Source organism: Equus quagga, chromosome 1, assembly GCF_021613505.1.
Source record: "Equus quagga isolate Etosha38 chromosome 1, UCLA_HA_Equagga_1.0, whole genome shotgun sequence".
In the NCBI taxonomy this organism is placed as follows: domain Eukaryota; kingdom Metazoa; phylum Chordata; class Mammalia; order Perissodactyla; family Equidae; genus Equus; species Equus quagga.
In genome coordinates, this window is record NC_060267.1 from 70,849,922 (window position 1) to 70,994,100 (window position 144,179).

The 144,179-nt window shown below is 42.8% G+C and overlaps 2 protein-coding genes across 2 annotated transcripts; one reads left to right on the forward strand and one right to left on the reverse strand.

Moving 5' to 3' along the window:
* The first annotated feature begins 32,523 nt into the window (after window positions 1-32,523).
* RAD23B (RAD23 homolog B, nucleotide excision repair protein) lies at window positions 32,524-80,179 on the forward strand. The gene is made up of 10 exons (XM_046672216.1): window positions 32,524-32,981; window positions 47,887-47,968; window positions 49,336-49,415; window positions 52,500-52,768; window positions 56,907-56,962; window positions 62,074-62,201; window positions 65,183-65,315; window positions 67,061-67,188; window positions 67,923-68,093; window positions 78,805-80,179. Exons 1-10 carry the CDS (start codon window positions 32,916-32,918, stop codon window positions 78,916-78,918), a joined length of 1,227 nt encoding a protein of 408 aa, XP_046528172.1. The 5' UTR covers window positions 32,524-32,915; the 3' UTR covers window positions 78,919-80,179.
* A 25,508-nt stretch (window positions 80,180-105,687) lies between these two features.
* Window positions 105,688-106,074, reverse strand: LOC124246652 (oocyte-expressed protein homolog). The gene has a single exon (XM_046675087.1). It carries the CDS (start codon window positions 106,072-106,074, stop codon window positions 105,688-105,690), a length of 387 nt encoding a protein of 128 aa, XP_046531043.1.
* Between the last annotated feature and the right edge of the window lie 38,105 nt (window positions 106,075-144,179).

Genomic DNA, 144,179 nt, shown 5'->3' on the forward strand with positions numbered 1-144,179 from the left:
GAAGATTAGCTCTGAGCTAACTGCTGCCAATCCTCCTCTTTTTGCTGAGGAAGACTGGCCCTGAGCTAACATCCATGCCAATCTCCCTTTACTTTATATGTGGGACGCCTGCCACAGCATAGTTTGCCAAGCAGTGCCATATCTGCACCTGGGATCTGAACCAGCGAACCCTGGGCCGCTGAAGCGGAACGCCCGCATTTAACTCCTGCACCACTGGGCTGGCCCCTTAATTTGCATTTTCAATGTCTAGTCCTTAGCCGACTATGAGGAGGAATCTAATAGGCCAAATATCTGAATAACTAATGTAAGCATTCTTTATACCAAAAATTTATTCCACCAGGACATGCAATTAATTCTAAAATTAAAATGTCAGACACCTGATTTTCTAGAGCCACTCTAGGTGATGGCCTACTATGTATGAGATGCTCGGGCAGCCTTGACTTTCTAAAGAAGTTAAAAAAAAAAAAAAGGTCAGTGTTATCTCATGAATCCCAATTTGGTACACCATAGGTGTTTTCTACACAGAAGTAGAATTTCCTGACTGTGAAGTTTTTGTTTAAGGCTGCAATGTAAGAGTGGTCTCTTTGACAAAGGATAGAAGGCAGAATCCTCCAGCATCATTGACAAGGGGCTACGATTTCCGTTGTAAAATATTCCTATGTGATTCATTCATTGCATGAAATAAAAGTGAATGGCGGCACATGCTTGCGTGGAATATCATTTGAAATCTCTCCATGGACTTGTTATTACTTTCAAAACACCCCATTACAATAATGTATCATGAAATCTCGTTCATTCATGCTTGCTTCAGGGGCCATACTTGGAACCCCAAAGAACCACCCAGGGGCAAACAGTCATGGATTGGCTATATTGCTCTGAGCGACTTTCTAAATTTTTATTATGAACACGAATGTTCACACGTATCCCAAATTAGGGAGAATGGCAGAATGAATTACCATGTAGCCATCACCTAGCTTCAGAAATTATCAACTCATGGCTGATCTTGTTTTTTCTTTACTGCCACCACCTTCCCTTCATCCAATCCCACACTGAATTCCTGAGCGCTTTCAAAGGAAGTCATGAAATCCTACCCTGTGGCAGAACAACTCCTCACATTTCCTCCCAGGGACGACACTTTCCTATAACCTTACAGTTTGAGCACAGCTAACAAAGAAGGAAAGAATACATTGTCCAAAGCATTCTATTTACATGCTCAGGGTTTTCTATCACTCACATAAACGAGGGTGACATTCCAGTTCAAACTAAAGTGACTCATCAAGCCAGAGAAGTGGGTCATTGAGGACACAGGACACCTTCCAGTTTAACCTGCTCTTTGACTGTGAACACCTGTATAGTCATCTTGCCATAAATTTTTCCCTGACCTTTCTGTAATGGGAGACACTGTTTACCGGATCCTGAGCCCTACTGGTATAGTAAAAAATGGTTTCAATATTTATTGTAGGAATCCTCAATTTTTGGAGAGTTTAAATTTAAATCAAATTCAAAAGCAAGTTCGTATCTTTACTTTAGGAGTAAAGCAAACCATTGGAAAAAGCACTGGGAGAGAGAGAAATGAATTCCTTCAACCAGCAACTCTGTATCTATCAATTTTTCTTAAAGAAACAATAAAGCAAGTGTCAAAAGACTAATGTATTTGGGTGTTAGTGCAATAGATGGAATATTGGGAAAATACTGGAAACAATCAATTATTCAACCATAGAGAATGATGGAAATAAGCTATGGAATATCAGGACGCCTTTAAGAATAATGGGGAAATATTTGTGATATATTAAGTAAAAAAATTATCTTTAATAAATCTATTGTAAAAAAAATAGGAAGAGACTTAAGAGATGCATTAAACAAGTGGAATATATTGTATTGCCTTTGTGAGTCCAAGCGTGCACACATGTGGGTGCGCACACACAGGAAAACTGAGGAAATGCGAACAATAACTAGTTATTGAATGATACTGTGGAATTTTTTATAATTATTTTTTAAATGTGATAATAGTATACAATTATTTTTTTTAAGTTCTATATTTAGAGATGAAATGCTATGCTGATGGGGTTGTGAGTATGGCTATAGACGAAACAAGATTAAGGAAGTTTAAGGGTTCATTACACACTACTCTCTATGCACGTGTTTAAAATTATGCACTGAAAAAAGTTTTTAAGTTATAAAACAATATGCCTACTGTGATCTTATTTATTAATTTATTTTAGATATCTTTTTTTACTCTTTTTTATGAAATGACAGTTTTTAAACATAGATATATTTTTTGTAATAAATATTTAGCAACTTGAACTAACTTACGCTAGACATTAATGATCCAAAATTTGCTGTTTTCCCATTATTGCTAATATACACGGAGTTTGTTCATAAACTGTTAAAAATAACAATGTAAGATGAAGTCACACATTGTCTCAAACTAAACTTCTTGACCTTCTATTCACCTAAGGCCCATACATCAGTTATGAATGGACTTTTATCCTCTGGCCTGGGAACAATTCAAGCCTGAAGCAAGCAAAGGGATGAGCACAACTCTTTTGAAATCCTGAGCTTTCAAGTTTCAATCAAAAGCTAGAGCTTCATCAATAAAACAAGAGAGTAGACTCAATCTCCGAATAGGTGAGTGCAGAGAAACAAACACACCGTTATTTTATATAAATGATTTGCATAGTTTACAAAATTTGAGGGGTACTTTTGCCTAAATCAGTAAGAAAATGTGATTTTCCCTGGTCCCAGTTTTGCTTTTGCTCTGTTAAGGTGGCTAGATTTACCTCAGATAGGGAAAAAGTCACCAAGACATTACACTTTCAAACTCCTAAAAGAGGCATTGAAGCCTGAAGTGGGCCTTCCAGAAAGTGACAGTAAGCATACAAAACGGAATTAGGAGAAATTAACGAGAAAGTACTTATATTCTCGGAGCCTCTGTTGATGGGGGTGTTGTGCCAAGTAACTTGTTCCTGCTGAAAAACTCAGCCACCACTCCTGTGTGCTGGAAAGAGAGCAGTATGGAAACTGGATTTTTGTGATCCTGCTTGTGTTCTCCAGGGCTCCATAGTGTTTCACTGACTAGAAAATTCTGCTTTGCTGCAGTGCTGGTCTCCCTTCCCTGGCCCTCTCAACTACAGGCCCCGAGGCCAATTTGGGTGATTGAGTTCTGCCCCACTCAGACTCCTGAGCCCAAGTTCACCCTCTGTCCAGAGTGACTCTTCACCCTACCAGAGAGTGGGGTCTGGAATGGGCCTTGTTGCCCTGTCCAGTAGCCAGATGGGTGCAAGGAGCTGGGCGCTTCTCCCCTGACCCCTTCTCCAACAGCACCTCCGACAGACTCTGTTTTGGTTTCCTGCTTGCTCCCCTGGTCAACACCCAGAGAGAAGCCCTGAGTGTCAGCCTTCTGCCCCAACATGTAGCCCTCATCTTACCCTTCTAGTAACCACAGGCTCCCCTGGCTCCCTACATAAGGGACCGCCTGGAACCACACTGCCCCCTGGTGGATGCCACTCTTCCTGCCTGGAGATCCCTGCAGCCAGGCCACCCCTCACTCCCGGTGTGGCACCCAAATATCGCCTTAGATGGGGACTGAACTGTAATTTGCCACACCTGTAAAAAACATAATTAGGACTGTGGGATGGCCCTCAGTGGTGTGCTGATTAGTAATTTTTCAGGCTTGTTACAAGTTTAAACACAGCCATTATTAAAATTTATATAAACTTACAATTAATTTACATTAAAAACAAAGGTCATCTATACTCAAAACTCATCACTTCTTAATAATCTTACTACATTTTACTATTGTCTGTGCTCATGAGTTATTTACATCTATTGTTATCCGGACAGTGGAAATTATCCCACTTGTCAAGTCATGGTTGAATTGCAACCATAGGTTGACTGTGGATACAAGAATTCAGCAAAAATCAGTGAAAGCATTCAGTGAGAAGCAACTGGCTATACGGAATTGAAAATAAAGAGAATTGTATATTTTATTATTATCTGTAAATTGTGTGCAACACACTCTTTGTGTCAGTAAAATTTATAAATTGATATATTTTGTTTTCCAGAGAGCTAATTGTTAAACATTTCAAAGCACACAGCAGTGGCCCTTTCTCTCACTCCAGGGCCAGTGCTACAGTCTCATTAAATTCTCCGAGTTCTGCTCGTCTCCCGTTACTGACTTTGAGCAGGTGGGAGGGTGGGAAGCTCACAAGCAACCCCCTCTCCATTTATCTTGTCCAGGTGGAGGAGCATCCGTTAGCATAACACACTTGGCCTCGTCTGCTCTCTTACACATCCCTCCCCTCGGGAGGTGAACTGACTTGGCTGGTGAGTTTGGAAGGAGGAAGAAGTCATGCACAGCCTACCTCCTGTCTTTGTTCCTTTTCTTAGGAGTTATCCACATGGGGCATCTTTCACCACATGGGAAAGTCTACCATGTTGTGGTGTTGCCTGAGGCTGATGAGTAAGCCGGTCAAATTCTGGAGCTCGATGTCAAGAACTCCACTTGCCCAAAGATAGAAGCTATGTTCTGTAAATTAGCATTGATCAGTAATGAGGGCCAGACATTGGTCTCCATCTGCTGACTCCTTTGTCTTATTTCTCAGTTGGTTCAAAAATTGGGGAAAAGGAATGCTATTTATTGGGCCCCTTAGAGACTCCACAGGGTCCTCTCCATCAGCCTTTGCTCCTGAGGTCCCAGAATGCCTTGTGACTGAGCCTATAGATCACAAAGGCATAAGCCTTTTCTAAGATAAGAAAACTTGACTGGCAAATTTATTTGATTCTAATTCCTTTCATTACCAATATGTGTATGTGGTAATACTTACACAATTGAGCACCTTAAATATGCCAGATATTGCACATACAAACAAAGACCTTGACAAACAAGTGTTATTAGTAACCTAGAGTGTTTAAGTAATTTCCGAAGGTCACAAAGTAACCAAGCCAGTTGTCTAATTCCAAGGCCCTGGCTCTTTCCATTACACATTCTGTCCCTCCCATTTTCTTTCTCTCTTCCCACCTCCATCCCTCCAGGCCTTCCTCTCTCTCCTTCTCTCTCTCACCCACCCTTCTGCCTCTACCTTCCCTCATTTCCACATTTTCTAGCCCTTTAACACTACAGAAAACTAAGACAACGTTTGAAACTTCAGAGATTGCAGTATATGTATATATATACAAAAAAATTCTACAAAATCTTACCCCAACAGCTGGGCCTCCTTGGCAGCAGGCCATAGGAAAACTGTGGCTGTCTCTTTAGTATCCTCCTCAGGTTTCTCATGAGGAATGTCCAGCATCCCATTCAAGGTCCTGAGGGAGGAGGTCACAAAGAAACTAGTGTGCATCGAGAGAGACCACAGGACTTCATCAAGCTGCGGTCTGTCCAGGCTTGACCTGGGGGCTGGACTCTATGTAGAAAATGCAGTCTTCCCTCAAAACGAGTGTGTGCTGTTACTGCTGAATCAAGGTTTCTTTCGCTGGGGTCAATAGTTGTGTAAAAAGTTCAGGGATTGAGCAAACAGTTTAAAAATTACTTGAGGAGTGACCGAGGGAAGAAAAAAAACATGTATATATCATTCATTCTCAATGGGGGTAATATCGCCCCCAAGGGAGTGAAAATTGGCTCTTGGGGGAGAGGGTGAAAAAAATCTCACTCTTTTTATATATAAAGTACAGATGGTACCTACATGCATATAGTACCGAAACAAATACACAATATATCTGTGGTATTGAAGTTTCATGGCAGGGGTATTAAGAAAAACACATCTAAAAAGGCCCCTTAGGGGAGCAATAATTTCTAAAAATGGTTGGAAAACACTGATGTATATAAACAGCCTAGCAGCTTCTGTGACACGTGGTAGGTATTCAATACGTGAGAATTCTCGTTGCTATTATCATGGTTAGCTGTGATTACGACTGTTCTACCAACTAACTAGAGAACCACGTCATCCCTCCGTGGTCAGGGCGGAGAACGTGCACTGTGGCAAGTGCCCAGATGAACTTAAGGTGGATCCTGCACAAGCTGGAGGTTCAAACTGCCCCGGCTTCTAGAAAACAAGGAGATTCTCGCACACTGCTGAGATGACCTCTGGGATGTCAGAAACACTTGTGCACCGTGGTGTTAAAGTCCAAAGAAGAAGGCATGGTACAGATGTTTGTGGGCAGGGCACAGGGTCCCACGATGCCCACTTCAATCCTCCGGGAAAGGACACGCTGCCCAATTCACTTTCTTCCTGGCCAAGAACTCCACCAAGTTTTGCACCCACGCCTTTGTTTCTCCTTACAGAGGATCTGGCTTGCAGGAGGCCCTCAATAAATGAGCTAATATGGGCTTGGGGCAAAAGTTGAGCAACTTCTCATGCGTGCTGCACGTGCTTTGCAGCCTGGAGGAAAACTAAATAATCCAGTGACTATTCTTAAAACCTAGGTTTGTGTTACTTTTAGCATACAAAGTGGTTTCATTTATAGTATCTTATTAAATCATCATAATAACCGTGTAAGGTCAGGATTATATCCCCACTTGAAGGATAAAGAAGCTGAGGCTTGGAGAGTTCACTTAGTTATTTGTCCTCTTTAGCCACCCAGAAATAAGTTGCAGAGCAAGTCTCCTTTCTACTATACTACATGACCTTTAATATTCCTTTCCCACAGAGGAGAAAGACACATGAAATGGTAAAGCTCTGGAGAAAAAGTCATGTGTTGGGATTTGGGGCCCCCCTTTGAGGGATGTGGTAAAGTCTGTGAATGGACCCAATCAATTGTGAGGGAGATGGTAACGTCTGTGAACGGACCCAATCAAGTCACGTAGGAAGGGGTGTTATCTTCATGGAGTATGAATCTAGCGTATGGCAGAGCCTGCTGGGGCTGGTCAAAGCTATCAACTGCCAAGTTACAGGGAAATGAAAAACCATCAAAATAGAGAATGGAAGCATCTCGAGAGGCTGTGAAATCTGAGACATAAAATAAAAGACTTAGGGGCACAAATGTTGAGAACAAAAATATGACATGAAAAAAATTGAATGACTAGGCACACACTCAGAAATGTTTATTTCAGAGCCAAGCCTTCAAATACAGAAATGACGGATATTTGACTAAGAACAGAGAGCATTTTTCAAAGACTGAAAAGAATGTGTTTCGTCAGAGACCAACTCATCTGGCCTAAAGGGCTGTAAATGGAAAACAGATGGGAAGGAGAAAAAAACACCTAGATAAAACTGAAATGGGTTTCCATGGATGACATGAAGGAAGGCCTGGGAAGAATTTCAACAGTGAGGGAGGTGCCGAGTAATTCCATGAGAAAACAATTGGGAAGGACATCAGAAACAAAATGTAGGCAGCAGATGTCCAGATATCATGCACAGCACATGAGCAACATAGTAACCTTGAGATCATGGCACAGGGTGACAAACAAGACCTCAAAGATAGCAGAGAGTTGGCAGGATGGAACGGATCCATGGGAACAATGATAGAAGGGTGTGCTGTGCACGAAAGACTGTTGGGTGGAGATGGAACAGCACTGTAGGCTGTGATAACAATAGATTCAGAGGAATCCCTGAACACTTGGATGAAGATGAAAGGAGAGAGGAACCGGAGTGATGTTTTTATGGAAGCAGAGCTGAGCCACGTGGAGGAAAGCCACAAAATTGGCAGAGCATACACGATGGGGATAACATTCTGGATACTTCATTCAGATAAAAGCAGAGTTCTTCACTTGCCTTCCTAACAATTTCATGTCTTAGAAGGCAGAGGAAGGAATGAAAATAACTGTGCTCTGGCTGATTCCAACCAATGGGAAGAAGCCATTAGTTGGAGTGGAAGGGATAGCAACCTGGAAGAATGTGACTGAGCCATCTTCAAGGAAGGGCAAGGTTGAGCTGAGTAAAACGCATACAGAGGACTTTAGGAAGCTAAACTTCAAAAAAATTTAAGAAAAAATAGGCATAATTCTGCAAGTTTCCAAAAGAAGACAGTAGCAGGAAGGGCTCAGAAGCCTGACTTTGGGGAATTCCAATAAAGAGAAAAGAAGAGGGGCGATTCTTAAAGAAATCAGAGTGATGGCACAGAGCTCTTTAAGCCAGGATATAGAATTAACATTCAAAAAGATGGAGATAAAAGATAATTCTATTAAGAGTGGCATAAAACCACACAAATAGCAGCAGGAATGTTAAAATCCTGCAAGAATCAAAGCATGCAGAAATTGTAAGGACCAGAGGAAGTGTAACGGGCCAAGGGAATTATGATAACGGATGGTAGAAAGAATGTATTATTTCTCAATGATGTCAGATTCCTTTAGGCTCTGACAAGGACTGTGAGTGTGGGGCTAAAAAGACAAAAGGATAAGAGTATGTTGCAATCCAACTTTGAGGAAGATATTACTGATCCCTTTCAGAATCTAATCTGGGATCAAACTTGGTGGTCTACAATCTGCCCCTCTCCAAACTTTGTTTCTTCTTCCTAAGTCTTATCAATACCATTTCAGGAAGTTGATCTTCAAATTCTTTCAGGATCTTGGGGGTATATCATTCTTTTGGGTGAGAAAAATTGATTCCATTTGAATCATCTGCATACTCTCTTTTATGATGTTTTTTAATTAGATATGTCTAGTTGAAGGCTTGAAACTAGCTAACTAGCTACAGACAGTTTCAAAAGTCCTCAGCAGGATCCTGTTTATACCTCTAGGCAAAGAAAGCTTACTTACTTAAGGTATTCCACCTTTACCAACACAAATTGAAATGTGCTGGAGTTGTCTAGAGTGGTTTCTCTTGAAAGTACTTGGAAAAAGGAGTGTCAATGTCTTTTATAACAATTATGAAGTTAGCCCATAATCAATACAGTATTTTATCAAGTTCAAGAATAATCAAAACTGATCCCTGGGATAGAAATCATAATAGTGGTTGCCGGCATAGATGGGGGCAGGGATGGAATGGAAAGGGACCCTAGTGAACTTCTAGGAGGATGGCATACTCTGTTTTTCAGCTGGAGTGTTGGTTACATGGATATATGCATTTGTCAAAACTCATCAAACTGTCACTATCACTGTATGTAACTACACCTCTATAAAAATACACAAAAAGCATATAATAAATCTGGGCAGTGATATAAAGAGAAGAAAGAATGATTTTGAATGACTCGACAGTAATCAAAAGAAGTTGACATAAATAGTCGAGGAATCAGAGAAAATTAGAGTCGCAGAGTTTGAACTTAGCCATGCTCTCCAAGTAGATTTAGGCAAAAGTAAGCCTGACCAACACCCTCAAGCTGTTAATTTCCTATTGCAAAGTCCTCCACACTGCAGAGAAGGAGCACCTTCCATTGCAACCAAGTATCAGTGGTTCTCAAACTTCCATGCACATAAGTATCACCTTGACTGCTTGTTAAAAATGCTGATTCTGGGTCCATACCTGGAGATTCCGATACAGTAAATCTAGGTTAGCATCTAGAAATTTGCATTTTAATGAACATCCTTGGTGAGATTGATGTAGGTAGTCCATGGGCCTACACTTTGAGAAACACTTCATGAGATGATCAAATCGTGAAACTAGCTCCTACTTCCTCTAATTTCAGGCTCTCCAGGCAACCTTCTGATAATAAAGACCTTTTCCATGCCTTCACAGAGAATATGTTGCTTATATCCACACATGTATTCCAGCCCACGTGACAGCGCTCTTTTTCATTCTAAACAATAAATAGGCATTGGTTTTGTACCTCAGTCTGATGAGCTTGACAAATATTGGTTTGCCCCTTATAAATAGATGTGTTACCACGTGATACTGAAAAATCATGCTTCTAGGATCATGAGGGACAGAAACGTGATTTGTGTCAAATTACCAAGATAAAGGGTATTTCCAAAATTTCCTCTTTAAAGAAATCCTATGCTTGACATCATTATGGCTATGCTTTCCCTTTTTTTTTAATTAATAAACTTTTTTTAAGAGTAGTTTTAGGTTCACAACAAAGTTGAGTGAAAAGTACAGAGAGTTCCCATTTACCCCTCTCCTCCCCCACACACAACCTCCCCCAATATGGACATTCTCTACCACAGTGGTACATTTGTTATGATCAATGAAACTGCACTGACACATCATTATCCCTCAAAGTCCACAGTATAAATTAGGGTTTATTCCATGTTGTACATTCTATGGTTTTGACAAACATTGTTCTTTTAAGCAATTGAACTTAACAATAATCATGTGTTAATATATTTTCATTTTAAACTCAATGAATTTTTAAATAATTTGCATTGTGGCTTATTTTTCTAATTCTAAATAATGTTTATTATTGACATTGACATTTTGTAAAAATGGGAACATATATAGGGCCGGCCTGTTGGTGCAGCGGTTAAGTTCACACGTTCTGCTTCCGTGAAACCCACCTGTGCACCACTTGTCAAGCCATGCTGTGGCAGGTGTCTCACATATAAAATAGAGGAAGATGGGGATGGATGTTAGCTCAGAGCCAGTCTTCCTCAGCAAAAAAGAGGAGGAGTGGCAGCTGATGTTAGCTCAAGACTAATCTTCCTCAAAAAAAAAAAAGAAAGAAAAGAAACAAAAATGGGAACATATAAAAGAAAAACCCCAATTATTCTACTACCTTGGGCTAACCACTGTGAGCATTCTGATTTTTTTTTTCTTCAAGTCATTATTCTGTCTTTAGGTACATGTATTTATGGTGGTGGTGGTAAAGATGGCTATTTCTTTACAAAACCTGGGATTATACTATATAAACATCTTCTAACATTGTATCATCGTATCACATTTTAACAGTATTAACTCTCCTCTGATCTGATTTTATTTTCCTTCTTAGCATGAATCACCACCTGACATATTTGTTTGCTTATTTATTCTCTGTCCTTTCCTGAATGTTCCAGGAGAAAGTTCTGTTCACCATGAAAACCCAGCACCTATAACAGTGCCTGACACATGTTAGTTATTCAATACATATTTGCAGAATGAATGAATAAATGAATGAGTGGCATTTTATTGTGTCAGTAAATATGCTTCAAAATCATGACTTATGGTCATTAGGCAATTCTATCAAACGTATACAATGTAATTTGTTGAACCATTCTTCTAGAATTTAACAGTTGGGCTATTTCCACCTTCCAATTGTCACTATTATAATTAATGACGATACATAAATCTTGCTTATAAAAAGGAGTTCATATTTCTGAATATGTCATTAGGACTAATACCAAGAAGTAGAGTTGGTATCTCAAAAATCATGAAAATCTTAAAGACCTTTTCACATTGCCATATAACTTTCCAGGAATATTGCAATTTATATGTCTACAAGGAGTGTAGGAAAATGTCCATCTCTGCACCTTTGCTAACACTGAGCACTGCCATTCTATTAAAAAAAAAGGTCCTGGCCAATTCAATTAATCAAAATATATTTCTTTGATGTTTGAGTGGATTAATAAAATAATAATAAAGGGTTTTGTCTCATTATACATGAAAGACTATTGCAACACTTTTTCCCAGTTTATAATTTCCTTTTTTATTTCATTTATGTTTTTTCCAATAGACGCATTATTGACTTTGATGCTGTTAAGTCCATCTATTCCTCTGCATTTTATTCCACTATTTTTGTGCTTGGAAGCCCTTTCCCCATTCTGAGATAAGGTAAATATTCACCTCCACTTTTGCTAATTGTTAAAAGGCTTCATTTTTCACATATAATCCATTCATCCACTTGGAATATATTTTAGTCTATGGCGTGAGGTATAAATCTAACTTTTTTTTCCATTTAATTTATTAATGACTCCAATACAATTTAAATGAGTCATCTTCCTTTTCTTTACTTACTTGGGTTATCACTTTCATCATACAGTTTTTTTTTTCACATGGAAGGGTCTGTTGTGAAGCATTTAAATCTGTTCCCTTGATTCATTTGTCTATTTTAGTTCCAGTATCACCTTGTTTGACATCTTCCAAGTTATTAAGTTTAAATATTTAATAAGGTATGTCACCTCAAATTTTTCCTCTGTTTAGGAAGTGCCATACACGATAACTAAAATCTCATGTTCTTCTCACTTGTGTTGAGTTAAATACTAGCGAAGTGGAGTGTTTTTTCAAATGTGTGATATTGACCACTTGTGTTTTTCATTTATTTATCGCATGTCCATATCATTTGGCAAGTTTTCTATTAGACTATTTAACTTGTCCTTATTGATTTATAAGTGTGCTCTATTAGTTAGAGATATTAATGTAACACATGGTTTATTTTTGTTTTCATTTTAATTCTTCTTTATCTTTATCATGAAGAATGTTAGCTGGAGCACCGGCCCCCTCTTATAATTGACTTAATTTCTGCAGGAGCAGCTTACTGTCATGGAAACAGCCATTCTTTTCCCACTGATTTAAAATGGTCACTTGGATCACATTCTGTTTTTATGGTCTAGTGGTTAACAGTGAAAACTCTGGGATCAGACTGTTGCCATTTCTCTTTGCCAGTTTCTGTAAGGTTGTGAGTGAACTGGAGCAGTGGCCTTCGGCACGTGGTAAGTGGCATATAAGTGAGAGCTGTCAGGACTGCACTGGCTAAACATCTCTCCTGGTGTGTCTGGTTTGTCTTCACATCTTGCCTCATTTGATGAGATCAAGCTCAGTAAGGCTTGACCTTTGCTCTTTGAATATTTTCAGCTATTCACCTCCCTAAAGGCAGTTAGGAAAATCCCTCAAGTAAGATAAATGGAGTTCTCCAAATTCTTTGCTTTGATGTGCCCCTCCCCCACCCTTAAAAAAATCCCGCTCAGCATTCCAGCCTCTGTCCTTGGGATACTAAGGACACTGTAGGAAGTTACTGTGGAGGTGACATGCTGAATTATCATGACATGCTCAGTTTACCACAGCAGCCTGAAAGGGCACTGCTGCCACCAAACTCCTTTCCACCCAATTTAGGAGCTGCCTGTGGCAAGCCCCTCACTTAGCCGGCACACCGAGCAAAGGGAGGTGTGCCAGGCCTGAGGTCCTTCTGTTCACAGCCCTACCCAACTCTTTGCGTCTCAGGGCTGGCTCCTGATAGCAGTGCCTCTGCTCTGAGCTCGGAATTTTCTTCCTTGAGCTCATACAGGAAAATCCACCTGGGTGTTTTTTGGTCCTACCAATCCATTTCCAGATGCTTTATAGCTTCCAGAACAAGAGCTGCCTATCCCAAAAACTTCATGGCTTAAAACAGCAATTTCTTATGACCTCTCATGATGCTACGTGTTGACTGGGTTCAGCTGAGTGGTTCTTCCTCCGGTCTCTCTTTAGATCTCTCACACAGTTACAGTCAGACAGCTCTGCTGCACAGGGACATCCAAGATGACTTCTCTCACACATCTGATGCCTTGGTGCTTCTGCAGATGGCCATTCTCCCCATCCTCAGGGGCAGCTCATCCTATAGGGTCTTTCTAAGTGGCCTCTCTCTACAGCATGGTAATTGGACTTTACACATGGTTGCCAGCTTCCAAGAATGCGTAGGGGACCAGAATATGCCACCCCAAAATACGCCACTTTGGCGTAAGGATTATTTTGACCTGGAGGCAAATGAGAATGGACAGATGCAGAAAGAAGCCTACCGGAGCTTCCCTTATCTGATCAAAAGCAGAAACGTCTGAGCAATGAGGACTGCCATAATTCCCCTCTTCCAGGGACGTTTTATGGCCATGAAAAAGACAGAGTCAACACTGAGATGGACCTGCGCAAACACACCTTACTCCACTAGTTTCCTCCATATATTTACCTTCCCATAGTTTGCCACCAGTGGAAGCCTAAAACCCTTTTCCTTTGTCTTGTCACTTCTCCACAAATTTACTATTCTTTGCTAAGATGCCATATAAGCTCAAGTTCTAACCACCTCTTTGAGTTACTCATCATTGAGTTCTCCCATATATATGCAAATTGCATGTGTTAATAAAATTCCTGGGGCGGGCCAGTGGCACAGTGCTTAAGTTTGTGCACTCCGCTGCAGCAGCCCAGGGTTCTCGGGTTCAGATACTGGGCATGGGCCTACACACTGCTCTTCAAGCTATGCTGCAGCAGTGTCCCATATACAAAAAGGAGGAAGATTGGCACAGATGTTAGCTCAGGAACAATCTTCCTCACCAAAAATAAATACATAAATAAACGCATGTGTTATTAAAATTCTTTTGTTTTTCTCTTGTTAATCTGTCTTTATTCCATCTAATTTGCAGGGCTCTAGCCAATGAACCCAAGAGAGATAGAAGAAAAAAGTTTTTTCCTCCCCTACAAGTGTAAAACAGGAAGCTGCCTGAACTTTTAAAGGCTTAGATACAAAATGGTACATCATCACGCTCGCTGTATTCTGTTGGTTAAAGTCCAGCTACTATATGGGAGCTGGTTACACAAGGACTTGAGTACCAACAGGCCTGGCTCACTGGGAACATTTTTGTGTAACTATTACATCACCCTTTTCAGTTTTCCAGAGCTCTTATGGCTCTTTTTTTAACTGGATTATTTTAAGAAGATTTCAAGGAGAGACAAATGGTGAATTCCTAGTTTGAATTCACCATCTTCCAAGAAAAAGTTGAGTACTTGTTTTGAAAATAGCTCTGTGAATTATTTTTGGGTATTTATGTCATTCTCTTTTTACGTATATGTATTGTGTAATATTTACAATGATCTCTTCATTGTCTGATCCTATCAACATCAACTTAATTGAAAAAATAATTTTTCCTTTGACAATGAAATCCCTCAGAATAAGAATATATTCGATTCCTCAATTCAATAAACATTTTTAAAATGCCTATTATGTGCTGGGTCCTACAATTAAGGTGCTGACAGACTAATATGTTCAATTCAATTCAATAGTCAGTAACCACAAGCATCTATTTTTTTTTTTTAAGATTTTATTTTTTCCTTTTTCTCCCCAAAGCCCCCCGGTACATAGTTGTATATTCTTCGTTGTGGGTTCTTCTAGTTGTGGCATGTGGGACGCTGCCTCAGCGTGGTCTGATGAGCAGTGCCATGTCCACGCCCAGGATTCGAACTAACGAAGCACTGTGCCGCCTGCAGCGGAGCGAGTGAACTTAACCACTCGGCCACGGGGCCAGCCCCACAAGCATCTATTTTTTCAAAATACATTGAGCTCTTGTTAAATGCATGGTACTATAAGGGATATAAAGGATTATAAGACACAGTGCTGTCCTTAGGGGTCTTGCAATATGGAAAATTATCAAATGTAATAAAAATGAACATCTATGGGGCTGGCCCCATGGCCGAGTGTTTAAGTTTGCATGCTCCTCTTTGGCAGCTCCAGGGTTTCACCAGTTCGGATCCTGGGCATGGACATGGCACCGCTCATCAGGCCACATGGAGGCGGCATCCCACATGCCACAACTAGAAGGACCCACAACTAAAATATACAACTACGTACTGGGGGGCTTTGGAGAGAAGAATAAAAAGAAGAAGAAGAAGAAGAAGATTGGTAACAGTTGTTAGCTCAGGAGCCAATCTTTAAAAAAAAAAAAAAATGAACATCTAGTAGCTACATGCAAAAAAAGGAAATTGGACCTTTCCCTAACACTGTATACAAAATTTACTCAAATGGATCAAAGACCTAAACATGAGATACAAAACTATTAGAGAACATCATAGCTTCATGACATTGGATTTGACAATAATTTCTTGGATATGACACCAAAAGCACAGGCTACAAAAGAAAAAGTCGATAAACTGGACTTCATGAAAATTAAAGAATTTTTGTGCACTAAAGGACACTGCTGTGGTCTGAATGTTTGTCTCCTCAAAATCCATATGTTGAAATCCTAACCCCCAAGGTGACGGTATTAGGGATCGGTGCCCTTATAAAAAGGACTCCAGAGAAATCCCTCATCCCTTCTGCCATGTGTGGACACAGGGAGAAGACTGCCATTTTGAACCAGGAAGTGGGCCTTCACCAGACACTGAATCTGCTGGGGCCTTGATCTTGGACTTCCCAGACTCCAGAACTGTGACAAGTAAACTTCTGCTGTATACAGACTATCCAATTTATGGTATTTTGTTATAGTAGCCCAAGTGGACTAAGACAGACACCATTAATACAATAAACAGGCAACTCACAGAATAGGAGAAAATATTTGAAGATCACATATCTGATATGGGATTAACATTCAGAATTTAAAAAGAACTCCTAGAACTCAAAAACCATAACCACAACAATACAACCCAATTCAAAAATGAGCACAGGACTTGAATAGACACTTCTCCAAAGAAGATACACAGATGGTCAAAAAGCACATGAAAAGATGCTCAGCATCACTAATCACTAAGGAAGTGTAAATCAAAACCACAATGTGATACCACTTCATACCCATTAGGATGACTATTACCAAAAGAAAACAACAACAGAAAGAAACCAGTGTCAGTGAGGATGTGGTGAAATTGGAACCTTTGTGCATTACTGGTAGGAATTACTGGTAGGTAAAATAGGCACTATGGAAAACAGTATGGCAGTTCTTCAAAAAATTAAACATGAAATTGCCATTTGATCCAGCAATTCCACTTCTGGTTATATACCCAAAACTATTCAAAGCAGAAATCTGAACAGATGCATCCATGGTCACAGCAGCATTATTCAAAATAGCCAAAAGGTGGAAACTGCCCAAATGTCCATTGGCAGATGAATGGATAAACAAAATATGGTATATACATATAATGGAATATTGCTCAACCTTAAAAAGGCAGGAAATTCTGATATGTGCTACAACACGGATGAATCTTGAAGAAACTATGCTAAGTGAAATAAACCAGACACAAAAGGACAAATATTGTATGATTCTGTTTATATGAGGTACCTAGAGTAGTTAAATTCAGAGACAGTGGGGCTGGCCTGGTGACGCAGCAGTTAGGTTCACAAGTTCTGTTTCAGCGACCCGGGGTTTGCCGGTTTGGATCCTGGGTGTGGACACGGCACCGCCTAGCTAAGCCATACTGTGATGGGTGTCCCACATATAAGTAGAGGAAGACAGGCACAGATGTTAGCTCAGGGCCAGTCTTCCTCAGCAAAAACAGGAGGATTGGCAGCAGTTAGCTCAGGGCTAATCTTCCTCAAAAAAAAAAAAAATTCAGAGACAGAAAGTAGAAAGGTGGCTGCCAGTACCTGGGGGGAAGGGAAGGAGTAATTGTTTAATAGGGACAGAGTTTCAGTTTTGGATGATGAAAACATTCTGGTGATGGATAGTTGCACAACAATGTGAATGTGTTACATGTCACTGAACTGTACATCTAAAAATGGTTAAAATGGGGGGCCAGCCCTGTGGCATAGCAGTTAAGTTCAGCATGCTATACTTCCGCAGCCTGGTTTCACAGGTTCAGAACCCAGGCGTGGACCTACTTCACTCGTGAGCCATGCTGTGGTGGCAACCCACACACAAAATAGAGGAAGATTCGCACAGATGTTAGCTCAGGGCTAATCTTCCTCAAGCCAAAAAAAAAAAAAAGGGTGAAAATGGTAAATTTTAGGTTATGTATATTTTACCATAATAAAAAATAAAATAAACACATAGAATAAAGAGTGGTGAATGCTACAAAAAAACGCACAAATAACCTTTCTCTAGGATTTTCCTCAGATATTGTATCCAAAATTTCAATCCTGTTTCCATACTGATACTTCTTAACTCCCCAAACTTGCTTCATTTGTTCTTATTGCTATCTAATATTCCATAAATTTAACTTTATTTTTTTATTTTCTGCTTTCTCCCTTAGAATGTAAGCTCCATAAAGGTAGAAATTTTTGCCAAATTTATTCATTGCTTTATCTGCAGGGACTACAACACATAGTAAATGCTCAATAAATATTTGTTGAATGAGTAGAAAAATGTTGAAGGAACTGAGAGGAAGGAAAAATGATTCACTGAGCAGTTGAAGGAAATCTTCAAAGAGAACGTGGAAATTGGGGCCCCCGATTGGGTTAACCCCGGAAACTGGGTTAAGTTCTTGCACTCTGCTTCGGCGGCCCAGGGTTTCGCTGGTTTGAATCCTGGGCGTGGACATGGCACTGCTCATCAAGTCAGGCTGAGGCGACATCCCACATGCCACAACTGGCAGGGCCCACAACTGAAAAAATATATATACAACTATGTACCGGGGGGCTTTGCGGAGAAAAAGGAAAAATAAAATTTTAAGGAAAAAAAAAAAGAGAACATGGAAATTAAATGTACTCTTAAGGATGAATAGGATTTGAACTCTTGAGACGCAAGAGTGATTTGCCCATCAGATTAGCAAAAAGGAAAATTACACAACACATTAAGTGTTGGGTGGGCGTCAGGGGAAACTGGTACTCTCAAACAGCGTTGATAGGAACGTACATTGATGCAGCAATTTGGATAGCATTTTGGTAGGACCTATTAAATTTAAAATACACATTCTCTATGACCCAGCAGTCTCACTTCTTTGCATCTTTCATGGAGAAATCCTCAGACACGTGCACAGTGGAGGAAAACTGAGGCACAGAAAGAGTAAGTACCTTGACCAGAGTCATCTCATAATTCATGTGAGTGTTAAAAGTTAATGCATTAGGCATTTAGAAAAGGACCTGGGCACATAATAAGCACTATATAAACACTGGCTCACATTATTATTTATTGGCTAATTGTACCTTTTCCATGAATTTTCTGTATAAAACTTTTGTGCTTTTGCCTAATTGGATGGTAATGCTTTCCTTTTCAACTTGCATGAGTAATTTATATATTAAGGATACTAAATTTGTCACATGTTGAAAATATTTTCCATTTTGTTGCATGCTTCTTATTCTGTTTACATTGTTATTACATGATGAGATAATGAAATCTGTATGTAGTCAACTCCATTATAAGTTAAGCTTGGATATTTCCTGCCAACCAGAAATTTGACAAATATTTGTTTCTTATTTCTTCTGTTTCTGTAGCCTGACTTTTTATGCTTACGAATCAACCCATCTGGAATGTACATTGGTGTACATAGAAGTTTTTGTATTAATTTCCTGGGGCTGCTGTAACAAATTACCACAAACTGGGTGGCCTCAAACAACAGAAATTTATTGTCTCACAATTCCAGAGGCTAAAAATCTGAAATTAAGGTATTGGCAGGGCTATGTTCTCTCAGAAGCTTCTAGGGGAGGACCCTTCCTTGTCTCTTCCTATCTTCCGGTGGTTGCTAACAATTCTTGGCGTACCTTGGGTTGTGGCAGCATTCCTCCAATCTCTGCTCCATCGTCACATGGCATTCTTCCCTGTGCCTGGGTCTGTGTCCAAATTTCCCAGTCACTGGATGCGGGTCCACTCTAATCCAGTGTGACCTCATCTTAACTTGATTCTATGTACCAAGACTATATTCCAATAAGGTCACATTCACAGACACCGGGGGTTAGGATTTAAATATATCTTTTGCAGGACACAATTCAACCCACAACTAAATAGCTAGCCAATTATTTCACCACTAACACTTTTCTCTATTAAAGATTATTAAATAATGTTTTATTGTGCCATCAAATCCTAAATTAAATGGATATACACTACAGTCTCTTACAGACTGCCATTTTTCACTCTATTCTATCTATCCTTATACCAACACAAGAGGCAATATACTTTTAAGTGGCATATAACCATTTTTGACAACTACATTTGCTCCTGGAGACTTACAGTGGTTCGATTTACGATTTTTCAACTCTATGATGGTGGGAAAGGGATACACATTCATTAGAAACCATACTTTGAACTTTGAATTTTCATGTTTTCCTGGGCTAGATATGCAGTACGACCCTCTCTCGTGATGCTGGGCAGCGGCCATGAGCCCAGCGCCCAGACAGCCACACGAGCACGAGGGTAAACAACCAATACACTTACAACCATTCTCTACCCATCCAACCATTCTGGTTTTCACTCAGTACAGTATTCCATAAGTTACATGAGATGTTAATCACTTTATTATCAAGTGGGCTTTGTGTTAGATGACTTTGCCCAACAGTAGGCTAACGTCAGTGCCCTGAACACGTTTAAGGTAGGGACGGCTAAGCTATGACGTTCGGTAGGTTAGGTGTATTAAATGCATTTTTGACTTATGTTTTTAACCTGTGATGGGTTTATCAGGATGTAACCCCATCATAAGTCCAGGAAGATCTGTAGTTGAATATAATGACTTTTTTAAATGTCACATAATACAATACAACCATACCATTTCCCTGAGCAGCAGGGTCTTCTTCATTCCTAACTTTCTCAGAGCCAGTGCTTTTGTCACGAAAGCTAAGAGGTACAGTTTTTGCTATGTTTAGGAGCACGCCCCACTCTAGCCCTGTTGTGTTTTTTGGTTTTATTTTATTTTCAACTAAACTACAATGTGAGCTACATCTACTTTATAATAATTGGGAACTGGCAGTGAGGAAACCCAAGAAGGAATGAGACAGACTGGGAATACCAATGGGAGCTAGAAACTACAAAACCAATTTCACTCAACAATGAATATGCAAGAAAAGATGGATCAGTGAGCCAATTGCTATCTAAACTTCAAACACTTCGGGTCCTGGGGCTCTCCTTAACTTATACTATTACAGCTCTGCAAAACACAAGCATGCTTGTACTGTAAAACCACAAATCATAAACACGAGTCTGTGAAAAAGAAACCCATGCTTGCCATTTAAAGTTAAAAAAGAATTTTTCTTAACTCTCTAAATATAGTCATGCACCACATAACAATGTTTTGGTCAGCAACAGACCGCATATATGATGGCAGTCCCATAAGATTAGTACCATATAGCCTAGGTGTGTAGTAGGCAATGCCGTCTAGGTTCGTGTAAGTACTGTAGGGAAAAAGAACTTTTCCTCTACCCTTCTAAGTTCTTCTGGCTGGTCTAACAATCAAATTGACATGAGACAGACTAACAGAAGAAAAACAAACAAAAGTTTAATAACATGTACACATGGAAGAAACCCAGGAAAACCTAGTAATTTGCCAAAATGGCCAAATCCCTCCCCTTAAATACCACCCTCAGCTAAAGACGAAAGAAAATGTTGGGGGTGGGGAGAGTCAGGGACTCCAACGGGAACGAAGGCAACTCACAGGTAGTGAAAAGGAGCAAACATTTGGAAAACGGAGCGTTTGGCCACACAGAAACAGAAGAACACAGAGGGGAGCCCAACAAACAGGCTTTTCTAGGTTCCTCGCTGTCTATCACCCAGTTCATGTGATGCCAAGGTGATAGCTCGCTTCCTGAGACAGGTTTTTTATCTGAATTCTTTTAGGGAGTCAAGGGGGAGGTAACAAGAAAAACGTTCTGACTCTGATTCTTAAAAATAATCAACCTGAGGCCGCCCGGTGGCGCAGAGGTTAAGTTCGCACGTTCCGCTTCGGTGGCCCAGGGTTCACCGGTTCAGATCCCAGGTGCAGACATGGCACCACTTGGCAAGCCATGCTGTGGCAGGCGTCCCACGTATAAAGAGCAGGAAGATGGGCACGGATGTTAGCTCAGGGCCAGTCTTCCTTAGCAAAAAAGAGGAAGATTGGCGGCAGATGTTAGCTCAGGGTTAATCTTCCTCAAAAAAAATAATAAAATAAGATAATCAACCTAAAATAATTCTCATGTTAAAGAGGCACATTCTGAGGTGGCAAATTTTGTTGCCCTTCGGTACACTCTATGATGTTTGCACAACAGTGAAATTGCTTAATGATGCATTTCTCAGAATGTATCCCCATCATTAAAGTTTCTTCAGAGAAGCCCACAGAATTCTATTAATTTATTCATAATTTCCTTTAGGACAAGATAATATTTTAATTTGAATACAATTTTCAGAACATTGGCCAATACAAAGATTAGATAACCAGCTGTGAAAGAGAGAGAGAGAGAGAGCTGAAAGATGCTGAGTCCCCGGGTCCATCTCCCACCCCACCCAGGGCCAATCAAGCCCACTGCCTTCCTGGAACCTGCCTCCACCCCAGCACCAAACACAGATTTTGTACTTGTTTATTCCTCCTAGCAACCTCCTGAGGGCAGAGAGTCAGACTTATCCGACACAGGTAGGGCGTGTGGGCATATAATCAATTCCCAATAAACATGGGAGAATAAACAATAATAAATTAATTAACGAATAAACATGATTTCAACAAAAATCCAGCTATGATTTTTAACTCTAAAGACAAGCCAGGTAGACTTCAAACAAATCATGTATTAAAATCAGCTTTAGCTGAGAATGAAAAAATCTGTTGAATGAGAAAAAGAACATTGAGCTGGGAAAAAAGAAAAAACAAGAACTATTTAAACATATTGAACTTTAGCAAAAGATCTATTTCACAATTTAGTGCTAACAATCTTTCTACTCTCTCTTGCAAAACTAATGAGAAAAATCAATTCAAATGAGAAAAAGAAATGTTGGGTTGTGTAAATGATACTGTTTAAACATAAGACATGTGAATGCCAGGCCTTTGCCCCAGTGCCTGGCTGACTGCACCATAAAATCAGCTTTTCAAATCATAGTTAGAGAGCTGAGCCAAGAAAAGTAGTTTTAGGGGTATTCATGTAGTGTGTATAAGAGTTGAAATTCTAGAAATTAAGAACCACCTATATGGCTAAACGGCTTTCCAAAAGGTTGTAACCAATTGTAAACTCAACAGCAAACTATAAAAACATCATTCCCATGCACTTTGGATATTATTGGAGGTTAAGTCTTAACTGTTAATGTTAACACATAATATCGCCTTGTTTTAATTTGCTTTTTTTGATGAGTAGCTCAGTTTTCCTTTCATTATTAATTGAGTTCTTTTCTCTGTTCCAGGCACTCTTCCTGGTGCTTAAAGAATGTGAAGGAGCAAAACAGATAAAGATCCCTGTCTTCCAGCAGGAGAGACAGACACTCAACAAGAAGACATGACAAATAAATAAATTATATAGTGTTGCAGAAAATAGTAAGTTCAATGAGGGGGGGGAAAAGGAAAGCAGGGTAAGGGGAATCGGCAATGTTGGACTGGGAAGTGTAGGGCATTGTGTCATACTGATAGGGTGATCAAGGGGTCAGGGTAGGTTTCATTGAGAAGGTGAGATTTGAGCAAACGTTGGAGGAGGTGAAGGAGAGGTCAGCTATCTACAGAAGAGTGTTGCAGGGAGAGAGAACAAATGACGGAGGTGGGAGTGGACCTGGCCAGTTCAAGGGACAGCAAGCAGGCCAGCGTGGCTGGAGCAGAGTGAACTTGGGAAATGTGCAGCTGATGAGGAGGAGAAAGGGGGGAGGTATTGTAAAGACTTGGGAGTTTACTGATTGAAGTTGGGAGCCATTACAGGGTTTCAGCATGAGTGAACTGATCTGATTTATGTTTTAAAGGGATCTGACTATTGTCCTTCAGAATAGGCAAGAGTAGAAACATGATAGACACGTGAATAGAGTGACCATGTGGCAGAGATGGAGACTATGCATAGTCTCTTGGCATGAACTCTCAGTTAGACTGATGTAGCTACGATCACCTCCGAACACCCAACCTGCCAGAGAGACCACTACTGAATTCCCAATATGGTACCGTTCTTCGAGGGATCAACTGACCGCCTGGTGGCAAGTTGACTGCATCGGGCCCTTTGCATGCTGGAAGATCATGCACTTTGTTCTCGCAAGAATAGACACTTATTCTGGGCACAGGTTTATATTTCCAGCCAGTAGAGCTTCAGCCTGACCCACTATACAAGAGTTTACAGGATGCCTGATCCATAGTCACAGAATCCCACCCATCATAGCATCTAACCAGGGGACCCACTTCACAGTGATGGAGGTTTGGGAGTGATCCCGTGATCATGAGATCCATTTGTCTTATCATATACCACCCTCTCCAGAAAAGGCTGGCTGAGAGAGCAATGGAATGACCTGCTGATAGTGCAGTTGAAGCTGTATCTCAGAGGCAATATTGTGCAAGAACAGGGTCTCATTCTCCAGGATGCAATCTACACACTGAATCCGAGAACCCTAAAGCACTGAGTCCCCAGCAGGAAGACTAGTTGAGTCCAGGAATCAGGGCAAGGAAGGAGTGATCCCGCTTATCATTCCCAGTGACCCACTGGGGACTTTTCTGTCCCCATAACTCTGGGCTGTGTGGGGTTAGAAGTCCTGGTCCTCAAAGGGTAAGCACTTTGTAAGGGGACATAGCAATGGTCCCATTGAACTACAAGCTATAGCTGCCATTGTTTATATCAAGAGACCAATAAGCAAGAAGAGTCATCAACTTGGTAGGGGCAATTGATCCTTACTAGCAAAAGAAAGCAGGGCCACTGTTACACATCAGGGACAAGAAGGAATATATGTGGGATTGACTTGGGTGCTTCTTGCAACTCCCTTGCCCAGCTGTGACTATGAATGGACAAGTGCAGCCATCCAGGTCTGAGAAGAGTGTCAACATCAAAGGCTTACTCCCCTCAGGAAGAAAAGTTTGGGTCACACCAGTAGCTAATGCATCTAGACCAGCAGAGGTGATGGATGAGAACAAAGGGAGTTTAGTAAGGATGGTGGAGGAGGGAAATAATGAGTACCAGCAGTGGCCCCAAGCCCAAATCCTGGTGTGAACGGTGTGGTCTGTCCCACTATCTTACCTCTTCCAGGCTTCCCTCCAATAAGAGAGGCTCAATGGGCCCCTGGAGCAGCCGTGTCCTGAGTGTGTATGGATGAGTGGGTCGACACGGTGCAAGCAGAGGCCTGTGGCACTCAAGCAAGCACACTGCTCAGATTGCCTGTCGAGAAAAAACTTACTTGTGAGAACTCAGCTGTGAGAAGTACAGTTAGCTGATAGCTTTTCCTGGGCAGTCCCTGAACATGGCGGGGATACCAAGGTCTGGCAATTTTGTCCAAAAGCTGACTGCTCTAATGGGTAATCTTTGCTCCATTTACTCTCAAGGGTTGGCTAAGGCTTGTCAGATCCGCATCACAGTCTGAATCTTTCTCTACCCAATGTGTTTCCTTCTCTTTCCTTTCACAGGAGACATCAGCACTGTGGTCTAAAGCCTTTCTCTGCCAAATCCTGCTTCCTCCCCTTTATTTTTCACAGTTGATACCCACCACAAAACCTCCTGTATTCCTAATTCCATTTCAGTGTCTGCTTCTTCCCACAAACCTGAATTGGCAGAGTGACTGAACAATAAACGAGATTCACACGGCTGAGAAACCCAGGGGGGCAGGGAGGAGGGAGCTGGGCAGAGGTTAAGGAAGCCAGGAGTCTAAGCTAGAAGACATCAGATATTTTTAAAGGTCAATTGTTATGGGCTGAAATTGTTTTAAAAAGTATATTTAATTCTGGTATGCAAAAATACTTTCAATAGAGTTGCAAGCTTTGATTACAACAAGGAAATACTTGCACCACTCTACAAACATCTAGAACTTGCAAAGAGGTTCTATTAACATAAAATTTGTCATAAATCACCCATAGATTTTATAGTATAATACAGCCTCTTTCTCTCACACTCCACGTTGACGCCATCAGCAAAGCCTGTGAGCTCTTACAATAAATCCAGAATCCAACCACTTCTTACCACTTGTATGGCTTCCACCTTGATATAAGTCACTACTCTCGTCTGGATTATTGCAGTAACCTCTAACTGATCTCTTTGCATCCATCCTCCTCGAGCTCCCCCAGGAAGTTCTCCACATAGTGATCAGAGTAATCCTTTCAAAACATAAGTCAGATGCTGTCACTCCTCTGCCTTAAACCCTCCAATGAGGTTCCATGTTACTCTGAATAAAAGCCAAAGTACGCAATGGCTTTCCACCCATTGCCCCACTTTCTTTACATCTTGAACGTCACTGGCTACTCTCTCTCCACGGCTTCCTCAGCTCCTTCATCTGACCTCCTGGGGATTCTTCCAATATGCCAACGATGCTTCTACCTCATGGCTAAATGTGCTATGTGAGTATGAACATTTGTGGCTAATACTGTTGCTCCTCTACTTGGTTTCCTCTAAATCTCCCTGGTACCTGCGTGGCTGGTTTCCTCACTTCTCTCTACTCTAATATCACCTTATCACACAGACTTTCCCTGATTAACCGGTCCATCAGTCAGGGCCTCAGCAGAAAAACATGCCACATTCAAATTAGGTATTGATATGGGTTGAATTCTGTCCCCCCAAAGATATGTTGACAACCTAACCCCCAGTACCTCAGAATGTGACATTATTTAAAAGTGGGGTCATTGCAGATGTAATTAGTTAGATTAAGTCATACTGGCGTGGGTGGGCCCTTAATCCAATGACTGGTGTGAAATACTAAGAAGTACCTATATTGGTTTCTGCCCCCGCTTCATGCTAATATTTAGTCTTTGACCCTGGTTCCTGACACCGGATTCCTAAATCCCTTGGAATCTCCTGGGTGATAGCAGTGTCTTTTGTACTAATGAGGCGACTCGTGGTGGGCTCCTTGATGGGTGCTGGGCACCAGAAAGACTAAGCCTGGATTAGAAGCTTGGAACTCTCAGCCCACTCCCCATTCTCCAGATAGGAAAGAGGGGCTGGAAATTGAGTTAAGAATCAATCACGCCTAGGTGAGGAAGCCTCCATAAAAATCCCAAAAGTACAGGGTTTGGAAACCTTCTGAGTTAGTGCACACATCCACATGCCAGGAGGGTGACACACCCCAACACCACGGGGACAGAAGCTCCTGCACTCAAGACCCTCCCACACCTGGCCCTATGTATCTCTTCATCTGGCTGTTCATCTGTATCCTTTATTATATAAGAAGCTGGTGAACGTAAGTGTTCTCTCAGTTCTGTGAATTCTTCTAGCAAATTATCAAACAGAAGCAGGGGTCGTGGGAACCTGTTTATAGCTGGTCGGTCTGAAATACAGGTGACAAGCTGGGACTTGGAATTGGCATCTGAAGTGGGGGAAGTCTTGTGCAACCGAGCCCTTAACTTATGGGATCTGATGTTAACTCCAGGTAGTATCAAAACTGAATTGAATGGTAGGACCCCCAGGTGGTGTCTGCAGAGAACTGGAGAACTGCTTGGGGTGGGAAAAACCTACACATTTGGTGACCAGAAGTAAAGTAATGAAAGTAGTGATACAGTGGGGAGTAGAGGAGAAACAATAAGAGTTTTTCCTCATCTACTGACGTCCTTATAAGAAAAGACAGAGACACAGACATACAAGGGGAGAACAGCATGTGATGATGGAAGCAGAGATTGAGGTGTTGCAGCCGTAAGCCAAGGAATGCCAACGATTGCCAGCAAACCACCAGAAGCCAGGAAGAGCCAAGGAAGGTTCTCTCTGATAGGTTTCAGTGGGAGTACGGCCTTGCCAACACCTTAATTTTGGATTTCAACCCTCCAGAACTGTGAGACAATAAACTTCAATTGTTTCAAGCCACCCAGTTTGTGATATTCTGTTACGGGGGCCCTAGGAAACTAATACAGGTGTATTCCAGGAAGATCCATGAAAGGGACTCTACAGTGATGGAGGGGAGAATACAGGGAAACTACAGGGAGAGCGCAGTACCCCGGAGTGAGAAATAAGGACCCTGTAGGCCTGAAGGGGCAAGGTGGGGAGCAGTGACCAAAACCTGGAAGAACAGGGTCACCTGGAGAGGGGCCATCCTACAGAAGCAATGACCTTGTGTCAGGGGCACCACCAAGCATAAAGAGGAATAAATTCCCTAACTTCACTCTCCTCCCTCACTCCCATCTCCCACTGGGACTCCCCAAGACGCCAACTGAGGGAGTCCATATAGGTTGGCCTTCCTGGGGCCAAGTGCTGGATGAAGAAGGGAGAAGAAAGAATCATGGGGGAGGGGAAGGAAAGATCTGGCACGTTCTCTGTAGCAACTCTATCTTTTCTGAGCACTAGTGATTCTCTTCATGTGTTTTTTTTTTTAATTAAATGCCTTTTTGTTTAAAGATTGGCACCTGAGCTAACAACTGTTGCCAATCTTCCTTTTTTTTTTTCTGCTTTATCTCCCCAAACAGCCCCCCCCACCCCCTGTACACAGTTGTATATCTTAGTTGTAGGTCCTTCTAGTTGTGGGATGTGGGACGCCGCCTCAACGTGGCCTGACGAGCGGTGCCATGTCTGCACCCAGGATCCGAACCCTGGGCCGCCGCAGCGGAGCGCACAGCTTAACCACTCGGCCACAGAGCCAGCCCCTCTTCATGTGTTTTTCGCTTATCGTCAGCTGATATATTTTTTGATTTTTAGCTTATCATCTGTTCATCTATTATTCCACTTGAATAGACACCTCTTGAGGGCAGTTGTGTTCCCTACTGTATCCCCAGCATGCAGAATAGTCCCTGGCAGGGAGAGAGTCTCAATAACTATTTGCTGAATCAATGAATGGTTAAAACCTGGGCATTTTTTACCCTGGTATTTTTGAAATCAGTAGCTGCCGCATCTCTGCTTGCTCATCCTCTTCCCTGTAATCATTTGACTGATTTCCAAAGATGCGAGCAAAATTCCTGGGCTTGTTACCAAAAATTTGGAATCAAGGACTCCCTCCATCTTTTTGTCTGGGCCCAAGAGCTCTGCAGGAAGCCTAGCCTACAGGGCCTTGCTCACAAGCACCCTCACCTCGGTGGCCTCTGCATTTTGGGGGTGGCAGTGGGGTTTCCCATCATGTGTCATGTGAACAGTGGGACTGTGGGCTCAGGCAACTACATCTTACAAGGAGGTATATAGTCTGTCCAGCCTGTGCTATTGGGCCAAGAGTGGGTATGTCTGGCATACAGTTTCTCCAGAAATTAAAAGAAAACAAAAACAACTTTTTATTTTAACACTGTACTTTAGAGAATGTTACTGGGTGAATCTTTCAATTAATTGACACTGACATTTCAAATCTACTATTGTCACAACTATTTGGGGGAATATGTTCTTGCATATATCTAGAAACTTTTTTGGGGGGAGGGTGAGGAAGATTGGCCCTGATCTAACATCTGTTACCAATCTTCCTCTTTTTGGTTGAGGAAGATTGTCACTGAGCTAACATCTGTGCCAATCTTCTATTTTGTATGTGGGATGCTGTCACAGCATGGCTTGATGAGCAGTGTGTAGGTCCACGCCCAGGATCTGAACCCGTGAACCCTCGGTCAGCAAAGCAGAGTGTGTGAACTCAACCACTATGCCACTAGGCTGGCCCCTAGAAATTTTTAAGACACTCAAAACAATGGTTATTTCTAGGAATGGGGAATGGAATTTTATTTTCAATCAATCCCTTTCTACAGTTTTGTGGGGTTTTTGCCATGAGAAAAAGATTATTTATTTAAAGACACACACTAATATATAGAGAGGCATCTCTGACCTCTCCTTTTCTGCAGATAATAGTAGTTGAAGCAGGAAAGGTTTTCATACCTCTGTACAGCATCTTCTGGTTTCTAAAATAGTTCCACATGCTTTTTTACAACTGTTATCAATTATAACTAAAGTGACTTTACCATTTTTTCAAGCAACATAGATCAAGCATCCATATTGTGCTAGACTCTGAAGATACCATGATGAACAAGACTGACACAACACCTCGCCTCCTGGGGCTTACAGCTGAGTTGGGAGTCAGTCAACACACGCTCTTGAGCTCCTACTTGTTCCAGGCACCATTCTAGGTGGTGGGGAAAGAGCCGTGAAAAAGACAGTGAGTTCCTCTCCCCAGAAAGCAGAAATGGGAAGTGGGTAGTAATGTGAGATAGACAATAAACAAGTTAAAAAATAGTAATTTCAGGTAGATCCATGAAAAAATTTAAACCAGGGTAATGCACTGATCTGATGGAGTTTTGTGGGACTTAAATGAGACTATCTAAGTAAAGTGCCTAGAATAGTGTCTTGTCTAGAGTAAAGGGTTAATACATGTTTATTAAGTGTTATCAAAGCTGTTGGAGAAGTCCTCTTAAGGAAGTAAAATATGACTTGGAACCTGAACGATGAAAAGGAGGTAGCCATGCAAAGATCTGGGGGGACAGAGTTTCAGGATGAAGTCACCTCAACTGCAAAGGCCCGGAGGCTAGAACCAGCTTAGCCCGTCTAATGGGTGAAAGAAAGGTGGTGCAGAGGGATGAGAGTGACTGAGAGGGAGAGAGAGGAAAGAGATGAGGCCAGAGAATGTGGCAGGAGTCAGATCACATGAGCTCTGCAAGGCCAGGTGAAGAGCTTGGATTCCATTCGAAAGTGTAATTAAGTGTTAAGAATAGATGTGATGGGCTGGCCCAGCAGCGCAGTGGTTAAGTTCACACGTGCCGATTCAGCAGCCCGGGGTTCACCAGTTCGGATCCTGGGTATGGACCTACGTACCACTTGTCAAGCCATGCTGTGGCAGGCGTCCCACATGTAAAGTAGAGGAAGATGGGCACAGATGTTAGCTCAGGGCCAGTCCTCCTCAGCAGAAAGTGGAGGATTGGCAGCAGATTTTAGCTTAGGGCTAATCTTCCTCAAAAAAAAACCCCAAAAAACAATAGATGTGACCCGATTTGATTTATGGTTAAAAAAGACCATGCTGACTGCTGGGGAGGCTGTTGAGGGAAAAGAGTGCAAATGGAGAGACCAGCTGGGAGGCAGGTGAAGGATAATGATGAATTAGCCTGGAGTTGTAGAAGTAGAAATGGTGAGAGATGGCTGAATTTGGGATATATTTGGGAGAATAAAGTTGATAGGAGTTGCTAATGGACTAGATGTGGTAGTTGTCAGGGAGGAAGGGAGGAGAGAGATTTATCAGGGACGATGACTAAATTTTTGGTCTGAGCGCCTGGATGGATGGTGGTACAATGAACTAAGATGGGGGGAAACTGGGAGAGAAGCAGGTTTCAGTGGGAAGGGAGGTCCAGAGGGAGATCAATGGTTCTGTTTGGCCATGTTAAGTTTCAGAGGCTTGTTATATTTCAAGTGAAGATATCCCACAGGCAAGTGGCTAACTGTCTATGGTTAAGGGGAGACATCCAGGCTGAAGGTATTTCAAAACAAGGGACAAGATGAGATCACATGGTGACTAACAGCAGATATACAGGAAGACAGAGGGCAGAGGGTTAGATACTGAATTACCATACAGGGAGATACCTGCTGTGGAAGAGGAAATACCAGGTTAGTGGAAAGGGAGGTTGGTCAGGGAAAGTTCCATGGAAGAATTATATCTCAGCTCCTAGAATCCACGGAAAACCAAGCAGTGACATTGTATCAGTAAGGACACTGGCCCAGAGAGGTACTTTGTCATTGGTCACACAGCTAGTGGTCTAACTAACTTTCCTTTATATTTGAACCACTTTAAGTCAAATGTGCCACAGCGTATCCTACGAAGAGACACAACAGCCGGCCACCTAGGCACACAGGCTCTGGACTCATTCTGCTAAGGTTCAAATTCTGGATCTGCCACTTACTAGGTGGGTGACTCCAGGCACATTACTCAACATTTTGTCTACTTTATTTTTCTTATCCGTAAACGGGCATACTACAAAGAGTTAACTACTTACGGACTGCTTACTATGTTTTTTGTACTAAGATTTTACATATATTATTCATCAGAGGGCCCTTATTCCCATCTGACTGATGAGGAACTGGAAGCATATTCACCCATTCCACAAATATTTATTCTGTGCCTGCTATGTGCCACACACGTTTCTTCATGCTGGGGGAACATAGGTTAACACAATAAAATTCTTGTCTTTGTGCAGCTTCAGTCTGGGGAGAAAGATGATAAATTATATAATAAATATGTACATTCTATGGTAATTAAAACATGATAAATACTATTTTAACAAAAACAGGGCAGGATAATGGAGCTAGAGAAGTTGCGGTTTTAAGATGGGTATCCAGGGTAGACCTCACTGAGAAGGTGACATTTGAGTAAAGATTTGAAGGAAGTGAGACAGCGAATCACCCAGGTATCTGGGGAAAGAGGACTCGGAGCGAGGACAGCAAGTGCAGAGGGAGGCCCTCAGGCGGGAGGGTATGCCTGGTACCCATCAACGCCAAGGGCACGCCGGGAGATTCCTGAGATGTGCCGAGAGGCAGGGGCTATGTGGCCAGTTCTAATAACTTTGAGTTTTACACTGGGTGAGATAAGGAAGCATTGGACAGTTCTGCCCAGAGGAGTGATATAACTTGACCTCCCACATGGTGCTTCTATTTAGGTCCAAGGTCCATCCACGCAGTCGAACGCTGGAGTCTGTGCTCTCAGGACTAAAGAATCAGTCGCGACCCCAAAGACAGCCACACAGCAAGCGCCCCGTAAGCGCCAGCCCATCTCCGTGGTTTCCACGATCCTTTCGCTGAAACCCCGCCCCGACCTACCGCCCTCTAGCTCCCCAGCTCCAGGGCTGGGCATCCACTCAGTCCGGTCTCCACGTAGAGCTTCCCCGGCTACGGATTGCACAACTCCGGCAGCGGGGCGGAGTCCGGACGTGGGCGGAGCGGCTGCGCGCGGGAGAACGCCCCGGCTCGCAGACGCGACGAGGAAGCCCCGCGAGCCCCCGGAACGCCCACTGACTGCGCCTGCGCACGCCGGAGCCAGGCCGCGGACATTCCAGAGCCGCAACCCGCCCCGCCCCAATTCCGGGGCGGAGTTCTCGGCCGCGCCTGCGCACAGCCTCGCCGCACCCTACGCCTGCGCACTTCGCCAGCCCGGCACCATCCTCGGGTTCTTCGGGTGGGGGAGGGGGCGCGTCTCGGCGAGTCACGATGATGGCGGCCACCAGCCTGTGGTGAGCTAGCGGATTCTCTGCTGGTCTCGCAGAGCCCCTCGCGCCTCCTGCAGACTCCGGGGCTGCCGCCGGGCACGTGAGGGAGCACGGCGGCCCGAGCTCGCGGGGAAGGCCGCAGTCGCGGAGGCAGCGGCGCGGCCGAGGGCGAGGGCTGGGGGAGAGGCCGCTCCACAGGGCGAATGTGACAAGCCCCCACCCCCCACCGCCTTCCTCCCGAGTGCGCGAGGCGCGCGGGCGACCCCGGGGCCCCGCCAGGCCACAGACCCCGCCCAGCGGCCAGCACCCGGAGCAGGCCCGGCAGCCGAGCTGCGCGGCGGCACCATGCGGGTCACCCTGAAGACCCTCCAGCAGCAGACCTTCAAGATCGACATCGACCCCGAGGAGACGGTGCGAGCGGCGGGGAGCGCGGGCCTGGGCGCGGCGGGGGAGTGCGAGGGGCCCTCCGGGCCTGGGCGCGCGGGGGGCAGCGCAGCTGCGTGCGGAGCCCCGGCCTCGGCTCCGAGCAGGGCCGGCGGCGCGCCGGAGCGGGGAGAACTCGCGGCGCCCCCGCGGGAGGGGCGGCGAGTGCGGGGTTCGGGCCCCGGGTGTTAGATGAGGCCTGCGGGTTCCGGGAGCGGGTAGGGCCCCGGGGCCCGGCCCTTCGGAGTCCGCCGCGGGCTTTGTGGCAGGAGTGAGGGGACGCGGTGGCCGGACGCCGCGGGCCTGGTGGCAGATGGCGTGGAGCACACGTCCGCGGGGCCCGGGAGGCCTCAGCCTGGGAGCTCTCGGTGGTGGGCCGGAGGGGGAGGGGGTTAGGGCTGCCTGGGCGGTGGAGCCGGCTCCCTGGAGTCGGTGCCTAGGTGGGGGAGGGAGAGGTAGGCGTCGCCACTACCCCTGCGTGGACGGGTTAGGCGCTAAGGTCTAGGAGGTGGTAATCGGAGATAATGAGCCTTAAAAAAGTAGCTATCAGGTTCCGTCTGCAGGAGAGAGGTGAGCGGTGAGGAGTGGTGGAATGAATTCTTTGCCCTCTTCTACCCAGAATTGGGAACCCTTTTATGTGTACGTTTCTTGAATTATGGAGCTGCAGTTCTCCCGCCACCCACACCCACACCCTTATGTAGATTGTACTTTGAGACCTCTTTGGTGGTGAAGATTTTTGCATTAGAGCCCTTCCAAGAAAGGCTCAAAGTCAGCTCCAGATTAGCGGGTCCTCTGTGTTAGACGTCTTGGAATTGTAGGAGTTGGAACCCTGCACCCCTACCCCCACATAATAGCGTTTCAGGGGGTATAAAATTACTTTGAATCTCTTCTGCGCTTAAACCCTTGAACACTTCCGAAGTCCACGTGGTAAATTCTCATGCCACCTTCTGTATTTGTGACTGCAGAAAGAACTACTGTGTCGAAATCAGTACAACTTCATGCCAAGAATCTAAAAATGCTTTGGGTATAAATTTACGACTTACGTTCTGAAATTGTGATTTCGTACCCCGTTAAGATTTGTCATAATGCTAAGTTTAAGCCAGCAACTTTCTGCCCATCTCTATTTAAAAAAATAGTTGATTCTATTGTTGGTGGAGATCGGGGGCCTCCTGTTAAAGAGACCTGAGTGCCATTTGTGGCTCTAACTTATTTGATAGGACCTTCGGAAAATTAATCTCTTAGTTGCACCCTTTGCACAGTGGGAGTAATAACTGCCTTGCAGAGATGTGAGGATTAAATGGTATTTAATTTGTGGTCAAAAAGTCGTATCTGTTATTAATCAACGGATGCTTTTGAGTGAACATATAGTGGTGTTTTACCTATCTCATATAATCTAAAGTTTTCCACATCTTTAATTATTTAAGAAACATAGTTCCCAACCTTTTTGGACTTGTCCTCAAGATAATTTGATTTCAGGATATTAAGTGTATGTGGAAGTATGCTGTGTGGTACATTCTTAAAGGTGCAGGAAGTAACAATTACATAGGAGAAACTTCAGAGTCCTCAGAAGTAATTGACAGCACACTGTGGATTGAAATTACTTACAAAAATCAAACTCTTCTTGAGTATTCCTTTACTGCTTAGTGTGCACTAAGTTGTTAAAGGATTTAAAAGTTAAAATGCAGCTGTTTAATGTTTTCAGACAAAATTTTGCATAAGATATCTATTTGACTTTGGTTCTTCATAGTAAGAAATGTGGGTGCTGCAGGAACTTTATCAGCTTATAATATTCAGAATTAATTCCAGAATTATCGGAATTAATAAACCTAAAGGAATTTTTTTTTTGGTGAATATCTGTGGATTTATTGAAGTTATGCAGTGACTTCCCACAGCGCCACTGAAATATTTATGTTCTACAAGGTTTGTATAGCTTTTTAGGCACTTTGTGCGTACAGTATCGTAGAGCTAATATTGTATTCGTATAGATTCTTAACTCTATTTGCTGCTTTCAAGTTTATTTCCAGGGGAATGTGTTAAGTTATATGAATTATAAATATATTTCTAGAACTGTATTTTCTGAAGCCTCATTGTAACAGAGAGAGGCTTCAGCTTATTGTTGCTGTTTTTATAAAGGTAATTTTTGTTGCCATTTATATAAATATGAAAACTGACATTGTTAACCTGGGGCAAGAAATGAAAACATTTATTTTGTGGTATGACTTGTAGGCTTTCGTTTTAATGGCTTTAAATTTCACAAATGTTTCTCAAGCCAGTAGTATTTTAATTTCATTTTATAGTGGTTTTCTAGTTAATATTTATTTTTGATACAGTACTTGAGAGTAGAATTCCAGTAAGAAAAGAAACAATAAAAGTTATATAGTATAGGGAGACTTTTAAGTGTTCTGTTTCTAATTTGTTGTGAAAACTAGATAACCAAATATATTAGAAATACATCTAAAACGAAGGGAAAAAATAGGATTTTAGTGAGGCCTATAGGAAGATCTACATAAAATTAACAGATTTTGGTGTCTGAGAGCTCGTATTTTGGCTGCTCAAAGGTTTGTCCTTGTTTGATTTTTACCTGGAAGGAACTAAGGAAATTAAGTAATTAGAGGTGGCCCATACAGAAACTCTTGCAAGCTTGAGATGAACAGGAGCAAAAATGAGTGAGAGAGAAGACTGAAAGATAAGAGGAGTCAGGGGAATGATCTATTTGTTGAACGAGTAAATGTTTAGTAAGCTTTGACTGACAGGACCGGAGGAGTTCAGGGACGTGTGGGACATGGTCTGGGTCTTCTGGAAGCCTTATTGACGTAGCTGGAGCTCACTGGCCATAGAGTAGATGTACCGAGTGGAAAAAGCAAGCCGATTTGTTTTTAAAGTGTTTGTATTCCTTTAGTTTTTGAATGTTCAAAGTCCTCCCCACCTTTTTTTTTAACTAGCAAAACTTTCTTAACACTTACTAGCCATTTTGTACCGTTTATTTGACCATTACCATGCACTGCCTTTAGTGTTAACTGTTGGAAAGTAGTCATTTTATTATTCCAATAGTAATGCATCTCCTCTTCTGTTCAAATTCTAGAGAAACAAAATGAGATGGTAGTATGTGTGGGATGGGGAGACCATTGCTAAAGGAATATCCTTCATTGTGTGAGGTTCTATATTAAATAGATAGTTTACTGTAAAACAATGTAGGAGGAATTTAAATAATCTATATGTCTAATAAAGCATTTAGAGAGGTGTAATAGACTGCTGCTCCTTTAAATTCTTAAAAATTCTGAAGTTTCTTGGTGTGATGGACATTTAGTGGCAAGTGGAAGACACTGTTTTTAAGCTTAGATCCAAAGTCACTTAGTTTTTCGTTTTGCTGTTACTTAAACTCATTAATTAAGAACAAATGAATTAAAGAACAAAATTGAGATAATTGTAGTACAGTGCAGATTTTATTGTATCACTGAAAATGCTGACAGAAGGAGTATGTGGTATACAGTTAATCCTTCAATCTGCTAATCGTTGCTACTGTTATGTGCTTTTATAACTGAAAAAAAAACCCAACAGTAAATTTGAGATGAGTTTAAATGCACAAGCTGAAATGTGATCATATTACTATGTAAGTGACATCAAAGCTGTGTATATACACTGGAAAGTTTTTGATAAGAGAATTGTAGAGATACAGTAGTTTTAATTAATATAAACAACATATTTAGTGTGGTATACAATAGTCTGCAAAGAATGACCTCGTTTTGTGGTTTATCTGTGTAATATTGGTGATTATGCTATAAAATACTGCTTTAGTACTTGTTCTTTATACAGTATTTGCTACTCATCATTTATTACCGAGTTGTTCCTATTGTGGTTTATTGTATTTTAGTATAGTTGTGCTGGAGATGGTGTTTTATAGAAGCTTCCTAGATTATTGAAACATTAAGCGGTAAATGTATTAACGTACTATATCATGTAGGTGAAATTAAGGTTTCTTGGCATAATGATATTGGTAGAACAAAACACGAGAAGTACCTGTGAGATCTGGTATGGTTTCTGCTAGGCTTTTGCTCTTTCTGTGCCTGGCACACAGTAGGCATTTAATAAAGATCTTTTGAATGAATTGAATGCATTCTTTTGGTGAATTGTCAAGTCAGTGATCCCTCAATGTTTGCGTGTTGATTCATTTATTTAATACTGATTGAGTACTTATTAAATGTCAGGTCCTGCTGTCATGGTGCGTATGTTCTAATGGAATAAATCAGTCAAAAACCAAATTTTAAAAATGAGATAATGGTAAGTGCTTTGTAGAGAATTGAAATAGGGTGAGGTAATGTGATAGTGCATGACTGGGTGGCTACTTTTAAATTGGCCACAGGAGGCCTTTTTGAATAAGGTGACATTTAAACTGAGATCTGAGTAATAATAAGTACTCTGAGAAGGTGGGGAATTTTTTCTTTAGGGAAAGCCCTTTAAGAGTGTGTTTTGGCAATCAAAAAAGGCCTGTATTGTGGATCTAGGAGGCAAGAGGAAGAGGGATAAGAGATTAGAGAGTTGAGCAAGGGGCTAGAGCCTGCAGAGCTTTGTAGTAAGCTGGGGGTTTTCAAGGTAAAATAGGAAGCTTTGTGGGATTTTAAGCAGAAGGGGAAATGATATCTTTTATGATTTGGAAAGGTTACCCTACCTGCTGTATGGAGCATGGAGAGTAGAATGAGCAAGAGTGAAAGCAGGGAGACCAGTTAGGAGGCTTGTGCAGGAGTCGTAAGCAGTCAAGGCTTTGACCAGGGAAGTAGGAGTGGAGATATGGAGAGAAGTGGGTGGATTTGAGATACATTTGGGAGGATAGAGTTGAGAAAATTTTTTGATGGGTTGGAGTGGGGAAAATTGAGAAACGTAGATTGTGATTGTATAAATTGTATACTTGTGTTCTTTCGTGAGATGTGGAGGGTGGGAGAGGAGCAGGTTTGGAGATCAGGGTGGGACTTTGAGGCTTAAGTTTAAAGTGCCTATTAAACATTCAAGTGGAGATGCTGAGAAGATTTGTTATGAAGGTTGATTCCAGAGAGAAGTTGGACTGGAGATAGAGACAGGAAAATAGCCAGTGTGTATGGTTGACTTGAATCCGTCGGACTGGAGGAGATCATCTAGCAGTCTTTTTCAGTGCCCATTTCTTGAGGAAATTGGGCCCTAATGCCTAAATTATCCATTGTACGTAATTAGTACTTCTATGCTACTAGAATTGAGGAACGTTGGTGAGAATGTTGCTAGGTAATAGGATTTGGCCTAGAGCTGAATCCTGGGATGCTCTAACATGTGGAATTTCGTCAGTCAAGGAGCAAGCCTTGAGGTAGGAAGAAGCCAAGAAGAGAAAATGTTTCAAAGAGAAGGAAAGGGTCAAATGTGTGTAATGCTTATGTCACCGAAAATAATCCATAACCAATCTATAAATAAAAATTTGGGAGAGTTTATTCTGAGCTGAAATCTGAGGACCATGGCCTGGGGCCTTTCTTCCCGAAGGAAGAAAGGGCACCAAGGAAGTGAGGTATACAGAGTGGTTATATACCCCCATACAGGACGTTTCACATGATTGAAATGTCCCTCCCACAAAAGTCACAAGATTGCCCTGCCCTGTCGGCACAGCGCTTGATGGACACAGCAGGTAGTGGGTCCGCTATCTCGGAGGGCGTAGCAGGAGGCAAGTCTATTGTCTTGAGCTGGGTGGTCACAGGTGAGCGCAGCAATCAGTTTCTAGCCTAAGAAAAGATGCTTAATCCTTAAAGAAATGCCGAAGGTTGGGAGGGGGAGGGAAGTTGCACCTTTATCTCAAGGGCCTTTGCTCTTGCCATAGGGAATATCTAAAGCAGATATACAATGCACGCTCAACGGCCTCTGTCAGGCCCTTTTGGAAAGACAAGGTCAGGCCAAATTAGGTTTACACAAAATGGCTTCCTCATATTCTCCAATATATGCTATTGCTTGCCATTTTTATTTGTCGCTTAAGAAATCCAAAGTGAGATACAAATGCACATGACCTTTGATTTTGGCACCGTGGGGGTAATTAGTGACTGATGAGTAGTCTCCTTGGAGTAGGGGGCTGGAAGCTAGATTTGAGTGGATTGAGGAACGAATGGGAGATGAGAAAGTGGAGATAGTAGCTTTGGACACACAGTCGTGTGCCAAATAATGACGTTTCGGTCAATGACGGACTGCATATACGGGGGTCCCGTAAGATTAGTATCATATAGCTCAGGGGTATAGTAGGCTATGCCATCTAGGTTTGTCTAAGTACACCCTGATGTTCACACAGTAGTGAAATCACCTAACAATGCATTTCTCTGATCATGTCCCTGTTGTTAAGCAACACATGACTGTATATTGTTAATGATCCTTGACATTGTCCTTTTTCCAATCTAGTTGCTTTTATCTGTGGGTTAAAAACATGAAAATGATTATAATAATTCTGAGCTTCGCAGCATGTGGTAGGCATTGTTTAAAAAGAAACCCACACCAGAATTGTGAAAAATATGTAATAGTGTATCTTTTAAAAAGAAGAAATGAGAACCAACCTGATTAGTAACTTGCCTGGGGTCACAGTCAGTGGCCTTGGTAGTTTCAATGTCTTTGAAAGATAGTCTTGCCCATACCCTGGCCTTCTGTTCTTTAATCTCTCATCCAGTGATCTTTCCTTCTACTCTACCTCAAGTATTCAGTCCCATGGCTAGTAACTAGCTCTTATCATTACCAGTAATTGTAACTCACCCCGCCACCCCCACCCCGTAGTCTGTTTTTAGTATCTCACTTTACCTTCTCTCTTATTCCAACTCTAATGATAGAGATCTATAATCCTTTTGATCTATACTTCTTTTCGCTGGCCCTCCCCTCATGTTATCACTTCCACCCTTGCCCAGCTAAAATAGAATCAGTGATTATAATCACTCCCTGCAAGGGTCAGCATAGCATGACTGTTGAAGCCTGGGTTTCAGTCCTGGCTGTACCACTTGCTATGTGACCTTGGGCAAGTTACCCAATTATATACCTGTTTCCTCATCTCTAAAATGTGGATACTCCCACTGGAAGTACTAACCTTGTAAGGTTGTTTTGAAGGTTATGTAAGTTTGAGATACTCCATATAGAGTGCTTAGAATGATGACAGTGCTTGGCAATATGGTCCCACACTCACTCCGTTGTTCTTGCATAGAAAACTCCAAATGTGATTAAATTCAATTGTATGTGCTTGCACCTGTGCAGCTAGAAGACAAACATAGCCACATTGACTTGTCTCACTTAAGTTCATGAACATTAACCTTAACTAAGCCCTTCATGCTGCCTGACAGTCATATATTTCACTCACTAGACCATTCACTCTTCTGCTTCCATAGGCAGATTTCATGTCATCTCCTCCTTATTTTCAGCTGATGACCCTAGATTTTAGATATTATTGAGATTATAGAAGCAGTCAGGACAGAACTTCTACAGGGTCCTACCAGAGCTACCTACCTGCCAGCTTCCTTTTCTTGTGGATAGCTATCTGTTGTGGATGGTGCTGTCTAAGGCCTGTCCCTCCACTTTTCCACTGTATCCTGTCCTCTGTCACCTGTGAAGGACATCACTCCATCAGTTCTCCCATTCTCCTCTGCATCATTGATTTTTCCATTTCTAGAGTATAGTACAAACATTCTCCCCATCTTAAAACCCTGCCATGTCTTCACATCCCTCTTTGGCTGCTGCCCCATTTCTCTGCTCCTTGCAGCAAAACTTGAGCAGCTCTTGATTCTGTTTACTTTTTTCCACATCTTGTTCTTTTTCAAATACATTGTACTATTCCTAAAGTAAAGGAAACTTTTCTCCCACTTTGTACTTGTCCTGTACCCTTGAGCACAGTACTTAAAAAAATCTCTTTTCTCATTAGTAAAAATGAGTAATAATTTACCTGCCTTCCTCATAAAGTTGGTGTGAAAATCAGGTGAGATCATGGATCTGAAAATTTCTACTGAATTGTGAAAATGAAATAAATTTATGCAATTTTTTAAACAAATCTGCTTTCATCACTTTTCTATTATTTTGATCGATGTTTTCATTATCCTTTCTAAGAAAAGGTTTGTGTGAATGAGGTGGTATTAGTATCTCAACTTGACATAATCAGCAGTTTCAAACAGTTTGTAAGAGCAATGTCCTGCCCTTTTTTAGCTTGGAAATTGTGAGATTATTTGATAGGTAATGTATAACATTTCTGTTACTTTTTGAAAGAAATGTGCTAAATTTCAGCGTGCTGCAGCACTGGTCCGTGCCGAAGGACACCACAGCATCTGCTCCCTGTAAGTGTGGATAAATGAATACCTTGTGTAGTGTCTCAAAGAACTAATTTTATAACTGAATGACCTTTATGAACCCTTTAAACATTATGTAAACCTATTCCAGCGGAGGCAGTAGACTGACTACAGATAACTAATATGTATGATCAGGTCCTAGAGGCTTCAACAGAGAGAGAAAGATTATACTCTCTCTCCCCCTCCTCCACACACTTCTGGTTGAATAGGTAGGTGATTTTTTTTCCCTAGTGTATTAGGGAGATCCATTCTCTGTTGGTATAGAAACTTTAAAAATTATGTGTATCTTGGGAGTTTCTACTTTTCTACTTACTCAGTCTTCAAAGTCCTGTGTGTTTTTTGGTCTTGTTGAAATCATCCTGTTAGGAATATATTTTAGAATAGGATACATTAAATTGGCATGCGTAGTTTGCCTTAGGAGCCTATGGACCATAGTTGCTGTGGGAAAAATGAATTCTGGATTTCAAGTTATATTTAAAATAGTAGGCTCTTGGATCCTAACCTTAATTTAAGGATTGATTGCCCTTGTTTACTGTATTCACTCAGTACTGTTTACTGTACTCAGTTATTTTTTTCAACAAAAAATATCTCTTGTGCTATATTTTTTCATTCCTTGGGTCCAGTGAGGATATTTTTTTCTGTTTGCACTGAAGTGGACTGACATCTTTATAATCAATTCTGTTTTTAGAATTAGCAGGAACCTACTTTTGGGGAGAAATTCAGGGACTACTCCTTAGTGCCTGTGCCACTTTCTCAAATGGAGCGATACCACCCAAGGAACCAGAGAGGAAAAAGCTTTGCCCATAGTGAAAATCTATGAAATCCTTCTGTCAACATATTTGGCTTTGGCACGCTCTCCTTTTGCTAATAATTGCCAAAATTTGGTTGCTATTTTTTAATTTGTTAGGTTATGTATTAGAACTGCTGCCTTAGACTTTTTTTTTTAATGAAATCTCAAAATTGCAGTGTTTTCTTGTGTAATATTAGTAAGCAATAGTTGGGGAGGTGCAGAGAGATTTTCTTCTTCTTTAAAACTATTGTTTTCCCTTAAATTACTAAAATAATCCAGGCTTATTATAGTAAATAAAGTATATTGAGTTAAAAAGCTTTAGGCCCCTGATCTAGGTAACCACTGTGGTCTCTGTATATGCCCTTGGTCATTTTTGTTTATATATATATCTAAATGTAATACATGAACACAACTACATTGTGTATGTTTTTTAAAAAATCAATTGCTTAGCAACTGGCTTTTTTTTCCCTTGAGGATAATTGTAAATATTCCTTTCATCATTCATTCATATGTGCATGTGTTTAGTGAATACCTTGCTTACATAGTCATCATTCTTGTATTGCGTAGTATTCAAATGAATGCATGTGCAATAATGTATTTTACCATTTTGCAATGCTGGATGTTTAGGGTTGTTTTTAGTGTTACAAAGAGTTGTGTAGTGCACATACTTTATGGATAGATCTTTGAAGTACTTCTGAGAGTATCTCTCTAGCATTGATTTCTGGATGTGGGATTGTTGGATCAAAGGCTGGCAGATTGGTTCAAAAACACCTGCATCAGTGCTCACAAATATCACCTTTATTTGTTCACAGATATCGACTGCCATATGAGTAACTAGCCTGGATTCAAATTTAGGCAGTTGGCCTCCACAGCCTGTGCACTTAATCTTCTGTTTCTATGCTTTTGTGTCCCCCTCAGAAAATGAGGATAATAATAATATCTGCCTATGTACTAGTTATCTATTACTGCATAACAAATTGCCTAAAACTTAGTGGCTTAAAACAACAATAAACATTTATTCTTTCATAGTTTCTGTGAGTCAGGAGTTCAGGGGTGGCTTAGCTCTGTGGTTCTGAGGGTTTCTCATGAGGTTGTGTTAAGGGCTGTAGTTATCTGAAGGCTTGACTGGCTGGAGGATTCCCTTCAGGCTTTACCACCTGGCTAGCAACTTAGTACTGGGTGTTGACTGGAGGCCTCAGTTCCTCCCCATGTGTTCCCCCCACCCAGGCTGCTTGAGTGTCCCATGACACGGCAGCGGGAATCTCCCAATGTGAGTGATCCAAGAGAGCAAGACAGAAGCAATGGCCTTATAAACCAGCCACGTCGACTGTGTTTAATATTAGATATTGAGTATGTTTTTGTTTCAGAATTCACAGTTTTATAAGAGGGAAGTATTTGGCTAGGAAAAAAGTTTGATTTCTTGAGTATTGCTATGCGTTAGCTCTAGTTGAGTCAGATGTTCAACTCCTGTTCTTTATCTAGGAGGATAAGCAACAAAAGGAAAGCTTAGTCCTGGCTTCTTGTTTATTAGTCTTGGATAAGATAGGCCTGGTTGTTTACTGGGACTGTAGTGCTCAGTTTAGATCTATCCTGTGGAGATGACTTGTTGGAATGGGAGTGCTGGCACAAGGCTGAGCAGTTAGAGGAGTCATGACTATATCCATTGCCGGTCATGACCTTCTCAAGAGAAACCTTGTGCAGGGTTGCTGCCACTTCCTTCTTTGCAGCACCCAGAAAGAAGGCCCTTCTTTGTAAGCTGTTATAAAGTGTGCTCGATTGGGAAGGGGAAGGTTTAGACAAACTAGAAACTATCCTTCAGCAAATACATTGTGGTTGAAATACCTATAGGACATCCAGTGAAGGTGTCCAGTAGAGAGATGGGTATGCGTAACTGAAGGTGAGGAGAGAGCTGGGGGAGATACAGATGGCATCTGGATGGTTATTAAAACTACGAGTAGATGAGATGGATTATCCTGGAAGTTTTGTGCAGAAGAAAAGGCAACCTTGGGCATAACCCTGAGTAACACTTAAAGAGCTAGCCAAGGAAGAGGATTTCACAGAGGAGTGAACAGAGAGATAGGAGGACAGCCGGAAAAATATGGCCTTATGGCAGCAAAAGGAAGACAATGTGAAAATGAGAGACAGGTCAGTACTGTCAAATGTGACAGAGAGGTCAAGTAAGATAGAGAAGGACTAGGAAGTGTCTGGTTATGATAGTGCCGAATTCAGTGATACTGGTAAGAGCAGTCTTAATGGAATTGTGGGAGTTGGCACGACTGGAGAAAATATGCAGCGAAATGAGAATAAAGTCCATGCTTCTGTTTATCAGTGCTGTATTGCACTCTTGAGAAAATAGGTGTGAGGTTATAAGTAAGTGAAGAGAATATGTAGTTAATTTTTTGAAAAATGCTTGAGGGGCTGGCCCCTTGGCCGAGTAGTTAAGTTTGCCGCTCTGCTTTGTTGGCCCAGGGTTTCGATGGTTCAGATCCTGGGCGCGGACTTAGCACTGCTATCAGGCCACGCTGAGGCGGCGTCCCACATAGCACAGCCAGAAAGACCTACAACTAGAATATACATCTATGTACCAGGGGGGCTTTGGGGAGGAGAGGAAAAAAAGGAAGATTGGCAACAGATGTTAGCTCAGGTGCCAACCTTTTAAAAAAAAAAAAGAAAAATGCTTCAGACTAGGGGGAAGAGAGTATAGCTGGCAGGAAACAAGGGGTTGTGAAGTTTTTTTTGTTTTGTTTTTAAGATGATGGAGAATTGGACCTGTTTAAGTGTGAATAGAAATGAACTGACCTAACCTTTTAAATATATATATTTTATGGGTGCTGGGAATGAAAATACAGTTTCTGTTAGATAGAAACTATATATATATATATATATATATATATATATATATATGTATATATTTATCAATTAAATCTGTCTTAATTGCCTGATTCATTCTGACCTGTCAAGGAGTAAATTCCTGCTTGTTTCTTTTACTTTTTGGCTCATATATTTCTTCTTTTTATTTCCTTTTTTCTTCATGTATTTCTATGCTACATTAATTTACTTGTTCAGCAAGTGATAATTGAGTTACCCCTATGTACTAAACCACTATGTACTGTTCTGAGAACTGGATTGACTCAGAGTGATTCATGTGGTCTATAATTCATTTGTGATTTTTCACCAAGTAATCACAGTTGTAAATATTGCATCTCTTCTCCCTCTCTAAGCAAAAAAGTGTGAAAGGAAATTTATCATTCACCACAGAGTGCTCTAACCATGCTTTGCTACTGCTCACTTGACTTTGGGCAAGTCATTTAGCATGTAAGATAGCGGTTTTCAAACTTTTGGTTCTCAGGGCCCCTTTACACTTAGAAATTATTGAGGACTCCAAAATAACTTTTGTCTGTGTGCTTGTATTTATTGATATTTACCATATTAGAAATTAAAACTCAGAATTTTTTTGTGTTCAGTTAAAAATAATAACCCATTAAATGTTATAATCAATATATTTTAGTATGAAAAATTATTTTCCAAAACAACAAAAAGCAGTAAGAAGACTGACATTGTTTTACTTGTTTTGCACATCTCTTTAATATTTGGCTTTAATAGAAGATAGCTGGATTCTCATCTGCCTCTGCATTCAGCCTTTTGTGATATCACATGCTCTGTATCCTGTGGAAAACTCAGAACTGTATACTTGTGAGAAAAGGCAAATAATGTCTTTTGATCGTGCAGATGACCTAACAGGGCTCCCTGGACCACACACACCTGGAGAATCTCTGCTCTAGTAGCAATAGAGGGGTGCTAGATGGTCTTTAAAGGCTACTGTAGGTCGGAAATTGAGATCGTGTCTTTTATTTCCCACTCTTATAAAGTGCTAACGGAATGTATAGGTAAAATCAGAACTGTCATAAATGGTATTTAAAGCAGGGACAAACCGTAGAGTTGTTAGAGAAGTTGTGGACTCTTTGTACTGTTTCAAACTGACCTCACCTAGCATAGAGTTTACCATCTAATAGAGCAACAATGTACTAAATTGGATATAGACATGGAATTTATATCCTCAGTTTGTTGAGATCAGATTTTCTGAGCGCTTTTTAAAAAAGTTGTTACTTATGTTAGTCTTACTTTTGAAATTCAGAGCAGCAGAAAATGGTTGAGATTTTTGTAATGGCTTTCCGCTTTGGGGAACATCAGACTAGGAGTGATGCCACTGACCTATTTCAGGAAGATCAGTGTAGAAAGGGTGATTTATCTGGATGGTATTTGCACAGTATACTGGGTTCTAAAGCTTAGAGTCAGAAGAGCTGGTTGTGGGTTTCAGCTACTACTTAGTAGCAATGTGATTTGGGGAAGAAATTTAACCTCTTTATTTCTGTTTCCTCATCTATAAAATTGAGTGGACGATATTCCCATTTGTCCCAGAGTTTTGAGGATTATGTGAAATTGTGTTTGTTAATGTACTTGAATCTATATAAACATTACTATCTTTTTTTTTTGGAAGAATATGGCATCACTTTGTAATTGTACAAAGGAACCCTCTCTTTGTATCCCTTTCTGTCAGACAGTTTTTCACTGAGCTTTTCATAAAGCTCGGAACTATCAATTTAGACAATTTTCAGAAGTATCCTGGGAAGTAGAATTTTCCCCCTTGATTCTTGTGCCTTTGAAGTGATGAAACTAGTTCCATTATGTCTCCTTGCCTTTTTTACTCCTATGCCACTCTACTGTCTGATCAGTGTCAGAAGTTGATTGGACTCGTTTTCTAAATACTTCATAATGAGCCTATTTTTGCGTAATTTTAGTAATCGAAGAGACCATAAAGATCATCTGTTTTAGTCCTTCTTACTTTACAGATGAAACTGATGCTAAGATAAGCCAAGCCACTTGTTTAAGATCATTTAAGTAGAACACTGGTTCTCAGCCTTGGCTGAACTTTGGAACCACCTGTAATGCTTTGTAAAAATACTAATGTCCAGGGGCCAGCCCGGTGGCACAGCAGTTAAGTTCCCATCTTCTGCTTCGGTGGCCCGGCGTTCGCCGGTTCACATCCCGGGTGCGGACGTGACACTGCTTGGCAAGCCATGCTGTGGTAGGCGTCCCACATATAAAGTGGAGGAAGATGGGCACGGATGTTAGCTCAGGGCCAGTCTTCCTCAGCAAAAAGAGGAGGATTGGGAGCAGTTAGTTTACTTTTTTTTTTTTGGAGGAAGATTAGCCCTGAGCTAACATCTGTGCCATCTTCCTGTGCTTTATGTGTGGGATGCCTACCACAGCATGGCTTAACAAGCGGTGCATATATCTGTACCCAGGTTTCAAACCTGCGAACCCTGCACCACTAGTCCAGCCCCTCTACACACTTTTAAAGTGAATCATTTGCCTTTTAACATTCACATTTAACTTTTGTTATTGTAGATGAGACCATTTTATTTCTTAGACCTTTTATATTAAAGAGGTTTATTTTCTTTATGGGAAGTAAGCCCAACTTTTTAGTAAGAATCAAAACTTTTTGATGTGAAGTCTTTATTTTGAATAGATTTATCAAATCAACTGGTAAAGTTTTTTTTAAATCTATGTGTATTTAACACATGGTGGTAAAACAAAGTTTATACCTATCATACCTAATAATAGAGGTTAATAATGAATCTCTTGATATAATGTTAGAAAGACATGATCTCAGGTTTTTGGAAGCATTAATAATTAAAATGTATAAAAATTTTATCTTGCATCTTTTATTCAGATTCTAGATTGTCATTTGTTGTTTAGAGTTTTTAAAAAAGAATCTTTATTTTTCCTGTAGGTGAAAGCACTGAAGGAGAAGATCGAGTCTGAAAAGGGGAAAGATGCCTTTCCTGTAGCAGGTCAAAAATTAATTTATGCAGGTATGAATTAAATACTGAAATTAGGATGCCATTTTATTGTTTATGGTGACATTCTTTTAGTTTTAGAAATTATCATCTTACAAATTGTAGTGTATACAAATTGATTCTGTCAGAAATATGATTGTACAGATAGAAGCAGTGAACAAGTAGTCGTTTGAATGTGATTCAATCTTCTCTTTAAATAGCAAAATTGACTGAAGAATATAGAAAACCTTATGTGTCAAAAGACGCAAATAAGTGACAGGAAAAGAAAAGATTAATATTCACATTATATAAAAAGCTCTTAAAAATTAGGGGAGAATGGCCCCATAACAAAATCAGCAAAGGATATGAATAGGAAATTGCAAATTTAAGTAGCTTTACTAGTAACCAGGAAAATGTGTGTTAAAATAGACTTGATTTGTGAATTTTGTGGGGAAAATTCTTCTGTTTGTTCTTCAAAAGAAATACTGAACGATGTGATTGTAGATGACAGTAGGGTGGATCTTGAATTGCCCGTGGTTTCTCATCTCTTCCTAGATAATAGATTTTGTAGTATTTTCTTAACTGAGATGGTTTAGAGGAAACGCTAACCCCATGATTAGGAATCAGAAGCCTAAAGAGGAAGACAGAAAACTAGAATTTCTGGTTCCTAGTCTTAGCCTGTTTACTTATTTCTATACAGAGTAGGAACTCTGTTCCTGTCTTAATGCTTGCAGCCTTTGATTCACTGACTTTTTAAAAATGGAAAACTAAATTCAAGGGAAAGGAAACCTGAGGGAATCCTCATCTAACACTTGACCTTCACCATGACCAGTCTTGTGTACTCCTTTGTGCTTTACTCAGTTCTGTACCGTCTGGCCTTTTGTTGTGTACCAAGTCATTTTCTGAAGTACTTTTGATTATGAATATCTCGCTTTCATAGCATTGGAACATTCCTGTTTTGCCAGATACTCGGTATTTGTGGCAGCAGGAAGTTTGTTATTTTCTCCTTCCTCTTATCAGGAAGGATTATGGATTATTCCCCAGGGGGATCCCTGGGCAATTGCAGTATTGAATTTTATTTGTCTTCATGATCTCCCCTTTCTCAGGACCTAGTTAATGTTTCCTTACCCAGCACGTCTTTTTTTTATAAGTAATAATTTTGAAGAATTGCTTGGGATATCTATATACAGTATATGTTTGATATCTTAGTCAAATGCTTATGCCTTCTTCACTAGTCATGTTTCTATTTCCATTTATCTTTATCTTGGCTGATTGGTTAATGTTTTTCTTTGGGGAAAGTGTTGACTAATAGAATTGCCATTGGTGATTGTTTTAACTTCAGTTATGCATAAGACAAAGGTTACGTTGCCTTAAATAACATGTTTTTTCTCTTAATGAATTAGGCAAAATCCTCAATGATGATACTGCTCTAAAAGAATATAAAATTGATGAGAAAAACTTTGTGGTGGTTATGGTGACAAAAGTAAGTTCTAGCTTCATTCTGTATATTTTGCTGCCTGCAGGTCTTTAAAAAACAATGCCTCCCAAGTCCAGCCTTTACGCTTTGAGGTGAATACACTTGATACACATCCAGAGTGGCACGCACTTAACTGTTAGTAAAGAGTCTAAGTTTCCTTGGGTCGACCATAAAGTTAGTAATTTGATATGTTTGTAGTTTGAACGTAATTTTGAGTAAATTAAAACAGTTTTATATAAATATCTTGTTGAAAATTGTTAGGTTTTGCTGGAGTAGTGAAATCACTAATTATGTAATTATTAGAAAATGTGGTTCTTAGAAATTGAATAATGTTTCTTATTTTGTAGTTTTTAATAGGGGTGCCTTAAAGGGACTTGCTATGTTATCTACTAGACCTGACAAACTCCTCAAGGCAGAAAAGTCATGTAGACTTATAATTTCAGTGTTATTTCTTAGTTAGTGGGGTAGATTTTTAGAAACAAAAAAAAAGGAAAAGGCAGCTAAAGAAATGATAGAATGATCATTGTGAAGAAGTTTTAAACAGAAACAATATTTAGGAGATTTTATTAAAGTCTTAAGTTTTTCCCTAAAGTAGAGAATGAATGTGTTTTCAGAGATTTTTAAAATTTATGTCCTTGTTTAAAGATACATAACCATGCAGTGGAGAGTTAAGACAGAGAAGTGGTGGTACTGACATTTGTTTTTAGGACTGAATTGCTATAATCTGAGAAGAACAGTGTTACTTCTAGCTCTAGAAATAAGTTTAAATAGTTAATTGAAACCAGTTTATCAAAGACCAAAAGTAGAACAAATAAATTTTTAAGAAGTACGGTTTTTTTTCTTAAATAGCAAAATAATTGATTTGTGCAGTGGAAAATAGAGTTGAACAAATAAATTTTAATTACTATACAGTAATTAAATACTATACTTTGTACTGAGAAACAAAAAACAGGTAAACAGCTGTTTTTTTTTACATGTGTTGGACTTAAAAGTTTTACATCCATTAGAAGCCATATTGATTTTGCTATATTCAAGCACTTATTAAATGTTTAGCTTTAAATCAGAGGAACAGAATTCATATTAGGAAACTTTGTCTCATCTAGTTTTTTTATCTAGTTTTTAAAAAAATTGTGATAAAATATACATAACACAAAATTTGCCAGTTTAACCATTTTTAAGAGTACAGCTCAGTGGCATTAAGTAATTACATTCACGTTATTATGCAGTCATCACTACATCCATCTCCAGAACTGTTTTCACCTTCTCAAACTGAAACTATGTACTGTTAAAGGATAACTCCCCATTTTCCCTTCCCCCCAGCCCCTGGCAACCATTCTACTTTCTGTCTGTGAATTTAACTGCTCTGGGTACTTTGTATTAGTGGAATCAAATGGTATTTGTCCTTTGTGACTGGCATATTTCCTTTAGCATAATGTCTTCAAGGGTCATCCATGTTGTAGCATGTGCCTGAAGTTCTGTCCTTTTCAGGGCTGAGTAATATTCCATTGTCTCATCTCATTTTATCATGCATAGTACATAATGGAAAATGTGGTAGCCACACATGTGGAAATCTATTTGTTATTGGTCTTATTTCCTTTAGTATTACAGTAACCTTGACTATTTAGAACATAACTAAAAATTAAGCAGCATGGGTCTCAGAATAGGTGCATGCATTTGAAGAGTAGCTACTTGGAGTTGAACCTATTCTTATTTACATAGAATTCTAATGATATTTGTGGTCATTTTATTTTCAGGTGAATAATAGAGGCCAGTTGTTAGAAGGGGAAGAAAACAACTACAGTTAAGCATTATGAAAGCGATGAGAAATGACCTTCTTATAAAGAAGAGACAGGAAAAAGCTGATAAGATCAAAACTAAGCAGGAAAAAAAGCAGATGGGTTTGATCCCGTTTAGAATGAGGCTTAAATAGCTCTTTGTGGCAACAAATACCTTGAGGGCATGGTTGTTACGACATTATATTGATCACAAATAATCTTAAGGGAAATATTAAAGGAGTGTAACACATCTAAATTACGTTTTTATCCAGATTGCAATTTAGAACATCAATAATTTGCGGAGTATTATATTGGCAGTCAAGAAAGTTAGAGAGCTCAATGTAAGACTTAGAATAGGGAAAGGAGAGCGAATGCTGCTAGTCGTTTTTAAAGCCCTCTCCCGCTGCCTTGCGCTCACCACTTTTCCAGTGTGCGCCTCTGCTAGCTCACATCGAACAAGACAAGACTCGGCTCCCTGCTTTTACAGTTTGTTCATTTATACTTGGGGCAACTTATCTTGAATTTTAACCTTGTCTTCCATCAAAAATTACCTTTTGTCTTTAGGAAAGTTATGAGCTAAACAAGTAGTGAGTATTGATAAACCTTAGGAGAAGAATAAAACTCATAGTATGATTTTTACACATATGTGATTGCTTTTTGCTCTGTGGGAACCTCTCTGCTTCTAGTTCAGAAAGTTCTGAGCATGTAGTTATAACTTTATTTTACCTTTATTTTTCTGTTTGACTACATATACATCTCAAAATGTTATGTCAGCCTCTTTGTATTTATACCTATTGGTTTGTAGTTAGTATTGGGATTTTCCTCCTGCTTCTAAAATACTGCAGAATATCTGGCATGTTCATTAATCATAGTTCTACTTATATGTCCATTATAAGAAAGTTACTTTGGTAATGCTTTTAAATGACAATGAATACTTTAAAGTTATAGCCAAGGAATTTAAATTATAAATTGGGGCAGGGGGCGTTGTGTGGTTCTTTTTCTGGGTACACATTCTCTCTATTATTGAATACTGGCTTCTTTTTCATATTAACTTGATGGGAAGACTGGAACTGTTGCCTAAAGCTATTAGAGGTTGATAGTTATATGCTTTCATCAGCTTTGAAAGAGTAACATAAATAGTGATTCAGATTGCTAATATTGATCTCATTTATTATGTCACTTTACAAAATTATTTTCAAGTTGTGGGTTTGTTACATTTTTTGTAGCATCCTGTAACAATACAGTCTAATTAGAGATCGGGTAATGATGTAGTATTTTATCATAATTCTTTATTTTGCTTTTTACTGTGTTTTAGCCCAAAGCAGTGACAACACCAGCACCAGCTACAACTCAGCAATCAAATTCTGCCACGACTACCACAGTTAGTTCCTCCACAGCACCAGCTGTGGCTCAGGCTCCAACCCCCGCCCCTGCTTTGGCTCCAGCTCCCTCGCCTGCATCCATCACTCCAGCATCAACAACAGCATCTTCTGAACCTGCATCTGCTAGTGCAACGAAACAGGAGAAGCCTGCAGAAAAGCCAGCAGAAGCACCAGTGGCTACTAGCCCAACATCAACTGACAGGTAAGAACTGGATTCTAGGAAATTGTATCTCACAATATGTTTATAACAAGAACTTCATGCATGTATTTATTTTGATTATTGTTTTGATCAAACTAACTTTATCTGCTGTGTTAAAGTTTTTCTAAACTTTGAACTCTGGCTTGTGTTTGTTTAAATTTCGGTAATCCAGATTTGTATACTGTGCATTGGGATTTTTTCCCCCCAAGGGGAAGGGAAAGAGGGTCAAAGTTGTTATTCATTTTGTGTACAAGAATTAGGAAATACAAATGACCAAAAAGAAAAAGAATTATAAAATAACTTGACATTATAATTTGACATATAAATAATATGACATTCCCCCAATCATTATTCATATTTGATCTGTATTGCTTCTGATCATTGTCATATATATATCACGAAGATCCTTCCATGTCAGTAAATATTTTCGCTTGCTGCTTAGCATTGTGTTTAAGTCTGACATTTGTTAGCTTGTAACCTTAGAAAAGTAATTAACATCTTTGAGTTTTTTCCTCATCTGTAAAATGGGAATGACAATAGGACCTATCTGATAGAGTTGTTATAAGGGTTAAATGAAATAATGAGTGTAATAGATGTGGAATAGCACATGGCACACAATTAGTGCAGAGTAAGTATCAGCTATTATGGATATGTCACCTACTACCACGTGAATTGTTTCAATTTTGCACTTTGTCTATACTTTTGTGAACTTGTGTAGAAATTTAAACTTTTGCCTGTGCAGATCTTCAGATATTTTTTCCCCAATGATAAATAAAATAACCAAAGCAAATGCATCAATTCTCTTGGCTGGAAATAGTACAAGGGAATTACTCTTTTATCTGAGAGCACAGGTTGTATTATGTCCAGTGTTCACTGGCACTGGAGCTGTTTGTATTTTGTGACTTTAGTTGCAGCTCAAGACTCCAGTGGTATTAGTTAAGAGTCCTTGGACTCAGAACCAGACACAGTGGAAACCTATGCAGCAACTGGAAACACTTACTGACGTGGAAGGATGTTTGTGATAAATACAACAATGGTCAGAAAGAATGTGGTCATGTTCCTTCATTTTAGTATTCTGCCTTTAAGTGCGGTTTCTGTGTCTGACCCAGTCAGCTGTGTGGAGGGGTTTGAGTCACCTGGTTCATTGCTCACTCGAGGCCTCTCTCCAAGGAATTGATTCCCTAAGAAGAGAGCATAGGCTCAGTTAATAAAATATTTTCCCTTTGCCTGCCTGCTACACTTGACTTTAGGTATTCTGAGGCACCATTTCCTAACTTGATCCTTCTCGCATGTATAGCTAGAAATGCATTCAACACTCTTAGCTAGTGGGAGACAATCCAGAGTCAGGTTAAGTTATTATGTCAAAAGGCTTTGGTCAATTTTGTGTATGGTGGGGAACTTACAAATTTAACAAATTGGTTTCCCAAAGCATTTAAACATTGTAAACTTAATTAAATCTTGGGTAAGTACAGTACGTCTATTTTCTTAAATGCTTTAAGCTCCTTAAAAAACTCATAGTATGAGAATTTCAGAATTGATCAATACGTTTTAATGCGCTAATATCAATTCAAATTTCTTTATTGTTTCTATTTTAAGGTACAGTCTTATTTACCTAGTCTCAAGAGTCAGGATTACCTTTTCAAACCTATAGAGGTTGCATAAATGAGTTGATGGTCAGGGATCCAGAAGAGCAGACACCAGAGTCACTTACTTAGTTGCGCTTTGTATGCCAACAATTTACTCTTATTTCTCAAAATTACATACCTCAGAGAAGGGTAACACAGGAAGGGAAGGATGTGAGAAGCTCAGAAAACAAACTACTTAAGTATGCCTTAGTCCTTTCATTTGTGCTATAAAACGTTTAGTGTCCTGTAAAGCACAAAACTTAGTGAGATAATTATCAGGAGATGTGCTGGTAAGAATTTGAGGGGTGGCAGAAACTCTGTCCATTGCCACTGATCTGATATTTCATTTATTAATGATTTGTTTCTTTAGGTTGGTTTTGTTCTTTAAAAACCACCTATTACAATGCAAATTCTACTTATTGATGTCTCCCTTAGAGAAACTGCACTTGTGCATAAGGACTGTATTGTTTGTAATTGAGGACAAATTGGAACCAACTTAAATAGCCATTAGTGAGGGAATAACTTGACCTGTGATTTATTCATATTAGAGAACGTTGCTGCTCAGTGCATGGTAGTCAGTAGGCAGCATCAGCATCACTGGAAGTTAGTTTGAAATGAATTCTTAGGCTCCACCCTAGACCTCTAAATCAGAGTTATTTGGGGTGGATTCCAGAAATCGGTATTTTAACAAGCTCTCCTGGTGAATTCTTGGACATCCTAAAGTTTCAGAAGCCCTGATAACCAATACTAAAGTATGCAGCTATATGCATATTAAATGAATGTGGTTTCAAGGCTTTGTTATCAAATGGAAAAAGCAAATTGCAAAACAATATAGGCAATAACCATACACCAAACAAAAGCCACCAAACAACATGGTGTATTTTCTGTGGGTATGCATAGTAATGTATAGAAAACCAGTAGCGAAGGGACAACACACTAACTGATAAGTGGCTTCCTCTGCAGATGGGGAGGGGAGAAGTGGTGAGGCAGAATCAAGAATGAAGAACTGTGGTTAAACAATACCGCAGTCTTATCTGTAATGTTTAGAAAGAAATTTTAAAACAGTGCAAAAATAGCACAAATTGTTCTGTAAAAGAACAGTAATGAAGGGGACTAGTCCTACCATATAGCAAAATATATTATACATGGTAATGATTACAACAATTTACTATAGCTCTTCCTAGAGAGACTGCTCAGTGAAATAGTAGTCTAGAAACAGACCAAAATGCCTACAGGGACTTAATATAAGATAAAGATGTAATTTCAGACCACTGTGAGAAAAATGCTATTGGGATAAATGCCTGTCCATCTGGAGGGAAAAAAGATAGATCACATACCTCCACTCATAAAAATAAATTGTAGATGGATAAAGATTTAATGTAAAAGTGAAACCATAAACCAGAGGAGAATGTGGGAAAATAAAGATAATCTTAACCAAAAATGTCATAAAAAGAACAATTGATAAATTTGACTACAGGAAGAATTTTAAGGTTAGAAACCAAACTGAAAATTCCTTAATAAGAGCTTGATTTGGTGAATTAAATGGAATACTGTGAGTCTTTGGGAAAAAATTGAGGTGGTTGTGGCTGCGCTGACATGGAATAATTGTTAAATAAAATACACTAAAGCAAGACACAAGTTGTTATATAGAAACTGGTAGTAGTGATGTCTCTGGGTAGGGGTCTTGGGCAGGGTTTTCTCAGAACTAAAGTCTACTGTGTTTTGTTTTTAAAATTGGGACAGAAGTATAAGTGTGTTGTGTTGTGTGTGTGTTAATCTAAACTTCTAACTCTTACCTTTACCACTTTTGTAAACTTCGTTTTATTTTCCTTTAGTCTACTCTTTATGATCTTTCATAATCTTGTTTTTGTCTACTTTGTTTTCCAGACTTACCTTTCTACAGTTTCCCAACAGAAACTTAGTCTTTTTAACTGGTTTACTTTGGTTACAACTTGGGTTTATCCCATCTCTGCATATTTTGCTTACGCTATGTTCCTTGACTTGAATTCCACCTTCTTTCAGTTTCTGTGTTCACAACTGAAGTATAAGACCTAACTGAAATTCCGCTGTGTAAAGACTTCCTGGGCCTTTCCAGCCTCGTGTGGTTTCTACATGTGCCATTTATCATGGACTGCTTTTGCTGTTTCTTCTACTGTGACTTCACTTATAGATTATTTAACTTCTCATGTAAACTCTTTCAGGGAAATAGTTGTGCATTGTCCTTTTTGTATTCCTTAAGTAGTAAGCTATCTGTAAGGATGTTATTTTGTGTCCTTGGACATTTAAAATGATGGATTTTCAGAATAGAATGAGTGTTAAGATTGAAATTTCTTCCCAAACCATACCTATTACAGATAAAGCTTTGAGGGTTTAATCTAGAAGAATGTTGAAATGCTGTAGCCAAACTTCTGCATTTAATTAAAATCAAAGACTCTTTGTAAATTAGGCAGTTACTAAACTTTAATGTGAATTTTATGTACTTTTCTGATATATGATTTTCTAAAAACCTTTTACAGTACCTCAGGAGATTCTTCTCGGTCAAACCTTTTTGAAGATGCAACAAGTGCGCTTGGTAAGTATGTAAGTTGTAAATAACCTTAGAAGAGAGAGGGAAGAGGTTTAAGTTTTGTTTTTCTAGATCATGAAAATCTGTTCATTTTCATGGTAGCTAATAATCAAGGTACTGAATGATTTAGGTGATTATTCAGTTAATAATGTTGCTAAAGGGCCGGCTCCGTGGCCGAGTGGTTAAGTTGGCGCGCCCCGCTGCGGCGGCCCAGGGTTCGGATCCTGGGCGTGGACATGGCACCACTCGTCAGGCCACGTTGAGGTGGCGTCCCACATCCCGCAACTGGAAGGACCTGCAACTAAGATATACAACTGTGTACAGGGGGGGTTTGGGGGGATAAAGCAGGAAAAAGAAAAAAAAAAGATTGGCAACAGTTGTTAGCCCAGGTGCTAATCCTTAAAAAAAAATAAAGAAGATTGGCAACAGTTGTTAGCCTAGGTGCAAATCTTTAAAAAAAAAATAAATAATGTTGCTAAAGACTTTGTAAATTATTGTTTATATATTGACTCCTTTAAATTGTACTGTTAAAGTTAAGCATACTCCTTTCCTTAAAGCAAATAATTGTCCATTTTCCAACTGTGAATTTTAAATGAGATCTTAACAAAGTTTGATCTGTGTACAGGTTTATTACAAAGTGTCTTCAAAATGAGTATAAAATGTTACTAAATCTGTCTCACACTTGCTCTTTATTTACCTCTAGCCTTTATTCCAGCTTGTAGCCCTATAGGTTCCTATCTACATCTTGTCGCTTCTATAGTACTTGCAGTGAAAATGCCTTTTTATCCCACCTTTCACTTTTGCCTCTTGAATAATGTCTTTCCATCTCCCCTTCGTACCTAATCTGTCAAAATCATTTGTTTCTTTCCCCATTTTCCCATTGTAACACCTCTGGTATGGTTCCTGCTGTGCCTGCTAATTAACAAGTCCGTGGGCTGGCACCCCCATTCCTGCCCTTTGGTACTCTTCTATGTTACTGGAAATGGGAGGTAGACAGACAGCTGGGCACAGCAGCTTCAGTGGACTGTGGGCTTCTGGATTCCTGCTTAGCTGCTGCTGCAGCAGTGGTAGCACCTCATTAAGATCTGGAGTAGGCCCTCTGTCCTAATTGGACTTCATTCCTTGATGCCCTCACTGCTGTGGGAAAGGGCATACTGGTTACCCATAGCATGTAGGGGCAAAACAGTTTAAATAATCAACCTAAGTTCACCTGGATGTACCAGACCCACGTTCACATATTTGAGGGACTGTTTTCTGGGACTACTCTGCTACCAAATGAATATAAGTTAGTGTCCAGTCAGAAAAACAGAAATCTGTTTCAAACATGGGATGGCTTAATCTTAGGAAATTGTTACAAAGATACTGGAAGGGCTCACGGAGATTACAAAGAGATGGGTAAAATGCTCTGTAGTGTCAGAGCTGGAACCAGCTGACACTTGCCCCTGGTGCTGCTGAAGGCTCTGGCTCTTGCCACTGCTGTTTCATTCAGTTGGACTGCATTGATGCTACCGAGCAGGGGTCCAGGAGACCACAGCTCTAGCTGTCGCTGCTACAGCTACACCAAAGCCTCTGATACTGATAGCTTACCTTTACACCTTATGTCTCCTACAACAGCCATTGTCAACTTGATGGTCTCGGGATCCCTTTACTCTTTCATTTACCAGTCTTTGTGTTGATACCTTGCTTCTTTAAACTTTCCTTTTTGGGGACTCTGACACTACTCATTTCTTGATCTGTACCTCTGACTTTTCCTTCTTAGGCTTTCTTGTTAATTCTTTCTATTTTACCTTGCCCTTAAATATATGAGTTTTCTATGGTTCTGCTCTAGGCCATAGTTCAAAGTTCAAATTATAGGAATGGCAGATACCACCCATCTACTATAAGAACTCCTCCAAACTATAACATCTTTAAACTGCTAATCGGAAAATCTACCACCTCCACAAACTCCTTAGGTTCCAGATTGATTCATCTTTTCTTCCCCCATCTGATACTTCTCCTTTGTTCCTTTCCTTGTTTGCATCATCATCTACCTTCTACTGAAACCTTGCTGTCTTCATCCTTGACCCGCTGCCTCCCCTGGCCCCGTGAGCCCAGGAGTCCTGTTGATCCTCCTTCCTGAAGTCTCTAGAATATTTGTTTCCACTGCCAGTTAATTGCCTTAGTTTATGTGCTTACGCCACTGATACTCTTGCATTATTCTCTTCTAACTGGTCTATTCCTGCCATAGTGGGCTTTCTAAAAGGCACATCTGATGAGGTCATTGTTAGTTCCTTTCATAGCTCCTCGTGGCCTAGAAGATAGGTCCGAACTCACTCTTAAAGATAGAAGGTTTCTCATCACTACTTTTTTAGCCTCATTAACTCTGTCTCATGTTATCCATTGTCTGTAGTTTTCCTACGAGTCATTTGCCCTTGTACTTTTAAGCTCTGAAAAGTATCAAACTACTTATAGGCATTTCTTTTTGAGTTTTTATAACTTGATTAATTAGGAAGCGTGATTTTAGGAGAGAGAGCCTAATGATTAGGTGTGGTGCTCTGCACTCTGACAGCCTGTGTTTGTGTCTCTGCACCAGGACTTACCAGACATTGATAGCACGATCAAATTATTAATCTCTCTAAGCCTCAGCCTAATCTTAAAGGGAGAGGAATATTAACCTTTTTCATAGAATTGTTGTGAGAATTAAATGAGAAACACTACGTTAAAATAGTGTGATCTGATACTCCACAGCTCTTAATTTTGTTTACATTGATGCTAATTTCTGTATCTGGTAGCTAGATTACTGAAAGTGTATTGCCGCTTGAATGACTTTATGCTAGAATTCTGTCAGTTGGTAATTAAGAAAATAAAATTATATTAACAAGTAAGGAAACATCATTACTCTAAACAAGATATTAAATGCCAAATTTGCTTAGTGATAATTAGTTTTTTTAAGATGTACTTTCATAGCTATTAAATACCTTTACTGACAATTCCACAGAAAAAAAATCATTCAACTGATATTGTCACCTATGTGTCAGAGAAATAGTGATGCAAAATGATATGGCTCTTTGCACAGTTGAACTTTGCATTCAAGTAGGGGAAAGAAAAAAAGAATGTAACAAAATAGATTGCAAATCATATTAAGAAAACTAATGGCTTCCATAGAGAAAAAAAGAAGGCTACTTATATTTAGGATAGTTAGGCAATACCTCTAAGACTGTAATGATTAAATTGAGAACTGGAGCCTGTAAACAAACTGGCCATCCAAGACGCCTGGGGTCTAAGGTTCTGGGGCAGAGAAGGTACAGCTTGTGAAGTAAACTGGAGAAGATCGGTGTGGTGTGTAGAGGATTGTGGAGGGTTGGGAGCCTGAAATGAGATAAGGTTTTCTTTTTTAAAAGCTTTTGCAACTGTCTGCAGAATGGGTTGTGGGCTTGGGGACAGGAGAGGAAGCAGGGTGTGATCCAGACCAGAGGTCGTTGTGGACTGGTCTTGAGTGAAGGCAGAGGACAAAGAGGGAACAAGATAGGTCTGGGTTATAAGTTAGAGAAGGATCTACCAGATAAGTTGTAGACTAGATGTGGAAGGAGAAGAAAGGGAATTGAAACCACCGAGGTTTCTGATTCAAGCACTTGGATGGATAGAGGTGCTGTTTTTGAAATGGAGAAGGCAGATAATGGTGGGACACCATTTGAGGGGAAAATCTTTAGAGATGCAAAGTCACATAATGATACTGGTTGAAGAGTCAGTGAAATGCGAGGAAGTGGACATTGCATGTGCAGATATCTGTGGCTGCGCAGGGAAGAGAGCAGAGGGGCCAGTTCCTGAAAGAGGAATTCGGATGCAGTCAAGGGAGGCATGTTTTTGTTTTTAGGATGACATGCCAGGACATAGTTAACTTGTGATCAGGATAATTTAAGTGGAGATGTTGGAACGGTGGGAGACGGACATCAGAAAGGATCACCAAAGAGTCCAGTTCTTTGGGGAGACAAGAAAGGGAGTAGTACCCAGAACACAGATGAAAGAAAAAATAGGTTAAGTGAGGTAAGTGTAGTGGGAGAGAGTTTGGCTTTCTTTCAGTCAGTGTGTTTCTTGTCTGACATTTCCATGAAGAACGAGTTAGGTTTTCAGCTGAGAGAGTCGGAGAGAGCCTGTGGGAAATAACTTACTGGAATAGTAGTGCTTGGCGCATTTGTATAGTATGGGAAGTTTTTCTTTGTATAGTATGGGAAATTCTAACTTTCTAGCTTCTAACCTCCTCTCTCCCACTATTTTGATAATAAAAGGTGTCAAAGGAAAACTGAACTTGTTATAGCAGAGTTGATTGCTTGAAATGTCCCTTCTACTTGTTTTTAAAAATCAGTTCATCTGTCTCTTCTTCCAGGTTGTCTTCCCTGACTTGCTGATTCTCTCCTATATTTGTGCTACATTTGTACCTGATTTTCCTATTAGACTCATTAAACATACTCTAGTAGTTTTCTATTGCCACTGTAATAAATTACCACAAACTTAGCGGTATAAAACAATACAGATTTGTTATTTAAAGTACCGTAGGTTAGAAGTCCAACATGGGGCTCGCTGAACTAAAATCAAGGGACTAAATGACTGGGCTAAAATCAGGGCCGCATTCCTTTCTCTAGGCTCTAGGGGAGAATTTGTTTCCTTGTCCTTTCCATCTTCTGGAGGCTGCCCACATTGCTTGGCTCAGAGCCCCTTCCTCCATCATCAAAGGCAGCAGCATGGAATCTGACTCTGCTTTTGTCTTCTCTTCCTTACATCTGTTTCTCTGACCCTCTCATCTGTTTCCCTCCTACTTTTAAGGACCGTTGTAGTTAGATTGGGCCCACCTAGATAATTAAGGATAATTTCCCTGTCTTAAAGTGAGCTGATTAGCAACCTAACTCCCTTTTGCCATGTAACCTAACATATTTATAGGATCCAGGGCTTGGGGGAGGGCATTATTCTACCTACTACATATATACTGTAGTTTATACTGTTATTTATCTTTTTATTCTTAACACTATCATGGCTGAAACATCGTATACATATATATATACTCAAGAAATGTATGGAGAATGTTTATTTATTAAATGTTTCCTTTCTTCCCTCTCCTCCTGCCCCCATATGCCTTTTTTTAGTGACAGGTCAGTCCTATGAGAATATGGTAACAGAAATCATGTCAATGGGCTATGAACGAGAGCAAGTAATTGCGGCCCTGAGAGCCAGTTTCAACAACCCTGACAGAGCAGTGGAGTATCTTTTAATGGTGAGAAGCGTATTTTACTTTCTTCATTCTGGTTGTTTAAGACCAAAATCTCAAGGAGACAAAGATTTTTAAAGAAATAGTAACAATTCATTGGAAAATAACATGCCAGATAGTCTACATAATGCTTTTATATTTCTTAGTGTGTTAACATTTTGTGTAGATTCAGAGCAACCTCTTCTAAAAGATTTTGGTACGTGATTTTTAGTTAGAAAACAGCATGACTAAACGAGTTATAAAATTGGCTATCCACTTGTGGTGCTTCTATCCCAGTTATGTCATCTTAAAAGTATGACAGCTGTGTGTTGGGGCGGCAGATTTTTAATCTAATCTAATCCAGTGTTTTACTAGGTTTTTTGACCGTCACCATAAGCAAAAGTTTGAAGTTGGAAGCCCAAGCGAAATTTTATTTGCCTTGTACTGTGTAACTTTTTTTATAATTAGCTGCCAACTTTTAAAAATTGAGAGATTTCATTTAAAAATTCCGATATGTGGTTTATCTGGACAACATTAATACCAGATTTTTGCAAGGGTTTAGGAAAAGTTTAGATCATAGACTCTTTAATTTACTATGTTCCCATCCCTCTTCTGTTACCTGACATGGCATCATACATTTGATTTAATGTGTCTTGTTACTTGCCTGGTTCCCTTGGCATTTAAATTGTTAGCTTGTTTATAGTCATTAGCAGTCGAGGGAATTTTGGATAAGTTACCATTTTGTTACTAGCATAAAGGTTTTTGAGAAATAGGATGTTGTGGGCATGGACTGAAACCCTTGATATTTTATGACAGTGAATGTCTGTTCATTTTACAAATGTGGCACGGGTTAAAGTAATAGCCTAGAATTTCGGAGTAACATTGGATTAACTTTTTTTTCATCTTAACATTTTATTCTATAATTGTCTTAGGTGTTTTGGGGTATTATCAAAGTCTGAATTACCTAAATATCATCTTAGGAATCCACGATCCTATCTCTGGGGAATATAGTCCACAGTTGAATCCATTCCCTTGTCTCCAGCTTGTGCATCTGTTAGAAACTCCTTTTCTCATAGTACTTTCGAGAGTCACAGTTCAGAGTGAATAACTGTGCTCTGCTTTCACCAGTTGTTTGCCTAGTCATTTGAATGTGAGATTCACAAAATCTTTTCTTAGCATATCATTTTATCTTGTGAATTCTCTTTTCCATCGCCCTCTTGAGAAAAGTCTTTAAATGCTGGCAGTTTGTTTATTTATCACTTTGTTTGGAATTGAGGAATCATTGGATTGATAACTGTCATGGATCTATTTGTGGTTATCCTTTCACCTCCCCCCACCCCCAAAAAAACCCATATTATATAAAAGTATTACCTTTTCTCTTATAGAATGGCTTTAATTTATACCTGATCTGTAATTCTGCATAAGTTTAATAGTATCAGCTATTCTGATCTAATAGATTTGAAATTTTGAGATATATAAAAATGAATCACTATTTTCAAAGTTGCCACTGCTATTTAGCATCAAATGTAATTGAATGGATGAGAGAAGTTCACGAAACAGTTTAAAGTGTTTTGATATATTTACTGGTTTGTTTCATAGACTGAAAAGGGCTACCTTTAACTCTTACTAGTTTATATATAAGTGAGGGTGAATGGATGGAAAGGAGAAACACTGATCTAATGAAAAGCTGAATACCGTGTGTGAGAATTTGAGGTAGATCTGTAGCATCATTGACGATTAACTTTTTAGTTTAACCCGTTTGAGAATTTGCTGGAGGCTTTGGACCCTCAATCTGTATATAATTTGTGAGCATTTAACAGTGCCTCATCTAAGGGTTTGAGTTGGTGGACTCTCAAAAATATTGGTTTCCAGTTCGTGGAGTGACCTTTAATGCAGGCAACCACTACCCTACTATTCCTTACACTTCATTTTTCGTATGTTTATGATTTTGGCTTCTGATTTATTGGGAAATGGAAGTATATACCATCTCTTATTCAAATGTAATATTTCCTTCTTGATTCTCCTCCTTCCAAATCTATGAGAATTTCGTAGAGACTTTTTTTAATAAGTTGTATATTAGAAGTCTTGTAAATCATTTGCATCAAAACAAGGTGTTAAAAAAGTCTTAGTGCAGTTGTAAGTTACAGTAACTTCAGAAGATAAAATACTACAAACTTAGGGGCTGGCCCCGTGGCTGAGTGGTTGGGTTCGCGCACTCCACTGCAGGAAGCCCAGTGTTTCATTGGTTCGAATCCTGGGCGCGGACATGGCACTGCTCATCAAACCACGCTGAGGCAGCGTCGCACATACCACAACTAGAAGGACTCACAACGAAGAATATACAACTATGTACTGGGGGGCTTTGGGGAGAAAAAGGAAAAAAATAAAATCTTTAAAAAAAAAATAAAAAATAAAAAAAATACTACAAACTTAGAAAAAGCATCACCTAAATATATTTAATTATTGAAAGTTCTTTTATGCCTATTTAGTAGATTTTGAATAATGAATTTTAACTTTTTGTATGTGATACTTTCTGGATGACGCTTTCTCAGGACCATGGATCAGCAGAGGAGGTTCTCCTTGCTTGGCCACTGTCTTCACCTGCTCTAGCTATTTAAACTTAAAAGTAAAAGTAAATTAAAATTTTAGTTTCTTAGCAACATTAGCCACGTTTCAAGTTCTCAGTAGCTGTCTGTGGCTAATGGGTCGTTTATTGGACAGCGCAGATCTAGAACATTTGCATCATCGTGGGAAGTTCTGTTGGGAAGTGCTGCCTTACAGTAATCTGTGTTCTTCTACACCACACTCAGGCCATTTCTAATCTAATTTGGATACATACAGCTTTCAGATAAGTCTTGATCCTTTACTTTTAATTGAAGGAGACATCTGTTTGATACCTTTGGAAATTAGACAAGGATATGAAGTAGATGAATACATCTTTTACTCTGTATAATGTTTAACTAATTTTGAATGACGGGATGTTTTAAAGCGTGGAAATTGTGTTATAGGGAATCCCTGGAGATAGAGAGAGTCAGGCTGTGGTTGACCCCCCTCCAGCAGCTAGTACTGGGGCTCCTCAGTCTTCAGTGGCTGCAGCTGCAGCAACCACGACAGCGACGACTACAACAACAAGTTCTGGAGGTAAAGTGGAATCTTTTGGCTGGGGAAGAAGAGGCCTTGAACTTTTATTGTAAAATAATTTAATCTGAAATGCTTTTGAAATGAAGTTTATTCCCATAGCATTTGGATAACTCTTAAAACAAGTTCTCTGTTCATTAATGTTAGAGAAGGGCCCAAAAGAAATTCTGCCAATTGGATATAAATGCTACCCTTGCTTGTATTAAACATCATTGCTGCAGTTTTGGCCAAGGGCATATTCTCTTTAGCTTATTCTAAGGAAGAGATGCTTCCCGGTTTGCATTTAGTGTTACATTCTGAAGTAGTTCAGGATGGTTAGCCCACCTTGTCTCTTTCACTTTCTGTAAATGTCATAAAGTATGTATAATTTCAAAGCCTGTAGGATCTTAGTGGTTATGCAACCAAGGAAATAAAACCCTGGGAGTTTTAAAATCTTGTATCTAGAGGTGACATCCAAGCTTGAATTTAAGTCTCTTTACCAGCCACTGCCCACACTTCCATTGCCTAAGGTTTGACTAGGGAGCAAAAACTCTACCCCGTGGTAGATCCAGGAATTACTTAGTGTTCTCCTTCGTTCTTCTCTATATTGATAGAGTACTTCAAACTGCTAATTTTGAAGAGGCCATTGTTTGATACATTTCCTAGCTCTAATCTGGAAGCCAGCTCTGGTTAACAAAAATCCATAAGCACTTTGTGTACAGTCTCCCAGGACAGGCTTTTCATTTCTTGAGATTCAGCATGGGAATGGAAAGAGGAGGCCCCAGCTTTAGTTAAGATTTAGGGTGCCGTGCCATTCAGCAACATACTAGGTAAAATTTCGTCATCTGTAAAACTGATGTTATACAAAGAAGGATAAATACTTGTGTTATGTGGTCATTTTAATTTGAATGATTTTCTTAAAATTTAGGAAATGACAACATACATGTAAAAAATTCTCATTTCTCATTACTCATTCGTAACCTCAAAAAGAATTCTGCAATTTTTGATTTTCAGTAGCATAACTGGACAAGTACCACCACCCTAAAAAGACCCAAATTCTATATCTCATACCTTATTTGGTATTATTAATATTTATTATTGTAAGAGATCACGGACTAAAGAGTTGTGAGAATATTAGCACTGTGTTATCTTGCAGCTTATTTATCTCAAGCTTATAGATTACAAATTTTTGAAATTTAATGATAAACAAAAGTCTTGTTTCTGCTTGTAATTCAGGTTGTGCTAATAAAACTCCTTCTGATCTACAAGCGTGAACTCTTTTAAGTATTAAGTATCTTTCACTTATTTAGTTTAGAATTTCCTAGGAATTTAAGGTTGGATTTTCTTTGGGGTTTTTGTTTGTATTATAAAGTAAGTGAGTTTTCTTGTTTTTGTTAGTCCTTATATGTATTTTTCTCAGAAACTTGAGCAACAGGAGCAACTTTTTTAGAAGCTTTTATTTTGATGGAGTCCATGCAGAACACAAGTTCTTAGTATTTGATAATACTGAGTACCCAGGGAAATTGTAGGAAACATTCCTTTAGTCTTCTGCACTCTCTACCTTTGCTACTAGGAATAATTTCTGCAGTATCAGACTTGCAAGTTGGTGCAGTTTGAAGGTTTTGTCACTATTTACTTCATTTTGTATACATCTAAGAACTCAAATCATATGTTTTACTTGCCACTGTTTGCTATCTAAATTATGATTGAACCAGCTGTTTGTAAATTTAATTGCAACTTTTATTTAAAAATGTTTATGTGTGTTTTAGGACATCCCCTTGAATTTTTACGGAATCAGCCTCAATTTCAACAGATGAGACAAATTATTCAACAGAATCCTTCCCTGCTTCCAGCATTGCTACAACAGATAGGTCGGGAAAATCCTCAGTTACTTCAGGTGACTCTTGCATCAGTGTTAATTTCAAAAGTGGGTTTAGAGTGTATCACATTTTGAAAAAGTCTGTGAGTACCTCCTTCCACTCCAGCAACTCTATAAGCTTTTCTTCTAAGCTATATTCAGCAGAATATGCTTTAGATAAATGTACTGAAAAAGAGTTGTGTGTGGAGGTTGGGCTAAGTTGGTCAAATAATAAGCTTGGGAAACACTTTATTAAAGAATCTGAGAGACTCTTTAGCACAGGAACTGTTTAACTTTTTAAGTCTTTTTTCCCACCTTATTACTAATGTAGCACTGCCTCTTAGACAACATACCCATGGGCTTAGTACTGGTCAGGTCATGAAATATTTGAGTTTTGTCCAGCACTGTAGTGCCTACTAGTGTGGAAGATAATTTTATATATATATATATAAACCCATATATGTATAAAGGTTCTGCTTCTTCTTATAATGTCCAAGTAGTTTTTTAACATTGATTTTTTGAGAGGGAAACGATTATGAAAGAGAATTTGAATTCTCTTAATTCTCCACTGTTCACCTTGCTCAAAGGTACTGAAGTTTCTTTCATAATTTATAAGGAATCACATTCTGCTGAAGACTGTGTAATCCAGAATCATTCTAACATATTGCAGTTGCAAAGTTACAGGTTTTTCTCTATTTTTATTTAGAATTCTTATTTTCTGAAGCTAACTTTATATCAATGTATCTTTTTCTCTGTCTTTCAAATCACCACAGCAAATTAGCCAACACCAGGAGCATTTTATACAGATGTTAAATGAACCGGTTCAAGAAGCTGGTGGTCAAGGAGGAGGGGGTGGAGGGGGCAGTGGAGGAATTGCAGAAGCTGGAAGTGGTCATATGAACTACATTCAAGTAACGCCTCAGGAAAAAGAAGCTATAGAAAGGGTGAGTTGAAGTAAAACTGAAAATTCACTTAGTCACACTAACCACATTTCAAATGCTCAGTAGTCACGTGGGGCTAGTGGCTACTGCATTGGATAGCACAGATGTAGAGTGTTTCCATCATGGGATATAGTTCTATTGGACAGAGCCAAATAAACTATTGCCCTGGGAATTGCAGTAAAGACAGTCTCTTCTCAGCCCTGCTCTCTCATCTTGACCTTTGTGAAGCCAAGAGGCTAGCAGTGAATACCAGTCTAGCCTGAAATAATTGGAAATATATTAAGAAACTAAAAATTTCATTTATGTTTTAAACTTGAGGAAGAAAAAAATGGTCTTAAAGTGTATGCCCAATACAAGATTATCCTTTTTTTTTTTTTAATTTTTTTTTAAGGTTTTTTTTTTTTTTTTTTTTAAGATTTTATTTTTTCCTTTTTCTCCCCAAAGCCCCCCCCGTACATAGTTGCGTATTCTTTCTTTGTGGGTTCTTCTAGTTGTGGCATGTGGGACGCTGCCTCAGCGTGGTCTGATGAGCAGTGCCATGTCCGCGCCCAGGATTCGAACTAACGAAGCACTGGGCCGCCTGCAGCGGAGCGCGCGAACTTAACCACTCGGCCACGGGGCCAGCCCCAAGATTATCCAGTTTTAATTAATATTTTAAATTTTACATCACTGTCACTGAAATGTAAAATAGATATGTATATCAATTGTATAAAAAAATACAGTGAACATCAGAACCTGGTATCCTGAGTCTCTCTCTGTCCTTACCACGTTGACCAGTGCAGGTTGTGGCACTGCAGTAACTCAGTCATTTTCCTCTGAGCCCCATTGTTAACATTTGTAAATAGGGAATCAGTACTTGCCTTGTGTTAGCTCACGCAGTGTTTTGAGATGGAAAGCAGATATAGTACATTTTAATTTAATATTCAGAACATCATCTGGACAGTAATATGTCCTTGTTTATGATATAAACATATGAAGTGTTTAAGATTTATAATTATATATTTCTTAAAAGATACTTTATATATCATGCTGATATTTTTCCCTTCATATAACAGAAGTGAGCAAATGACACGTGCCTCAGTTGTTCTATAGCACCTATTTTGAGGTTAGAGTTATCAGTTCTTGATTTCTATTTTGGATGATTTTTTTTCTTTTGTTGCTTGAGCTTTTGGTTTCATACTAAGAGAACGTTGCCTAATCCAAGGTCAAAGAGGTTATAGCTCTTATACATTTAGGTCTGTGATCCATTTTGAGTTGCGTTTTGGTTGTGCTAAGGTGTAGGAGTCCAGCTTCATACCTTTGTATGTGGATATCCAGTTGCCCCACTACCACTTATTAGAAAGATGACTCTTCCCCATTATATTGTCTTGGCATCCTTGTTGAAAATCAATTCACCGTAAAGGTGAGTGTTTATTTCTGGGCTCCCAGTGCTGTTCCATTGATCTGTATGTTTATGCTTATGCCAATACCTCACTGCCTTGACTACTGTGGCTTTGTAGTATTGAAATCGGAAAGTGTGAGTGCTTGGGTTTTGTTCTTTCTCAAGATAGTTTTGACGTTTCTGGGTCCCTTGCATTTTCCTATCAATTTTAGGATCAGCTTATCCAATTTCTGCAAAAATAACTGGCTGGGATTTTGATAGACACTGTTTTTTCTGTAGATCAATTTGGAGAGTATTGCCATGTTAGCAGTGTTAAGTCCTACCAAGCCATGAACATGAGGTCTCTTTCCATTTATTAGGTTTTCTATAATTTCGTTCAGAAATGTTCTATAGTTTTCAATTTGTGCTTCTATTCTTAGGTTTATTCCTAAGTATTTTTATTCTTCTTGATGCTATTATAAATGGAATTGTTTTCTTGATTTCATTTTTGGATTGTTCATTGCTAATTATATGGAAATTCAAGTTAATTTTGTGTAGTGATCTTATACCTTGCAACTTTCCTGAACTCATTTATTCATTTTGGTAATTTGCGTGTGTTCCTTAGGATTTTCTGTATGCAAGATAGTATTTGCAAGTAGACATAGTTTTACTTCTTCTTTTCCAATATGGATTCCCTTCTTTATTTTGGGCAAGGAGGGACCTAATTGCCCTATCTTGTCTTTCACCATTAAGTCTAATGTTAGCTGTGGATTGTATTAGATTCCTTTCATCAGGTTGAAGAAATTCCCTTCTATTCCTGCTTTGTTGAGTGTTTTTACCACAAAAGGGTTTTGAATTTTGCCAAATGCCTTTTCTGTGTTTATTGAGATGATCAGGTATTTTTGTCTCCTTTTCTGTTAATATGCTTTATTATGTTGATTGATTTTTGTATGTTGAACCAACTAACATTCCTAGGATAAATCCCACTTGATCGTGCCGTATAATCTTATTTGTTGCTGCATTTGGTCTGCTAGTATTTCTGTTGGAGATTTCTGCATTTATATGCGTAAGGAATACTGGTCTGTAGATTTCTTGTAATGTCTTTGGTTTTGATATCAGAGTAATACTGGTCTTATAGAGTGAGTCGGGAAGTATTCCCTCTTCTATTGTTTGCAAGAGTTTATGAAGAATTGGTGTTCATTTTTCATTATGGGGTTGGTAGAATTCACTAGTGAAGTTATCTGGGCACAGCTTTTCTTTTGGGAAAGTTTTGTGATTACTCGTTCAATCTCTACTTGTTATAGGGCTATTCAGATTTTCTCTTTCTGCTCGTGTCAATTTTGGTGGTTTTTGTCTTGCTGGGAATTGGTGTCATGTGAGTTAATCTAATTTGTTGACATACGATCATTCATAGTATTCACTTAATAATTTTTATTTCTATAAAAAGTAGTAATGTTTCTGCTTTTAGTAATTTGAATACTCAGACCGCTTTTTTCCCCCCTGTCATTTTAGCTAAAGATTTATCAATGTTGTTGGTCTAAAGAAAAAACAGACAACTGTTTTTGGGTTTTGTTGATTCTCTCTCTTGTTTTTCTAGTCTCTCTTTTATTTATTTTCTCTCTCATCTTTATTATTTCCCTCTTTTGCTTGCTTTGGATTTAGTTTCCTCTTCCTTTTTTTAGTTTCTTAAGATAGAAACTTAGATTATTGATTTAAGATCTTTCTCTTTTTTGTATATATATATTTTTGTGTGAGTTCATAATAGTTTTACATCATTGTGAAATTTCAGTTGTACGTTATTTCTTAACTGTCACCACATAAGTGCTCCCCTTCAACCACTCTGCCCATCCCCCTTCCCCTGGTAACCACTGAAATGTTTTCTTTTGTCCATGTGTTTGTTTATATTTCACATATAAGGGAAATCATCTCGTGTTTGTAACTTTCTCAGTCTGGCTTATTTCGCTTAACATAATACCCTCCAGGTCCATCCATGTTGTTGCAAATGGGATGATTTTGTCTTTTTTTAATGGTTGATTAGTATTCCATTGTATATATATTCCACATCTTCTTTATCCAGTCCTCGGTCAGTGGACACTTGGGTTGCTTCCAGGTCTTGGCTATTGTGAATAGTGCTGCAATGAACATATGGGTGCATATGTTACTTTGGATTGTTGATTTCAAGTTGTTTGGATATATACCCAGTAGTGGGATGGCTGGGTCATATGGTAGTTCTATTTTTAGTTTTTTGAGGAATCTCCATAAGGTTTTCTATAGTGGCTGTGCCAGTGTGCATTCCCACTAGCAGTGTATGAGGGTTCCCTTCTCTCCACACCCTCTCCAACATTTGTTATTTTTAGTTTTAGTGATTATAGCCATTTTAACAGGTATAGGGTGGTATCTTGGTGTAGTTTTGATTTGCATTTCCCTGATGATTAGTGATGTTGAACGTTTTTTCATGTGTTTATTGGCCATCTGTATATCTTCTTTGGAAAAAGGTCTGTTCATATCCTTTGCCCATTTTTTGATCAGGCTGTTTGTATTTTTGTTTTCCAGTTGTGTGAGTTCCCCATATATCATTAACCCCTTATTGGATATATGATTTGCAAATATTTTCTCCCAGTTGGTATGTTGTCTTTTTGTTTTGATCCTAGTTTCTTTTGCCTTGCAGAAGCTCTTTAGTCTGATGAAGCCCCACTTGTTTGTTTTTTCTTTTGTTTCCCTTGTCTGAGAAGACATGGTATTCGAAAAGATCCTTTTAAGTTCCATGTCAAAGAGTGTACTACCTATATTATCTTCCAGGAGTTTTATGGTTTCAGGACTTATCTTCAGGTCTTTGATGCATTTTGAGTTTATTTTTGTGTATGGCGTGAGATAATGGTCTACTTTCATTCTTTTGCAAGTGGTTGTCCAGATTTCCCAACACCATTTATTGAAGAGACTATCTTTTCTCCATTGTATGTTCTTGGCACCTTCGTCAAAGATTATCTGTCCATAGATGTGCAGTTTTATTTCTGGGCTTTCAGTTCTGTTCCACTGATCTGTGTGTCTGTTTTTGCCAGTACCGTGCTGTTTTGATTACTGTGGCTTTGTAGTACATTTCGAAGTCAGGGATTGTGATGCCTCTGGCTTTGTTCTTTTTTCTCAGTATTGCTTTAGTAATTCAGGGTCTTCGGTTGCCCCATATGAATTTTGGGATTCTTTGTTCTATTTCCATGAAGAATGTTAGTGAGATTCTGATTGGGATTGCATTGAATCTGTAGATTGCTTTGGGTAGTATGGACATTTTAACTATGTTTATTCTTCCAGTCCATGTGCATGGAGTCTCTTTCCAGCTGTTTATGTCATCATCGATTTCTTTCAGTAATGTCGTAGTTTTCATTGTGTAAGTCCTTCACCTCTTTGGTTAAATTTATTCCTAGATATTTATTCTTTCTGTTGCACTTGTAAATGGAATTGTATTCCTGAGTTCTCTTTCTGTAAGTTTGTTATTAGAGTATAGAAATGCCACTGACTTTTTGTAAGTTGACTTTGTACCCTGCAACTTTACTGTAGTTGTTAATTATCTCTGAAAGTTTTTCGATGACTTCTTTAGAGTTTTCTGTATATAATATCATGTCATCTGCAAACAGTGAGAGTTTCTCTTCTTCAGTGCCACTTTGGATTCCTTTTCTTTCTTTCTCTTGCCTAATTGCTCTGGCCAAAAACTCCAGTACTATGTTGAATAAGAGTGGCGAGAGAGGGTATCCTTGTCTTGTTCCTGTTCTCAGAGGGATGGCGTTCAGTTTTTCCCCATTGAGTATGATGTTGGCAGTGGGTTTGTCATATATGGGCTTTATTGTGTTGAGGTAATTTCCTTCTATCCCCATTTTGTTGAGTTTTTTTATCGTAAATGACTTGTTGGACCTTGTCAAATGCTTTCTCTGCATCTATTGAGATGATCATGTGGTTTTTATTCCTCGTTTTGTTAATATGGCGTATCACATTGATTGATTTGCAGATGTTGAACAAGATATTTCTTAATACAGATATTTACATCTGTTAACTTCCCTCTAGTCACTGCTACAGCAGCATCCCATTAGTTTTAAGTGCACTGTGGTCTTGTTTTCATTCATCTCAAAGTAGTGTCTAATTTCCCTTGTGATTTCTTCTTTGATCCATTGGTTATTTAGGATTGTGTTAATTGCCACGTATTTATGAATTTCCCAAATTTTCTTCTACTACTGATTTCTAAGTTCATTCCATTGTGGGCAGAGAGCATACTTCATATTATTTTAATCCTTTTAAATTTATTGAGGCTTGTTTTATGGCCTAACATGGTCTTTATGGAGAATGTTCCATGTGTACTTGAGAAACATGTGTAATGTGCTGCTGTGAAGTGTTCTGTAAATGTCTGTTAGGTCTAGTTGGTTTATAGTGTTGTTCACATCTTCTGTTTTCCTGTCAGTGTCTGCCTGGTTCTTGTATCCGTTAGTGAATATGGGGATATTGAGGTCTCCAAGTGTTATTGTGGAACAGTCTGTTTCTCCCTTTGATTCTTTCCGTTTTTGTATCATGTATTTTGGGAGTTCAGGTTTGTTGTTACATGTGTTTATAATGAAGTCTTCCTGATGTTTTATCATCATAAAATGTCCTTTGTTTTTAGGAGCAATTTTTGTCTTAGTCTGTCTTGTCTGGTATTAATAAAGCCACTCCAGCTTTCTTGTTGTAACTGTTTGCGTGGTATATATCTCTTTTCATCCTTTCATTTTCAGTATGTTTGTGTCCTTGAACCTAAAGTGTGTGTGTCTTGTAGAAGCATATAGTTGCATCCTGCTCTTATCTGCCTTTTACTTGGGCTAGGCCACCTTTAATTTGGACAAGACCTAGGTAACAAAATCATTTTTGATTTTCTTCTTTCATGGGTGAATAGTTAATCCTGCTGAATTGGGACTTTTGCCCAGTTTTTTAGGTCATTTCTTGATAGAGTCTAACGCAGGGTGATTGAAACAATTGAGGAGGAGGTTCATAAATCACATTTGGCTGACAAGTATATAGGACTTAATGAGTGAGGTAATTGACCTGAATGTTCTGAATGTCTGAAGTCTTTTAAAAGCAGCGATTATTGAGTCAGAAATGATTTTTAGGAGACTAGGAAAATGAAATTGAGTGGCTGGTATCACCATTTAAAATACTATAAAAAGTAAGCAGCTAAGAATAGAACTCCGTATGTCTTGATCTCAAAATAGATCATGTAATATAACTAATAGTTGATCACCTATTTTTCTTGACTGAAGTATTTCATAAGGCAAAAGAGAGTGAGAGTGATATTTGACCCTAACGAAAGACATGACTTTCTTTTTCTTTTTTTTAATGCTTTTTTAATGAGGAAGATTGGCCCCAAGCTAACATCTGTTGCCAATCTTCCTCTTTTTTTCCTTTCTCCCCAAAGCCCCAGTACATAGTTGTATATCCCAGTTGTAGGTCATTCTAGCTCTCCTATGTGGGATGCTGCCACAGCATGGCTTGATGAGCGGTGCCAGCTCTGTGCCCAGGATCCAAACCGGTGAACCCCAGGCCACCGAAGCAGAGCGCGTGAACTTAACCACTCAGCCATGGGGCCAGCCCCAGACATGACTTTCTTTACAAATAATTAGATGAGGTAGTAAGACTCATCTCTAGTTGCTGTCATCCCTCTCTTCGCTTGTATATACTAAAAGCCATTTGATTTACCAATCTGTAGGGTCATTTATTTTTAAACCACCACAGTTCACAGCTAATTGTTTCTTTTAAATTTTTTTATTGTGGTCTAAATAGTTTATAACATTGTGAAGTTTCACTTGTACGTTAATATTTGTCAAACACCATGTAAGTGTGCCCGCACACCCCCCCGTAACCACTAAATTGTTCTCTTTGTCCATGAGTTTTTTTATATTCCACATATGAGTGAAATCATATGGTGTTTGTCTTTGTCTGGCTTATTTCGCTTAACATGATGCCCTCAAGGTCCACCCATGTGGCTGTGAATGGGACGATTTTGTCTTTTTTTTATGGCTGAGTTGTATCCCATTGTATATATATACACCACATCTTCTTTATCCAATTATCAGTTGACGAGTACTTGGGTTGCTTCCACATCTTGGCTGTTGTCAATAATGCTGCACTGAACATAGGGGTGCATAAGTCTTGTATTGTTGATTTCAAGTTCTTTGGATAAATACTCAGTAGTGGAATAGCTGGGTCGTATGGTATTTCTATTTTTAGTTTTTCGAGAAATCTCCATACTGTTTTCCAAAGTGGCTGTACCTGTTTGTGTTACTTCCAACAATGGAATTGGGTTCCCTTTTTCTCCACAACCTCTCCAACATTTGCTATTTTTTGTCTTGGTGATTATAGCCATTCTAACGGGCGTAAGATGATATCTAAGTGTAGTTTTGATTTGCATTTCCCTGATGATTAGTGATATTGAGCCTCTTTTCACGTGTCTATTGGCCATCTGTATATCTTCTTTGGAAAAACGCCTATTCATATCCTCTGACCACTTTTTGATCAGGTTATTTTTTTGTAGTTCAGGTGTGTGAGTTCTTTATATATTATGGAGATTAACCCCTTATCAGACATATGATTTGCAAATATTTTTTCCCAGTTGGTGGGTTATTTTTTTCATTTTGATCTTGGTTTCCTTTGCCTTCTAGTAGCTCTCTAGTCTGATGAAGTCCCACTTGTTTATTTTTTCTTTTGTTTCCCTTGTCTGAGTGGACATCATATTTGTAAAGATCCTTTTAAAGCTGATGTCAAAGAGTGTACTACCTTTATTTTCTTTCAGAATTTTTATGGTTTCAGGTCTTACCTTCAAGTCCTTGATCCATTTTAAGTCTGTTTTTGTGTGTGGAGACAGATAATGATCTACTTTCATTCTTTTGCATGTAGCTGTCCAGTTTTCCCAGCACCATTTATTGAAGAGACTTTCTCCATTGTATGTTCTTGACCCCTTTCAAAGATTAGCTGTCTACAGATGCGTAGTTTTGTTTTTAGGCTTTCAGTTCTGTTCCATTGATCTGTGTCCCTGTTTTTGTACCAGTACTATGCTGTTTTGATTACTATAGCTTTGTAATATGTTTTGAAGTCAGGGATTGTGATACCACCAGCTTTGTTCTTGTTTCTCAGGATTGCTTTGGCTATTCAGGGTCTTTTGTTGCCCCATGTGAATTTTAAGATTCTTTGCTCTATTTCTGTGAAGAATGTCATTGGGATTCTGATTGGGATCGCATTGAATCTGTAGATTGCTTTAGTTAGTATGGCCATTTTAACTATGTTTATTCTTCTGATCCATGTGCACAGAATCTCTTTCCATCTCTTTATGTCATTATCAGTTTCCTTCGGTAATGTCTTAGAGTTTTCCTTATATAGATCTTTCACCTCCTTGGTTAAATTTATTCCTGGATATTTTATTCTTTTTGTTGTGATTGTAAATGGAGTTGTATTCTTGAGTTCTTGTTCTGTTAGTTTGTTATTAGAGTATAGAAATGCCACTGATTTTTGTAAGTTGACTTTGTATCCTGCAACTTTGCTGTAGTTGTTGATTATTTCTAATCTTTTTCTGATGCATTCTTTACAGTTTTCTGTATATTAGAATCATGTCATCTGCAAAGAGTGAGAGTTTCACTTCTTCATTGCCTGTTTGGATTCCTTTTATTTCTTTTTCTTGCCTAATTGCTCTGGCCAAAACTTCCAGTACTATGTTGAATAAGAGCAGTGAGAGTGGGCACCCTTGTCTTGTTCCTGTTCTCAGCGAGATGGCTTTCAGTTTGTCCCTGTTGAGTATGATGTTGGCAGTGGGTTTGTCGTATGTGGCCTTTATTATGTTGAGGTATTTTCCTTCTATATCCATTTTATTGAGAGTTTTTATCATGAACGGATATTGGGTCTTGTCAAATGCTTTCTCTGCATCTATTGAGATGATCATGTGGTTTCTGTTCCTCCTTTTGTTAATACGGTGTATCACATTGACTGATTTGCGGATGTTGAACCATCCCTGTGTCCCTGGTATGAATCCTACTTGATCATGGTATATGATCTTTTTAATGTATTGCTGTATTTGGTTTGCCAATATTTTGTTGAGGATTTTTGCATTTATGTTTATCAGCAATATCGGCCTGTAGTTTTCCTTCTTTGTGTTGTCCTTGTCTGGTTTTGGAATCAGGGTGATGTTGGCCTTCTACAGTGTGTTAGGAGTATTTCCGTCTTCCTCAGTTTTTTTGGAATAGTTTGAGAAGCATAGGTAATAAATTGTCTTTGAATGTTTGGAAGAATTCCCCCAAGAAGCCATCTGGTCCTGGACTTTTATTATTGGAGAGGTTTTTGATTACTGTTTCAATCTCTTTACTTGGATTGGTCTATTCAGATTCTCTGTTTCTTCTTGATTGACTTTTGGGAGGTTGTGAGAGTCTAAGAATGTATCCATTTCTTCTAGATTGTCCAGTTTGTTGGCATGTATGTAGTTTTTCATAATATTCTATTTTAATCTTTTGCATTTCTGTGGTATCCATTGTAATTTCTCCTCTTTCATTTCTGATTTTATTTATTTGAGCCTTCCCTCTTTTTTTCTGACTGAGTCTGGCTAAGGGTTTGTCAGTTTTGTTTATCCTCTCAAAGAGCCAGCTCTTTGTTTCATTGATCCTTTTTTGTTTCAATTTCATTTATTTCTGCTCTGATTTTTATTATTTCCCTCCTTCTGCTGAGTTTGGGCTTTGTTTGTTGTTCTTTTTCTAATTCTGTTATGTGTAGTTTAAGATTGTTTATTTGAGCTTTTTCTTGTTTGTTAACATGGGCCTGTATTGCTATAAATTTTCCTCTTAGGACTGCTTTTGCTGTATACCATAAGAGTTGGTATGGTGTATTTTTGTTCTTGTTTGTCTCCAAATATTTTTTTATTTCTCCCTTTACTTCTTCGATGACCCATTGGTTGTTCAGTGGCATGTTTAGTCTCCACAGTTTTGTTCCTTTTCCACCTTTTTTCTTGTAGCTGATTGCTAGATTCGTGGCATTATAGTAAGTAGAAAAGTTACTAGATATGATTTCAATCTTCTTAAATGTATTAGCAACTAATTTTTAGTGTTAATGCCAATGAGTGTTAACAATGTATCTATTAGTCTGATAGTTTTAACTGGGAACAAAGACTTTTTTGTAGGTAGTTGTTAAAGGAAAAGTTCTGGGTTCCATCCAGCCCCTAGAGTTGGACAGTGAATCCATATTCAGGTAGAGATGAATTCATGTAAAATTCTCGAGCTTTTTTGTGTCTTTTATATGTTTTCAAGTGATGATCTGTCAGTAGTGCTATACTGGAATCCATAATATGTTTTCTTTCTTTTCTTCCAGTTAAAGGCTTTAGGATTTCCTGAAGGACTTGTGATACAAGCATATTTTGCTTGTGAGAAGAATGAGAACTTGGCTGCCAATTTTCTTCTACAGCAAAACTTTGATGAAGATTGAAAGGGACTTTTTTTTAATCTCACACTTCACACCAGTGCATTACACTAACTTTGTTCACTGGATTGTCTGGGATGACTTGGGCTCATATCCACAATACTTGGTATAAGGTAGTAGATTGTTGGGGGTGGGGAGGGAGGGACGTAGGATACAGGGCAGGGATAAATACAGTGCATGTCTGCTTCAATTAGCAGATGCCGCAAATCCACACAGTGTGTAAAATACTATACAACCAAAAATCAGCTTTTGCAGGTCTTTATTTCTTCTATAAAACAGTAGGTAACTTTTCCTAGGTTTCACTCTTTATAGTGTACTAGATCCAGAAATTTAGTGTAATGCCCTGCTTTATATTTCTTTGACTTAACATTGGTTTCAGAAAGAATCTTTGCTACCTAGAATCTACAGGCTCTATTTCATGGCAACACTGGATAAATGGCTTTGTGAAATTGAAAAAAATTTTGGAGCAACTGTAAACAGAAATGCCAAATTATTGATGGTTTTTGTTGCTGCTTCAAATAAGTATAAAATTAATGTGTAAGGAAGCCCATTCTTTCATGTTAAATACTGGGGTGGGAGAGGGGTGCAGGGGAACCATTTCTTAAAATGAAAATAATTCCTGCTATTTTAAAATTTCTTGATCATCGAATGGTGAGACCCTTCTAACATGATTTGAGAAGCTGTACAAGTATAGGCAGAGTTATTTTCCTGTTTACATTTTTTTGGTTTGTTTTGGGGAAAATTGGTAGGTGTCTTAATTCCTGTTTACTTCGTTGTTATATTGCAGTAAAAGTTTTAAAACCACCCTTGCATGTTTGCTTTTGATGTATCCCTTTGTGAGATTAGCACTTTGGGGCCAATGGAGAAACGCAGCATTCACGCTCCCTCCTCCCCTTCCCCCCGGCAGAAACGTGTTCCTCAGCAGAAACGTATTCCTCAGCAAGTCGTCAGTTCAAACTGCTGCCTTTTTTTAAACCCACAGAATGCTGATTCAGTTCAAAATTAATGCAGATGTTTCAAAACTGGGTTTCTGATATTTGTAAATGTTTTTCCTTATTAGATAAGAATGTATGACCATCAAAGTCATTAGGATTATATTGCTTTCATAAAGAGAAGTGGACAGAACTATATAATCCAGCATCTTTTATTGCTTTTGAAAGACTGGCAGAATCTTTTGGAAGGGTTGGGAGATGCGGCTGGAAAAGTACTTTGGAAAATATACAATCAAGATCTCTCATGACATATTAAAAGAAAAATCTTAATAGCAGTGTTGGCTTTTGTTTGGATGTTTTCATCTCAGTTTTTCTTTGCAGTCTCCTTCGTTGACATTGTTATTTGATCATAAAGAGGGGGCAGATTTCTGCCTGTTCAGTTTTTCAAAGTTGTTTTCTGAATATGAACAAAAACTATTTCAAGAAGTAATACTGGTTTTTTTTTCCTATCATCTGATACTGAATTAAAAAGATGAATTTGCACAGATTTCTTCCTGCATAATCTCTCAGAATAATCCTCAGCACAGTTTAGTGACAACTTTCAAGCTTTTACATCATGCACTCGTAACCTCTTTCTTATGAAAATAAATGAAACCATGATTTCTCCCCACAGTGTTTATCATGTGGTTTAATCTTCATGTGTTTATTCCATAAACACGGCAGGCCTTTGGACTTTGTATTACCTGTATATTTTATAATGGATCATGCACAGTGTCTCAGGAGAATAAAATGAGGATGTGTAAATAATGTTTCTCTTTCAAGGCAGAGCAATGAGTTGGGAAGAGGGGTGGCATTTCTGGTCAGATCATGGAATGCTCTCATTTATTTTATGACATTTTATCTGCTACCTGACTGCCCAGAGCGTAGTGAAAAAGGAAAGTAACAAAAACGGTAGCCTCTTTTCTCTGGGAAGTGACAACAGGAATTGGTGGCATGGAGCTTTTGTCTTTGGACAAAACTACAAATAGTAGGATTAATAATTACTGGAAGACAGTTGAGGCCGAGTTTTGTCCATTCTTTACAGTACCTTGTTTATCTGCTTCAAGAATCAGCAAGACACTATGAAAGAAACAGGCTTTTTGTGACCTTCTGCTGTTATAATTTACAAACCGTTTTGGTAAATCTCTTAATGTAAGTGGCTATTATTTGACTTTGGAATTTCGCATTTGAGATATTCTATTTCTTGAAATATTTTTATTGTTTAGTGGCTGTATGGAAAATGTGAGGAAGCTTAAGTTTATATTTGTTAAATTCTTATTGCCATCCTCTAGTCAAATATGTCTTTACATTGTTTAAAAATGCTGAAATGTTCCACCATATAATTTTTTCCTGTATTAGATGGCTAGGATTCTAGAGAATTAATTATAAAATATTTTCAATACATCCAACATTGCATTTCTCATTTTTTTAAGTGATTTTGCCATATGGAATCTGAGATTGAAAGTTGACAACGCTTCTATCACCGATATTTGTTTTTTCAGTAATTGGTGAATGTAGCATATAGGAGGCCAGGCAGTAGGTCACTTTTATTGGGATGTTTGTTTTCTCAACCAAAACATCAACACAGAGATGGGATACTTGATCAGGGTTCATGGGGGCTTTTAGAGATTTTAGTAAATTCCCATTATTCCTGTGCTTCTTGTCTTACAGCAGCCAGCCTAAGACTGCTAGGAAATAACCAAAAGTAAGCAAGCAGTTTCAGGGAGTAAGTACTTCCTGACCCAGTCTATACATTGGTGAGTTCCCCAGCCATGAGGCTCCGGCACAACATGTCCTCTCAGTTGACCTCCCATGTCTGCTTTGTTCTTTTAAACCAGGGACTGGCAAAGTTTAGCCCCATGAGCCCAGGCTGGCTCACTGCCTGTTGTGTGGTCCATGAGCTACGAATGGTCTTTACATTGTTAAATGGTTAAACAAAGAAGAATTTTATAATGTGAAAATGATTATTCAAATTTCATTGTCTGTAAATAGTTTGATTGAAACACAACTATACTTTTTCGTTTCCCTGTTGTCTCTAACTCCTTTTGTGCTACAGAGGTTTGCTGCTGACTGGTTGCGGCAGAGACCGTGGCCTGCAGAGCCTAAGTAATTACTGTCTGCCCCTTTATGGGAGAAGTTTGCCCCCCCTTGTTCTAAACTGCAACTAGCCCATCATCTGTTCAATTATGTGATGCTTTTTATTCCTTTTTTGGCATCTTGGCCTCTTCACTTCAGTTTGGTTTGCGTGTGACCATCACAGGCTCTTTCCAGAGGAGTGGTGTCACCCCCACATCTCCACTGTCATGGAAGGAACAGTGCGTGCATGATGTGCTAGCCTAGCGTGTGTGGTATCCAAAGTACCACTTTGCAATGATTCTTTGCTGTTGCTGCACTATTCCTTGCTCTTATGGTAAGATAATGAAATTCAGCACAAAGCACACTCTCAAAAGCACCTGGCATAGTGATGAATCTACCAAAACAAAAAATTCAGATCCGGGACTGATCTGGGAATCCTTGGGCCCTGGGATCAGTCTTCAGCATCTTAACCACTGCTGGAAGAAGAGAGTGGGAGGAACACTGGAGGTAGGAGTATAGCAGTTGGACCTGTTTGGGTGGCTGACTAGTTTCCAAAACTCTGTGGGTAGTTTGTGGATAGGAGGATGGAAGTGGCGGTGACGAGACAGGGGGCAAACGTTTGAATTCGCTAGGGAAAAGACACAACACTGCAGTAATGTTTGGGGAGCTACAGGACAGTGATAGTGACAAGTTGGTTGTAAAAGGCCTTCCCTGTCATGATGTGGTTAGATATCGAAAGCAGTGGTCCCTCAAGTAGGGTTTTCACTGTGGAGAGGAGGCTGGAAGGACCAAAGAAACATCAGTGGTGGCAAGTTTGCCTCGTGATGCTGCAGATTCCAAAATGAATGGAGACGTGGTCTCTGCCGTTGAGCTTGAAGTAATAGACAGAGACCGTTTGAAGAGTAATGGGTCCTTTAACAGGTATAGCATAATTTGTCTTCCAAGAGCACAAATGAGAAAATCACAGACTTCTGCCTCATGTCTCACTCAAACTGAATTCTCCACCCTTTCCCACCTGGCTCGGAATGAATTATAGATAGTAATCCTCTCCAGCCCATGGGTGGTCTTCAGGACCCTGGCGAAGCTGGCCTCCTCACCCTAGCCTCAAGCAGCCTGTCTTTTCTCCCCAATGTTTTGTACAAGTGGTTTGCTGTGCTGAAGATGTTGGGAGGCTCTGTCCTACACTCGTGCTGGCGCTCTAGATGGGCTTCCTGCCTGTGGACAGCTTCCACACTTAGGCATGTGTCCACCACACCTGGGTACTGCCTGTTGCATTGCCACCTAGGGTTCAAAGGATGTTTGCTGTGGATCCTGGGTTTGGTTATGGACAGCTTCCATCTCTATAACAAGGCCAAAATTGTCTCAAAACTGCTCTTTTAAAGTGTACAGCTGTAAATTATAGAAGCCAATCTGAGTTTTCTTGCCTTGCAATAGCAGATTTGAAGAACACTTGATAAATTATCTCAAAATGTATTGGTTAAAAATTGGATGAGAGTGGAGACCTGGTGGGGCTGTGCCTTAGAACAGCCTGGGGTTAGGGTTCTTAGATTTGAATGTTTTTCTGAACCTGAAGTGATTTTTGCAACTGTTTAGCATTTTAGTCTATTTGAGGTGGTTTGGTTTTTGGTTGCTTTCACATTTCTTTTTGGTCCGTTAGGCCTGCTTCTGCTTATCTGGCCACATTTTGACTAATTTTTATGTTGTCTCCTGTTCTAAGGAAATTATCTGAAGAAAAAAATATTTAACTTATTACTTTAATTGTAAAATATTTTTTTATCTTTTACTTTGGTGCTATAATTTTTCCACCGTGTTTGCATTTCTGCAAAGAGCATTAACAATGTTTTCATCCTTACACAGGTTCTAACTTGAGTTGCAAGAGCAGCACAAAGAGCTTCCATTTCTCCCCCTCCCCCAGCCCGTTTAAGTTTTGCGGTTGTCCCAGTTATGTCCTCCACAGCAGAAGGATCCAGTCCAGGACAACACACTGCATTTAGTCAGCCTTCTCCAGTCCATACTCTCTCACAGCCTTCCTTGATCTTTATGACCTTAATGTTCTTGTGAGATTACAGAACAGCTGTCTGACAGAATGTCCCTCAATTTATCTTGGGTGTTTCCTTGTGACTAGACTCTAGTTAGGCATTTTAGGAAGAAATACCATGGAGATAACTGCTGTGCTCTTTCCACTGCATCCCATGAGGTGGCACAGGGTGTCAGCCTGTCCATCACTGGTAGTGTTCACTTTGATCATTCAAGGAAGGTGGTGTCTGCCAGGCTTCTCCACTGAACGGTGACTGTCCATTTGTATTTTAGTAAGTGTGTTATATGGAGATATTTTGAGACTGCAAATATCCTATTTCTCATCAAAAGTTTGCCCATTAGTTTTAGTATTTACTGATGTTTCTTGCCTGAATGAATTATTACTAAGATGGTTGCCAAGTGGTGATTTTCAAATGACATAATTTCTTGTGCATTTGTTAGCATTCGCTTGTATTATGGCCTTCTCTTTTTCCCATTTATAATTTGCATCTGTGACCTCAGATTCCCATTTTACTCAGTGGTATATAATCATTATTGTCGGTGTTTTGATGCTCAAGTTGTCCCAGGTTTTACCATTTGGTTGCGTCCTTACAGCTGGCTTCTGTGTTTCACTCTTGACGACTTCCTTACTTTCTGGCACAGTAACATATTCCAGGCTCTCCTACTTTCTGTGTCCCGGCCCTGGAATTCGCCGTTTCTCCAAGGAGTTCTGGCTCCCTTTCCTGCAGGTTGTACTTAGAAACCGGCACTGCGTGCCTACTGCTCCTGGAGTCGCCGCTCCTAGGCCGGTTCTGAAGACACGCGCGCATGCATACATCTGCATTTCTGTCTCAGTATAGATGCCAGACCCCGGAGTTCACACCCAGACCTTCGACACAAGGGTCACCCCAGCTTTTCCCTTCCACGTTTCTGACCCCTTTCTGGGACAGTGAGAAAGTTGGCGCCCATTCTGCTCAGTCTGTTTACCTGTTTGTCACCTTCCCTCATGTAACCAGACTTCTCAGGCACTCCATTGCCTTTCTTGTGTGAGTGCCAAGCTGCCACTCTGGTCAGCCACTGTCTTTGCACAGCTGGAGCAGTAATGTTTACTTTTTTTTTTGAGGAAGATTCGCCCTGAGCTAGCATTCGTGCCCATCTTCCTCTGCTTTATATGTGGGACACCTACCACAGCATGGCTGGATAAGCAGTGCGTAGGTCCACACTCGGGATCCGAACCAGCGAACCTCGGACCGCCGAAGCAGAGTGCAAACTTAACCACTGTGCCACCAGGCTGGTCCCTGGAGCAGTAATGTTTTAAATGTTCTTTTCCATTAGATTTAAATGGAGGCAAAAATGTGTTTAGATGATTGAGTCTGAATTTAGCACTCCAGTAACAGCACCTCTCCACGAGAGAAGGCAGCCTTATTTATTCTGTTCCAGTTGCTGTGCCACCAGATCAGCCTCTACAGGCCCTGCAGTCTCGTAGCATATAAACGCTGAAGTTGTGAGTTAAAATGCTGGGTGAGGTTTCCCAGTTACCTTCTCCTTGGGCCTGGGGACCACGTGTTTTAGGTGCTAGTAGGGTGAGGGAGAGGAGGAGAAGAGCAGTGGAGGGGAATGCAGCCCACGCGCTGGACTTTTGGGGCTTCCCCCAAGAACTGTTTTCTGTCACGTCTTTGTCTTGGCACATGCTGCTTCCCTGATTCATATATTTAGCAGATAACGAGCAATCCCCAAGGGCCAGGCACCTGGTTTGGAGTTGTTCCCACTTCCTTTATCTTGCTAATTCTTCAATATCCAAAACCACACAAGGTCCCTCTTCCAGAAAGCTTTCCCATGACCCTCTTCTCCCTCCAATTTGCGTAAGAGACTTCTGTTTCCTTAGCTGCTTGTAAACAAATATCTCCCATAGAAGTGAAAATCCATTAAACTAAGGTGGTGAGTGAGAGAGTTCTTCAGAGTCAACGGCTGTGCCTTTCATCTCTATATTCTCAGAACCCAGTGAAGGGCTAGACAATGCCCCGTCTGCATTGGATGGACAAACGGTCAATGAACGAAGAGTTGGGAATCACATCTGTTGTCTTTCCTGGGGCTCTAGGCTTTTCCTGCCACCCTTCCGTTCTAAAAGCCGACTAAGAAGTTGAGAGAAAAGGAACAGTATCCTGAAGGCTGCTTTGTTTTTCTTTCTCAAGAGGAAAAGATGCCCAGGGACCTTTGTGCCAGATTCTGAAAGACCTGACACGTACTACAGTGAGCTGGCTGGTAGAGACAGTGGGATTCTGTTGACACATTCCAGTTGGGTCTACATCTGAGACTTGGGTGGAGAGCACACCAAGAGCTGCGCTCCAAGGGGCCCATGCTGAGGCCAGGTCAGAGGGACTGGGGATCAGGACGCGGACTCAGGCCTGGACTTCTGTCACCCATCGCTCTGCCTCTGTCCTGGTCTCCTCGTCTGTCAAACAGAGCGTACCTCACAGCTTGCAAGGGGAGGGGGTCCAGTGGGAGCGGATTGGAGAGCGTCCTCACCAAGGCCGGGTGTGCCTGTGTGGGTGCTGCCCGCCTGCCCTGCAGTCCGGGAGGCGAAGTTCTCCACCCTTCTGCAGTGAGGAGAAGGTTGCACCGGAGGACTGAGGGGGTGGCTGAGTTATTGTCAGCAGCACTGAGTGCACCCCTGATCTCTGGGGGCCTTGTCCTCCCTGCTCCACTGTTGTCACCTCAGAGTCCTCAAGAGGCTCTGGGCTTCCTGCTCAGGCGGGCAGCATGGGTCAAACATCTGCCATTCCAGGCACGGGAAGCTTTAATTTCTGTGAACTGTTTGAGCAGTGCCGAGCTTTCTCCTGTCTGTGTGAAGGCCGAGGAATCGGCAGCCACATCTCAGACCAGATTAGCAGAGAACCCAGCCAGCCTGCCTGCCAGGATGCCCACTGGCCCTTCCACCCAGATGGGATTCTCTACTCCATGTTTTCCTTGAATTCCTCTCACAGGCTTTCCAATCAGCCAGAGGCACAGGAACTCCAACCTGGAAGGGGCCTGTGGGCGCCACCCGGTGATCCAGCCCAGCACCTCTTACATGCCTAAGCTCCAGCCTCCACTTGAACCCTTCTAGTGACGGGGCACTCATTACTGCCAGCTCAGACTTCTCAGGTTTCACACACTCCCCTTGCCCTCTTCCTCTCTGGAGAGGCCATCTTCAGGCTGTAATTCACTTCTGGGGGGTCACCTTGAGCCAATGTGTCAACCTTTCAGTTCTTTAAGAAGAGTGACTGTGTCTCTTCCTGACCACCTCCCACCCTCTGACCAAGTCTTGATGCTGAAAATAATCCCTAATTTGGAATGAGTTGTGTCGTTGAGTCTCTTCCTCATCCTGATGAACACAATACTTGAGGAAGGGTCTGAGCAGTATGAACTATCAGAGGAGCTCTCACCTCCCTTGTTCTCTGTGCGATACCTCTGTTAATGTGGCCTAAATTTGAAATTGCTGGTTTGACAGTCACATGACACCGGGGCCTTGGATTAAGCAGTGTTCTTGCATTTGGAGTCCACATCTGGTCCATGTTAGAGAAGCAAAAGCAGTCTACCCTAGACCTACATGTATCTCATAGCTACTGAACAAATGCTGCTGTCACCAAGTCCTATTCTGGCCCGAGAGGAGAGCTGACGAGCCCAGGTGGCTCACCCTGTGCTAAATGCTTTGCCTGTCCTAGCATCATTGCCATTTGCCGGATGGGTTAACTGAGGTCGACAGGCCAAAGCTGCACAGCTACTAAGTGGCAGAGCCAGGAGGCAAACCTGTGTCTGTTGCCTCCAAAGTCACCCTAGGTGACACTGCCCAGCTTTCTTCCCTGCCTCTTCACATCCCCAGGCTAAGTGTCTGCCCTTCCTGTGATTATTTTTATTCCTCTTTGCTGTTGTGACAGTTCTTTGCTCTTCTGGTGGTTGCCTGGCTGTTGCTGGACCAGCAGCCCCCACAGTGTGGCTCGAGGACCACTTTCGGGGGTCTGTCAGGTCAGAGCTGTTTCATCATAGCGCTGGGCCTCTGCTGTGTTCACTCCAGCCTGCAGGTGCAGAGTGGAGCTCCCAGAGGCTCCATGATGTGTGACTGCACAGCAGTTGAACCAGCAGCGGCGGACTCCACCCGTCCTCCGTGAGCCAGACGAGAGGGCTGCAGAAATCAAATGGAACACCGTTCTTCTCGCTAGTTTTTCAAAAATGATTATTCTTCATAAATATTTTAAAAGTTTTTAACTTGTAGCGGATTTCTTAAATGAATTCATATTTTTTAGATTTCTCCATTTTAATTTTTAATCAAGTAAATTTTGATAGATATAACCGGCGTGATAATTTTTAAGAGGGAAAAGAAGCCCTAAGACCAGAGAGTTGGAGAACTGCTGTGTTAGGGATGGTTTTTCCACTTTACACTTATTAGGTGACCTTGAAAATACTCCTTGGGAAGGTCACTGGGGCGCTGGTGGGTGTTGCCTCCTGTCTGCTGGGGACACGGTTGGAGTATCAGAGACCTGGCGTTTGTTTGATGCCCACTGCCGCACGGCCCTCCATTCCTACTTTCAGGATAACGCTAAACTCGTCCGCTTGGCTTTCAACTCCCTTTACACCCTTGCTCCAACTGACGCCTTCCGCCTGTCTTCCTCCCTCCCCACCCCATACAGCAGGACCTCATGATCCAGGCCTTTGCATACCTCTACACCTTTACACCTGCTGGTCCTGCCCAGAAGTTCTCCCACATTCCTCTCGTGTGAACTCCTACTCAACCTTTAAAACCTGCTTCAAAGTTACAGGCTCTGTGAAGGCTTTCCTGCCCAGGAGCTGGCCGAGGACGGCTTCTTTGTTCTACTTCCTGAGCCTGGAGTGCACGAAGGGTGCATGTCTGACCATAATTATGTATTTGCACATTTGTTTTGTGGACATAGTGTCAAAGCCAAGAGCAAAACTTGCCATATGGAGCACCGGCAGGAGCTGAGCACCCAGAGCTAACGAGCAAACTCGAAGGAATCGCACTTTGAAGGCTTGCCTACAGGGCTGGGGTGGAAGGAGGGCTGGTCTGACATAGAGGGAAAGTAAGATGGAAGCCCAAGAGAGTGATGGGGAAATGCCAGGACCCCACAGAGAACGGGCTGGAAAGGGAAAGGGACAGGGACAGTGCTCTCCACCATGCCCTGACGCCCCCTTGTGGTGAGGGGAAGCCATGCAGCGTTTCAGGTGGGAGCACAGAGTGGGGACCCAGGCAGGTGAGGCAGCACCAGCATCTCTGGGTCATAGAGCTGAGGCAGCCTGTGGGGAACCAGGCTCGGGGAGGAAGGGAAGATGCTGCTCTGGAAAACCCAGCCCACACTGGCACCCTGTTCCCCAGGCTTGGGCGAGGGGGGCGGGGAAGGGGGAAGGGAACCACAGCCTCAGGACCGCGGGTACCCAGCTGGATCTGCACTGAGTCACAATCCTCCCGAAGAACTGCCACGCAAATGAGAGCCCAGGCCCAGCGAGGGCGAGCCGCAGGCCAAGTTCTCATGACTAGAGCATAGCCGAGGCAGGGTGGGAACTCACACCTCGCTCCAGGCCACCCCCAAGGCCCCTTCGTGCCAATTTTCTGTCTACACCAGCGGGATTGGGGAGACATGGATTTTCTCCATCTGTGGTGGTTTTGGACCTCTGCCCTCCTATGACATGCCTGGAGGGAGGGGCACAGGGAAAGCTCATAGGGTTTGGAGTCAGATGGGGTTTTTTCTTCTTGGGGTTTATATTACTGTACATGGAGGGGGGTGAGGGCGGAGAAGTCCCTCCCTTGAGAAAAATCAGCCTTGCTCCCCTTCTAAACCCACGCAGAGAGCCTTCATGCAGTGAGAAGGCTGGCTCTTCGGCCCCCTCCGAGGAGGTGTGAGGGAGACATGAGGTCACTACAGGTTCCCCGGGCTAGCGTGTCACACCACCTGAGGCTCCCTGTTCCCCGCTGTCCGGCCCTGGCCCAGTCCAGGTGCCAACTTCCAGCTGGAGCATTGGCCCTCACTTGGCCATGTGAATTCTTTGGCCAGAGGCGCCGCAGACCCCGGGCAGGGGGAGGTAGCTGGGGGAATGAAACAATTCATTCCAAAGGGCCATTCTTCCTTCCCTGTGGCCTGGAATTCTTTTGCAACCTCCTGTGTCCCTTTATGACTTCACAAAGCTGATGGTCTTGAACTACTCAATGCAATTCTGAGCAATGCTGGATTTGTGCTAATCCCAGGAACTGATGTAGGAGTCATAAATTTCCCGCTGTGAGCTTGGCAGACACACACATACACACGCACACACACACATACAGATGGCTCTCTGTAAACCTGTGCTCAGGGCCCAGGGAAAAGGCCTGGCCTCTGGACCTTCGCTCATACTGCTCTAGGGTCTCTCTCGACACTTCTTCCCCTGGTTCTCTCATTCAGCCTTCTAGACTCAGCTCAGATAAGCCCTCTTCCCCAAGCCTTGCAAGATCCCCCACACTGGATCAGGAATCTCCCGTGATTCCCCACACGGATGCAAAGCCTCCCATTATCCTTCACACTGGACTAAGAGTTTCCCACAATCCCCCACTCTGTACTAGGATCTTCCCATGATCCCCCACAGTGATGCAGAGCCTCCCGTTATCCTTCACACTGAACCAAGAGTTTCCCACAATCCCCCACACTGTACTAGGAGCTTCCTATGACCCCCCCCCCCCCCCACACACACACAGACACACACACACTGCACAGAGAGCTTCCCATGATCCCCCACACTGGAGAGAGAGCTTCCCATCATCCCTCACACTGGACCAGGAGCCTCCCATGATCCCCCACACAGTATTAGCAGCTTCCCATGACCCCCCACACTGAACAGAGCTTCCCACGATCCCCTACATTGAGCCAGGAACCTCCCGTAATCCCCTACACTGGACAGAGAGCCTCTCATGGACTCACCTGTCAACTTGCCATTGACACAAGCTTTGTTTTTTGTCTCATTTCTTTTTCCATCACTAGAGCTGAGCTCCTTCGGGCAGGTCCGTCTCTCAGTCTCCTGTGTATCCTTAGTTGCCTGGCACCTAACAGGTGTTCAGTACATTTCTGTTGAATAAATAAACCCAGTGATAAGGGGTTTCAAGGCTCTGGTTAATGATCACACCATGAAGGCTTCCCTGATGCTTCCCTCCCCCAGTGGAAAAAACAAGCTCACTGAGTGGCTTTTATTTTCAAAGTTCCTGCAGCAGAGGGCTTTGGGTTCTAACTGCAGCTCTGACAGTCATTTGCGAAACTTTGGCTAAGTCACTTTACTTCTGTAAGCCTTACTTTCCTCATCTAAAAAGTGGAGATGTTCATACTCGCCCGTCAACAATCTGAGGAGCAAGATGTTGCCATGTATGATGGCAATTAGTGTCTGGCATGCAGTCGGTGCTTAGTGAAAGTGTATCGCTGTGTATAGGCTGTCATGTTGTCCTCGTGTTTACCACGTCTTCCATTAGAGTGTAGCTCCTCATGGCTCTGTCCCCGCTCTGGGCCTGGCTAGAGTTTGTTCATGGTTCCAGTGACCTTTCTGTGTTCCCAGACACCTGCTGGCTGTTTTGTATTCATTGAGCCCCTAAAGCAAAGCGCAGCGCTAGGCACGCCTCACGCCAGCAGATAGAATGATGAATGAGGCAGGACCCAAGACCTCCACAAGGATCACCATCTGGGAAGGGGACTCAGGCAATTCTCAGGGACCAAAGGGGCTGTGGGTGTTGCCCATGGAACTGCCAACTACAAGATTCCAAAGGGCGCTGTGCTGGGGGCTCTTCCCCAGGGCTGTCTGGAGGCTGTGGCGGTGGGAGGGACTTCTCCAAGGCTGGGGTCTGGGGTGAGCAGGGAGGGAGGCGTGAGTGCTGGAAAAGAGGAGTCCTCGGGCAGGAGGAGGTCCCTACCCCTGCAGGAGCTGACTCCTGATTGGCTGCTGCTTCTCAGCTGTAGGTGGTGGGCACCCAGCCCATAGATTCCTTCCTCTGCCAGCCTGCAACACAGATAGAGCCACCTTCTTGGGGCTTGACACACATTGCCAGGTGTCTACCATTGCTGCTCCATCTGGGAGGGCTGCTCTGGGCTGACTCCTCCTGTGATGGACCTCCAATGGGTTGACTAGTGTCTCCATATTCCTGTGTTGACATTGTGCTATTGATTCATTCATTTATTCACATAATATTTGTTGAGCATTAAGAGCCAGACCAAGCACTAGCCTGAGGATGAGGACTAAGGGCTCGAATCCTGCCCTGAGGAGTTGTGGGACAGAGCTTTCCCATGCCAGAAAAAGTCCCATAGCCGATGGGTCTTACAGGGGAGTTGGCAGGAAATTGAGAAAGGCCTCATGGAGCGGGGCATATGTGAGCTGAACTGTGATGGTTCGGTGGGAGTTCACACAGCAGGAGAAATGAGAGGAAGCGCATTCGAGGCAGAAGGAACAGCTTTTACAAAGGCACAGATGTGAGAAAGAACCCAGCAAATTTGGGAATGATGAGGTTGTTGGTGTGGCTCAGGCATCGGTCGGGGAGGTGGGAGGTTAAGTTAGGATGGGGCCAAATTTATAAGGGGGCATAAATGCCATACTGGAGGCTCACACCTGAGCTCACGGTCAGTGGATGGCCAACCGGGTTCCATGCACAGGCCTCAAGGCCTACTTCATGAAGTCCATAAATATTTATTGAACACCTACTGTACACCAGACACGAGGAGGAGGTTGAACAGGCCGCTTGCCCTTAAAGCTACGATTTAACGTCTTTCATTTGGGGCTTCTGCCTATGATTCTATTATAGGAAAAAAGCGAGTTATTGGCTAAAAAGGAAAACCAAAACAACAAGTGTGCAGCCTATTGCTTCACTGGGGAGCCACTGTAGGTTTTGTCTTTCCTTGGTGGGCAGTGGGAGGGGTGTAGTGCCACTTGTTTATTTTGTTTTTAGCAGGAGAGACAGATAGGGTCAGATCTATTTTCAAAAAAGTAAAGATAATTATGTGGCTCCTCAGGCCTTCCTTGTAGCCAAGGTACAGGAAGCAGGAAGCCCAGAAGGGGGCCTGTTTCTCTGGGCCCTGAGCTCAGGACTGGTTCCCTCTGCCCTGCTGGGCGCTCCCAAGGGAAGCCAGTAGTGGCAGATGATGTGGCTTCCCCTGTTGGTTCCAGGTGCCAAAAGGAAATGTCAGTTCCTTCTGGGAAGGCCGTTGACCTCCTGTGAGGCTGGAAGTAGGAAGCTAAAGCGATCAAAGTACCATGCCAACCCCTTTTCCTTCCTGGGAAGAGACGCGTCTGAGGAGAGCTGCTGGAGTGGAAATGGCCTGGTCTTTGAAATAATACAGATGTGGGTTCAAATCCTACTTTGGCCACTTATTAGCCATGTGATCTTGGACAGCTCACTGAAATTTTCCAAGCCTGCGTGTCCTCTTCTGTAATGATCATAATTGTTATTTTCGCCTACCTCACTCACCCATTATTAAGACATATCACAAAGCCATAGGCAAAAAAAGGAGCAGAGAACAAAGCAGACAAACGGAAGAAAACAGAAAATCCTGAAGCAGATCTAGGAGTATAGGATATGAGGGAGAAGTGACAGCAGAATCAGTGGACCAAGCATGGAATATTTAGTAATCGGTGTTGGGGAAACTGGCTTCTCTCTGGACGAAAATCAAATCGCCTTATTATACGTTTGTGTGTCTTCAGTTATCTTTGGTTGACTAAAGACCTAAATGTGAAAGGTGAAACTGTAGAAATGAGTAAAAGGAATATAAGCATTATTTTCCTTGGGGAGGGTAAGGATTTCTAAAGGGGAGAGGGTGTGGAGGTGGGCCCTGAGGGGCACATGTTGCCTGCAGGAAGAGGCCTCTGGACTGTCCTGGAGGGGGTGGGGGGGTTGGGGGGGAGGCAGCTGGACCCTGCTTCTGGCCCAGAAGGTTCAGGGGAGTCTGGGGAATTGAAAGTGTCAGAGGTGTCCACCCAGATATCCCTCTCCCATTGGTCAGGATCCCAGGGCCCTAACTGGATCCTAACAGGGCCCTGGTTGGGCAGTTAACTGTCTTTGAAGTTCAGCCACTCTCAGACTGTTACATCTGGGGTTTGTCCCGGCCTCATTCCCCCTTTCCTCTGGAGAAGATGAAAGTTTCCTTGTATGCGATTGAAAAGGCCCTGTGGCTTCCAGTCCTGGCTCCGTTATCTGTTACCAGGCCTCAGCTGTTCATCATCTTTCTGTAGGGGCATCTGTAGTGCTTAGCCACAGCCGTCTAAGCATCTAACACTGTTACCTTCAGAGCTATTAGGGATCAACACCCCCGGGGAAACCGGCCGGAGGAAGAGGTCAACTGCGATGCGGGCCTGGCGAAGCCTCGGCCAGTCCCCAGGGACTCCTGGAGCAAGCCTTGCTGGCAGAGCTGTCCCACCTCTGGCTGAAGTGGCTGGGCCTTCGTACCACCTCCCTTCCCCCTCACGGGTTACCAGGTGTGGCTGCCCCAGGAAGGGCGTGACCTCAGGCGAGGCTGCTCTCAGCAGCAAGTCCCTCCACGAAGGGGGACCTGGGCGCGGTCCCTAGGTGTTTGTAGCAGTTGGCAGAGTGTATGGATAATAATAGGAGCCAACATTTATTGAGTATGTATAGAGCCAGCCTTGGCTAAATGCTGTTGATGGTCTAAGGCAAGAACCTTGATATCCCCACGTTGTATGCCCAGATGAAGAAACTGAGGCACAGAGAGCTTAAGTGACTTGGTCAAGGTTGCACAGCACGTGATGGAGTTGGAATATCTGGAGAATTTTTAATTATTTTTAATAAAACTTTTTTGGAATAATTTTAAATTTTCAGAAAAAGATACTGCAGATAGCTTCTATATACTGTTCGCCCTGCATCCCCTGATGTCAACATCTTACACAACTGTGGTGCATTTGTCACAACTGAGAAACTAACACTGATACATTACTGTTAACAAAACCACAGACTTTTTGTGGATTTCCACTAACGTCCTTTCACTGTTCTAAGGTCAAATCCAAGACACCACGTTGCAGTTAGGATCCCAGAGATCTGGACTCTTAGGTGTAAACTTTTGACCTGTCTGCTTACTGCCTGCTGTTCCCACAAAGGTTTGGTGGCCGTGAACCACGCAGGTGCACCCGCTCCCCAGGTGTGTGTGGGCAGCCCCAGATGTGGGCTGCTGACTTGCTTGCCTCTGCGGGCATGTGGAGACGGCTCCTGCTGGCCCTGCTCAGTACTGTTTGTTTGGATTGGCCCATCAGACATTTACCTGTGCGAATGGGGTGGGCGCTGTACCTGGGCACCCAGAGCTGCTTCAGGCCTGGCCCTGCTGTCCAGGAGCTACCCACAAGCATGCCCCTTCTGTCTGACCCACCTGTCGCCCAGGCTCACTGGCCCTGCAGGTTTAGCTTGAAGCAAAGAGGAGTTAAAGGGATCCCTGTCCTCACCCCCACATACCTCATAGATACCTGTTGTGTATCTATGCTCTGGTCCTGAGCCCCGTGGGCAGCTGCCCACTGAAAACTGTGGGGCTCTGAGGGCACTCTATTTATACTATGGACTGAAAGAGAGACACCGAGCTTTCCTGGCTGGGATGTGGAAAAGATTATCGCTCTCCATCCCCAGCTTTGCCACTTAATTCCTGTGAGACCTTTGCGTCATTCCAGGTCTCATTTTCTCATGGAACCAACTAGAACAGCATCTTGCTTAGTGGTTAAAGAGGGTGGGCTGATGCCAGATGATTTGAGTCTCTGCCATTATCAGCTGTGTGACCATTGCCATGTTACTTAACCTCTCTGTGCCTCAGTTTCCTCATCTGTAACGTGGAAAGAATAACATCCACTTTAGAGGACTCTTATGAAGATAAAGGGAATTAATAGTTGCAAGGCATCTAGAACCGTGCCTGGCATGGATAAGCGCTCAGCAAGTATGAGTTACGATCATCTAATTTGCATGGATGTTTAGAGAGAATCAAATGAGAGCATTATTGTAAAGGTGCGCTGTAAGTGGCAACCATGACAAAAAATGATTAGTACTGTTATTTTTTAAAACTATTGTATCTGGAGATACAAGTAGTCCGTAGAAAATCCTCGTTCGTCTGGGTTGGATTACCGTGACCAAGTTCAACTGGAAAACCGATTAGCTCGTGAAGTCTCCATCCTTTATGGAGCCCCTGTATGTGCTGCCTATAATTTTAGGCATGTGTCCATCTATTTTCTCAATCATCACACAAAACTGGGATGGCTAGTTTTATCTACACTTACTGGTTGTCGAAACTGAGCCTCAAATATGTTCCCTCCCTCAAGAAGCAGGAACCGGCCTCGACTAGTGGCTATTGATTGAAAGCCTGGAATGTTGAGACCCTTCTGGGTGCTGGGGAGTAAGCGGAATGGGTCCCAGCCCTGAAGGAACCCGCATTAGGCGGGAGATTCGGTGGCCGTGGGAACCTGGGTGCTCTCAGAGCCTTTCCTCCCATTCTGCACCAGGGAAGGGCTTTCCTCGAGAGGGGCACTGCCCTGCCTGTCACTCCGAGTGACTGTCAGGACTCTGGCGACGGCCTCAGACTTGCCACCCGCTAGACCTGGGTGAGAGCCGAGCTGGAGTCGCTACTGCCGGAAGCCTCCTGGGTGCAAACGCTTGCGTGGAGCCAGGAGTTCCCTGGAGAAAAACTGAGTCTTGACGATGTCATTCACATGCTGAATCCAGCTGTGCCTGAAGCTAAGGCTCTTCCTGGGGTAAGAAAGTCTCATTTTGTCTCAAGAGTGGCCTGAAACAGTCCTGATGCTCTCCCTCCTGGGCTGCTTGGAGGATGAAAGATTCCCTGGGGAGAATTTAGCCCGGTGCCCGCACCTAAGCCACCACCAGCGCTCAGCTGTCATGATTAACTAAATACAAAGGAGCCGTTATTGCCGCTGTGGCCGTCGCGGTTGCTGTCGCTGCGTCCGGGTGGAGCCTGCCTTGCAGATGTGGCCCAGGCAGAGCTCCAGCTGCAGAGCCTGGGGTAGACCGAGCGGGGCTCCCCTGGGACGCGCGTGTCGGAGGCTCCTCCTGGCGCGCGTGCTCGCTGGGCTTCCCTGTGTGCGGGTAATGCCGTAATTGCAGCTTTGCCAGCTGTCAGCCGTGGAGACGGCCCAGAAAATGAGGCTGGCTCGGTAAATATTGAACCAAATTATGCAAATGAGCTCCACAGGAGACTCAGCTGCAGAGACAGGGTCTGATCGGTGGGCCTTGACGCAGCTTGCAGGAGCGCCCCTCTCCCACGCAACTGCTCCCAGGCCCCTGGGGCCCGCCTGAGAGCCTGGGGCTGGGATGGGGTCCCAGTCCCCACTGCCTGCTCCTGATGGCCATCAGGGATGAGGGTTGAACAGCTTTGGGGGTGAAGTTAGCAGGGAGTGATGAAGTGTGTTTGTGGCGGCGGGCTGGGGGTTTGGGAGGGATGCTGTTTAGTTCCTGACACAGCTTTATCTCACCCCAAAGGAGACAGCCTGGCAAATCTTTTTTTTTTTTTTTTTTTTTTTGGTGAGGGGGATTCACCCTGACCTAACATCCACTGCCAATCTTTCTCTTTTTGTATGTGAGCTGCCACCACAGCATGGCTGCTGACAGATAGTGGTGCAGGTCTGCGCCCAGGAACTGGACTCAGGAGCACCCCCAACTTAACCACTGGGCCACCAGGGCCGGCCTGCAAATAAGTCTGTGAGGCACAAACCTGGGCAGGGTGCTGACTCTCAGCTCAGCGTGCCCAGCTGCAGAGGGGAAGTGGGATGGGGGATCACCCCGCCCTGTCTCCATCCCAGGAGTAAAGCATTTCAGTGGCTCTTCCCGACGGGCAGGCCAAGGTCCTGAAAACTCCCGTGGTGGCTGAGTTCACTGTGAAGGAAGTCAGGATTCTAGAAACATGGGTTAGGGAGCAGGGTGGGGGCAAGTAAAACTCTGAAGCTCTCCTGTGGTCATGGAGGGGATCTCTGCGGCCTTAGCAGGGATGGAGACACATCTGGCACGTCTGGCAAGAGTGGGTGCGTGTGCAGGAAGCTCCCGGATGTGAGGGTGCTTGGCTGAAGGGGCCAGGCGGGTTGCAGCGAGAACCTGGGGGAGAGCCAGGACAGGACAGATGGCCGGGGTGGGGCCAGCGTGGTGTTGCAGGCACAGATGCCCCTCCTTCCCCACAGACTGCGCCCTGAGGCGATGGGGATGCAGGCTGAAGGTGTTGCACAGGGACACGAGCAGCACTCCCTTGAGACCAGACGCTCAAGAGAAACACGACGTAGGGGGAGGAGACTTCTAACTCTTGATGGACCACAGCGGGGTTTCGAGCGATGGGGACAGCAGGGATGGGGGCAAGCAATTGATGCTCTGTGTCCCTGGGGATGGGCCTGGGTGCTCTCAGGGGACACCTGCGGCAGTGGCAAAGCATGACCCAAAGGCAGCGCAGGCCTCACACATCCCCGGGGGAGCCGGAGTGGAAGACGGCGGGGGAGTGTTTGTGAGTTCTCACGAGGCAGCCCAGGGATCTCTGTCCAGAAGAAACAGTGAGGCTCGGGGGGTGGAAAGGGCTCCGCCAGTAAGGGCATTACATTAGTTTCCCATTTCTGCTGCCACAAACCACCACAAAATTGGCTTAAAACAACACAGATTTATCCTCTTACAGTGCTGGAGGTCAGAGGGTCTCACAGGGCTAAGTTGAGGTGTTCGAAGGGCCGTGTTTGTTTCCGGAGACTGCCGGGGAGAATCCATTTCCTTGTCTTTTGCATCTCCTCGAGGCCGCCCACATTCCTTGGCTTGTGGTCATGTCACTCAGACCTCTGCTTCCATCGTCACGTCTCCTTCTTCAACCCTGAACTCCTGTCTCCCTCCTATCAACCCTTGTGCTTACGCTGGATCCACTTGGATCATCTCCTTATTTTAAGGTCAGCTGATTAGCAGCATTAATTCCATCTGCATCCTTAATTCCCCTTTGCCAGTTAACCTGACACAGTCACAGGTTCCAGGGGACAGGACGTGGACATCTTGGGGGGAGGTGCACATTATTCTGCTTTCCACAGGCATAAACTGAAAAAATTGAGTTATTACTATTCACTGTAACCTCAAGACTACCCACAGGTTGGCAAGGCCTGGGGAAACTAGGTTATGCTTAGAAATATTTTCACGTTCATGAAAATTAAACAATCAAGATGGCATATTACACAAAGCGAGTGCCAGTGACATGTTATATACGTAAAATTAGAAATTCTGGCTGCCATGTTATTATTTTCTGTGTACCATCTCTTGTTCTATATAAACTTTAGAGAATTTTTTTCTTCCATGGTTTTAGGAAGAAACTCGGCCATTTATTTTGCGGTGTTGCAGACAAGCCAAGCCAAGAGGCAGTTTTTGGTTTGTTTTCTTGCTTGCTTTTTTTTTTTTTTTGAGATGGAAACTATTGTCTCAAACTCTTTTTTTTTTCTTTCTGCTTTTTCTCCCTAAATCCCCCCAGTACATAGTTGTGTATTTTAGTTGTGGGTCCTTCTAATTGGGGTCTGTGGGACGCCGCCTCAACATGACCTGACGAGTGGTGCCATGTCCACGCCCAGGATCCAAACTGGCGAAACCTTAGGCCACCAAAGTGGAACACACAGACTTAACCACTAGGCCACGGGGCCGGCGCCTTCTTATTTTCTTGTCTGATCCTTTATCCCAAGAATCAAAACCTTTCTGATTTTACAACTGAATGTTCCTAAGTGTTTCCACTCCCAAATTCACGAAAGATCTTTATCTGAAATTATCCTAGCAGTGGGAAGACTAGACTGATAAATCTAGAGGAACCAGAATTATCCATAAGGAAAACTTGCAATTGGGAAGAAACACAGATGAGCTCATCCAACAACAAAATGTTCTTCTTGCTGCCAATCAGGTGTGGGGCAGCTGGAGGTACCCCGGAGGTTCCGCTTGTTTTCCATCCTGCCTAAAATAGCCTCAGACATAGAGGTCTGGTTTGATCCCCACCATGAACCCATAAGTCAATTTTGTTATCCATTTACGCCCCGTATGGGTCTGGTCCCTCTTTATCTCTGGAGGCTTATCTCTCCCCGAGCCCCCACGGGCCACCTGTGAGGTCCAGGCACAAGGCAAGAGCATCACTCTGGGAAAACCCCAGCTCGCTCACACCTGCTGCTGCTGGCAGCCTCTCCCTTGTCTGCCTGACTAGTCATCCTTCGAGCCCCAGCTCAAAATGTCAACCATTCTGTGCAAAACGCTGCCCCAAACTCAAAAACTGGTGAGCCTAGGCCTCTCTTTCCTGGGAGCAAGGGGAGGAGAACCAGATCTAACAAGTGAGTTTTCAAGATCCTCATAAGTAGCCTTCTCTGCTCATATTCAGCCACGCCCTGGGATGAGCAGGCTGTGTGCGTGGTCTCAGTTTCTCATTGTGTGCTGTGTCTCACAAGGACTTTATGAGTCAAACTTTATCATCTCTACTTTTCAGCTGGGCAAAGTTTAGAGAGATGGGGAACGTGTCCTAAATGATAGAGCTGGTGAACGATAAAGCCAGGCCTCGAGGCCAGTGTGTGGATCACAAGCCTGTGACCTTAACCTCTGTATAACCCCGTCTGCACACCTGAGGCGGAAGCAAAGGGAATGGCAATCTACACAGGCGGCCTGGGACGGCGGACCAAGCAGAGGAACTGGTATGAGAAAACCTTGCTTTAAGTCCCAGCGGGACATATGCATGCTGTGGGTTCTTGGGCGGACCGCTTGGCCTCTCTGAGCCTCGCTCAGCTTCCTGGTGCCTGTCTCATGAGCTTATGGTGAGGATCAGATGCATGGAGCCCATGAACGCCCAGGCGATCTCTCTCAACCAAGCATCGGGGGATTATTGTCAAGGGGCACCGGGGAAGGCTCCCCGGCCCAGGCAACAAAGCAGACGCAGGATCAGCCAGCCTGTGTTCTGAGGCACTGGCGGCAGGCCCCGGGCAGGTGGAGAGAAGACGCAAGAGGAGGCCCAGCCGCACAAGCACCAGCTTCTCCAGAAGTGTTCCAGAAGCCACAAGGACGTGGGCGGGACAGTCGACTGAACAGAAAGCCCAGCTGAGGGGAGCTGGGGTCTGACAGAGGGGGGTCTCAGTCCAGGCTGTGCTCAATCTCTGGATCTTGGGGTCTCAGCTTCCTCGTCTGTAACACGTGCTGATTTCTACTACCTACTTTACTGTGGCAGGAGGAGTAAGTGGAATAAAGAAAATGAAAATTGGTTATAATTGACGAAGTACCTACACAAGAAACCAATAATAGTGGGTTTCTATGGGCGGGGGAGGGGGGGACTGTGTGGCTGGGAGACAGGAGCGGGAAGGGACTTTTCACTGTGTATCCTTTATACCCTTTGATATTTTGAACCACGGAAGGCACTGCTTTTTGAAAACGTAAACTTAGAAGAAAACTCAAAGTCAGTAAGAAAGTCAAAACCAACAAATAAAAATAAGTCATTAGCATCAGCAGCAGCAGTGGCACCATCTCTATTTAAAAGGCTCTTCCCCTGACCTTCCTGGTTTACTCTCACCCCGCTCTAAGGAAACCAGGTCCTCGGTCTCCAAAATCCCCGCCCCCCGCTGCCCTGCCCGGCTTCCCAGGGCCCGTCAGAGGCTCTTCTGCATCCACAAGGATCCAGTCCCTGCAGACTGGGCAGGGAAATTTCACCTTAACAGCACCTACCATAGAATAGTAAGCAGGCATTTAAAAAGAGTCGGAGCCGCTGGCCCGCGACCCAGTGGTTAAGTTCGCGCGCTCCGCTTGGCAGCCCCAGGTTGACCCGGTTCGGATCCTGGGCGCGGGCATGGCACTGCTCATCAAGCCACACTGAGGCGGTGTCCCACATGCCACAATTAGAAAGACCTACAACTAGAATATACAACTATGCACTGGGGGCTTCGGGGAGCAGAGGGGGAGAAAAATAAAAAAAACAGTGGGAGCCCTTCAGGTGACCTGGAGGGATTTCCAGGAGTTGCTGCTGGCAGACAAAGGCAAGATGCAAGGAAACAGGTGATGGCATTTTCTAAAACGAAGACCAATGGTATTTGGCTACAGACAGCAGACTGAGGATTGCATGGGTGAGGGAAACAGGAAGGACGCAAACCAGGCTGTGAGCAAGGATTGCCTGCGGGGTGTGGATCCGGTGGGGGGACGGGAGTGGAAGGTGTCGGTGGTTAAAAAAACTAACGGTACCTTCCCATTGATGGAAATTGGCATATACACGTACATCTGCGGACACAAAAAGAGGTGCAAGAAGAGCGAGAACCAACATCAGTGGAGGTTAGCTTAGAGTGGTGAGGTTTTAGGTGGCGTTGTTTTGTCCAGATATTTACATGAATAGTTCTAATTACTAAAAATCTTCATGTATTATTTACACAATCAGAAAAAAATCTAATTTCAATGGGAAAGATAACCAAAACAAACTAAATAACTGATATGAACCCCTGAAACAGCTGTAGTTACAGATAAGGTCAGATTTCTTTTAAAATTCAGATGGAATGATCTACTGACAAAGTCTTTCTCCCTTCCTGGTTCGCTCTCCTCTGGTAAATTGGGACTCCTGGAGGTGCGGTGTTGACCCCAGAGGCAGGCCTGCATGTTCTCACCACCACCCACGAGGAGCAGGGCAGACATGCCTGCCTCTGGCTCGTTGGCTGCAGGGAACACTGGCTGCTCGTGGAGGCCACCATGCCACCTCCAGGACAGCCACCTGCCGTTGCTCTCTCATCCAGCACCACCTCGAAGTTCTCAGTAAGAGGTGAGGCATGTGTCGCTGACTGCTGCCGCCGATGCTCCTCCCCCAGGCCATTCCTCAGAATGGGAGGCCATTCTCCCTTCCGAGTCACCGTCAGGGGAGCGACCCACTGCAGAAGGCAGCTTTCAGGGGACATCGCTTTAGTGACAGGGCTCTTTTAGTTTACACACACACACACGGCTACTTTCCACCCAGCGACCCCACTGTGCCACAGGGCTCAGTGCTCAGGACCAGCCTGGCCTGCCTCCTGGGAGGAGGGCTATCTGCTCTCAGTCCACAGCATCTGTCCCAGCTGTCCCCATTGCTCCCTGGTGAACCTGGAATCCACCTTCAGACCCGCGCCCCCAGCGGACGGGAGCATTGTCAGGGACGATGCCAACAGTTCCTCTCCTGACCTCGAGGGCAGGAGACTCACTCTACTCCCTGGAGGGAATGTCCTTTCTCTCTCCTCCATCCTCACTTCTCCCCAGGGAAGGCAGTTCCTTAGGCAAGAATACAGTTGCTCCGCCCCTCGCTGGCCCACCTGTTCCTCCAGCAACAGGACACGTGCGCTCTCCTCTCCTTCGTGGGCTCATTAGCGAGCCCCTGCCGGGGAGGCCAAGGGTTGTCTCAGACTGGGGGCCGGGGGGTTCTGGTTAGGATTATGGTTATAGTTGTCATTAAGGCCGTGGTTTAGGGTTCCCCTGGGTGGGCGGGGGGAAGGAGTGGGCAGGTCCGGATTACATTCTCCAGCCCAGCTTTCCAGCAAAACGCTGCCAATTGGCTCCCTAGCTGACTCTTGTGTCTATTTCTCAAGTGGCTCAGCTCTCAGGGAGCAAAGCCATGCGATGCATTAGCCAGGACCACCCAGGGCCACCAACCATCAGACCTTGACAACCTCCACTGAGAGTACCAACCCCACCCCTCCCTGCGAGTTCCCCAGAGGAAGTCCCTGCCTTGTCAGTACGAAGGGCCACGTCACTGTCTGCCCCAGCAGGCGTGGTGGCTGCCTGATGCCTCCTTTGCTGCTGTGGCCCCGTAGAGCGTTAGGAGAAGAAAGCAGTGTGACCGTTGAAATTTCCCCAGGTCTTTGTTGCTCATTCATATTCCTGCTGAATGAACGACTGAATTGGTCTTTTTTTTTTTTTTCCATATTAAACGTTGTATTAGTCTGCTAGGACTGCCATAACAAAATAACAGCCGGAGTGGCTTAGACAACAGATATTTATCTTCTCACAGTCCTGGAGGCTAGAAGTCCAAGATCAAGGAGCCCACAGGTTTGGTTTCTCCTGAGGCCTGCCTCCTTGGCTTGCAGATGGCGCCTGTTCGCTGGGTCCTCACGTGGTCTCTCCTCTGTGCACTCACATATCTGTGGCCCTTTTTCCTCTTCTTGTAAAGACATCTGTCACATTGGATAAGGGCCCACCCACATGACCTCATTTTCCCCTAATTACCTCTTTAAAGGCTCCCCCTCTGATACAGCCACATTCTGAGGGCCTAGAGTTACGACTTCTACACATTAATGTGTGTAAAGAATGGAAGGAGTGCAGGACTATTGAATAATTTAATTTGGGATAATTTTTGGAGAATTGGAATAAGTTTAAACATAACCCTTTTCCTCCAACTAACAGTCAAAAATCTCCAATGGTTTTGTAGAAAACCCACTAGCAAAAACCTGTAGAAATACTTAACAAATTTCTACAGAAGGAGAAAAAGCAGGAGTTCCTAAGCTTAAAAGAAAAGGGAGGCTGAGTGGTTAAGTTCATGTGCTCTGCTCCAGCAGTCCAGGCTTTGCCAGTTTCGATCCTGGGCACAGACCTACACACCACTCATCAAGCCATGCTGTGGTGGCATCTCATGTAGAATAACTAGAATGACCTACAACTAGGATATCCAACTATGTACTGGGGCTCTGGGGAGCCTCGCCACCCAAAAAAGAGGAAGATTGGCAATAGATGTTAGCTCACGGCCAATCTTCCTCAACAAAAAAAAAAAAAAAAAGGTAAAGGGTGGAGATGAGGGGGAATTCACACAGAGAACAATAATTGCTTTAACTGCACACAATAAAAATTTTTCATATGCAAAAAGTTGGAGAAGCAAAGGGGTGGAAAATATTGATTATAATGGATAATTATTTGTTACAAAAGCTTATACAGATCATAAAAATCCTTACCTTCAGAGCTGAAATAAGATAAGAATGAATAAAGAAAAATGTAAAGGCATTTTACAAAAATGTGAAGCAAAGTAGGAAAACATTCAATATCATTTATAATCAAAGTGCATTTTATTTTATTTATTTCATTTTTTTGAGGAAGACTAGCCCTAAGCTAATATCTGCCATCAGTCCTCCTCTTTTTGCTGAGGAAGACTGGCCCTGAGCTAACAACCATGCCCATCTTCCTCTACTTTATACGTGGGACGCCTACCACAGCATGGCTTTTGCCAGGCTGTGCCATGTCTGCACCCGGGATCCGAACCGGTGAACCCCGGGCCGCCAAGAAGGGGAAAATGCGAACTTAACCACGACGCCACCGGGCCGGCCCAATTCTTACACATTTTAAAGTTTGAGAATGTGTGATGCAAAAAACCCAAAGCCGATGGCCCCTGCATCTCTGCCCCTGTGCTTGAGGCCTGACTCTGACCATCAAATCATAAAAGGTTAGGAGTTTGAAAATGGTAGAAATGGAGGGAAAAAACCCAAAATAAAACCTTTACCTGTCAGCCTTTTACCCACCTGTCACATCAGGACATGAATGAATAGTCAATCTTTCATAAATTTGCTTAATTTTAAATGAGCAAAGATCTTTATGCCGTAGAACAAAAATGAAATTCATTGCTTTACTAGAATGGCACGACAAACCCACGTTTGCATCAAAATAAACCACTACCCTCCCGAGAGACAGGGAAAGAGGAGGCGGAGACCACGAATACTTGGCTTCTCTTGAAGGTCAGTAGCAGAAGCAGGACAGTTCTCGTGATGCTCCCGACAATACTTAAGCAACAGGACACTGGGGAGTCTGGGGACAGGGTGCACAGGCCTTCAAGGACTCCTCAAGTTGTTCCATCATCACAACTCGGGCACGATGTTCCGGGGGCCAGGACGAGAGGCTCAGGAGCACGCGCTTCACTTGGTTTTGTACACGGGGCTGTCCAAGGATGGTGATTTCGACCAAGTTCCCAGGGTTAACTATGTCCACCGTCAGCAGGGCCCGGCTTTTCCATTCCGTTTCTGGAATTACGGCTTGGTCTGGGCCGAAGACGCAGTCAGCCAGCCAAACATCCACATAAAACCCCACAGGAAGACACCACAGCTGGGTGCGAGCCCGTGGTGGAGGCAGGGGTAACCTCAGCAAGGCTCCCAGGACTGAGCAGGTGTCCATTCCCCACCCGGGCCTCAGCAGCACCTGTGTCGTCCACCATGCTAGCACAGTCGCCCAGGAGCAAGTCCGACCAGCTGGCCCAGACTCCCTGAGTTGGTCTTTGGTCAGCTGGTTGACCGGACTTTGAGGGAAGGGAGTCTTTGCTGGTGACACCTGCTTTACCCTCTTAGCGGCCCTGTGGAGCAGGCATCATGACGTCCCTGCTGAAAGGGACAAACGGAGTCTGAGAGGTAACACATCTTGGTCAGAGGTCTCAGCCCAAGTCTTTACGATGTGAGTTCTTGCTCCTTGAACTATGTTCTGTTGCCTCCTACAAGCTGTGAACATCCCACAGAAACTGCCTGTGTGAAATGCTAATGTGTATCAATGAGAAGGATGGATTAAATTCATGAATATTCACTTTACATATGGCACCCGAGGAGGTGCTGAGGAGGGAGGGTGCACCAGCTGCCTTGAGGCTGACGTGCTCTGAGCATCAAGTCTGCCGGTGACACTTGAAGGGCCGTGGATGAAGGTGTCATGGCAGGCTGCCCCAACCTCGCCGGTCCCCGTGAGCCCAAGGCCCAGCCTGCTTTCAGGGATCATCCCATTTACGCCCTCTATCATTACTCCCTCACTCATCTCTACACTAGTCTCCTGGCTTCCGACACTTGGTCCCTGGACCCTACGCTACCCCTGGGATTTGGCTGCAGCATCTGGAGTTCTCCACTTGGCCCCTTAGGGCTCCATGACCTTGCTCCTCCTCTAGGCCTACCCCGCTTCTGATGGCGTCTGCTGGTCCCTCTTCCCTTTGACAGGAGGGGGTATCTGCACCAACCCTGAAATGCTGCCCATCTCCTGTCCTCACCTCCTCTGGGCTCCCTCACACCCGCCCTCCCAGGCCCCCAGGTGGTCCCTGCATGCCTTGCTGAGTTGAGATGTCACCGTCTCCAAGAGCCGTGGAGGAGTGAGTTCAGGGCCAGCCGTCAGAGATTTCCAAGGGAAGAGAAAATGTGGGTGCCGCCACCACTGCCACGAACACGGTTGATTTGCCCAAGATGAACTGAGCCCCCTGATCTACGGCTGAATCTGTAAACCACCTGGTTTGGGGGCATCTCCAGCAGCAGCAATAAATCTCAGGCCCCTTGAAGACTCTCACTGTGAGTCCCAGTGGATCCAAGCAACAGCCTCCTGCCCTGCCCTTTTGTTTGAGGGTGCCCAGGGTTTGTTTTAATTGGGGATGGGAAGACCTGCAGACACGGAAATGACTGTCATGGAGGAAGAAACTTATACACACGGCTCTCTAGAAGCAGGCGCTGCACGTGAGGCAGGGCCACATGGGGTGCACCAGGGTCACAGAGGGAGTTGGGGAAAATGGAGCGAGAGCCTTTATTGTGGTTTCCATGGGAAGGAACAGGCAGGGCAGGGTAAGCAGGTTTAGGATTGGCTAGTTGGAATAATTTGAGTGGGCTCCAGGGTGTGGAGGCTGTCCCTAGTTGCCTGGTTGCCTGGTACCCGGCTCTGGGATGGATAGCAGGTGGATAGTGAGAACATGGGAGCCTGAGAGAGGAGGCTGTGGGTGTGTGGGCTCTGGATTGGTTGGTTTGCATAGGAAAGTCATGCTCCCAGGTCAGTCACTTCCTATCTCTAGGAATTAACTAGCCCTGGGAGGGACAGTCCCTCCAGGGTCAGCAAGGCCCCAAGATGTCAAAGCATCAAGAATACAGAAGAAGAAGAAGACATGATTAAACCATTGACTCTGTCCTGAGCCATTGGTTCATTCTGTACTGGACTTTCTCCATGAGATTTTACAAATCCTTTGCTAGCAATGGATCACCACAATGAAGACAATAAAAAGCTATCAATTATTTGGCACTTTCTATATGCCAGGCACTTTGCACACATGTGACTAAGTTTGCTCAGTGCAATACAAGTGAAAGTGGTTTTTGCAACCTAGGAAGTATCAGTAAAGGAAGGGGATGTGTTCTTTCTCTTTGCTTCTTTAATTTGACTGGAATGTGGATGTAATGGCTGGAACTTGAACAGCCATTTTAGTTAATAAGGAGAAAGCCTCTGTTGAGACTGTCAGTGCAAAAAGAGGAGATCTGAGTACTTGATGTTCAAGGAGTCACCATATCATCCTTGAGCCACCATCCTGGATTTTACATGAGGGTGAAATAAACTTCTTTGTTTAAACCACAGTTATTTTTATTTTTGAAACACACAGCTAAGGGCAGTCTTAACAGGTAGTTGCTATAATTATGCCAATTTTTTTTTTTTTGAGGAAGATTAGCCCTGAGCTAACATCTGCTGCCAATCCTCCTCTTTTTGCTGAGGAAGACTGGCCCTGAGCTAACATCCATGCCCATCTTCCTCTACTTTATATGTGGGATGCCTGCCACAGCATGGCTTGCCAAGCAGTGCCATGTCCGCACCCGGGATATGAACTGGCGAACCCCAGGCTGACAAAGTGGAATGTGCACACTTAACCACTGTGCCACCGGGCCAGCCCCTATGCCAATTTTAAAGATAAAGAAACAGGCTCAGAGAAGTTAAATATTTTGCTCAAGATCACTGTGACAGAGTGATTGTATTATTGTTTAAAATATTTGAACTCTTCCTTAAAGAGCCTTCCTTATGGAGGCTGGTACTTTCTGTCCCATTGATGTCAGACTTGTCCCTATGACCTGATTTGGCCAATGAAATGAGGGAAGAAATGACACATGCAATTTCCTAGCACAAGTGCTGTCTCATTGTCCCATCATCTTCCTTTATTCCTCTGCTACAGAAATGGCGATGTCACTGATAGGGGCTGCTCCTTCAGCCTGGATCCCAGAGCTATGGCCAACCATGGCCGCCATATGCATGAGTTTGAAATAAATTCCCATTGTTGTGAGCCACTGCGATCTGGGTTATTTTGTTACCACAGCATAATCTAGCCCAAGATGACTAATACAATTGCACACCCAGCAAGAGTTAGGCTGCGGTTTACACCTGCACCGGTCAGGGCCCAGGCAGGAGACAGAAGCCACGTGTCTTAGTGCATTTGGGCTGCTATAACAGAACACCATAGACTGAGTGGCTTAAACAACAAACACTTGTTTCTCACGGTTCTGGAGGCTGGGGAGTCCAAGATCAAGGTGCCAGCAGATTCCATGTCTGCTGAGGGCTTGCTTCCTGGCAAAAGGGGTGAGGGAGCTCTCTGGGGCCTCTTTACAAGGGCACTAATCTCATTCATGAGGCTCCACCCTCACGCCCTAATCACCTCCCAGTGCCCCTAAGACCTCCTATCACCATCACATTGGGGAGCAGGATTTCAATATATGAATCTCAGGGGAACGCAAACATTCAATCCATAATTACACCTCCGAGGTGTGAAGAGTGTGTATTTAACGTAAAGAATTGATAACAAGGTAATGGAAGAAGTTAAAAGAAAACTCTGAAGAACGACAAAGGTAGCAACCACAGGAAGCAGCCAAAACTTCTAGAGCAGAGGCAACAAAGGGAAGATGCAGTAATTATTAAACCTTAAAAATGTAAACGAGGGACCCCAGGGAGCCAAAACTCAGATCCCTGAGCAAGCAGGGGGTGCCAGCTGGCTGGTGCTGATATGTCGGAGGTGGACAAAATGAAGCTGGTCCTGCAGTGCTGGAAACTGCAACCCGGATTCAGGGGCTGCTACAGGGGGAACAGCTGCTGCCACGGCGGTGAAGAAGCCAGGCACGTGGCTCATAGGAGCGGGAAGCAGACAGGAAGGAGCTAGTCCCTCCCGCTAGCGCCCCCTATGGACAGCATTTATCATCAACAAAACGAACTGGCAAAGCCAAAATGAGGTTTGCAGGCTCCCAGCCCCAGCGTCACAAAGAGTGGAGAAGGGTGAGTTTGGAGCTGAGAGACGATAGCACAATGGCATAAACCTAAGCATCGGCACCTTCAAACCCCTCAAGGAGCACTGATTTTCCAAAGGCTCAGAGCTTTCACAGAGATACTAGCACAGCAATCCTTAGGCAGCTTATGCAGAACAGGGGGAAAGGAACCATCTTCCTGCCAGTTGTACGGACTGGGAAGCAGGAGTGGCCAGCCACAGGCTCCAGAACCACCGTGCTTTCCTCTGTGTTCCATCAGCAGGTGCAGCGCCACCCTCAGACCCAGGGAAGAGGGTGCTCTTCCCAGCCCCATGCTGTAGAGGGCCCTGCATTTCAGATACACTTGCCTCTCTCACTTGGGGTCTGGCGCTCAATGCCGTGAATATCTGCTCTTATGACTGACTCCATTCAGGCCCCAGGGAAACATGTCTTCAGATTTCTTGGCCTGTGTCCTCAAATCAAAAGGCAACTGAGTCCAAATATTGAGAAGGTTTGTGGCTTTGCTGCTGGTGATAGTGGACGTGGATGCTGCTTTGGAGTGTGGGGAGGATTTGACTAGTGGAACTGCTTAGATAGAAGATGAATGAACTCACTTTTTTTTTATTATTATTATTATTTTTTATTGAGTTATTGATAGGTTACAATCTTGTGAAATTTCAGTTGTACATTAATGTTTGTCAGTCATGTTGTAGGTGCACCACTTCACCCTTTGTGCCCACCCCCCACCCTACCTTTCCCCTGGTATCCACTAAACTGTTCTTGGTCCATAATTTTAAATTCCTCATATGAGTGGAGTCATACACAGATTATCTTTCTCTCACTGGCTTATTTCACTTAACATAATTCTCTCAAGGTCCATCCATGTTATTGCAAAGGGAATGATTTTGTTCTGTTTTGCAGCTGAGTAGCATTCCATTGTATATATGTACCACATCTTCTTTATCCATTCGTCTGTTGATGGGCACTTAGGTTGCTTCCACGTCTTGGCTATTGTAAACAGTGCTGCAATAAACATTGGGGTGCACAGGACTTTTGGGATTGCTGACTTCAGGCTCTTTGGATAAATACCCAGTAGTGGGATGGCTGGATCGTATGGTAGTTCTATTTTTAGTTTTTTGAGGAATCGCCATACTGTTTTCCATAGTGGCTGCACCAGTTTGCATTCCCACCAGCAGTGTATGAGGGTTCCTTTTTCTCCGCAACCTCTCCAACATTTGTTGCTATTAGTTTTAGATATTTTTGTGAATGAACTCACTTTTAAGGTCCTTATGCTCTTGCTGTGCAGAAGCTTTTAGCTTGATGTTGGCCCACTTGTTGATTTTTGCTTTCGGTGTCATATCCAGAAAATCGTTGCCAAGACCCATGTCAAGGAGCTTTTCCCTATGTTTTCTTCTAGGAGTTTTATGGTTTCAGGTCTTAGGGTTAAGTCTTTAGTCCATTTCAAGTTAATTCTTGTGAGTGGTGTAAGACAGAGGTGCAACTTCATTCTTCTGCATATGGTTATTCTGCTTTCCCAGCATCATTTATTGAAGAGACTGTCCTTACCCCATTGAGTATCCTTGGCTCCCTTGTCAAATATTAGTTGACTTTATATGCAGGGGTTTATTTCTTGGCTCTTAATTCTGTTCCATTGGTCTATGTGTCTATTTTTTTGCCAGTACCATAGCATTTTTTTTTTTTTTAAGATTGGCACCTGAGTTAACAACTGTTGCCAATCTTCTTTTTTTTTCTGCTTTATCTCCCCAAATCCCCCCGTACATAGTTGTATATCCTAGTTGCATGTCCTTCTAGTTGTGGCATGTGGGACACCGCCTCAACGTGGCCTGACGAGCGGTGCCATGTCCGTGCCCAGGATGCAAACCCTGGGCTGCCACAGGGGAGCACGTGAACTTAACCACTCGGCCACGGAGCCGGCCCCTAATACCATAGCATTTTAATTCCTATAGCTTTATAGTATAGTTTGAAACCAGGAAGTGTGATGCCTCTGGCTTTTTCTTTCTCAGGATTGCTTTGGCTATCAACAAATGGGACTACATCAAACTAAAAAGCTTCTGCACAGCAAAGGAAATAATCAACACAATGAAAAGGCAACCTACAGAATGGGAGAAAATATTTGCAAACCATATATCAGATAAGGGGTTAATATTCGAAACATGTAAAGAACTCATACAATTCACTAACAACTACAACAACAAAAACAATACAATGAAAAAATGGGCAGAGGATCTGAATAGACGTTTTTCCAAAGAAGATACACAGATGGCCAACAGACACATGAAAAGATGCTCAACATCACTATGCATCAGGGAAATGCAAATCAAAATCACCATGAGATATCACCTGACACCTGTTCAAATGGCTATTATCAAAAAGACAAGAAATAACAAGTGTTGGCAAGGATGTGGAGAGAAAGGACCCTTGTGCTCTGTTGGTGGGAATATAAATTGGTGCAGCTGCTATGGAAAACAGTATGGAGGTCCTTCAAAAAAGTTAAAAATAGAACTACCATATGATCCGGCAATTCCACTTCTAGATATATATTCAAAGGAAATGAAAACACGATATCAAGAAGTTATCTTTACTCTCATGTTTATTGCAGCATATTCACTATAGCCAAGATATAGAAACAACCTAAGTGTCCACCAATGGATGGATGGACAAAGAAGCTGTGGTATATATATATAATGGAATATTATTCAGCTGTGAGAAAGAAGGAAATCTTGACATTTGGAACAGCATGGATGGAGCTTGAGGGCATTATGGTAAGTGAGATATGTCAGGCAGAGAAAGAAAAATACTGTATGATCTCACTTATATGTGGACTCTAAAAAGACCAAACTCATAGAAACAGAGAGTAGAATGGCGGTTGCCAGGGGCTGGAGGGTGGAGGAATTGGGGAGATAGTGGATCACTTTGATTCCGTTTTGAGAACAGACTGGGCATGGGAGGGCAAAGGTAGAGAAAAGGTAGAATTGGGGAGACTACATAAGGGGGCCATTTAATAACTCAAGTGATAGATGATGGAGGCATGGACCTGGATGACAGTAGGGGAGGTAGAGAAGAGTGGTTGAATTCTGGATAGCTTCTGAAGGTGGAGCCAACAGCATTTCCTGATGAGTTGAATGTGGAGTGTGAGAGGAAGGGGAGGCACCAGGTTTGCCTCCAAGGTTTTAGCATGAGCCAATGGAAGGATGGGATTCCTATCAACTGAAATGGGAAAATCTGTGGGTAGAGCAGACTGGGAGAAGGACAGTCCATTTTGGACATGTTGAATTTGAGAAGTCTATTAGATGTCCAAGGGGAGATGTGAAAAGGCTTGTCGAAGGATCTGCGGTGGAGATAAACATCTGGGAGTCATCAGTGTGGAGATGATATTGAAAATAAGATCACCAAGGAGTGAATGAAGATAGAAAAAAGAAGAAAAAGTACTAGGGGCCCTGAGGCCACTCCAACTGAGAAAGAGAGAAAGAGAGCTAGAGAGAGAGAGAGAACACCAAAAGAGACTAAGAAGGAGCCACTGGAGAGGTAGGTGGAAAACAAGAGAGTAAGATGACCCAAAAGCCAAGTAAAAAACATGTATCAAAGATGAGAGAATAAATACTAAGTCCAATGCTGCTGATAGGTTAAGTAACTCGAGGACTGGGAATTGACCATTGAATTTTGCAACATGGAAGTCCCTAGTGAGTGATAAGAATGTTTTTGATGGGGGAACTGGAGAAGAAGTCTAATTAGAGTTGATTTAAGAGAGAATGGGAACAGAGAAACAGGAGAGGGCAGGTTTGGATGACTTTCAAAGAGCTTTGCCTACAAAGGGGAGCAAAGCAGAAGGGAGACAGGAGAATTTTTTTTAAATGGAAGAATAATAGCATGTTTGTATGCTGATGGGAATGGTCCTGCAGAGAGTGGGGAACCAATCCTGTAGGACAGAAAGGAGCAGATTTGCTAGACTAACGTTCTTGTGGTGCATGGAGGGAGAGACTGCACGCGGATCATTCCTCACCCTTGATCCTCAGAGTTGTAAGGTTGCACTGTTTTGATTTATTCAGTGTCATAGAGCCAGATGGCATTTGAGTCCCGGAGCCGTGTGTCTATTTTGTGGATATCTCCACCCTGATACGAAGGATTCTGGGAAATTGGAAGACAGTTTGCAGACATGAAAGACAATGCGGAATTTTCCATAGTGCTTGCCTGAGCACCTGGACACACATTTTTAGCTCCTTAGGCACCTCTGTGCTGGGTTTGCCAAGCTCTTGCTTAACAATCAGTGGGATTCTCACTCCTGAGTGAGCACCATCCCCAGGACCCCAAGTTTCACCTACTCCCTCTAATTACCAGTGTTGTCTCTCTGCTGTCATCATGACTGAGGATGATACAACCGCAAAGGGGAGTGAGATGCCAAAAAGGTGGGAGGAGCAGCTTGAGAGAAAGGTGTGGGGACAGTGCGTTTCATGAAGAATGGGGTGATTAACACAAGAGTCTCACAGAGAGGTCAGGCGAGATAAGGGCTGAAAAGCACCCACTGGGTTTGGCAAAAGGAGGCTATTGACCTTTGTCAAAGCAGTTTCAGCGGAGAGGTGGGGAGGAAACCAGGTTGCTGTGGGTTGAGGGTGTGTGGGAGGCGAGGAAGTGGAGACAAAGTGTGAGGGATATTTGTTTGATTTATTGAGCTGCGAAGTGAAGGAAAGAGATGCTCTGACCCCTTAAGGGCGAGCTGGGGTGAGGGGAAAGAGAGTTCAGGAAGGGAGATGTTCGGAGGGTTCACATGCAGAGAGGAGGGATCCAGAAGAGGAGGGACTGGAGGGCCACATCCAGATCAGTGGAACAGAGTTTTGAAGGAGACGGAAGGGCTTCTGAGCACAGTAAAGGGAAGGAGAGAAGAGAAGTGAAAATAGAGATATTCTGAGATGAGGAGAAGTTGGGCGTTCACCTGGTGCAGAATGAGACAAAGTTCCGTAGGATGAAGGACTTTGAGAAATGTTCAGGCTGTGAGAAGAGGCAAAACATTTTTGAAAGGCTAGTGCAGCGAAGAGGCCAGAGCTAGAAAAAGGACTTTGGAGCAACATCGTGGCCTCACTGACTCCATCCATAGGAGTTTAGAGCTGTTGATGCTCCCCGCTCCTCCAGAAAGGAAGCAAGCAGGAGCAGGGGTGGCAGAAGGAGAAGGGGCGGTGAGATAGAAGCCCCAGATTAAGATTAACCAAAACCATAAATAAGGAATCTGTCAGGTATTATGAATGCATTTCTAGCCAGCCAGAGGTAGCCCCTCAGAGTCCAGCTTACCCTCCTTGTGCTCTCTGACCTGTCAGAAACATGGTGGGATGGCAGAAACTCAAATTCCTCTTCCTGTCAAAGGAAAAATTGGGGAATCAGAGAGGAACTGTTTAGAATGCTTCCAGATGGCTCAGTGAGAAAACAACTCAGCTCATGTGGGGTTCAGTGTAATAAAAACAGGCCAAAGAAGTTTCTTTGAGCACAAAAATGCCAGGGTGATAGAGTTACGAGGAAAAGGGTCAATATTTTCTTAGAAGAAATATACATTCATCCTTTGAGACGAGACTGTTACCTTTGGAAGAAGGTTAATGGTGTCAGTGGTGAGGGGTGTTGCCCTCAGGTAATTCAGAAGGAACTAGTGAAAGCTTTCTCTGTCGGGGAGAGCCAACTGCCATCGGAGCACCCCAAACCTCCCCACCCCCTCCTCACCCCAATCCGCAGGGCTGATTCCGAAAACAGGTAGAGGAGCATTTCCAATAACAATTGGAAAACTTGGGGTTCCAGAGCTTGCAAGATGCAAGAACTGAGAGCCAGGACTCTACCAGGTGAGGACAATGGAATTACCCAAGTCAGGGAGGTGGGGACGTTGGGTTGAGGGGCTGGCTTAAAAAGAGTCTGTGGGAGGAACTGAACAATGAGAGCTTGAGGAGTCAGAGAAAGATGGGGACTGAGTGTGTGTTTTTGTGGATGGCAGAGGCCTGAGTCCCCGGCAGTCACAAGGGCCTTGTGGTTAGAAGGCCCCTGTGCTTGGTGTAATCCTCTGATGTCACCTTCTTGAAATCCTTAATATATTTTTGGACAAGGGGCCTCACATTCTCATTCAGCACTAGGACCTGCAAATGATGTAATCAATCCTGTGGGAGGGTTTCCAAGAATCCAAACGAGGTGGTTGAAGTCACCACTACTGCTTTGGGTGGATGTTTGACACTTTAGTAACAAAACCAACCGGGCACCACCAGGCAGAAAGCCCCGAGCAGCAGCCGTCATCTCCTCCAAGACAAGAGATCCTCAGCCCGACTTGCTTGATATTCCCCCTCAGGATGACAAGGGACGACAATTTTCCCCCCAACTGACACCCCCAGCATGACATAGAGTAGAATGGCCCAGCTACACTCTGGTAACCAAGGTAACACCCTCATCCTTAATCCCCACGGGATGGCATTTTGTGGTTGCCATGGCCAAAGATCTGTGTACCTCTTGGTTCCTTTGAAGTAAGTTCTAGTTTCTGTCATTGCTCTCTGTCCTTCATTCAACAACCATTTATTGTTAGTCATTATGTAACAGAGTGTGCCGTCTTCAATCCATCTGCCAAAAGCTTAGCATGCCCCAGCTACCCTTCAAAATAAAGGAGCCTAACAGAGAGAGGCCTGGAAAGAGGAGGAAGGAAGGAGAGGTCATGCAGAGTGCACATGCCATTTCTCCACCCACTTTTCAATGCAAATTCAAGTTCAAAATCCCCTTTCCTCCTGTTCCAAGCACACTATTTAAAAAGTAGCCGTTAATCTTGCAGTATGAATTTAAAAGCTTCTCACAAATTTCCACCTTGGAATCTACAGGGCCCTCTTGTAGGCACTGATGGTTGACCGAGGGACAAAATAATGCAATTGAGCTACGCACTCGACGTGTCAAAGACAGAAGGAATCTTTGGATGAACATCCATTTCCCATAGAGTCTCCACGAAAAAGATTAGAATGTCATTAAATAGAGAGAAAAAATGAAATCTCCCCTTCACATCACGTGTTCACACCTTCCTCTCTCCCCAGCCACTGTCAACAGAATCGTGTGGATTCTCCCACAGCTCCTTCTTCACGTGTCAAGTCATATGTATGTATACATATTTTACATATAACTTTTTTTAATGAATAACAAAACTTTTCTGTTTTCACCATTTTTAAGTATACAGTTAAGTGGCATTAAGTACATTCATATTGTTGTGCCAACATCACCATTATCCATCTCCAGAACTCTTTTCATCTTGCCAAACTGAAACTTTATGTCCGTTCAACACTGCCTCTCCGTTCCTCCCTCCCCCCCGGGCCCCTGGTAACCCCTGACCTACTCTCTGTTTCTGTGATTTTGACCACTCTGAGTACCTCATATGTCTCAGTCCCTTTGAGCTATTATGATAGAATGCCATAGACTGGGTGGCTTATAAACAAAAGGAATTTATTTCTCACAGTTCTGGAGGCTGGAAGTCCAAGATCAAGGTGGCAGCAGATTAGGTGTCTGGAGAGGGCCTGCTTCCTGGTTCATAGACCGACATCTTCTTGCTGTGTCCTCACGAGGTGGAAGGCGTGAGGGAACTCTCCAAGGTCTCTTTTGTAAGCGCACCAATCCCATTCATGAGGGCTCCACCCTCTTGACCTAATCAGTTCCCAAATACCATCACTTTGGGAGTTAGGTTTCAACATAAGAATTTAGGGGCAGGCCAGCCCCATGGCTGAGTGGTTAAAGTTTGGGTGCTCTGCTTCTGCGGCGTGGGTTCACAGGTTCGGATCCTGGGTGCAGGCCTTCTCCACTCATCAGCCATGTTGTGGTGGTGACCCACGTACAAAATAGAGGAAGATTGGCTACAGATGCTAGCTGAGGGAGAATCTTCCTCACCAAAAAAAAAAAAAAAAAAAAAGAATTTGGGGGGCACAAACATTTAGTCTATAGAATCACAGTATTTGTCTTTTTGTGATGGGCTTATTTTGCTTAGCATAATGTCCTCAAGGTTTACCCACGTTGTAGCGTGTCAGAATTTCTTTCCTTTTAAAAACTGAGTAATATTCCATTATACGTATATAACACATTTGGCTTAACCGTTCACATATAACTTTTTAAATAAAAAAATTTAATGTTGGCTGGCCTGGTGGCACAGTGGTTAAGTTCACACATTCCGCTTTGGCAACCCAGGGTCTGCCTGTTGGGATCCCTGGTGCAGACCTATGTACCACTTGCCAAGTCATGCTGTGGCAGGCGTCCCACATGTAAAGTAGAGGAAGATGGGCACAGATGTTAGCTCAGGGCCAGTCTTCCTCAGCAAAAGAGGAGGATTGGTGCAGATGTTAGCTCAGGGCTAATCTTCCTCAAAAAAAAAAATTTAATGGGATCCCAACACACAAAATGTTCTGAATCTTACATTTTTACTTCATGACACCTATTTTCATTATAGCTTATGTGGATCTATGCAATTCTTTTTTAATGATAGTCTATTATACTGTAAAGATGTACCATAGTTCATTTAATCATTTTATTTTTGCTAGCTATTTAGGTGGTATACAGCTAATGCTCTCAACAATCCTACTACGAGTGTCCTTGTGCATACATATTACGCCCATGGGCAAGGGTTTTGTCAGGAGACGTGCTTAGAAGAGGAATTTCCAGATCCCAGGTTATGCTTACTCTTGCAACTGCCAAGTTGCAATTTAAAGAATTTCACCAATTTCTTTTCCCACCAACAATATGCGAATGGGTTTCCTTTCCCAAGTCTTTGCTAATATTTGTCATTGATCTTTCATTGCTATTTGAACATTCATTTTGCTGGCTATTAGTAAAGTGGAGCATCTTTTGATTCTTTTGTTGACTGCTTGAATTCTATGAATTGTCTGTTCATATATTTTACACATTTTTCTCATTTCATCCAAAAAACTACCCTAAGAGCGAGGTGCTGTTACTCTCCCTATTTTACAGTAGAGAACTGAATATCCAAGAGCCAGAGGATGATAAAGAAACTTCCACTGGACAGTAAAACATAGTGGGAGGAGCTCAGCCCTGGAATCAGAATGCCACTTCCTGGCTGTGTTACTCAATTTTTTTCTTTTTAAACATCTGGTGCCCATATTCCTCTTTTTTTTTCTTTTCTCCCCAAAACCCCAGTGTATAGTTGTATATCCTAATTGTGGGTCCTTCTAATTCTTCTGTGTGGGATGCCACCACAGCATGGCTTGCTAAGCGGTATGTAGGTCTGTGCCCAGGATCTGAACTGGCGAACCACAGGCCGCCGAAATAGAGTGCACGAACTTCACCACTCAGCCACGGGGCCAGCCCCTCAGATAAATTACTTAACCTCTTTGTGCTACAATGTCCTCATCTGCAGAATGGAAATACTACTAGTGTCTATCTTATAAGGTCCTTGCGAGGATAAAATGAGACAATCCATGATAATGTTTGAATAGTAGCTGGCACATCACAGACACGCAATATACGCCAGCTATTGTTAATATTATAGAAAAATATGCAGATCTGGAGTAGCCTGGAAAATGTCCATGACACAATAGAAAATGCAAAGAACATCCACTAAATACTCTATATTCTATGATCGCTATTTTGTGACAGCTATGTCTGCTCATGGAGAGAGACTTGGAGGAAATATGCATCTGTGAAAAGAAATTCTTTGTTAGGGCGATGGGATTATGTGCAGCTTTTTTATATCATTCTGTAATTAATGAGAAAGGGAGAGAAGACAGGAGAGGAAACAAACTCCAACTATGGACTTTGCCCTTGAATTTGCCCTTGAAGAGATGGAGGAGGTTTCCAAGCCTCCCCCGGACCAGTCCCTCCCTCCTTGCGAACACAGCTCTGATGTGCCCGAGCCCCAACGAGCTAGCTTGCCATGCGTTCTCCTCTCCAAAGGCTGCTGGTGGCTTTGTCTCTCTGAGTTACAAAAGCCGGGGCTCTGTCTCCGTGGGCATTCATTCTTCCGTTCATTTAACAGTATTCCTGGAGAGCCTTCTATGTGCTGGCCACCATTCTAGACCCTAGGTACACAACGGTGAACTAGACAGGGAAGGTCTTGGATCTTGACTCATCATAAAGAACTTAAGACAATAAAGCAACAAATATATGAACAGAAAACAACCAGATCGTAATAAGTGCTAGGCTGAGAATTAAAATACAGGGCTGTGACAGTGGCTGACTGTGTGGCCACTTTAGATTGATGGTCAAGGAAGGTGCCCTGAGGAGGTAGTGCTTCAGCTGATGGCAAGAAGGTACCAACCTGGGAAGATCAGGGGAAGTATATTCTGGAGAGTGGACAGCATGTTCAAAGGCTCTGGGGCAGAAACCTCTTTGGTGGCAGTGAGGTCTGAAGGAAGGCTGGCGTGGCTGGAGTGTGGTGGGCAGGCGAGGATGAAAGCAGTCAGATCAGATGTGGCTTTGTGAGGGAGGGCGTGGATTTGGGAATTTATTCAAAGTGAGATGGAAAGCCACTGGAAAGTTAAGTAACAAAGTGACTTGTTCTGATTTATATTTTTAGAAAGATCCTCTGGTTACTGTGTGACAAATGGGTTGTAGGGAGATTAGAAGCATGGGCACCAGTTCTAAGGGCACCATGGTGGTCCAGGCAAGAGATGCTCAGGGACTGGGGTGCTGGCAGTGGAGAAGGAGAGAAATGGATGCTGGGATATCTTTTGGAGGTAGAGGTTCCAGGACTTGCAGAAGGATTGGGTTTGGGGCGTAGGAAAACAGAGGGATCAAAGATAATTCCTGGAGTTTGGGTTTGGGTAACCGGGTGCTATTTACTTTGATGGGGAAAACTGGAGGAGAAGCAAATTTTTCAGAGGAAAAGCTAATAATCCTATCAACCATCTAAGTAGAAAATGTCAGAGAGTGGATTATGCGAGTCTGGATTCCCAGAGGAAGTCAAGGCAAGAATTGCAGGTTTGGAAACCTTCATACGTGGATGGAATTTAAACCAGGAGGTTGGTGGGATCACCCAGGCGGAGTGTAGTGAAGAAAAAGGCAGCGGAGTGTAGCGGAGAGGAGCGAAGGGCAAGGATTGAGTCCTCGGTCCTTTAAAGTTGAGAGACTAAGCAGAAAACAGAGACTCTGAGAAGGAGAGGGAGGAGGAACAGCCAATGAGGTAGGAGGAACACCAGCAGGTGAGATTTCATGGAAGCCAAGAGAAGAAAGTGTTTCAAGAAGGAGGGCATGGCTCAGCTGTGTCGAATGTCGCTAAAGGATCAAGTAGGACGAGGACTAAGAGGTAACCACTGGATTTGGCAACAGGGCGATCATTGAATTTCACAGCAGACACCTTGAACATGAAAGGCATGCCAATTTGGGGGCCAAACAGCACTAGTTCCACCACTTACTAGGTGTGTGACCTTGGACATGTTTCTTAACTTGTCTGCAAATTTGGATAACGACATTAACTTTATAGGATTGTTGGAAAGTGTGAGATAAAGTAGATGAAATTGCATAGCACTTAGTAGGTACTCAATACATATTGGTTCTCCTTTTGTAGGCAGCTGTGAAGAGGCAGGGAGCTTGGGGCAGCCCCAGGAAGGAGACCTCGGTGTCCACAGGTTCTGTTTTGGAAGCCTCTGAAGCACTTATTTCAAAGAAAAGAAAAGGGTTATTGACCCAGAGGCCTGAGAATTGGGGTGGCCGACTGACCAAGAGGTATGTGTCTATCCTTGGGCCCCGTGATGAGCTCTGAGCCTCTTGGCTTGGCCTCAGACATGCTTGCTGATGAAAGCTTCAATCATATGATTTCAGGGGCCGGCCTGGTGGTGCAGCGGTTAAGTTTGCACGTTCCGCTTCAGCAGCCCTGGCTTCGCCGGTTCGGATCCCGGGTGCAGACATGGCACCACTTGGCAAAAGCCATGCTGTGGTAGGCATCCCACGTATAAAGTAGAGCAAGATGGGCATGGATGTGAGCTCAGGGCCAGTCTTCCTCAGCAAAAAGAGGAGGATTGGCAGCAGTGGATAGCTCAGGGCTAATCTTCCTCAAAAAAAAAATTTCATACCAGCCCAGCACTATCCTCACCCCTCTTAAGTTCTGGGCTGAGCAGGATGGACTGAGGCTACAGGTGACTGACTGCACCTAAAACCTTGAACAGTGTGTTCTGAGCAAAAGTGGTATTTAGGGTAGCACTCCTGTGACTTGGACAAGTTTCCGGAACTTGTGAGAAGTCCCAGACCCTGTAGTGGGAAGACCGTGGCTCCCCAGCCCTTGATGGAGAAAAGTGGACCAGCGCAGCAGGGGGCCCGTTTCAGTAACACGTTTGTGCTCCGTTCCTAGAAACGTAGCTGTGGCCTGGGGTGGAAGAGGGCCAGAACGAGGGGTCCCTGTCTACAGAGCAGCGAGCGGTGCTGGATTTAGTCCTTATCCCAAATGTTCAGGTCTGGGGTCCTCTGTTCTTAGTCCCAGGAGTTACTGGGAAATGCTAGGGCTGAGTCAGAAACCACCAAGAGATATAAATGAGAAAGAGCGCCGGGAAAGCAGGGAGTGCCTGGGACAGGGAGGGCAAATACATGACACACATGTGGCCGCTCCAGCCCCCTGGGTCCATGGCCGACACAGCTAATTCATCACAACTCCTTCCCACGAGACCTCCCTTCAGCCTCTAACCCAAGCCCATTCTCAACACAGAGCTCCGCGCAGCCACTGCCAATAATTTGGCCTTGGCCTACAACACAAACTTAGTAAATATTCTTGAACTAGGCCAATTTTACTCATCTCTCTAACTAGTACTCAACAACTCCTTATAGTCTGAGTAGTAAAGTGCGCTGCAGTGTTTTAATAGTATCTGGAAGCCCTTGACCATCATTGTCAGTCCTTCGTCATATTAAACTTATCTTAGGAGATGATGGGGTTTTGGAATTGAACTCTTATGGGCATCTAGAGCAGTTCTTTTCAAACTTTATGATCTCAGTAAATGCAGGGTCCGATCGAGTGAGTCTAGGGTGGGACCTGCGACTGTGTATTGCTAACAAGCTCCCAGGTGGTCCCAGTGCCGTCCACACTTTGAGTTGCGAGCGAATAGACCACGTTGGGCGCTGACTCACTGGAGAGGAGAGGAAAATTTCAGACTAACAGGAACCTAATAGGACTCCCAGTGTTCTAGGGGAAATTTGGCAGGATCCTGCGGCCACCTGGACAAGCAATCCGGGATGAGGTAACGGTGTCATGCAGACTCATGTTATGAAATCCATGAGAGCTTGAAAAGAATACGCACTCCAAACCCCATCGCCTTGTGTGCAAGTTGCTGCTCCTGGGCAGGGAAGGGTGACAGCTGCTGGGCACCTCGCCTCGCCACTTGGAAAGATAGGCAGTGAGTGGGCTGCCAGAAGACCGGTGGAGTCAGCTGGGATCAGGACAGGATGCGGGAAACCACAGGATCCCAGAAGTGGAGATAGCAGCCAGGGGGCCATGCCCTTTACATTGGGAGCTCCAGCTGACACAGGCCCAAAGGCCGTCCCGGAGCCACAATCAAGCAGCCAGAGATCACGTCTGTAACTCACTTCTTCACCTTCTCACTCACCTTCTGCAGTTCCAGCTGCGTCCCTGCCAGAGGAGAGAAGTTGGGTTAAAGATGATTTGTTTACTGGCTCCTTCTAGCAGAACTCTGGCTAGACTCAAGGTGTGTTGAGATAAGTGCCTGAGGGCTAAAGTTGTAGCTGGTTACTAAGGGGGCAGAGAAGAGGGTGGAGGAATAGCCGCCACCACCAGACACAGTTCTCCTCGAGAAGCTGCATCCTGGGCGTGCCAATGTGGAGGCAGCAGAGTGTGATGGAAGAGGTGCCGGTTTGGATTCAAATCTCAACTCCTCTCTTAACACTTCTGGAACTTGGACAAGTTACTTGATTTCTGTGCACTTTGTTTTCCTTATTGGCAAAATATTATCTCCTCGCAGGGCTAATGTCAGAATTAAATGAGGTGACGATGTACAAGGGCTGAAGAAGGGCCTGCCTTGTCCCCAACACTCACGTATGGGGCTCCCTTCCTGGTTCCACCAGGTACTGTCCCTCTAATTACACAGCCCCTGCCGCCCAAGAAGAGCTGGGCTGTAGGGCCGCTACCCCACCCAGTCTCCGTTGGCCCCCCTTCCCCTTCCATCCCGCTGGCAGCACACCACCCAGGAGTCAGCTAACAGGAAACACACGTATCTCTTCAAGTGGAAAATGCAAACAGTAAGATCCACCTCCAGACTCTGTGAGGGTTTACTGAACCGCTGGATTTGGAAATATCTAGGGTGACTGATAGATCATGGTGTGTCCAGAACACTTCTAGTTGACGTCTGATATCCCAGTGTCTCCCAAGGTCCCAGTTTGGATGATAAAGTATAAACGCCAAGGAGCTGTGCAAATACCAAGCAGTGTAGGTTGTATTGTGGTTAGAAGTTATTGTTGCTAACTGTAAATTAAGGTTAGAAACACAAGAGTTGAAATGGTTCTTTTTCTGCCTTTAATATGTGACCAGGCCCCTTTTTCCTACCTTTGTCTTTGGGAGGACAAGAGGACACCCAAGGAGTTTTGATGATTGGAGAGAGGCTCAGGAGCAGGAAAATCTCCCTGACCAGAAGAGTACCCTCCCAGGACCCCCTCTACCCATGCCCCCATCAGCCACCGCCTCGCTCCCAGCCTTGCCCCGGGTCACTGACTCACTCCATTCAGGCCTAGACCTGTGCTAGCACGATGCGTGGAGAATCTCCACTCAGCCTCTGCCAGGAGGATGGCAGACATTTTTCTGAGAATGTGAAACACACAGGGGCCTCTCTGAGGCCAGATCCTGCCTGGGCCTCCTGGATCACTCAAGCATCTCTCTTCTTCCTCCCCCACTCCTCCTCCTTTTTTTTTTTTTTTTTTTTTTTTTTTGCCTCTCATGGAAGCTACACTGAGATTGAGCAATACCCTGGAATAATTGGGTCAAGTCAGTCATGTGTAGGGAGAAGGAGACAATTAGGCTGTGTAGGTGACTGTGTATCAGGCAGTAGCCAACACACCATTAGCCAAACAGGAAAATCTGGAACATCCACACGCTGCCTACTCAACTACCCATCACTTACTGGTTGAAGTCCAGCTCCACTCAGACAGCCAGGCGGCCTTCACTACCAAGTCTCAACTAACCCCTCAGCCTCATCTCCCTCCACGTCCCACCATGGACCCTAATCTTCAGCCACACTGGACTTTTCAGTGTCGCCTGAACATGTCAACTTTCATGCTTCTCTGACTTTACCCATGCTGTTCCTTTTCCTTGTGGTGGTCTCTCCCTTCTTTATTGCTCCAAAAACTACTCTAACATCTGCTTCTTTAGGAAGGCTTCCCCAGGCGGAGTTAGATTCTCTCTCCTCTCTCCTCCCAAAGCACAGCACTTGTATTGCCATCAATACTCTACAGACCTGTCTCCCGACTCATTCGACTGTGAGCTACTCAAGGGAGGAACCATGTCTGACTCATCTTTGTATTTTCAGAGTCCATCACAGTATTTGGTGCATGTGAGGTGCATAGAAAATGGATGCCAAATGGATGAATTAATGAATGAGTAAGAGGGTTGGCTATGAGGTCAAGGCACCTTGATTGGTGCCCCACCTCTGCCAGTGACCACTGTGTGATCTTGGCCAAGTCACTTAACCTTTCCTAACCTCAGATGCCTCGCCAATAAAGTGGTAATAATAACACCCACACTATCTACCTTGTAGGGCTGCGGTGAGGACCCAATGATATAATTTATGGGAAAGCATCTAAAAAGGGAGATACATGTGCCCCAACACCATGAAGTCTACTAGACTGATGGGGCCTCCAAACCCTCACTCCTGAGCGAGGTGAGCACTGGAAAAAGAGGTCTCCTGCTCTCTCAACTTTCCAAGAAACTGTCAGCAGAAGTATCTTTCAGTGCAAGCACAAAGACAGATGGATGTGCTTATATGGAAATGTGTTTTTAACAAATATAACATGAGAATGGAATTCTTTTTTTCCCCACATCAAGCCTTGATAGCTAATTAATTCCACCTGGAGGAGGGAGCCAGGCTTTGGGCAAGAAGAGCCCTTCTTCCATGTTTGGGAAAGAATTTACGGTAGCTATCTCATGGGGATCTGGGGAAAGGCAATGGATCAACCATGTCATTGGTTTTGAAGGATCTCAAAGATTATTTAGTCTGACCTCATCATTTCACAGGCAACCCAGAAAGGGTTGATGAGCTCAAGAAACTGGGAAATGGAAGAACTGGGCATGACCTCTTGCCTCTGGTTCCACTGCTCTTTCTCTTACATAGCCAATTCTCCTGACCCCAGACGATGATGACATTCTGAGCCAGTCTGTTGATGGTTGTTAGACCAACCTGGGGACAAAGTTAATTAACCAAGGAAATATACTTTATAGCAGGCCTCATTCTCCTCTCAGCAAATATTGTGCCCAAATGAATGCTTTCAAGTTGATGACCCTTGGCACCCTTTGCCTTCCTCCTAATAATCCCCATTTTGTTAGGTCTCAGATATTTTTGAAACATTTATCCCTTTAATGAGAGGTTTATAAATTGCCTTTGATGCGCTGAGTGCCTGGGAAGATGCTGAGCATTGTGCTAGGCTTTGCGACAATGAGACGCAATGTCCAAAACAGCAATCACGGGCGCTGTGGACAGTCTGCAGGAGACCTGGATTCCAACTCCCTGACCCTGCCACCAACTCACTGTGGCACCTGGACAAGGCATTTCCATCCTCTGAACCTCAGTTTTCAAATCTGCGAAATAAGGCTGAACTCCTTTCCGATTTCAGGTCCATGAGATGAACCGGGATTCTTGATGTCCACGTGGCAAGAACAGGATGTTGCATTCAGATTTATTTGCTTAACTCGGATGTCATCCCTAACTCAGGCACATGGTAGGGTGGGGTCAGGGACTGTGTTTTTAAAATATTTGAGCAGGGGCCAGCCCCGTGGCCGAGTGGTTAAGTTTGCGCGCTCTGCTTCACTGACTCGGGGTTTCACTGGTTCGGATCCTGGGCACGGACCTAGCACCACTCATCAGGCCATGCTGAGGCGGCATTCCACATAGCACAACCAGAAGGACCTACAACTAGAATATACAACTGTGTACTGAGGGACTTTAGGGAGAAGAAGAAGAAGAAGAAGGAAAAGGAGAATGGAAAGGAGGAGAAAAGAAGATCGGCAACAGATGTTAGCTCAGGTGCCAATCTTTAAAAAAAAAATATTTGAACAATATGTTAAGCAAAATGGCAGCTTCAGCTAGGCGCCAGTTCTGGCTAGCCATTCTGTTCTCCTCTCAACTCTGTCTTGCCCTCTAGGATGCCGAGGGATGAGAACCCTTGGCCTCAGCCTCAGTCACAGTTTTTTGTTTAATGTTACTCTATTATTAATGATTTCTCTTTTTAGCTGATGTTCTTGACTTTGTTCCCACCTTTTCCCCTGGCCATCTCATCAACACCTACAGTTTCAACTACTACATGGATGCTGCGGACTCTCAAACTCGTCTCCTGGTCCAGGGCGGGACCATATACTCTTTCCCTTGGGCATCACCTCAGAGCTTTAGACACATATTCAACATCTCCTCCTGAGTGTCCCGTAGTCCTGTCACATTCAGCATCTCCTCCCCACTCTGCTACTTCTCTCTCAGTCTTCCCCATCTTGGTAATGAAGCCAAATTCAACCAGTTGACCAAGCAGAACCCTAGAAATCATCCTTGATGCCTCCCTGTCCTGCCTGCCCCAGCCACCTCCTTCCCTAACCCAGCTCATGGCCTTCCTTTCCTATTTCCACTCCTTTTGCCCTGGTTCCTGCCTTGTCATCTCTCACCTGGACCACCGCATCATCCTCTTAACCTACCTTGCTGCTTCTTCCTTTGCATCGCCTCTTCCAATCTATCCTCCACACTGGAACTACAAGCAGTGGTTTGCATCCTTGATGCAATTGGGATCACCTGGGAAGCCTTAACCACTGATGCCTGGTTCTGCCGCCAGAGATCCTAATGTAATTGGTCCGGGGTGTGGCCCCGTACAGAGAGTCTTAAATGTTCCTCAATTGATTCTAACATAAAGTCAATACTCAGGGCTACTGTGCTAAAATAACCTTTCTGAAACTACTCACCGGGTAAAGTCTAAACCCTATAACTAGCACTGCCTAACCATTCCCAACCAACAACTTCCCTCATCTATTACCTTATCTCCCCAGGTGATTTCAGAACGTGGGCAAGGATGAGACCACTTGTCTTATCTACAGCATGGTGAATGGATTGGGTGAAGATGAGACAGAGAGACCTTTAGGAGGCTGATGTGGTGGTCCAGTGAGAGATGAGGAGCAAAAATGAGGGCAGCCATCAAAGTCAGCAGAAGGAGAGAAATAATAAAAATCAGAGCAGAAATAAATGCAATTGAAACAAAAAAGGCAGTAGAAAGGATCAATGAAACAAAGAGCTGCTTCTTTGAGAAGATAAATAAAATTGACAAACTCCTAGCCAGACTTACAAAGAAAAAAAGAGAGAAACCTCAGATAAACAAAATTAGAAATGAAAGAGGAGAAATAACAATGGATACCACTGAAATACAAAGGATTATAAGAGAATACTACGGAAAGCTACATGCCAACAAAATGACAATCTGGGAGAAATGGATAAATTCTTAGACTTTTACAATCTCCCAAAGCTGAATCAAAAAGAAATAATCTGAACAGACCAATCACAAGTAAAGAGGATGAAACAGTAATCAAAAGCATCCCCCAAAATAAAAGCCCAGGACCGTACGGCTTCACTAGAGAATTCTACCAAACTTTCAGACAGGATTTAATACCTATCCTTCTCAAGCTATTCCCCCCAAAATTAGGGAAAATGGAATGCTTCCTAAGATATTCCATGAGGCCAACATCACTCTAATACCAAAGCCTGACAAGGACAACACAAAAAAAGGAAAATCACAGGCCAATATCACTGATGAACATAGATGCAAAACTCCTCAACAAAATGTTGGCAACCTGAATACAACAATGCATCAAAAAGATCAAACATCATGATCAAGTGGGATTTATACCAGGGACACAGGGATGGTTCAACATACACAAATCAATCAATGTGATACATTACATTAACAAAGTGAGGAATAGAAACCACATGATCATCTCAATAGATGCAGAGAAAGCATTTGACAAGATCCAAGAGCAATTACGATAAAAACTCTTAGCAAAATGGGGATAGAAGGAAATTACCTCAACATAATAAAAGCCATATATGACAAACCCACAGACAATATCATACTCAATGAGGAAAAATTGAACACCATCCCCCTGAGAACAGGAACAAGATAAGGATTCCCACTGTCACCACTCTTATTCGACAGAGTACTGGAGGTTTTGGCCAGAGCCATTAGGCAAGAGAAAGGAATAAAAGGAATCCAAATAGGTAGTGAAGAAGTGAAACTCTCACTGTTTGCAGATGACATGATCTTATATATAGAAAACCCCAAAAAATCCATCAGAAAACTATTCGAAATAATTAACACCTACAGTAAAGTTGCAGGGTACAAAATCAACTTACAAAAATCAGTTGCATTTCTCTACTCTAATAACAAACTTACAAAAAGAGAACTTAAGAATACAATAACATTTACAATTGCAAAAAAAGAATAAAATATCTAGGAATAAATTTAACCAAGGAGGTGAAGGACTTATACAATGGAAACTATAAGACATTATTGAAAAAAATAGATGATGACATAAAGAGATGGAAAGACATTCCATGCTCATGGATTGTAAGAATAAACATAGTTAAAATGGGCATACTACCCAAAGCAATCTATAGATTCAGTGCAATCCCAATCAGAATCCCAATAACATTCTTCATGGAAATAGAACAAAGAATCCTAAAATTCCTACGGGGCAACCAAAGACCCAGAAATGCTAAGGCCGTCCTGAGAAAAAAGAACAAAGCTGGAAGCATCACAATCCCTGACTTCAGAATGTACTACAAAGCCATAGTGATCAAAACGGTATGGTACTGGTACAAAAACAGACACACAAGTTAATGGAACAGAACTAAAAACCCCAAAATAAAACCACACATCTACGGACTGCTAATCTTTGATGAAGGTGCCAAGAACATACAATGGAGAAAAGATAGTCTCTTCAATAAACGGTGTTGGGAAATCTGGACAACCACTTGCAAAAGAATGAAAGTAGACCATTATCTCACGCCATACACAAAAATAAACTCAAAATGGATCAAAGACCTGAAGATCAGTCCTGAAACCATAAAACTCCTGGAAGATAATATAGGTAGTACACTCTTTGACATGGAACTTAAAAGGATCTTTTTGAGGGGCCGGTTCCGTGGCCGAGGGGTTAAGTTCGTGCGCTCCGCTGCAGCAGCCCAGGGTTCGGATCCTGGGCGCGGACATGGCACTGCTCATCAGGCTATGTTGAGATGGCGTTCCATGAGCCACAACTAGAGGGACCTGCAACTAAGATATACAACTATGTACGGGGGGCGGTGGGGAGGGGAGTTGGGGAGATAAAGCAGAAGAAAAAAAAAAAAGATTGGCAACAGTTGTTAGCTCAGGTGCCAATCTTTGGGGAAAAAAAAAAGAAGATTGGCAAAAGAAAGGGGTTAATCTCCATAATATATAAAGAACTCACACAACTGAACTACAAAAAAATAAACAACCCAATCAAAAAGTGGGCAGACATTTTTCCAAAGAAAATATACAGATGGCCAATAAACACAAGAAAAGATATTCAACATCACTCATCACCAGGGAAATGCAAATCAAAATTACACTAAGATACCACGTTACACCTGTCAGAATGGCTATAATCACTAGGACTAAAAATAACAAACATTGGAGAGGGTATGGAGAAAAGGGAACCCTCATACACTGCTGGTGGGAATGCAAATTGGTGCAGCCACTATGGAAAACTGTATGGAGATTCCTCAAAAATCTAAAAATAGAAATACCATATGACCCAGTTATCCCACTACTGGGTATCTACCCAAACAACTTGAAATCAACCATCCAAAGTAACATATGTACCCCTATGTTCATTGCAGCACTATTCACAATAGCCAAGACGTGGAAGCAACCCAAGTGCCCATTGACCAATGACTGGATAAAGATGTGGAATAGATATACAATGGAATACTACTCAATCATAAAAAAAAGACAAAATCATCCCATTTGCAACAACATGGAAGGACCTGGAGGGAATTATGCTAAGCGAAATAAGCCGGGCTGAGAAAGACAAACACCAGATGATTTCCCTTATATGTGGAATATAAACAAACACATGGACAAAAGAAAACAGTTCAGTGGTTGCCAGAGGAAGGGGGGTGGGGGGTGGGGGGCGGGCACAGGGGTGAAGGCAAGCACTTATGTGTTGATGGACAAGAAACAATGTACAAATGAAATTTCACAATGATGTAAACTATTATGAACTCAATTTAAAAAAACATGAGAGCAGACATGACGGAAATGGTGAGTTTCACTGACCCTTTTGTCCTCCCTCAAGCCCAGAGGCATCGTTAGTAAAAAGGTTCTTAGACACAAAATCTGATATATCTTCCTCTAGTTCCGCTTTGTTATACATCCTTCCAGCAAGTGGGTGAGTTCGGCTAAGCAGGTATAACACCTTAAGTATTCTCCTAGAGAAAGGGAGGGTGGGAACGGACAGCTGACACCAGAGAGGCCACTACTGAGCTGGTGTGCATACACGCCAAGTCCCAAAGATGGTGTAAAACTGCTTCCTCGCCCTTCCAGTAGCCCCCTGCCCTTCTACACCCACCTAAGCTAGACATCAAGGTTGTCTTTCTCTCTCTGCTTGCCCCTCTTCTCTTCACATCAACAGTCCTCTTGGTTTTGTGATTGTTTGTTTGTTAATGTCCTTCCTTCCTCCCAGGGTTCTGCTCCTCCTTCTCTTGGCTCTGATTCATGCTCAGCCAGTCGAGTGCATCTGGTTTCCCCCTGACAGAGCTGGTGGGGGTGCGGTGTGGGAACTCTTGGAACCCAGGTCCGTATGACTCCACAGTCCACGTTCTTTCCAGTGTACCAAGCATCCTTTTGTAACTTTTGTTTTTCTGATAAATCAAGGCTTTCCCAAGAACAATCTAATCTGAACAGCATGAGGTCAGAAAGCAGATGTGACCTCAGGAGTGAACATTTCCAAAGCCTTGTGTTTTCCAGATCAATGTCTTGCAATGAGGGGTCACAGTTCTCATGGGATTTCTTAAAGGAGCGTTCTTTGGAGGAGGCATGGGGGAGTAGAAAGAGCAGGGTTAGGAATCAGGAAAACTGCAAGGGCCAGGTCAGCTGGAGAAAGTCACTTGCCCTCTTTGAGCCTCGTTTATCTTGTCAATAACTGAGGATAATATATTTGCTTTGGTTCAGTTTACTGTAAAGATCCTATGATAAAATGCCCGGAGAAGTGCTTATTAAACTGTGCAGAACTCTGAATACATAAGACATTGCTATTCTACATGCAAATGCAAACAGTTGGTGCCTGGAGGTGAACCGTGGGAGAGATGCATTAATTTCAAATGCGAAAACTGACCAGGCGTTGGAGCCATCAAGAGGTTCATATGGTTTCCTAACAAGGGATCATAATTTGTCTTGTGACACCCAAAAACTGCTATAAAACAATACTGTGTAGGATGTAACTATTGAGGATTAAGATGTATGGGCATGATACCCAGATTTACAACATACTGGCTGTTTTGCAACTTGAAAATCTAAAACCAGATTTTGGAAAGAAATGTTTGTCTTCTAGCCAAGCCACAGAGCCAAAGAGAGAATGCAAGGGAGCGGGTCCAATGGGTGCTTCTAGAGTCCAACCTGGATTGGCAAACCTGAATGTCCACCAGAGGAGGCAGTAGGAGTAAGACGATAGTGGGGAGTGAGGCAGACTGGGCTTCTGAAGGACCGTCATAGGAGACAACAGCTACTGAACATCCACCCATTATAGCCACATGGGAATCAGGCGAGCGCACCAGATTTTCCGATTTTTCAGGAAAAGCTGGAAATGCAGGTTTTTGTTTGCGCATGTATATGAAATTTCCATTTTTAAATGTTGGCAGTGGAACAAATTAAAACACTGGGTGGGCCAGACAAACAGATGTGCTGATTGGATCGGGCCTCAGGCCACCCACCTATTACTTCTGCTCTGGGCCAACTGGCCACCCATTAGAACCACCTAGGGGAGGTTTTAGAAATCCCAATGCTCAGGCCCCCAAAACAATCAAATCAGAATTTCTGAGGGTGAGACTCAGGCATGTACAGAAGTTAAAGCTGGCCAGGCGATTCCAGTCTTCAGCCAAGTTTGAAAACCAGTGCCTCAGAACCTTGTTACTTAAAATCTAGTCCTCACTCTGAACACTGTAAGACACTGATGAAAGAAATTGAAGAAAACACAAAGAAATGGAAAGATATCTCATGTTCATGGATCAGAATAATTCATGCTGTTAAAATGTCCATACTACCCAAATCTATAGATTCAATGCAATCTCTACCAAAATTCCAATGACATTTTTCACAGAAACAGAATGAACAATCCTAAAATTTGTATGGAACCACAAAAAACCCTGAATAGCCAAAGCAATCTTGAGAAAGAACAAAGCTGGAGGTATCACACTTCCTGATTTCAAACTATATTATAAAGCTGTAGTAATTAAAATGCTATGGTAATGGCAAAAAAAAAAAAAAAAGTCACAGAGAGCAATGGAAGAGAACTGAGAGCCCAGGAAAAAACCCATGTATATGCAGCGAACAAATATTCAAAAAGGGAGCCAAGAATACTCAATGGAGAAAAGAAAGCCTCTTCAATAAATGGTGCTGAGAAAACTAGATAAACAAATGAAGAAAAATAAAATTGGACCCTTCTCTCACACCACTTACAAAATCTAATTTGAACTGGATTAAAGACATAAACATAAGAATTGAAACTGTAAAACTCCTAGAAGAAAACATAGGAGAAAAGCTTCTTGACATTAGTCTTGGCGACAGTTTTTTGGATCTGACACCAAAAGTACAAGCAACAAAAGCAAAAATAAATAAGTGGGACTACATCAAACTGAAAAACTTCTATACAGCAAACACCAATCAACAAAATGAAAAGGCAACCTACAGAATGGAAGAGAATATGCACAAATCATGTATCTGATAAAAGGTTAATATTCAAATATATAAGGAACTCGTACAACTCAATAGCAAAGAAACAACAATGATTAAAAAGTGGGCAGAGAGACTAAATAGACATTTTTCCAAAGAAGACATACAAATGGGTGACATTTACATGAAGAGATGCTCAACATCGCTAATCATCAGGGAAATGCAAATCAAAACCACAACGAGATATCACCTCACTCCTGTTAGAATGACTGTAATCAAAAAGAGAGACAACAAATGCTGGAGAGGATGTGGAGAAAAAGGAACCCTTGTGCTCTGCTGGTGGAAATGTAAATGGTTACAGCCACTATGGAAAACAGTATGGAAGTTCCTCAAGAAATTAAAAACAGAATTACCACATGATCCAGCAATTCCTCTTATGGGTAGATATCCAGAAGAAATTAAATCACTATCTTGAAGAGATATCTGCATCCCCATGTTCACAGCAGCATTATTCACAATAGCCAAGATATAGAAACAATCTAAGTGTCTGTCAATGGATAAAGAAACTGTGATTATATATATATATATATATGATATATATAATATTATAATATATATTTTATATATAGAATAATATTCCATTGTGTATACACACACACATGCAATGGAATATTATGTAGCCATAACAAAGAAGGAAATCCTACCTTTTGCAACAACATGGATGAACTTTGAGGGCATTATGCTAAGTGAAATAAGTCAGACAGAGAAAGACAAATAATGTATGATCTCACTTCACTATGGAATCTAAAAGAAAAGCCAAACTCATAAGAACAGGGAGCAGACTGATCGTGTCCAGGGGTGCAGGGGTGGGGACGGAATGAGTGAAGGTAGTCAAAAGGTACAAGTTTCCAGTTACAAGATCAATAAGCTCTGGGGATCTAATGTATAGCATGGTGGCTATAATTAACAATACTGTATTGTATATTTGAAAGTTGCTAAGAGAGTAGATCTTAAAAGTTCTCACGCCCTCCAAAAAAAAGGTAACTATGTGAAGTGATGGATGTGTTAACTAACCTTATTGTGGTAATCATTTCGCAATGCATATGTATATCAAATCACTGCATCAAGTTTTTAAAATGAGCTAAAGGGCAGTTCCTCTCCCTAGAATTCCTTCCACCCCTTCTCTGTTGCGCTATTGCCACACGTTTAAAGCTGACAAATTCTACAAGGCTCTGCCCCGCCAGCTCCCAGCAGGAAACGTTCACCCCTCATAACACGCTAAGTGCATCGCCGTGTTATCCTTTCATAGCTTGTGATACAATTGTGTGCATGACTTCACTTCCCAGTGGCCTAGAAGTTTCCCAATTCTGAATCCATAATGAAATCATCTTTGTATTTCTCTAAAGCGTGTGACATAGAGCCTTACACATAACAGGCATTCATTCAAAAAATTGTTGGAAAAAAGAGAGAGAAACTTTAAAATTTTGTGGCACTTTTGAACTCACCTTTGTTCTGGGGCAGGGATGACCAAACAACTTTAGCCTTGCTTCCTCATCTAATCAATTAGAAGGGGCTGCTTGAAGTGCTGTGTAGAGATAGATAAAGCCACATCCAGCCCCAGGGGAGCAGAGCACAGGATTGATTAGTAATGTCTGTCTCGAGTGCAGGATGGGAAATGGCAACAAGCACACAATAGATTTGACATTTCTGTTCTAGGTGCTTGGTTGAACAGGAGTATGATTTCTTTGGAATATACACACAATTCAAAGTAGAATGTCAGGATCAGGAAAGATAAGAACTATTTTCACCAAAGAAAATGTATCTTCTTTATTCCCCTATGAATCCTCTGACAAATTCACACTCCCAATTGGTAGTGGAAAAATTACCCATGACTCCAGCTTATAAGCTCAGTCCTGTCCATCAGATTTTATCCAATCCAGTTGTATTAGTACGGATTCAGTTGTAGAAGGAAACACCCTAGCTGTTTTAAGTAAAAAGCAATATGATACAGGGAATTCAGTGCTGAAAAAAATAATTGGTAGGATTGAGGGGCTGAGTCTCTGGAAATGGTTCCTAGAAAAACACCCACATGGGGCCTGCCCAGTGGTGCAGCGGTTAAGTGCGCACATCCCGCTTCGGTGGCCGAGGGTTCGCCAGTTCAGATCCCGGGTTCGGACATGGCACCGCTTGGCAAGCCATGCTGTGGAAGGCGTCCCACATATAAAGTAGAGGAAGATGGGCACGATGTTAGCTCAAGGCCAGTCTTCCTCAGCAAAAAAAAAGAGGAGGATTGGCAGCAGTTAGCTCAGGGCTAATCTTCCTCAAAAACAAAAGAAAGAAAGAAAGAAAAACACCCACAAAACTGGGCTTCCAGGGGAGCTGCTACCTCTGTCACAACAGGAAGTGGGGCAAACATTTGTTCAACTTCAAGAACACCATCTCAGGCACTGTTCATAATGCGGCTCACTCTGCATGTTCTCTCTCTCCAAATTGCTTCCCTGCTCCTCCCAACTGATTCTATTCCTGGAGGGCCTTATTCTCATCCTTTGCCAGCAGTGGGGACAGTGGGGACACAGGAGAGTCTGCCCATGTGAGTGATGCCCTGTGGAAGGAAAGAGGATATTGTGGGCCCGTCTGGCTCCCATTTCCATCATCATTACTCTCTCCTGACCTAGCTGATGAGTTGCAGGGCTCAGTCATGGCTGGGTGCTGTTAGGGCGAGGGGAGGTGTGAGCCCTTGGTCTTCATCTGGTTCAATCCATTATCAGAGGACTTTGTTGATGAAATGGGTGAGTGTGGTTTTCTCCATTGATGCTTGGTGTCAGAAGCCTCACGTGTGCACAGCACTCCCGTATAAGCAGCTGCATTGGTCCCACCCACAGCTTAGAGGCTGCCCTGTTCCCAGTGTGCGTCCCACAGCACTGCATGACTCCTGACGCACAGGGAGCCAGCGTTCCCACGTGTGCAGTGATTGAAGCCAGTGGATCCTTCTTCAACCCTGTAAGCCCCAAGGAGAATTGAGAGCCCGCTTCACCAGCACATCGGTCTCAGAAATCTCCAGGGAAGGCACAGGAGCCCATCATTTTCACAAGCACATCTCTAAGCTTCAGGGATTAGGAGCCCAACATCCCCTGGGAGAAGGGATACAGGAAGACATAAGGACCAAGAAGCTTCCGTCACTACGGATTCTGGCATTTCTCCTACAAGACTGAAAGAAAACAGACACCAACGGCTGCTAAAGTCACAAAGAGACACCAGACATGGTCATGACAAACACTGCTGATAATCTTGCCCAGAGGATTAAACCTGATCCCGTGACCGGATCCAGCTGTCAATTTCCAGGAAATACAAAGGAAAGAGCAACGAGAAGAACTACACAAGAGTGTGCAATCAGCCAAATCGACTGTGGACGCGATGGGTCAAAAAGCGGGGGTCATCAACTGATGAGTTGTAATGAGACAAAGGAGATGGGGCAGAATATAGATTTAAAAACATTTAAAGACGCATCAAAATTCTAAAGTGAACTAGACTAAACTAAATCTTGGGATGTACATGTGAGTGGGAACACTATAAAAAAAAGTACCTGGAAACGAGATAAACAATGCATGGAATTTTTTATGGGGAGAGGAAGGACGTTGTGACAAAGTTCTTCTTTCCTTGACCCAGGCAGCGTTCATCTTATTCATTAGAACATAATTTGATTTGTATGGTTTCCTGTCTCTGGGTTTTATGTTACAATAAAAATATTTTTGAAAAATAAAAAGTCATCAAGTAGAGAGGGAACTTGTTTCAGAGAGGGGACCTGCTGTAGGGGAAAGAACATGGCACTGGATTAGGAGTCATGGGTTGAAATACCAACCACCACTGTCTCTGAAAAAGCCCGCAGCTGCTGTGAGCCTCTGTTCCTCAACCCTACGGTGACGGACCAGCGGCTAACTGCAAAGGTCCCCACCACGCTTTATAGTCTGTGGATTCTGTGGTCAGAAGCTTTTGTCAGGTTGAGCCCATGGGTTCCTCAGTGATCAAGCTGATATGACCCAGGTCTATTGCCAAAGTTCAAAAAACATTTTGTAAACAAATACACTATAACCTGGAAAATGAACATTTTCAACATGGCAGACACTGCTAGGAGCCTACCCAATATCCAGCTAATCTCCTTGTTTCCTTGTTAACAAACCCCTCACTATTAGGGGTAGCAATGTGCCCAGCTCAAACGACTCGATTTCCCTGGTACTCAAGTGCGAGGGTGGCCACTGAGGCCAGTGGGTGGGGCTTCCAGGGAATCTATTGTTTGTTTTCCTGATAAAAACAACAGGCTTACCTGGCTTATGATTTTTACCTTTTGTCCTTCCTCCACTTCCCACCTGAAACTAGGATAAAGGCCTGGAGGTGCTACAGGTGTCCTTGAGCCTGAGAAGGAGGGCTGAGGGTTAGGGATGGCAGAGCCAGAAGATGGAAGAGCCTGAGCTCCTGATGGCACCACAGGGTCCCAGCTCCAGCCCTGGCTGCAGCTTCCAGACTTCCTGATATGTTAAGATAATGAAGCCCCTGGGTTGTTAAACCTCTGTGATTGGATTTCTGTTACCTGCAGCCAAATCCTCCTAAAGAATTGACTTCTTCTATCTACAGAGATAGAGTGCTCTCAGAATGAAAGCCAAGGTTTCCTTGAAAACTAGAAACTAACATTGTAATTGTCACATGTATCCTGTTAGGGCATCTGAGAGCCAACTATGAGACGATCTTTGCCCAGAAGTAGAAATGGCACCCGTGTAGGGGCTCCCCTTGGTGTTGCTGACTGATGTCAAGGAGTGAATGTTTCAGGATAACAGAGATGCAAGCAGGCCATGCTGAGGCTTTCAACAGTTCATCGAGAAAGTGCAAAAAGGAGTGGAGAAGAGTTTTGCAAGTGACAGATCACTGTGTGCCTGGATGGGCCAGTTATCATCATTTAAACTCTTTCCCACGTGGTACAAATAAAATAGAGACCTCATGGTGTAAAGAACACGTAATGGGAAGAGTACTGAGTTTTGAGCCAGAAGGCCCAGTGTGTAGGGTATGGCCCCACCACTTGTTGGTCACATGATCTTGGACAAGTCATTTGGTTTCTAAGTCTCATTTTTTTCATCAGCAAAAGGAGGCGGTGAATGCCTGCCTCGCGGGATTGTTGGGGGGCCTGGATTTGATGATGTCCTTGAAGGTGCTACCACAGCATGTGTGGCACTTGATAGGTGCCTTACAAATATAGGCTTTTGGCTCTTTCTGTCACCCCCAGTAATAGGTCTCATTAAGTCACAGTTCAACTTCAGCATAAACTGTGACCTCGAGACTGGACAGAGCTTTAATTGTCCTCTGGTCCAGCCCGCATCTAAGGCCAGAATCTTGGCTGCAATATCCCTTCCAGATGGAGAGCCAGTCTCTCTTTGCACACTCTCGGGAACAGGGAGCCTCCTCCCAGAATCCAGAGGAGAGCATTTTCTAAACTTCCTGAGCGCTGGTCTCCCTGCATTCTGAGCCCTGTGCTGTGCTCTGCTTGGCAGCCCCTCCCTGACTCCCTGGATGAAAGTCACTCTCCACCAACATCACTGCTTCCTCCATTGCATCAGGACATCCATCCCCGTTGGTCAACGTTGGGTCCAGAGTAGCCATTCCCCATGGCACCAACTCCCTCGAGGTCAGATGCTGGCAGGCAGCCCGCAGACCACTGAATCTGCTCTACAGATGTGCTTGTTTTCGTTTTTTTTTTACCTCACAGTGTTTTTAAAAAATAGAATTAGTGCCAACATTTAAAAACCAGAAGCTATTACATTTTAAAAATCTAGGTTCTTATGGAATGTCTGTTAATACCAAGCCTCTATTCCTATATGCCAAGAGTTGGCTGGAGCTGAGTAGAGGCCACCCCAGACACAAGGGCACAGGGGTTTGCTATTCACCATACTCTCCACCTCTCCCAACTGCCTTACACTCAACTGGTTCACCTCACTTATATTTAATACGTGGTCCCTATGGGCATTAGGATTTACCACCTGTGCTCCACTTGGGAGACCTCCTTTGTATGTAAACAGTTCATTCTCAGCCAACACAAAGGTAATCCACACCCCTCAACAGGCAACTTGACTTTCTGCAAAATTCTTTCATCATTTTTGGGTGCCACCTTTGAGTATTCATCCTAAAGAAATACTTTCACATGTGTCCTAAGTAGCATGAGTAAATATGTCATCCCAGCATCGATTATAATAATGAATAGCTGAGAATCACTTAAATGCCTATTTACTGGGCCGTGGCCAAGTCAACCACAGTATCTCCACGTCACAGAGTACTATGCAGCTGTAATAATGATAATAATAGTAATAATAAGACGGCACTACATGTTCAGACTTTGAAAAAATCTCTAATATAGATTAAAAAATAGTACAGAAACAAATATAGGCAAAAACCCAGTAAGCTGCAAGATAATATAAAAATATGATGCAATTTGTAAATATGTAAAATATATATTATGTAAATAAATATTATAAAATATATAAAATAACATGGTCACAAATAGATATGCATATGTAAATGGATAGAAAAAGTTCAAGAAGGCAACACATCAAATGTGGCAGCAGTTACTGCTGAAATGGGACTAGAATTGGGGACAATGGTTAAGGAAGATTTTGGCTTTATTAAAATTGTTTAAAATTTTTTTTCAGTGAGAGTGTATTTATGTGTAGCTTGAGTTGTTGAAATCCAATGAAAAAGACAATTCCTGCTCCGTGCAGAAGTTCGTGCCTAGGATGGAGACTGAAGGTGAAGAAATCTGTCACCTGGATCACATTCTGTTTGTGGGCTGGTGTCCTGCATTTCTGGGGAGCCATCGCTCTGGGCTTTTTGGGTAGAGTTCCAATTTGAAATGTCCTGTGTCCCCATAAATACACTCATTCTTGCCAGACTTAGCCTTCTGATTTTAGGTTTGGAAAATATAGTCACTGTATACCTTATACAAATTGCTGTTTCTAAGCAACTGCATATCAAGGATACATCAAATTTACCAAAAATATACCCTGGAAGCCTCTGTGTCCCCAAACAGGGCTCTATAATGTATCACTTCTGACCGATATAAATTCTTGTGGGCTCAGAGCAGACGGAAACTCATCCAAGTGTTCCATCTCGGCTCCAGATGGCACAGTGACAGCGCGGTTGAAAACAGCGCCCGGAGGGCACTGCTCTGAGGGGCTGTGCTGCCTGCCGGCCCGCACGTTTCCACAGAGGCTGAGCACGGAAATCTTGGCTGCTGCCAGCCCCTTCACCTCTCGACAGATGTGTGGCTCCACATGAGGCAGGCCCAGGGAGGCGCCGGCTGGGGTATTTCCACATCTGGCGGGAGTCTCCCATCCAAGCTGTTCAAGACAAGACTGGGACTCGCTCTTTGAGGTCAACCTGCTGAGGACGGATGCACTGCTCGTGAAATCGCAGACTCTCTGGGCTAGACGTGGCCTTAAGGGAACCTGATATCTAAGAGATGGCCTAGGTCCCTAGCAGGCCAGGGCAAGCCCAGTGGGCATGCTGCCCCCAGAGAAGGGGCTCAGCCAAAGCAGAGGGGCCAGATTTTCTTGGATCAAGAAGGGTGACACGAACACAAATCAAAACCACAATGAGAGATGACTTCATACCCATTAAGACGGCTATTATAAACAGCAACAACAAAAACAAGCAAATAAAACAAACAAAAGAACTCCCAGAAAACAACAAGTGTTGGCAAGGACGTGGAGAAAATTGGAAGCCTTGTGCATTGCTGGGAAGAATGTAAAATGGTGCAGCCTCTGTGGAAAACAGTATGGTGGTTCCATAAAATATTAAATATAGGATTACCATATGACCCAGCAATTCCGCTTCTGAGCATATTTCCAAAAGGATTGAAAGCAGAGACCTGAACAGACAATTGTACCCCAATATTTCTAGCAAGAACCAAAAGACAAAAGCAACACAAATATCCATTGACAGATGAATGGATCAACAAAATGTGGTCTATCCATGCAACGGAATATTATTTGGCCTTAAAAAGGAATGAAGTTCTGACACCTGCTACAATGTGGGTGAACCTTCAAGACATTATGCTAAGTGAAATAAGCCAGACACAAAAGGACAAATATCATACGATTCCACTTATATAAGTTACCTTGAATAGTCAAATTTACAGAGACAGAAAGTGGAAGAGTGAGCACTGGGGATTGGAGGGAGGGAGTGATGAGTTATTGTTTAATGAGTGCAGAGTTTCAGTTGGGAAGATGAAAAAGTTCCAGAGGGTCCAGCCTGGTGGTGCAGTGGTCAAGTTTACATGTTCCCTTTTGGCTGCCCAGGGTTCGCCAGTTGGGATCCCAGGTGTGGACCTAGTACCACTTGTCAAACCATGCTGTGGTAGGCGTCCCACATATAAAGTAGAGGAAGATGGGCACAGATGTTAGCTCAGGGCCAGTCTTCCTCAGCATAAAAAGAGGAGGATTGGCAGCAGATGTTAGTTCAGGGCTAATCTTCCTCAAAAGAAAAAAAAAAGTTCTGGAGATGGAGACTTGTGATAACTATGCAATAATATGAATATACTTAATGCCACTGAACCATACACTTAAAAATGGGTAAAATGGTAAATTTTATGTTATATATATTTTACTACAATTAAAAAACAAAGAAAGAAAAAAGGAAGAGGGATGATATCCAGAGCAGAGAAGGTTACCGTGGTGGCAAAGTGACGTGGCAGATGAAGCTGGAATCACCCTAAAAGGCCATGGACTTTCGTCTGCTGCCGTCAGGGCTTCAGCCTCCTTTTAATGGCTGGGCTCCTGGGAACGAAGTTTTACAGCAGGCATTAAAGCTGGTTCCGTGCCACTCCGGACCAAACGTCATCGTAAATCCAAAGGGAGTAGAAGCTAATGATACCCTTAGTTGGGTTGAGCGCTGCTCTTTGTTCTTGCTTTGGTGGCTGTCAGGAGGGTAAGAATTCACGTTCAACCTGACAGGTGTGTGCTGGACTCATTTTCCCTTAGAAGGTTATGCTTTTCTTTGCTTTTTTTTCCTCCTTAGGGGACAGCCATATGTTAAATCCACGTGCCTGTGTCAACGCAAAGGTGGAATTGCATATGGCTGGCGTGCCCGCTGCATGGGGATGGGTAAGGCTGGCTGGGTGGGAGGGACATGAGAGCCGAGGCCCTCAGGTGTGGTTGCAGAGGCCTGCTGTGTGGCTCTGTGAGGCAGGGCACGCGAGCTGAGACTGCTGTGTGGCTAAAAGGCATCGGATGTGAGTGCTGAAGTGAGGCGGGGGCGGTGGTGGTGTGTGTTGACCAGAACACTCATCCAGAAATTCTCACACTGACTCTGGGAGGTGGGCATGACTATCAACCATCTGCATAAGTTGGATAAGAACGGGAGCCCTAGAGAGAGGAAGGAATTCATCCAAATTGCTGCAATGAGTTAGCGGCAGAGCTGGGACCAGAACCATGTGTCCTTGGCCCAGGTCCAAGGTGCTAAGTTCCTATTTCCAAGTACTTAAAAATTGAGGGTCCCAGGCCATTTATTGGTCCTCACTGACACATTACGTTGTAAATTTGCAAGTACTGAAATTCTGACTTAAGCCAGAATTACCATTGACAGGATGAGTGCGGCTATAATTCTAAAAGGGCCCAATGATCTCCTCCCTCTGAAGTTCTGCCCTGTATAATCCCCACCCCTCGAGTGTGGGTAGGACCTATGAGCTGCTTCCAACCAATAGAAAACGGTGAAGGTGATGGGCCAGCACCCTTGTGATTATATTATATTATATGGCACAGGTGGCAAGATTTTGCAGATGTAATTAAAGTCCCTAATCAGTTGACTTTGAGTTAATACAAAGGGAGAATTTCTTAAGTGGGCCTGACCTAATCAGGTAAGCCCTTTAAAAGGGACTCAGGTCTTCCCCGATGTCAGAGACTCCAAGCAGCAGATCCTTTCTCCCTCTCTCTCTGTCTCTGCGTTGCTGGCTTTGAAGAAGGAAGCTGCTACGAATGCTACAATCATAAGGAAATGAATTCTGCTAACAACCTGCGGGAGTTTAGAAGCAGATTCTCCCTCAGCCTAGCCTTCAGATAAGAATGCAACTCAGCCAACACCTGGATTTTAGCCTGTGAGACTCTGAGAAGGAGACTCAGTTAAATGTTATGCCTGGACTCCTGACCCAGG

Bases quoted from the DNA above. Each gene is read 5' to 3' on its own strand.
- LOC124246652 (XM_046675087.1), bottom strand. From the start codon at position 106,074: ATGGACACCTGCTCAGTCCTGGGAGCCTTGCTGAGGTTACCCCTGCCT.
- RAD23B (XM_046672216.1), top strand. From the start codon at position 32,916: ATGCGGGTCACCCTGAAGACCCTCCAGCAGCAGACCTTCAAGATCGAC. The intron at 32,982-47,886 runs GTGCGAGCGGCG...TTTTTCCTGTAG, and splicing joins ACATCGACCCCGAGGAGACG to GTGAAAGCACTGAAGGAGAA. The intron at 67,189-67,922 runs GTGACTCTTGCA...AAATCACCACAG, and splicing joins AAAATCCTCAGTTACTTCAG to CAAATTAGCCAACACCAGGA.